This window comes from Peromyscus eremicus, chromosome 8a (assembly GCF_949786415.1).
Source record: "Peromyscus eremicus chromosome 8a, PerEre_H2_v1, whole genome shotgun sequence".
Taxonomy (NCBI): Eukaryota; Metazoa; Chordata; class Mammalia; order Rodentia; family Cricetidae; genus Peromyscus; species Peromyscus eremicus.
The window spans coordinates 29,452,035-29,595,504 of NC_081423.1; the positions used below are offsets into that span (position 1 = coordinate 29,452,035).

A 143,470-nucleotide genomic window follows, 5' to 3' on the forward strand; every position below is an offset into this window, starting at 1 on the left:
AAGTATGTTTTGTTTTTAAATATTGCATTAGTTGACTTTGGTCCACAGATCATGTAACGCTAACATATAAAATTCCACTTGCAATATGGAGAATAACCTTGATCTATAACTTTGTTATAGACATGAACAATTTATGGCTTCAGAGGTTCCCTTAGATGTGGCCATAGGTGTAAAAGTTTTTGTCTCTGAGACCTGAATCTCTACCTCAGCCTGTGCAGGGAACCCACTGAGAGTTCTGCCTATTACCTCCTTGGGATTGTATCATGGCCATGTGACTTTAGGGAAGTTATTACTCTCTTGGAATGCCAGGTCCCTCTTCACTGAAATGGGATCCTAATATCCACCTCAGCATGGCTTTTCAGAAGGATCAAATAAAATACCACAAGGAAATGTCTATGTAAAAGGTTGAGGTCATCTGAAGACTTTCAGCAGGACGGGGGTGGGGTGGGGTGGGGTGGGGGTGGGGGAAATGCCTGAGGGAGGGCAACTGTTAGCTGCAGAAGGGAAACAGCTGCCGGAAGCCGGCTCCCCTCGTCCGTTTTACATCCCTACCTGCTAACAATATTTGACTTCCTGCTTCCAGGCTGGCATGTAAGAGTTTAAGAGTGGCCACCCCAACTTAGTAAGTGGCCAGCTTACTCAGTAATTCTTCTTCTGTCCTGGAGAGCAGTGACCTCACGTGACAAACCATGGCTCCACAGAGAGGCAGCTCTGATACACAGAGTCCCAACGTACTGGAACAGAAACCTCCTAGAGCTAGTGCTGGGGTTAGAGAATGTGGACTCCAACTGATGAGTTCTGAGGTTCTGTGGGATACCTCTGAGAGCTGAAAAGTGGCTGAGGGCCCAGGTCATAGGAAGTCCCATTCCACCTGTGACCCTTCCCTCCTAGATCTCCACAGTGAATGTCAGAGAAAATCCTCTTGTTCCGTGGGAGGAGGAGAGAAAAAGAACTATTTTGCAACAGACCCAAATATTTTGTAATGAGGGCTGTCTCGAGGAGAAATTACTTTACCAGGGACTAACCTGGCAAGGTGTTAGCAAAGCCTAGCCGACCTGAAAAAGGGAGACACCAACTCCTGTTCCCTCTAGCCTTCCACACAGGGGACAGGAAATACACAGCCCCGGTCCCCTGCAGCCATCCTGTCCTACCTACAGGTGGACCATGCAGGAGAGCACTAACAAGGGTCAGAGCCCAAGGGCACAGGCATCCATGAGCCGGAGACCGGGAACAACAGAGGGCATCTTAGCCCTGATATGACTTCGTGTGGCATCCTTTGCCTGGCATCTTAGTGTGATATGACTAAGTATGACTAAGAGCCTAGTCACTGCAGTTCCCTCTACTTAACACACCATGTCCCCCTTTCAATAAGCTACAAGATAAGGGCAGATGTGTTGTTGCACATATATGATGCTTAGATAGCTGGGATGAAGATCAGGAGTTCAAGATCATCCTTGACTATACATCAGGTTTGAGGCCAGCACGGGCTACATGAGATCCACCTCAAATAAATAAATAGATAGATAGATAGATAGATAGATAAACTAAGACAGAAAACAGTCTGAAGAGACTAAAAATCAAATAGGATAGGGACTTGAGTTTTTCATATCAGAATTACAAAAATCTATTACCATGTTAATGAGTTTAAAGGGGAAAGTACATAACATACAAAAACAGATAGATGATGTAAATGTAAAGATAGAAATCCAAAGAATCAAGAAGAAATGCTAGAGATAAGAAAACATCCATGGGGAAGAGCTTGTTAGCAGACTAGATGCAGTTGTGGAAAGATTCTCTGAGCCTCACGATGTTAACAACAGAAAGTTCCAGATTGAGCAAGGGTCGTGGCCCAGTTGATGTGATTGCCTAGTAAGCACCACGGAAACTGGGTGTGGTGCCTCACACCTGTAACCCTAGCACTCAGGAAACAGAGGCAAGAGGATAAGATCAAAGTCATCCTCAAATGGCTGAGATCAGTGGCAGGTGGTGATGGACAGAACCGTGGGACAGAGATGAAAGGGATAAGTAAATGACTGAGGAGAAGCTGGAAGAAAGGTGTGGGGGGGACTAAGGAAATATTTAAAGCCACAATGATGGAGAATGTCCCCAAATAACATCAGACACTAAACTACAGATCCAGGAAGTTCAGCAAATACCCAGAATGATGCATGCAGAAACGAAAGTCCAAACCACAGGGACTCAGGGCTCTGTGGTAGAGCTCCTGCCTAGCATGCCCAAGGCCCTGGGTCTGATCCACCACATGGAATGAAGGCCCGCAAGTCGCTTTCAGGTTACAGAATATTTCAATTCAAACTAAAAACTATACCTATGTTTAATGACATTCGAGTTCTGTTAAATCGGGCAAAGAAAACTAAATTTGTTGTTGTTGCTTTTAGTTTTCCAGGGTTTCTCTGTGTAGTCCTGACTGTCCTGTAGACCAGGCTGGCTTTGAATTCAGAAATTCATCTGTTGGGATTAAAAGCATGTGCTACCACATGCAGCAAGAAAAAAGTTCTTTAAAAAAGCCATATTTTTGGGGGAGGTGGGGGAGTGGGGGAGGTAGGGAGCAGGGTGGAAAAACGACATCACTTTATCTAGAGAAATGCAAACAACAGCAGGTGACTCCTCTTCAGAAACCAGCCAAGTTACAGAACAGTCGAGTGTACTATTTAAAGCGTTGAGAGAAAACTCTCAAGTTCTAAAATTATTCTTCAGACGTGAAGAGCAAATGGGCCGAGGGCTGGTGTGGTGGCCCAGTGGTTACACACCTGTAATCCCAGCAGTCGGCACCAGAACTTCCTCAAAGAAAGTTGAAGCGAATTTGTTGCCTGTAGACAAAGTTTTTGGGGGGGTTTTAGGGTACTAAGATGGGCCCTGACAGCTCTAAAAAGCTAGGCCCTGCCACCTGTCAACAACAAACCGTTTAAAGAGACAAGTAACGGGGAGAAGTGGAGAGAGGAAATTTTTAAAAAACGTTTTCACGTTGGGAAAAGGAACAAGTAAAGAGGCCCAGGGACCCACAAGTCCGTGCTGATGAGAGGTTTAGGTTGAAACAGAGGGCGAGAGGTGTGCATAGCTAAGCAGCCCTTGTCAAGGGGCAGCAAGCCCCACTGCCGACCCATCGATGTCTAAAATTCAGTCTTTCCTGTTTGTCTGACAAGTAGTCAAAACCGTGTGAAATCTCTTCCTGGGGGCCAAGTTCCTCCTCTGGCTGGATTGGAGCTTTAGTCCTTCCCTGCTCCCAGCATGGGATTCCTGGGGAAATTCCAGTTTCTTGGGGCTCATTGTCTCAGTAGTTAACAGCCGACAGGAGAGGCATACGTGTGGTGTGTGTCTCTCTTTGGAATATCTTCTCCCTTGACAGAAAATTTACGGACCAGCCTTCTAAGAAACGCTTGGAAGTCTTTTCTCCTCCTCCTTCTCCTCCTCCTCCTCATCCTTCCTCTTCCCTTTCTTCCCCTTCTCTTTCTCCTTCTTCTTCTTACTACGACTACTACCGCTATGACTACTACTATTATTATTATTGCTACTGCTACTGAAGGGTCTCTAGCCAGCTTGAGCACCTGCAAACATGGCTCTGGCAGGCCTTGCCCTTCTACCTAGTTCCCTCTGCCTTGCTGAAAACCGTTAGATTACATCCCTAAAGCTAGCCCCCAAGGTTTACTTCCTTATTTGGCCACTTCTTCCTCCTGAGGATGACTACCAGGGTCCAGACATCAAAGTATTGAAGTCCAGCAATCAAAAGCCCCCTTTGGCTCACCTAATTAACATGGCCAATTAAAATTAAACACCTCACACTAACACAGGGTTTCCCCTTGTACCTTTATAAGCTGCCATTTTCCTATGGGTCACATCTGTCTTCTCCTATGTCCTTTGTTTCTACCCCTCCAGGACAAATACTCTTCCTCCCCTCTCCCTTGTTTCCTTCCCCTTTTCCCTCATCCTCTGTCTCCTATCTATGTCCTCATATTTCCTGCCCTTTGTCCCCCTGAGGCAAATAAATCTCCTTTGTGCTGAGAACTTGGTCTTGGGGGTCCTGAGCTGATACCATTCCCTTTCTATTATTATTATTATTACTATTACTATTGTGGGAGGGGTCCTGTACACCGCAGCACTTGTGTGGCAGTCAGGACAGCTTTGCGGAGTTAGTTCTCTCCTTCTGCCTTTATTTAGGTTCCAGGGGTTGAAGTTAGGTTGCTTGCTTGCATGACAAACACCTTATCTAAGAAATGCTAAGAGCAATCTCACCAGACCGAATCCATGTTTTAAAAAAGTTTTTCAGAGAAAATAAAAATTATACAGGTAGGAAATTCATATCTGTATAAAAATAGAGTAGTATCAGAGAGTAAGTGAATAAAATAAAAACTTTAAATGCTCTTATTCTTACTTTATGTGTATGAGTGTTTGCCTGTATGCATGTATGTTCACTATTTGTATGCAATACTTGCAGAGGCCAGAAAAGGGAACCATAATCCTATGCAATTTGAGTTACAGACAGTTGTGAGCTGCCATATGAGTGCTGGGAGCTGGACTCTGCGAGAACCAGCACTTAACCACTGAGTCATCTCTCCTGCCTACCATAATTATTAATTGATCTAAATGGTTTGTTCAAAATAATAATAACATCAATGTATTCAATTATATTTGCATATATTCATACACAAGTATATATGTGTGTCTGTCTGTATATATATATATAATACTTATTATTATAAGATATGGATGACTTTGTTGTATAATTTTTTATTTATTTGCAAATTTTTAAAAATAAACAAATGGCCGGGCGGTGGTGGTGGTGATGGTGGTGGTGGTGGTGGCGGCGGCGGCGGCGGCGCGGTGGCGGCGCACACCTTTAATCCCAGCACTTGGGAGGCAGAGGCAGGCGGATCTCTGTGAGTTCAAGGCCAGCCTGGGCTACCAAGTGAGTTCCAGGAAAGGTGCAAAGCTACACAGAGAAACTCTGTCTCAGAAAACCAAAAATAAATAAATAAATAAATAAATAAATAAATAAATAAATAAATAAATAAACAAATGAATAAATAAATAAACAAATGAATTGAATGACAAGAAAATTCATGGATGGGAAGAATTGTGAATATTTTATTTTTGAAGTTTATTACTTATTTTTATTTTTATATATTGTTTGCCTGCATGTATGTGTTTCATCTATGTGCCTGGTACCAAAAGAGGCCAGAAGAGGGCACTGGACCCATTAGAACTGGATTTACAGATGCATGTTAGCTGCTACATGGGTGCTGGGAACCAAACTCGGGTCCCCTGCAAGAGCAGTCATTGCTCTTAAGCATCTTTCCAGCCCAGATATTTTATTACTAGAAGGCCCTCAAAGTACTTTGAGGGTGAAATGGTGTAGTGCTATTTGAAAATGGACTTACATTAAATATAACTGTATTTTCCAAAGCTTAAGATAACTATTAAAAAGTAACTTAGTTAATACACTAATAAAAGAAACAAAGTAGGATTAGATAGTAATAAAATGAACAAAAATGCAAAATACAAAGAAAGTGGGAAAGACGAAAATTAAACAAGGACAATAGAAAAAGATAAACTTGGATTAATCAGATCAGTAATTTCTATAACTATTGTGAGGAAATAAGTCAAAGGAGGAAAATAAAAGGATAAAAATTCAGTTTGATCTCAGATGGTAAGATCAGACTTATATTGGTCTGAGAGGTTGGCACTCAAATATTAAGGAGATGGCATGGAACAGAGCTGAGAACAGTGTTTGTAGTTGAGAGAAAGCAGAGGGAAGGGTGTGGCTTCGCAGACCCAGCAACTGTTTCTCTGGATAAACTACTTTTCAGAACTGCTGGGTGAGAGCTAAGTGTGATGGCCTGGTTTTGGAACCTCTAGGCTCCTGGGTGTGTGGTGGGTGTTAGTCGCTTCCCCCAATTCCATGGATGGCAGATTTCCTGAAGCCTTGGGCCTGCTTTGCGGGGTGTGTGTGTGTGTGTGTGTGTGTGTGTGTGTGTGTGTGTGTTCCTTTATTCCAGACCCTTTATTAGAGACATCATTTTTCATCTGGCTACTTTCTGCTTGAAGAAAAGGTGTTGTTTGGGGTTTTGGGGTTTGGATTAGTAAGACTGGATTTTTTTTGTCACTGTTGACTATTACAAGATGTAAAGCCATTGATTTGGCACAAGAGCTCAAGGCACTTTTCATTGGCCAGCAGAAATTCAGAAGTTGGCCATCAGTTGTCTATTACAACCTTTTGGGGAACCTTAGGACAAAGTAAATGAAAACATTATTTATTTACTTTATCTATCTATCTATCTATATCTATCTATCTACATCATCTACCTATCATCTATCATCTATCTATCTATGTATTTTTTGTTTCACTGTGTAACTTTGGCTTTCCCAGAACTCTCTCTGTTGACCAGGCTGGCCTTGAACTCAAAGATTTGCCTCCCAAGTGCTGGGATTAAAGGCGTGCACCACCACCCAGCTAAATGAAAACATTTCAGTACAAGTTTTGTTTAGTAAAGTGAAACGTGATTATACACCTGGTCTATGATAACCCTGAATAAAAAGAAAGCTGAATCCAAACTACACACATAGAATAATGTATTAAGTTAACATTACCTGTGTATATGCTATCGAACTATGAGGCTTTATCAATTTCCAAGTAAATCTAATAGAAAACAGAAGACAGTATTTCTATAGTATATCAAGTCATCTATTGAAAATATCCTTAGTGGCTGGAGAGCTGGCTTGGCAAGTAAGATCACTGGCTGCTCTTCCAGAGGACCCAGGTTCAATTCCCAGCACCCACATGGCAGCTCACAACTGTCTGTAACTCCAGTTCCAGAGGATCTGGCACCCTCACACAGATATACACACAAGCAAAACAGCAACGCACATAAAATAAAAATAAATAAATTTTAAAAAAGAAAAAGAAGGCCGGGCGGTGGTGGCGCACGCCTTTAATCCCAGCACTCGGGAGGCAGAGCCAGGCGGATCTCTGTGAGTTCGAGGCCAGCCTGGGCTACCAAGTGAGTCCCAGGAAAGGCGCAAAACTACACAAAGAAACCCTGTCTCGAAAAACCAAAAAAAAAAAAAAAATTTGTCAAAGTTTCACAAGGTTGTAGGTTCCAACTTGCCAAATTTAGATCAACAGTTAAGGACATATCAGGACCTAACTTGAAGACCAATTGTTTAATTTTTTTTTAGGAGACAGGTCAAAAGGCTCTCTTTGGGGATATAGGGTTATTACTCATGTTGTAGGTTTTAGATGGATTGAGGCTAGTTTCTTACCTTGAAATGTCCCCTGAAAAGTTCTGGAGAGGTACTCAAGGGAACTGTCAGGAAGAATGACAGACCCCTGGGGTCTGAAATGAAGCCTAAGTCCCAGAGCAGCACTGAGACTCAAGAGAGCTTTCTCTACTCTGTGTCAGCAGGGAGAATGGCCCGTGTGATGCATCTTTTTTAAAAAATGTCTTTCTTTTGCACAGCTGAGGTTCTGCTTAGGTGTAATTTGCATCTTGCACTTTCTCTCCCTGAACATCAGAGCCCAAACCCTCGACATTTTAAGCAGCTGTGTAATAATCCATCATATGGAAATTATGTAATTTATGACATATTCCTCCACAGTTGGATCTTTAGGTTGTTTCCAATATTTTTACTATTATAAATAACCCACCATGAGCATTTTAGCCCATAAATCTGTAGGTGAACTGCAGAGTTGGTTGTTTTTAGGATCATTTCCCAGCAATACAATTACTAAGTTAAGTGTTACACGGGGAAGTGGTATTCCCAATAAATAGCACACACATTCTTTTTTAAGATGGGGATATCCAATCTTTAAATTTTATTTTTTGTATGCACATATATATGTATATGCATCATTTGCAGAAGCCTAGTGTTCCTGCAGGCCAGACGAGAGTATAGCATTTCCTAGAACTGGACTTACAGATAATTGTGAGCCATCACGTGGGTACTGGTAACCGAACCCAGGTCCTCTGCAAGAATAGTCAGTGCTTTTTTTTTTTGTTGTTTGTTTTGTTTTTTTGTTTTTTTCGAGACAGGGTTTCTCTGTGTAGCTTTGCGCCTTTCCTGGAGCTCACTTGGTAGTCCAGGCTGGCCTCGAACTCACAGAGATCCACCTGGCTCTGCCTCCCGAGTGCTGGGATCAAAGGCGTGCGCCACCACCGCCCGGCTTAGTCAGCGCTCTTAACCTCCTGATCATCTCTCCAGCCCCAGCACACACATTCTTCATAAATAAATGGCAAGCCTTCCGGGCGCAGACGTTGCAAGTCGGCTTGTTCCTGTGTCAGTGTGGCACAGGGTGGCTCTAAACGACCCCACTTCTGGCTCCGAGCTTGTACATTAACAATTGCACCTTCTTTTAAGAGCTACTTCTTGATTTAGTTTTTCTTTTGGAACTATTATGGCTCAAACATTTTTTTTAAATGAACAATTGATGTATGTGCATGGTGGATGCAGTGGTGTTTATGGTACTATTATTTTTTTTTTTTAAATTTAGTTTGTGGTGTCTGTGTGTTTCTGTGTGTGCACATGCCCCATGTGTAGACCGGAGGAGGGGGTCAACTTCCTCTCTTCCTTTAAGTCAGGACTTCTCACTGAACTGCGACTGTGCTGGCTGGCCAGTGAGCTTCAGTGACCTATGTCTCCACACTCCTCCCAACCCCAGCGCTAGGGTTACAGACATGTGCAGCTATGTTTTTTTTTTTTTTAAGATTTATTTTTATTTATGTAATTTGTGTTTGTGTGAGAAAATGGCAAGAATGTACAGGTGCCTGTGGAGGCCAGAAGGGGGCGTCAGATCCCCTGAAACTGGAGCTACAGACAGTGACAAGCCTATAGAACTCAGAAATTGAACTCTGTGGAGCAGCAAGAGTTCTTAACCACCAAGAAGTCTTTCCAGTTCTCATGCCCAGGGATTTGAACTCAGGGCTTCATGCACACAGAGCAAGGGCTTTTTCCCACTGAGCCACTTCCCTAGTCCCTTATTACACTCTTTTTTCTTCCGTTTTTTTCCTGTCTGTTGAAAAAGTTTTCCTAATAAAGAGTTAAGGGGAAAACTAGGGGTGGAGTTTAGCTGGTAGAGTGCTTGCCTACCATACACGAAGTCCTAGGTTCAATCCTCAACACTGAATGAAATCAGTAGCGGTGGTGCACACCTGTAATTACAGAACTTTTGAAGTAGGAGGTTGAGGATCAGAAGTTTAAGGCCATCCTCAGCAAGTTTGAAGCCAGCCTGGGCTAACGAGACCCTGTTTCAGGAAAATAAAAAAGTTTTCCTTTCTAGAAACACTACGTATTTCTCTACATTTCTCGTCTACTCTTTTGTATTTCTCAATACATTGAGTTTTATTTTTCTAAACAATGACCATTGCGTTCACAAGCCTGACGGTAACAGTAAATAAAAGTATCCTATTTTGCAAATGCAGGCTGTGTTTTTTGCTTAATCACTTATAACAGGACCTTAGAAACCACAGGGAACGTTCTCCAGGGAAACTCTGAGGTCTGTCTTGTGACTCAAATTCTTCAATTTATGCTGGATCCAACGCATTGCAGGGGGGAGCTGCCTTAGATGTTGCAAAGGGAGAGAAAAAGTGATCTCACACTGCACTAGACGTCCGTCTTCCTAGCACATATGATCTTGGTTGACTTGGTATCAGGTTACTGTAAGAATCTGCCTGCTTGGCCAGTTCCTCCTGGCCTCCTACTCTCAATTTTTTTAATTCTTTTTTTTAAAAGATTTATTTATTTAATATATATAGTGTTCTGCCTACATGCATGCCTATAGGCCAGAAGAGGGCACCAGATCTCATTACAGATGGTTGTGAACCACCATGTGGTTGCTGAGAATTGAACTTAAGACCTCTGGAAGAGCTGAGCCATCTCCCCAGCTAAATTTTTAATTCTTAGGTAATTACATTTTTAAAATGTATTTGTGTGTGTGTGTGTGTGTGTGTGTGTGTGTGTGTGTGTGTGTGTGTGTGCCACCATGGGTGTGTAGAGGACAACTTGATAGAGTTAGTTTTCTCCTTTTACCATGTGGGTCCTGGGTATCAAACTCAGGTCATCAGGCTTGGAGGTCAGTCCCTTAAGCACCATGCCAGCCCCTTCTGCTCTGAGTACCTAAGGATACATGCACATTAAATAATGCAGCAAATCAGTGTCAGCAAATGAAATTTTCTCAGTCTGTGACAAGACTACTTATTTTCTTGTAAGAAGAGAGACCTCAGAGTATGCTAATGCCCCCCTCCCCAGTGAATGTGGGGAGATGAGGACATAATACAGGACATTGAAAGAAGGTGGCCATCTTCTTTATTTATTTAATCCATTATTTTGGGATAGCACTCTTACCAAAGTAATGCAGATTTTAGCGCTGGTAAACTGAGCCTCCTGTAACAGTATGGAAGTGACTCTGGGGCTGAGACATGGATAGAGGCTGCAGAGTTCTGAGGAACATGTTTATGAAGAGCCAAGAACACATTGAAGAATGCAGAAATGCAGACGTTAGGTGATCCACCAAGGGCTCAGTCAGAAAAGAGTGAGGTAAAAGTGTCTCAGTCTTAGAGACTGCTTATATCAGTGGCTCTCAACTTGGGGATCGAACGGCCCTTTCACAGGGGTCATGTATCAGCTATCCTGCATATCAGATATTTACATTACAATTCATAACAGTAGCAAAATTACAGCTATGAAGTAGCAATGAAATAATTTTATGGTTGGGACCACAATGACATGAAAAACTGTATTAAAGAGTCACAGCATTAGGAAGGTTGAGGACCACTCACTGCCTTATATTGTAACGAACATAAGCTGATAGAAATACATATAAACATTAGCAGTGACTCAAGATGAGTGTGATGGATCCTTCCTGTAATCCTAGGTCTCAGAAGCCTAAGGCAGAAGGATAGCCACAAGTTTAAAGCCAGCTTTCACTGTTTCCATCCATCCATGAATCAAATAAAAACCAAGGTAGTCCTGGTGAGGTCTTAGGAACCAGGGTTGGCAATCAGAAACACGTTACAAACTGTGCTCTAGTGTTCTGTGCAAAGTAGAAACTGCAAACAACAAACTTGGATATTGTGCTAGCCTTTTTTTACTATAACAGAATACCTGCAATAACAGCTAAAAGGAGGAAAACATTATTTGGGGCTCATGGTTATTTTGCATGGTCACTTGGTTGCATTGCACCGAGGTCTATAGCAAGACAGAGTTATGGTGGGAGTGTGGGGGTTATCACCTCCTCATAGCTAGCAAGCAGAGAAAGGTTGGGGTGAAGATAGCCTGCAAAGGCAGGCCCCCAGTGCTTTACTTCCTCTAAGCAGGACAGACCTCCCAATAGCCCATTCAGAAAGATGAGCCGATGATGTTAGCATCCCTATGATGTAAACACCTCTGGATGGTGCCAGACCTTCCCCACACATACATGGAGCTTTGGTGAGGACACTTCCTGTACTCAACCCATAGCAGGTATGCACTTAGCTGTGGGGATTCCTAGGTGAAGCACCCTGATTTCTCCACGGTGCTTAGTTAAATGCAAGAAAAAGACACGTGAATTGTAAACGGAACCTGAACTTGCCGGTCTGGCCCATTCTCAGCCTATTCATTGTAAATAATGAGGAGCATGGTGGAGGGAATTTGCAAGACTGTGTAGCTGGCCAATCCCTCCATCTCTCTTGATTCCACATGTAACTAATGAGACAGTATAGTAGAAGTTGGGAATATGGAAGAGATCATAGGCGTATAGCCAGGAAATGAAGGAAGGCTCTCATTTACCTGCTTCTCCTTGAAGAAATGGGAAGAATGACCCTAAAGACATTTCAGAGTTGATGAGGACTTCCACTCCCACCACACTCCCAGGGCAAGGGTGTTTTAGGAGGCAGCAGTCCTCTTCATCTCCTGTACCCATATTCTGGCTCTGCCAGAGAGCCTTGTGGTTGAAGGATGACCCTGCTGTGCCGGGTGACCTAGAGGGCAGATAATAAATTTGGCCTGGCTAAAGTGTTGGACTCCTTGGTACCTGCCATCTCCCATTCTTTTTTTTTTTTTTTTTTTATTACCCCCTTTGAAATACTACCATTTGGAAGCTCATACCTTGTGAGCTTTCGCAGGCTCACAGCTGGAATTTTGCCTGAGGATGAGCCACACCCATCTCAGACATCCCTAAGTGAGATGCTGCGGAGAGGAGATTTTGGACTGTCAATCCACTTCAGTGTGAACTGACTTTGAGGGCTGCCGTGAGAGGGTGAATGGTTTTGTTGTTGTTGTTGTTGTTGTTTTGCTGTGTGTGTGTGTGTGTGTGTGTGTGTGTGTGTGTGAAAGCGTGATTTGGGGGAATGAGAGGACAGTACGTGATTAAATTGCCCCCACCCCCATATCTCGGAACCCTAGCCCTGGTGAGACTGTATATGGAGATGGTGCACACAAGGAGATAACAAGGTTAAATGAATCCATGAGGATGGCTCACACAGCAGTGGCATCCTGAGGAGAGGAAGGCGCCAGAGCTTGATCTCTGTACATACAGAGAAGGGGCCAGGCCAGAGCTTGCTCTCTGTACATACAGAGAAGGGGCCAGGTGAAGACACAGTTGTTTACAAACAAGGAGAAGTTATCAGAATCTGACCCCGTGACACGTGAGGCTTGAAATTCCAGCTTCCAGGACTGTCGAACGATTCTTTTCTGCCTTAAATCAGTGGGGCAGCACCTGTTGCCTGGGTGAACACAAGAGCGACTCCCTAAGCCGCTATCTACGATTCCATCGGAGCAGACTGGGAGAACACGTGCAGTTCCTGTCCACAGCAACGGTTAAGAACTGCAGTTTTTATCCCCCCTCACAGTGAGCTACCCTTGCAGATATCCCACCCACCATCTTCAGGAGTTCCCAGCCTGACATCTCTAGTTATGCTACCTGGCTGAGGCCAGAGGTTTGGGGGAAGGAACAGACAAGTGTGAACACCAGACTCCGTGTCCAGAGCCTCCCCTTGAAATTGTGCTAAGCCATCTTAGACCACTTCCTGGTTATCGCTGCTTCTGTTCATCGTTCATCAAATAAGCCTGTGGGATCAGGCTTTATAACAGTGCAGATGTGGACCTGGGTGGAAAGCCTGATATTAGCCGTGTGACCTTGGGCAAGGGACTTAGCTTTTGCAGGTCCCTCCCTCCACACACCTTTAATAACAGAGATAATGCTAATACCCTCCCATGATGGGGCTAATTATCAGTGTTATTCTAGATAGTATCTCAAGTAGTCCAGGTTGGCCTCAAACTCACCAGGAAGCAAAGGGTAAGCTTGAACTTTTGATCCTCAGGCCTCCACCCGCTAAGTGCTAGGATTACAGTGGTGCACCACACCATTGGAATTATGAGGTGCTGGGGATGGAACCCAGGGCTTCGTGAGTGCTAGACAAACACTCTACCGGCTGAGATACATTCCTAGCGCACAGCGGACTCATTAAAAGATCATTTATCAGAGGCCCTACCACCTAGAGAATGTCAATAAAAGGATGTCCCAAGGGTTTGCTACTGTAATTTTCTTAGTGACAGTCATTATTCACAGGTTCCGTCTTCCATTCCATCCCAAACCCTAAACCCTCACCATCCCAAATTCTGCTCCCTCCCGCTCCCCACCGAACAGCCCCTGGCTTCCCTCCATGGTAGTGTCTAAGCTGTTTCTTCGGCCTGGTGTTCAGTTTCTGCTCTTCAGGGGCACAGACATCCTGTCCTCTGGGATGCAGGATCCACAACCACTCCTCCTCTCCACCCCTCCCCCCCAATCAGAAGGAATGGACTAAAGGCCCAGATTGGAGCACTGATAAGAAAACCACCCCTTTTAGCACTTATTTCTTTGCCTTGGAATTAACTCTTTCAGAGCCTGTCTCCCAGAGTGGCCAACCCTGGGTAGCAGGGTTGGAAAGAGTACCTTCAGTCACCCAAAGCACTTAGCACAAAGCAGGTCAGAGTAACTAGCCTCAGTGCAGCAAAAGGGTCTGGGTTAACCCTTTCAACCCCAGCCCTGGATTCTCCCCAGGCCTCAAGCATGGTGGAGTACTCTAGGGATTCGGACCATCCCTTCCCCTGGGTGCCCTTCACCTGAGTCAGCGGGGCTCCCAGGGGGCTTCTCTCGCTCCTCCCACTTCAGTCCCTCCAGCTACCCCACCCCACCCCCGCGTGGCCCCTCCCCTCCTCCATCTCCAAGAGCCCTGAGGGGCCGGGGCGGAGCGTCTGGGCAGCGAACTAGGAGGCTTTTAGGCCAGCGATTGCTTGAAAAGCGCCGCCACCGCTTAGGCCCGGGGCAGGCAATGGCAGGGGACGTGTGATCTCGGACAGTGAGAGGGCCACTGCTATCATGCCCGGGCGCGCGGGCGCCGCCCGGTTCTGCTTGCTGGCTCTCGCTCTGCAGCTACACTGGCCGCTGGCGGCGTGCGAGCCGGGACAGACCACAAGTAAGTGGCAGCGCACAGCAGGGTCGTGGGGTGGCTGGGGTGGGTGGCCTGGGGGTCTGGGAGTCGCTCTTGCAGGCCTGGAGCTCCGTGACCGCTATCCCTGCTAGCTCTGCTACTCCCCGGGGCGTGAGTGCCGCTACTAGGAGCCCAGGCTTTGTTCTCATGCGGTGAGCCAAGGGAGGTAGTGGATCGGCTGCGCGCACTGAGCAATCAGAAAGCAGTGGGTCCTCTCGCTGCTTGCCTTCTTCTCTCCATCTCCCTTCCCTGTTTTCCTACTTTGGGCTTCTCTTTCCGCTGCTCTCCCCGTTTTTGCTGTTTTCTCACGGTTGATCATCTCCGCTCCGCCTCTCTCTCATCGCTGTTTTGCGCCTGCTGCTCTCGCAACCCCGGAGCATCCCCAGAGGAGCACCCCAAGCATCCTATGCACAATGGGTGGGGGAGCCACTCCCTGGGATCTTGCTGGGAGTCAAATGCATGGCAGTGGGGTAGAAAATCAAAGGCTTTCAAGAGATCAGGGTAAGGTAGTTTACTGGGTATCTCTGGTTGTACACTTCGCATCCTTGCATTGGCAGCGGCGACCCTAATCTTAGACCATCAAAGGGCCATGCACACCCATTACACTGATCGTAAGCTGAAGTTCACTACCGAGAAAGCAGACATGTATAGGTACAGCCCATATTGAAGACCTCCTGACACTGGAAACAAGGACTCTCATTCCACCTCACCCAACGGCCACCTCCCCTTGGCCTCAGTTTCCCCATCTGTGCAGAAAGGGGGATGGGCCCCGCGCTTCCAGTTTGGAAGCTGGAAAAATGTCTGTTTCTCACAACTGTTTTCCCAGTCACCACTCCCTCCCGGGCCCCATCCCTCAGAGGCTCTCCTAGGATTTCGCGGAAGAGAGGGTCCCGGAGGGGCAATGCCTGGCTTCTGTCATTCTGACCCGGGAGAGCTTAGCTTTAGCTCTGCAGCAGCTGGAGAGCTGGGCTGACTCCAGAGGGGGTGCTTGCTGTATCAACCGTCAGCGTTTTCAAATCAGGCTAGTGACGCCCTGTACCGGCTGGGCAGGCTGCATTCCCCCCCTCAAACCCCCCCCCCCCAGCCTGACGCAAGGGTCCGCCTCACCCCCATCCCGTACTCCAGTCGACAGAGGAAGCCTTTTTTCAAAGCTCTTATACCAAGAGGGAAACTGAGGCACAAGGGGCTTCACAGAGGAAGGAGGAGGGTCTTCCTTTTGTTGGAGTTTGGGGTTCCTTGAGAAAGAGGGAGCCAGGTACCGTTCGTTAGTCTGATTTTCCAGTCTAACACATAAGCAGAAGGGCAAGGAAATCAAGCTTCACTGGATCCCGAGTCACAGAGACCACTCAGGCAGAGTCGCTGTAGATCTGGGAAGAAATAAAAATCTACAGAGTAGTAAAATGACTTATGATCCCCAAATGAGCAGTTGCTATTAATATTTTGCTTTCCCTCTTTCCTGGTTTCCTGTGACTATATACAGATGAATTTAGACACATCACACACACACACACACACACACACACACACACACACACACACACTTTAAAGGTACTTCCCAAATCATGACGTTTTCCAAAACTATGGTTATAATGACTGCAAGGTCTACCAAGGGACCACAGACATATAATTTCCCCAAAGTTAAACTCCTGGCTCTCGGACAAACGCAACAAAGATTTTCCTCCCACTTAAGACTTTCTCTATGAGGTGGCAGAAGCAGCTGCTAAAGCTGGTTAAGAATCATTAGCAGAACCCTAGAGATAAGGGAGTTGATGTGGTGGAGTCCTGCGGATGAGACAGAGTCACGTAATTGTTGCTTATCTCTTCCCTATCCTGAAGGCGCTGGCATCTTTGCCCAACACAGGCCCACAGTTAGTGTTAGCGTTCACCGAGTGCAGGCCTTCCATCACAAGCAAACAGAGCTAGAGATAACCTTCCCTTAGCCAAGTCGCCCATCCTTTTGTTAGACGGTGCTCCAGAGCTGATGCTGGCAAGACATCCCACGTGGGGCTTGCCTTATTTTCAAGTTATGAGCCACTCTTTGTACACTGCATTGTGTTCTTAAACTGTACTGTGTTTAGACTTGAGACTGCTTTCAGTCCTTTTCATGATCCTGGGACCTTTAGACATTCTCTTAGACACCGCACAGCTCCTTTTGTCTAAGAGTCTAGATTTATATAGGGTTAATAACTCAGAGGTACTGAATATATATGTGAATGTATCTATCCCTTCTGATTTGTACCAGCGTAAACGAAACCAGGGAGTTTTTTTTTTTTAAGATGTATTTTGATTGCAAATATATCACATCAGTCTTTTGAAAAGGAATTTAATCAATGGTCATCCCACCACTACTCCAGCCATCTTTAAACTTTCTTCCCTGAGACAGGATGCTGTGTAGCCCGAGGTGGTCTTAGAGCTCACTATAGCCAAGGATGGCCTCTTGCTGGGATTACACGTGTCACAATATCCAGCGCAGCTATCTTTTATATCAGTCATGTGATGGATGTGGTTGGATTAGAAGGAACAGAACATGGGAGGGCTCAACTACATCCCTGGGAGTCTTTGGATTTACCCCGTTTCAGAGACTTAATTTGCTCAGGAACCGGGAAATTCTCGATCAGTGTTGCGGTCTCCCGTTCTTGGACTTGGCTCTCCTGTGGGTTCTGCCTCTTTTCTTGGGAGCTCACTGGCGGCCTCCAAGGGTGCCGAGAAGGGAGAACTAGGTGTGGGAAGGTCTGGAGACTAGGGAGTGAACCACAGCTGCAAACTTGCCAGTAAGCCGGTCCAGTCAAGGTTAATGGTTTGCAAGTGAATGCTCATGGTTTGCAGGTTGGGACCCACGTCACCTTTACTCTTACGTGTGTCCCTGTAAGACCTCCCAGGGAGGTGACTGTCGTCTCCAAAGAGAAAATTAAATCTCAGTGGTAACCAATGTGAGCGCAAACCTCTGATTATACCCAGAATTCCACCCCTTCATCACTCCCCGCGACGCTACCCCAGTCGGAGCCCTCCACATCTCTCACCGGGGCTCCTGTGTGCCTCCATCCATCCTGCCTTCCAGCTTCTACTCGGTCCCTATTCCCCTCCCCCACTCTCCACTCAGCAGGGAGAGTCATCTTTGAAAACAAAACTACTACAGATCATATTGCTCTTGTGTTTTGAGGCATCCAGAACCTTCTAAGTCTATTTATGATAAAATCCAGCCCCTCTTCACGCCTTTGTGTTATTACAACCGCAGCTGTCTGGCTTAGCACGATTTACGAGACCATCTCCCCTTCCTTGCTTGCCATATTTACCAATGTCCTCTGACTTACTGGACTATTTCCCCTTCCTGCTAGTTCCTTTTCGAGGTCCAGCCCATTTCGGCACTTGTCACTCTTTGCTCTTTCCCTAGTTTTTTGCACCACGGTCTTTCCTTTGGTTCCTGGGGTCTCAATTAAACACCACCAGTACTGACCATCCTGTTTCAAACAGGCCCCCTGCTAGGTGTCGTGATCTGATTTTTCTCCAAGGCAGTTACCATCACCTCAGAATATCTGTTCATTTCCTGTCTCCTGGCAAGGACACAGACCTTGTTTGCCTATCTTTATCACTTTGTCACCCAGACACAGTAGATCCCAGCAGGTCTTCTGATACCCCTGGGCGGAGCACTTTCCAGGCAGCAGTGATTGCCTCAGAAGTGGTATGGAGCTGTACTTGGGCTCTGGAGCAATATGCCTGCTCCTGAGTGCCTGGGGTGTGGAGGTCTGGGATTCTTATGGTTGTGCTATCTTGTGTTGGCAGGAGGAAGTCAAGAAGGCCCTCAGCTACAACATGAACTTGTAATACCTCAGTGGCAGACTTCAGAAAGCCCGGGGAGAGGAAAGGTAAGACTCCCAAACACTTCTGTTGAAGAAGCATGACAATTCTCTTACTGAGATGTGGGGCCACCCAGGTATCACCATGGCTTCCGCTTCTGGCCCTAACCTTTCACTGTGCCAGTTTGGGATATCTTAGCAGCGACTTTCCTTCACTTTATGGCAAACTTGTAGACCATTCCCAAGCCCTTTTCATTGAGAAAATGAAAACTCACAGTAACACCGACACAGACTGGGGCTGGAGAGATGGCTCAGCAGTTGAGATCACTTTCTGTTCTTGTAGGGGACTGGGGTTCAGTTTCCACCACCCACATGGTGGGTCACAACCATTTGTAAGTCCAGTTCCAGGGGATCCAAAGGCTTCTGGCCCCTGAGAGGGTACCCGGCAGGCACATGGTGTTCATACACACACACACACACACACACACACACACACACACACACACATACACACACACATATATATGCAGGCAAAACACTCATGTACACACGCAAAAAATAAATCTTTAAAACTACTGATACAGATTAAGTGCAACTTTGTCACAGATCTTGATTGGAATTTCTGTTTTGTTTATTTTTGTCTGTTTGTTTTCTGAGGCAGGCTCTCCTGCAGCCCAGGTTACCATCTAACGCACTATGTAGCCGAGAATGACTTCGAACTCCTGCCTCCATCTCCTGGTTCTAGGATCACAGGCATACACTAGTTCTCTTCTGAGACCAACTTGGTTGTAGTTTACAACCTGTAGTCCCCTACTTCCCGCTTCCATTTCTTGAATGCTGAGATTACAGGTGTGTGACACTCAGCTAATTTAGTAAGAGGCAAGATAGGGAGCTCAGATTAGGTCATGTATCTTAAAAAAATCCTACAGGTTCCTTGAGCCAGAACACGACTAGCAAAATGCACAGGTGTTATCAAGGGGATTGGAACATGGCCAAGAACGGTAGGCGTTCTTGGTTCTAGTTCTAAATGACTAGAAAGGGAAATCCAATTGTTGCGTGACAGTTACCTGTTCTGGGATCTTCTACTTTACAAATGACTTGCACTTCCTCATTCATAAAATCAGTTTTAGTGGGAATAAAGAGGAACAGAGTTGTGGAAAAGGGCCGACTTTTTCATTTTTTGCAGAGTCTTGCTACATACCCTATTCTGGCCTCTGATTTGAGACCGTCCTGCGTCACCTTCCCAGTACAAGGATTACAGGAATACACTACCATGCCCAGTTTGAAGGACTGGTTTCTGTGGTCTCTGAGGGGGCCAAATGGCCTGTAATTTATTGGGCAACAGATAGGAACAAGATTAAAGCTGGGGAAAGACTTCAGACAATTGTGGCCCTGGAATCTGGAAAGATAAACAGATGCGAAATGCCTAGAATTCGTTGAGTTACTGCAGAGTCATACAGACGTGTCCCCAGTTCACCAGCTTGGGCACAGTGAGGCAACTTACAGAGAAATTTCAGGAGAATAAAAGTAGGGAACGTTTTACCCTCAAAGCAAAGAAAAAAAAGTGCATGAGCTCATTCCATCCTAAGTAAGAAAGGCTCAAAATAGCCTCAGGAAAAGTTAGACAAATTAATAGATGGCCATCCTCAGGCAGATTGTTCTTTCTAAATGTAAGGTTTTAGGTATTTCATTCACCACCATTATTGCTGAAGAATGGATATGATACTTTTTATAGAGGCTCCTTTGTTCTCTCCAGATGTTGGATGCTGGGCATCCTCAGGAAGGGCCCGAGAAACAAAGTGGAGGACCAGATCCTGTCTTTGTTCCCAGCCATTGTCTGCCCAGAGCTTGGCTCATTGTATTCTGCAAGGATAGTCAGCCCAGTGCCTGGCACCATAAATATTTGTTGAATGAGAGAGAAGAGGAGGAAGAGAAGAGGAAAGAGAGAGTGTGTGTTAGTTCACTATGAGTCTAACTTGCATCTAAGTAATTCATGGATTTATTAGGCAGTACTTAAACACTGACTGTATATGGACTCTGCTACAGATGTTTTAGGATGATGCATGTACAAGTGATAGGCATCTCAGATGGTGTGGAGCTGCAGGGCTGTTTAATTTCACCCTAAACAGAAAGGACCTTTGGTCCTTCTTTCAGGGAAATACAAGCAGTGGGCACCTTCCAAAGCTTCCCAGAAGGTGTGCTGGTGTCCTTCTTCAGGCAGTAAAGGAGTTCCAGGAGGAACGCCGCCGTCTATAGTAGAGCTGGACAGAGAAGTGTCACAGAGCTGTGAAGTGCCGTTTCATTGTTTGGCTTGAGCTGTTCCCTGGAAACAGGGAACATCTGATCTTAAGCCTCCTGTCCGAGCACCCTCCAGAAGCTCAAGTATTTTTGGATTACCTACATAAAAATAAATATTAGTTCTCACATGGCAGATTGTGTCTCTGTGTGAGGCACATGGTATCACTTGCCCTGTGCCAGCATTCTGTTTTTGGTGTGGGCTGTCACATGGGTGCCTGCCCCTTGGGTAACGGCTTGCTAGAGTTCTGTTGTCATGTACTCAATGCCCGCTGGGGCTGTGTGTCCTTGATTCTCAGTGTGACTGGGTAGGGCTCTTACTCCAGAAGTCCCCAGGGCAATATCACAAATGGGCGGCAACCACAGTGGGCACTGGCTATGTGCTGAATCAGCACCGCAGAATCTGGAAAGTGAGTCTTTAGTGAAAGTGTCTGGGCACCCATCTGTCTCCCTGCTTCCTGGCTTTCAACCCCCCCCCCCCTTTTTTAAACATTTTTTTTAATGTATGAGTGCTCTGTCTGCAGCTATGCCTACATGCCAGAAGAGGGCATCAGATCCCATTATAGGAGGTTGTGAGCCTCTATGTGGTTGCTGGGAATTGAACTCAGGACCTCTGGAAGAGCAGCCCGTGCTCTTAACTGCTGAACCATCTCTCCAGCCCCTCAAACCCTTCTTAAGATGAGGCAACAGGGTTAATTAGGCATTGCACAAGGTACTTGATCATCAGAGGCCTTCGTGGTTTTAAAGTCCTGAGCCCAGATCACAATTGGGAAGGAGAGGATCAGGAATTAAGAAAGGGAATGTGACTGGGCTGTGGGTGTGGCTCAGTCTGTATCGTGTTTGCTTAAAGTCCTGGGTTTCCTCTCCAATACACACACACACACACACACACACACACACACACACACACAGCAAAAATTTTTAAAAAATGCAAGTAGTGTCGTTAGTTCCTTTCAGACAATCATATACTGCTGAGTTACTTTAAACATTTAAAAACTTTTTTTTTTTTAAAATTTTTCAAGACAGGGTTTCTCTGTATAGCTTTGCACCTGTCCTGGAACTCACTCTGTAGCCCAGGCTGGCCTTGAACTCACAGAGATCCGCCTGCCTCTGCCTCCCAAGTGCTGGGATTAAAGGCGCGCGCGTGCGGCACCACCGCCTGGCCATTTAAAAACTTTTGGTCCATATTGTCAAATTACTTTTCAGATGGTTGGTTTCAGTTCAAATTCTCAGTCATAGGGTCTGAGGGTGTCCATTATGATTTACAGTTTTAAATGGCCTTTGTCCCTTTTGATTTTGCTGAGGATATCCTATTTTTTTTTAATGTTGTTGTTTTTCTTCCTTTCTTTCTTTTTTTTGGGAGGGGGGGCGTGGGGAGAGGAGGGAGTTTACCCATGATGTTCAGCCTGCTCTTCATGCTTGTCTTAGGTGATCTGTGCTGGGTGTATAGTGTGTTTGGCCATTGGCAAATTGCTTATGTATGTTTAAAAAACATTTACTTCTGGACTTATAAAACCCTAATTTATGGTGCTTTTTGTTGCCACCCCTGAGGTGATTGGAGTTTCCAAATTGAGGGCTCACATAAAATAAAAAAAAAATATGAAAGAACTCACTCTGTAGAATATCCTTTGGTATATTTTGAGATGATAGCTAATGTGATGATATTGAGGGCTTCCTTTGAACTAGGCACTGTGATACATTATTTACAATTGTTTTCTCATCTAGTCCTTAAGGATCCTTGTAAGGTTGGTTATTAGTACCCCACGTGAGGAAAGAGGAAGCAGAGGTGTCGGGAGGCTTGGTAACATGTCCAGGTACACACAACCACAGATGTCATCCTGCACAGCAACCATGGGTCTGACTCTCCAGGTACTGAGGGTCAGGTCTCCCTGTGTGGACCTTCACAGGACCGCATGTACCTGCTCAGCTTTGAACCTCAGCTTGATTTTCTCTCCTTTGCTTTTTGGCTGAAAGCAGATGGGGAAGATTTGGGTTGTTTGGGGACTGAGGTCACTTCAAGCTGAGGCTGGAAAGGCTAATGAACTTCCCTCGCCGGCTTCCGGAGGATCCCTGTGCTGGTACTGTCAGATCCGGTGCTGGGCCCTGGGAGCCTCGGTCCCTGCTTCCAGGAACTGACATCCTTTTATTGTTGTTTTTAGCATCCACTCACAGCGGAGCTCAGGGTCATGGCTGAAGGGCGAGAGCTGATCCTGGACCTGGAGAAAAATGAGTAAGTGGATTTCTCCCTTCTCCTGTCTGACACCAAACAGTCAACTCGCCTGTAGTGCCAGTCTGAGGCAGGTGTCACAGTATGAAAGGAAGAAGCTGAGTGGCATGGTCCCCAAGCTCGCCATCCTTGGTCTCTGTGGGGCATCCTGCCAAGAGAGAGCTCTTCCTTGGTCTCTTGACCGCTGGGAGATGGCTGGGCTGCTTCACATCCTGCTTGGATTTCCTTGGGCTGTATTTCCGGTGTTTCTTGGAGTTCACTCTGTGTGTGTGTGTGTGTGTGTGTGTGTGTGTGTAAGGGCGGGAAGGGACTGGAAGCAGCTGCCGACCCAGCTCCAGCCCAGTGTATGGCAGGAAGTGGAGGCGAGTAGAGGAAGACAGGGAGAAGCAGGAGCAGGCTGGGCAGGGATTTGGCACCTCTGACCCTGATTCTTTCATCTACCCAAGAATCTGCTGAGAAGGGCTTTGCCCGAAGCCTCCTGGCTTCCACGGGCCCAGCTTCTCCCCAACCTCATTCATGCTGGGCGGTGGCCCAGTTCAGAAATATCCCCGTATTGATTTCCGGCCTAACTGTCTCGATTCATGGAGGAAGGGGATGAATAGATGACACCGCCTGGCTGTGGCCATCCATTGATGGCCCATTCTTCCTTCAGCCCCAGTCTACCTGGCCCCCTAGAGCTCTTCGTACTTGGCCAGGGACTCTGACGGCCTTTATGATTTCCCCACGGATGGTCTGACTTGCAGCGTCCACATACACGCTGGAGATAAGGATGCTTGGTTTGGATGGCTGCCCGTCTGCTCTTGGCAGCCCCTGAAACACCCTGGAAGCTGATGAGTAATGAAAGTCTCACTGCCAAGAAAGGGTTAGAGCAAGGCCTTCCCCATCCAAAAGGGTGGGAATGGCTGCTTGTCTTGGGTGGAAAGGGAGAAGAAGGATTTATTCCAAATTTGGGCTCTTTGGACACTTGCAGAAAAGGATCACTGGAGTCCGCAGTGTGGTGAAAGGGTAACACACCCACCGGTACAGGGACAGGGTGTTTTGTGACACTACTCTCGGGGAATTGTGAACAAAGATCTGCTTACCAGTAATAGAGCAAAGTAAGGATGCCACCAAAGTTCAACTTTGTGACCCAGTAATTTTTATAGCAACAGGACGAGGGGTTACAGATACAGACGTGACTCCAAGGATAGCAGTCTCACCAAGGCCTGCCCGGCATGGGTAGCAGCAGCTCACGAAAGCTGGAAGCCCAGGGCTCACTGCATGGCTTGCAGGCAGCTCAGGTGGTCTGAGCCTCCTCCAGGGAGCTGGGCTGGGCCGAGCCTAGGGGAGGGAGGTAGTCCTTACTGCCTTATACAGTTGAGGAGGAGGGATCTAGTGATTCTGGTCATTTCCAGGGACTTCCTTGAAGCCTTGAGTGGTTTACTTCCTGAGTTTCATGAGCTTCCCAACAGAATGAGATGTTTTCACTCCCTCTAGAGTAAGTGGTTCTCAACCTTCCTGATGCTAGCACCCTTTAATACAGTTCTTCATGTTGTGGTGACCCCCACCCCCGCCAATCGTAAGATTATTTTGTTGCTACTTCATAACTGTAATTTTGCTGCTGTTATGAGTCATAATATAAATATCTGGTGTGTGACCTCAAAGGGGGTCAGGACCCACAGGTTGAGAACCACCGCTTTACAGCAAGCGCCCTATGACTTACAGAGCTGGGGTTTACCATGGAAGAAATTGCTACATAACACAGGGCTCTCACTCTGCCCCCTTCTTCTCTCTGCCTCCGGGGCACTGGCTTTCCGCACACCAGAAAGATGAGCATCACTGCCATGTTGACTCTTTTCCTCCTGAGCCAAACGCGCGTTTCACTGGTTTGCCGGAATGTTTCCTTCCTTCCACTCCCTGGGACAGGCCTGGCTGGCTGGGTACCTGGCGTGGGAAGCGCCTCCTTGCTCAGGGCTTCTCTTTGATTCTGATGCTGTGATCCTACAAGAAAAGGCCCAGGGAGGGCTAGCTTGTGCTTGGCCTCTCTCGGGGATCTGCTTTGGTGCCTCACTGGCTCTGCCGAGTGGCTAACACTTCTTACGTCACCTGTGTCTGTCCTGTTTACCCCACGTGGGACTTGTTACCCTTAACCTTCCTCCGGCCAGCTGAATTGATGATCCGGTCAGGGGCAGATCCTTGGCTGGAGCAGCCAAGCAAGGGCCCTCCGTCCTTGTCTTTTCCTTCTATGTTGGGTCTTCTGCAGAAGATCTGGGGAAGTTAGAACAGGAAGATGTCTTAGAGACTACGTACGGAACACTGCAGTCTCACGCACAGGTACACAGCGCTGGCCTGAAGTCACTCAGCAAGTGTATGAGGAGGGTGAGTGGAAATCAGTTGTGTCCCTGGCTTCGATCTGGAGTTGTGATGTGTGGTCTAGGTCGGGCTGCTGAAATCTGGGAGGAGGGTAGTAATGGCCTCCTCATGCGGTTGGTTGTGAGGAATGGATGGCGTGGTCAAAGCATATAATGTGAGCACATGGAATTGTTAGGTATGGTGATTTTTTTTTTTTAAATTACTTTTTAATTTCATTGTGTGTGTGCCCAAGTGAGTGCGTGTGTGCTCAGAGGTCAGGGCTTTACCTCAGGTGTCGCTCCTCAGGAATGCTGCCTACCTTATTTTGAAACAAGATCTCTCATTGGCCTGGAGTTCACTCCAGTCAAGAGCCGCAGGGATCTGCCTGTCTCCCTTTATCTCCAGGATTACAAGTACCTGTTACCATGCCTGGCTATTTTTACATGGGTTCTAGGCTTGAACTGGGGAAGGCAAGGTTTCACTGAGCAGGCCCTGTTGTGGTTTTTCATGCCCCTACTGAAGTGCTAGGGATTCCTCACAGCTGCACCCTGTTGTGTGTGCCTGGCCAGCAACTCCCAGCGAGGCCCGTGGGTCTAGATATGGTGCCTGGCCTCCTTGAGCTCTGGAGGCTACAGACTGACCAGAATGGAAGCAGCCGAGCTGACCTCACCAGGTGTCCCTGGGGAAGGACTTCCTGCTATTTTCATCCAAATCGGACTTGTTGTTTTTGCACACATGTTACCAAGCTGAATTGACTCCAACTGCACACAACTTCCTGGTGTGTTTACTTCCCCAAGCTCTCTCATTCACAGTGCCGGCAAGCCCAGATTCAAAACAGCTCTGGGCTGAGGAGATTTTTTTTTTTTTCTTTCTGAGTTTTCTAGTTACTGTGTTAACATTTCTTTCTTGCAGTGGTATCTAGGGAATCTAGGCCCTGTGCTCAGACACTTCCCAAGCTCTCTATTCCGTTACCCTCCTGGTAGATTCCTTTGCTCTTCCTATCTGCTGTCGCCTGCCATGTTCCATGCACTGGTGTGTAGGTCCCCAGGCAGGTTGAGCTGTGGGGAAAAGAGTTCTGTCATCGTGGAGCTCTTGGTATAGTGGGAGGGAAAACAGTAAGTGAACAGTTACTGTACAGTGTGCCAGATGATAAGAACTGTATACAGGAAGCCAAACACTGCGGGCTCCGGAAGAGCCGGGGGTGGGAGGGAGCAGATGTTGATGAATGGTATTCAGGAATGACCTTGGGGAATTGGAGTGGAGACCTGAAGGGGTGAGATGGTATCAGGGAGAGAATAGTCAAATTCAGAGGTCCTGTAGATGGTGAGGATTTCAGCATCCCTGTCCCACTTCCTTATGTCTGCTCATATGTTGGATTCTCTGGCCTCCCAGGAGCCATGGGCAAGGGCTTCTGGGACAATGGCTAGAGGAAGGATATTGAAATTTGTTTTTCATCACTCAGAGGTGTCTGGTTTTTTCCCATCAAATCAAAGTCCTCGTGCTAATGCACAGCCCAAAATAGCAGTGAGCAGGCCTTTAATGGAATTCACACATGGAGAGAGCCTTGCCTAGAATGGTGAGGACGGTGGAGCCGGGGGAGGGGCCAGGAGATAGGATGTGGCAGGCAGCCCTTTAGCAGAGTCAGCAGCCTGGGCATCATCTTCTCCACTTTAGGCAGCTCAGGATAAGTTGGTGCCATCCCTGTGACTGGTCCCAGCTCCTTTTCTCTGGAGCACCGGCCAAAAAAAAAAAAAAAAAAGAAGTGACCCCTGTAAGAAAATGGGTACATGGCTTCAGGCTGGGTCTTGCATTCGGATGCTGTCTCTACCACTTAACAGCCTCCCGGTGGGTGTCTTGAAGCCTCAGTCCCTTCTTCACCCAGCACTATAATCACAGTCCTGCGTCCCAGAGCCACGAGGAGGCTGAGATGCTGAGGTGGGCATAGAGGACCTAACCCAGTGTCTGCCTTGTGTTGCACACTCAGTAAAGGACAACTGTTATCTTTGCTCCACTGTTGGCCAATTGCGCAGCCGGAGCATGCTCATTGTAAAGCACATAGCCGTGCCAAGGCAATAAAGCGGTAGAGGTTTGCTGCTCGCAAGGAGAGCTCAGGGCTGCCTGGTGGGGATTTTCTAGACCTTCCCTGTGCCTGTGAGAACATGGATCCTGTCACGTGCAGTCACAGGGAAGCTGATACAGAGACTCCTAGTATAGCTGGGAAGAAAATATAAGGAGATTAAAAAAATGTTTTTATTTATTTTTATTGTGTGTGCATGGGTGTTTTGCCTGCTTGTGTGCGCGAGCACCATGTGTATGTCTGGTACTCTCGGTGGTGTCAGATCTCCTGGAACTGAGTTACAGTTGTGAGCTGCCATGTGGGTGCTGAGATTTGAACCTCGGGTCCTCTGGAAGAGCAGCCGGTGCTTTTAAGCTCTGAGCCATGTTTCCAGTTCCAAGAAAGGAGATTTTACCATATTAACTGTTCTGTACCGTTACATGCCTGACTGTCATGAAAATTATACCACCCTGTCTCGGGAAAGCATTATGGTGTTATTTATGATAATATCTAATATTTGCACTTTGTATAATTTGGGAACATTGCATAGTTGTTAGGGGGTGGTCACGTGAGGCAGGCATCCATTCTGGTGGACATAGCCCTAAGTTCAGTGAGATGATGTGGAGTTGACAGACACACCCGCCCGCCCTCCTGAGCCTCAGCTTTCTCTTGTGTAAAATGGGATTTTTGTTTTGATTTGGACTTCAAGGGTCTTCTTGTATTACCTGTTTAAAGGACACTATGTATGTGGAAATAGGAAGTTCCTGCTTCAGGAGACTCCCCCTCCCCCTCCCCCGGAGAGGGCAGCAGGATGATGAAAAACCATGTCACAAACCATGTCCTTGAAGTTGGGGTGAACTGTTAGCTTAGGACTCACCAGTTCAGGCAGCAGAAAGAGCAGGAGGGAATTACAGGCTGGAAATTACAGACTGCTGTTCACAGCCTGTAATTTGGTGGCATGCGTCCATAGTATTTTTTCTCTGTGACTTACCCCTGTTTGAAGACTGCCATTTACCCAGGGGCTGTGTTTGACAAGTCTTATGTGCTGCACAAAACTTCTCTGGGGAGCTGTGGGCCCTAAGTCTCTGCCCTCTTGGTTACTGTTTCTGAGAGAGGGTCCACTGACCTGTTCAACCCAAGATGGAGTGAGCCGGTGGGCCAAATCACTGTAGGACAAGGTCACCTTCAAGAGCAAATGAGGACTGGGGATGTAGCTCAGTTCACTGAGTGCTGGCCTAGCGTGCACGAGACGCTGGATTCCATTTCTAGAAGGATATAAATTGGCCATGGTGGTACATGTCTGTAATCCCAACATCCCAGAGGAGGAGGAGGGAGGGCGGGCAGTTCAAGGCCATCTTGGCCTATGCTCTTGAGTTTGAGGACATCTGAGCTGTAGGAGACCCTGTTTCAAAAACAACCGAAACAAGCAAATGAGAAACCTTGTGCCAGCACAGGAGGACCTGTGGCCATGTCGTTTTCTCCGCTTGTCCCCTGAGCACATCTTGGGACTCTCCTCTCTTGAGTATACCCTCCTACCTTGAGTCCAAACCACAGTGACATTTAGATTTGGTCTCAAGAAGAGAGTGACAGTTGGGCAGTGGTAGTGCAGGCCTTTAATCCCAGCACTCCAGAGGCATGGATCTCTGTGAGTTCGAGGCCAGTCTGGTCTACAGAGCTAGTGCCAGGACAGCCAGCGCTGCATAGTGAAATCAATCAATCAATCAATCAATGTGACATCTTTTGATTTCAAGGGTACAAGGCTCATCAAAAACAGTTGATATTTGTGTTATTTTATGCTGTTATTATTAATGCATGTTGGGCATTTAGAGCTTTGGGAGTTGAAATACCCATTATAGCTTTTGGCGGGTTAGAGTTTTAGGGGTCTTAATATCCACCCTGACTGTTGACAATAAGCTCTCTTCACAGTTCAGTTATTATAGAAAAGGAGATTGATTTTATTGTCCTGAAACTTTAGAGTCACTCTAGAAAATGAAGTCATTTGGCATTGTTTTGTTTTCCTGCTTCTTTTCTTCCTTCCTTCCTTCCTTCCTTTCTTTTTCTCTCTTTCTTTCTTTCTTTCTTTCTTTCTTTCTTTCTTTCTTTCTTTCTTTCTTTCTTTCTTTCTTTCTTTTTCAAAAAGACTGGGTCTTACTCACTAGTCAGGATGTCACCAAACTCATGGCAATCCTCTGGCCTACTTCCTAAGTAATGATATTACAAGTGTGAGCCACCCGCCTCCCCAGCTTTCTCATTTTCTTCCTCCCCTCTTAGCCCCAGTTGGGTTGTTTAATGACAGAGGAACAGAGGAGTGGGCCAATCATCCGGCAGGCAGAGGGCTTCCTTCAACAGACGACTTGAATTACTTACTCCCTCTCATCCCCACAGTTTTCTTCCATGGAGTTCTTGTAGAATTAGTTATTCAGCTAATTCAGACAAAAGCGAGCCAAGCATAGTGCTCCTGCTACCATGCTCCATCCCAGCATCTTCTCACACCGCGGCAGACTTCAACATCTTACCTAGAGGAGAGGACACCTCCCTTTGCCCCCCTCTGCTCAGAAATTTCATTGGTTGTTGGCAAGATTCAGTTTCCTGGGTCAAAGAGATGCTGGGAAAGGCTTAGCTGGTGTCCCAGTGCCTTTAGCAGACCGTGCTTTGCCGAGTTGCATTTAAATGAATCACAGACATATGGATTACATTTCACTTAAAATACACATGGCCCAAGAAATTAAAGGATATCATACTTTAACCAAGTATTTGGCAGATCTCAAGTATTCAAAATGTTTTTGCAAAGCCTGCGTGCAGCTGGGCTCCCGGTTCCCTGCAGTTAATCCTGTGAGACTTGGTGCCAAGGAAGCAGCTGGATGGATGGGTGGGGAGGACAGAATTTGATGAGAGCTGCCTGTGGGTATCTAAACATTTTCACAGACATTTTTTTAGGTGGGAAATATGAAGAAAAGACCCAGTCCTACTCCATCGAAGGCAATGAATGAACGCATGCGTGCATATGAATTCTGAGTGCTGTGTTGGGTGCCTTGCCCTGGAATGACCTGGAAGTTCTGTTTGAGATGCAGTTTCCCTCTGCAGCTGGCAGACAGATTTGTTTCACTTTACAGTTGCCATGTTGTGCAGAAGCCCTGGCATTGTAGAACAAGTAGAATAGCGGAGTGTCTGATACGATGTCTGTGCAAGTTGGATTCTCAACCACACTTGTGCATAAGCAGACTGTCTAGTTACCATGGACTGGAGGTTTATGTCTCTTTCATGTCCATGAATTGAAGTCCTAGCCCCTTAAGGTGATGTGTTAGGTATGGCTTGGTGAGGTGATTGGGTCAGGCAGTCTCTACATTTATAACATGAGTTAGGTGGCCTTCTGAGAGTCTCCAGAATGCTCTTGCTACATGAAGATGCAGCTAGAATGAGTATCTAGGAAGCAAAGAGGCTCTTGGCCAAAACCAACTATTCTAGAATCATGAGACATTGGTTTCTGTTGTTTATAAGCTGCTCCGCTTGTGGTATTTTGTTACAGCACCCTGAGAGGACTAAGGCAGCATCATTTCCAGTTACTGGAAACAATACCTTTTCAGGGTCCCTTGTTCAAAGTTGATCTCAAAGTATTAATAATAATTAGGAGTGGTCTTCTGAAAGCATGCAGCTACACAGTTACCCAGAGTGTCAGGCAGCCTCCAAAATGGAAATGAACAAGGTGTGTGGAGGCTGAACCTCAGAGGCTCCGCCTTTAAGAAAGAGGCAGGGGGAGATTTGATCCCAGGCGGGAGATGATGATGTGACCATGTAGGCAGAGAATGGAGTGATGTATGCGTAAGCCAAGGATCAGTGGCAACCACCTGTGCTGGAAGAGGCACTTTTTCCTGGTGAAGCCTTGATTTTGGCACAGTAAAACTGATTTTAATCTTTTAGCTTCTAGAGCTTTGAAAAAGCAAGCTTCTGCAGTCTTAACCCACCAAACCCAGGAAACAAACATGACAGCATTTGCTTGTGGCTTAGAGATGACATATTGTAATATATCTACTTAGTCCAGTGTCTGATACATGTCAAGTAGGTTTTCAGTATGTGTTAACTTTATTTTTAAATTATTTTGTGACTGTGTTTTAGTTGTATGAGTGTTTTCCCTGCATGTATGTCTGTGTACCGGTGTATACCTGGTGCACATGGAGGTGGAAGAGGGGGTCAGATCCTCTGGAACGGGAGTTATAGACAGCTGTGTCCCGCCATGTGGGTTTGGGAATTGAACATGGATCCCCAGGAAGAGCAGCCAGTGCTCTTAACTGCTGTCGCATCTCTCCAGTCTCCTGGGTTAATTAAAAAATTTAAAAAAAAATTTCCTCTCTCTCTCTCTCTCTCTCTCTCTCTCTCTCTCTCTCTCTCTCTCTCTCTCTCTCGTGTGTGTGTGTGTGTGTGTGTGTGTGTGTGTGTGTGTGTTACTGGGAATTGAACTCTGTGTGTGTGTGTGTGCACACGTGCGTGCGTGCGTGTGTGTGTGTGTGTGTGTGTGTGTGTGTGTGTTACTGGGAATTGAACTTAGAGCTTCACATGCCAGGCTAGTGTTCTGCCACTTAGCTGTACCTTCAGCCTTCTTTTTTACTTTTTATTTTGAGACCGGGTTTGGTACTAAGTTGTCCAGAATGTCCTTGATCAACTGATGCTCCTACATCAGCCTCTAGCAGGGCTTCCAGGCCTGTGTCTACAGATTACTTCTAGAACAGACTTTCTGAGACTCTTGGATGATGCAAGGCATTATCAGCGAGAAAGTGACAGGAAGAAAACATGTTGAGAAACCTGTGCGGTAGTTGCTTACCTAAGTTCCGTGACAACCTCTCTGCCGGTCACTCTGCTAGAGAACTTAGGGATGAAGATAACTAGGGATAATCACTACAATGTGGCAGATGCCCACATAACAGGCCCATACTGCAGCCCTGACATGGCTGGTTAATGTCATCGCCACAGTCACTGTATGAGATATAGGGACCTGCGTTAGTCTGCTTGCAAAATGGGTCCCTGAAACATTTATAATTTTTCAGGGTCACCTTGGTGGGGTGAGAGACAAAGAGATTGATGTGAGCCAAAGTCCAAGTTGGTCTAAATCAGTCAGTCAGTCTGTCTGCCTGCCCGTCTGCCTGTCTGTCTCTCTTTCATTCTCTCTGTGTGTACAGATAACATGTTTGTGCACATTCATGGGGTGCATGTAGAAGCCACAGGTCAGCCATGGGTGTTGTTCTTCTGGAGCTGTCCATCTTGTTTTTTTGAGGCAGCGCCTGTGTTCGAGAGCTCACCACGTAGGCCAGGCTGGCCAGAGAGCTCCAGGGATCCACCTGTCTCCACTTCCCAGTACAGGATTGCAAACTTGTGCTCCCTGCCCCTGTGAGTCTGTAAAAAGCATGGTTTCTGGGGACTGAACTCAGGTCTTCACGCTTGTCCAGCAAGCCCTTTACTGACTACACTATCACCTCCACCCCATAATCCAAGCCTCTTAACGAAGGGATGATTTTGCCTTCCCTGCCTCGGTATGCTTTGAACTCTTCTTGGTTAATATGAGCACAGCACTTTTCCCATGTCTTTCCCTTGTCCTTCTTAGTTACTATTCCTCTGCTGTGATGTAACACCATGACTGAGGCAACTTACAAAAGGAGGCATTTAATTGGAAGCTTGCTTACAGCTTCAGAGGGAGGGTTAGTCCATAGTCACCATGGCGGGGGGTTTGAGTAGGCAGGTGGGCAGGCAATGACATTGGAGCAGTAGCTGGGAGTTCTCACCTGATCCCCAGACAGCAGGCAGAAAGAGGGAGCCAGAGCAACACAGGGCCTGGTGTGGGCTTTGGAAACCTCAACGCTCACCCCAGTGACACACTTCCTCCACAAGGCCACATCTCCTAATCCTTCCCCGATAGTTCAGCTAACTGGAGACCAAACATTCAAATACATGAGCCTGTGGTGAGCATTCCCATTCAAAACACCATGCCTTCTGGCTTCTCAAACCCTGATTAGAATTAGAATGCCGGTGTAATGTAATGGGGGTAATCCAGGCTGCCATGGACCAGAGCCTGGCTCCTTCTATTCTCTGAAGATGTGTGCTGGTTAGCGTTGTCAGCTTGACTGAGTCTAGAGTCACCTAAGAGACAGGGCTCTGAGCACATGGGGAATTATATTGATTGTATTGAGGTGGAAAGGCCCACCCACCATGGGTGGCACCATTCCCTGGGAACTGTGTTAGTAGAGGAAGAGCTGAGTGGTGACATGCATTCATTGCTCTTGGTTTTCTTGTGATGGGGACAATTTATTTTTTTTTGTCTCCAGTTTATTTTCTTGAATGTGATGTGACTAGTGGCCTCAAGCTCCCCATGCCTTGATTTCCCTACTACGATGGGTGTACCCTTGCACTGTGAGCTGGAATAAAATCTTTTCTCCCTTCAGTTGCTTTTCCAAGGGTATTTTTTTTTTATCAGAGAAACAGGAAGAGACGTTAAGACACGGTGTAAGCTTTGCCAAGTCCCCTAACCTTTGTGAGTCTCATGTTCCTTATCCATAGTGTAGAGCTAACAGCGGTGATCATGCATAGAATTCAGTAACATGATGGACCTTAAGGAGCTTTTAGTGGCTGGCGCACTGTGGGAGAGCAATAAATAGCCGCTATTGTTTGTATTTTGCAGGGTCAGAAAAACAGTGAAGAATGATGTAAGAGGGAATTCCCCAGAGTTGATTCCCAAATGTAACAAGAAGAGTTGACCTTAAAACCCACTGCCCCAGGGAGGAAACTCATTTCTGCTCTCCAGCCATGCCCAGTTTGACCTAACTGTATCTCAAACATGCAGTGTAACAGCCATGTCCTGTGTGGGCCCAACTGTACCTTTTTCTGGGCCTGTAGAGTCAGTTTGGGCAGGACCTCATGGTGAGGCCTGAACCTGCCTGATAAGGCAGTTGGGATCGGCTTTCCAGTTCCGGCTCTGTCTCTTCCCTGGGCCTGCAGCCAGGGCTGCCTGCATAGCCAGGAAGGATGTGCACCTCGTCTTTTGTCTCCAGCTTATTTCTTCTGGCTGCCCTTCATTGGGAACCAGGGAAAAATCAATGGGAGGAAGCTGTCCACTGCCCGGTGGTGGCCTCACAAGGACCCTTGCAGAGTTAGGGAAACTGGGCATTTGGAAGACGTTGGAGACGTTATAGACTGTGAGGATCCCTTTATCGCCAGGCTGTCGGCCGTAAGAGAACAACAGCCCCGGGAGTGATCTCTTACCATGAACTTCATGTATCTCATAGATTTGTTAACTCTGTTTATTTACCCAAATGGAGTCCTACCGGGCCCTTGATTTTATGACCTATTTTATTTCACTTGGAAATACAACATGGGCATTATTAATGTTATTTTCAGGCCAAAACTATATAAGTATTAAAGTTATAGGGTTTTTTAAAAAATGAGATCATATTTAATATATGATTTTGTACTTTAAATTATCTGTTGTGCTGGCTAGTTTTTTGTTAACTTAGTAAAAACTAGAGTTACTCAGGAAGGGGGAAACCTTACTTGAGGAATTACCTCCATCAGATTGGCCTGTGGAGCATTTTATTGATTAATAATTGATGTGAGAGGACCCAGCCCACCATGGGCGGTGCCACCTCTGGTAGGTGGTCCTGGGTTGTATCAGAAAGCAAACTGAGCAAGCCGTGAAGAGCAGGTCAGTGAGCAACTTTCCCCGGTGGTCTATGCTTCAGTTCTTGCCTCTACATTTCTGTTCATTCCTTGACTTCCCTTCACAGTGGACTATCAGTGTAAGCTGAAATAAACCCTTTCCTCCCCAGGTTGCTTTTCTTTATGGTCTTTATCACAGCAATAGGTATCAAACTAAGACATTTGTCATCAGGACAAATTTTTCCACATTAACCCTTTGTAGTGCTGTGTGTGTGTGTGTGTGTGTGTGTGTGTGTGTGTGTGTGTGTGTATGCGTATGCAAGAGCATGTGTGTATTATGATTGGTATGTGTTGTGTGTGTAGTATGTGCAGGTAAATGTGTGGGTGCATGAACCCGTGTATACAAATGAGAAAGCCCAAACATGATGTTGAGTGCTATCTTTTAGCTTACACTTTATAGGATGTGTTAGTTAGGGTTTTTATTGCTATGAAGAGACACCATGACCATGGCAATGGCAACTCTTATAAAGGAAAGCATTTAATTGGGGCTGGCTTACATTTTCAGAGGTTTAGTCCGTTATCATCATGATGGGGCATGGCAGTGTATAGGCAGACATGGTGCTGGAGAAGGATCTGAGAGTTCTGTATCTTGGGAGTTGAGAGTTCTATAACTTGATCCACAGGCAACAGGAAGTGAACTGTGACTCTGGGCATAGCTTGAGCATAGGAGATCTCAAAGCCTGCTCCTGCCCCACCAACTTCCTCCAACAAGGTCACACCTACTCCAACAAAGTCATACCTTTTAATAGTGCCACTACTTTGGGGGCCATTTTCTTTCAAACATAGGATCTTTCTTTCACTGACTGAACTGGAAGGATGTTGGGTGAAATCTTCTACTATCTTACACTTTGTAGGATCCCTTGCTGAACTGGAAGGATGTTGGGTGATATCTTCTATTATCTTACACTTTGTAAAGTCCCCTACTGAACTGGAAGAACGTTGGGTGGTATCTTCTATTATCTTACACTTTGTAGGGTCCCCTACTGAATTGGAAGGATGTTGGTGATATCTTCTATTGTGTTACACTTTGTAGGGTCCCTTACTGTACTGGAAGGATGTTGGGTGATATCTTCTATTATCTTACACTTTGTAGGGTCCCCTACTAAACTGGAAGGATGTTGGGTGATTATTTTCTATTATCTTACACTTTGTAGGGTCCCTTACTGAACTGAAAGCTTGCTGTTCAGTCTAGGCTGGCTGGCCAGGAAGCTCTTAGGATCCTTCTGTCTCCTGCCCACAATGTTGGGTTTGTAGGCATGCATATCTCTGTCAGGATTTTTACATGGGTGCTGGGGATTTGAACTCAGATCCTCATGCTTGCAGATAGCTAGTGCTGTAACCCACTAGCTATCTTCCCAGCCCATTTTATTCTTTTTAATGGAGACATAGGATTCCATAGTGGTTATTGTGGATCAAAAATTACTGTTTTTCTATTAAGGAAGAATGAAATTTCTGATTTCTTGTTACCACAAATAACGCTACAGTGGGTATGTGCAAGTCTTTAAGTGCTTGGTAGATATTTCTATAGGATTGATATCTATCAACAGAATTAAGATCATGTGGTGGTTATGTTTAAAATTTCTTAAAATTTTGATAAATCATACTTTTCATTCCATAGGTGTCTGCCCAAAGAGTGTACCATTTCACTTGTGTATGGTTGAGTGTAAGAATATATTATGGATATGTTTTCATATGTACTTATGATCATTTAAAATGTCTTTATGATATATTGACTAAATATATCACAGTTGTCTTTTAAGTTTTAATATTAGTTTTTTGAGAGTTTACTTATTTATTTTTATTTTATTCATATGAGTGTTTATCTGAATGCATGTCTGTATACCATGTGTGTGCAGTGCCCATAGAGTCCAGAAGAAGGTCATTAGGTTCCCTGGGACTGGAGTTATGAATAGTTGTAAGCTGCTGTGTGGGTGCTGGGAATTGAATCTGGGACCTCCGGAAGAGCAAGCAGTCAGTACTATTAACCACTGAGCCCTCTCTCCAGCCCCTTACAATGAACTCTTAACAGTTCTTAAACTGAGAAATGATCAAGTTCACAAAAATAATTCAATAAATCCTCAAAGGCTTGCTGTTTTTAATTGCTTTTCTCATAGCTATGATGAACTACCTGGTAAGAAGCAAGTTGTGGGAGAAAGGGTTTGTTTTGGCTCTCAGTCTAAGGGGATACAGTTTACTATGGTAGGGCGTTGATGTCATAAGATGAGCATGAGGTGATCACATTTGGGTCTGTAGTCAGGAAGCAGAGAGAAATGAATGCTGACTGGTGCTCAGCTTTGTTTCTCTTCCTCCTGCTCCTCTTCTTCCTCCTCCTCCTTCTTCTCTTTCTCCTCCTCCTCCTCCTCACTCTCCTCTTTCTCCTCCTTATCCTTCTTCTCTTCTTCTTTCCTTTTTATTCAGTTTAGGATCCTAGCCTATCTTCTTTCTATTTTTTTCTTCTTTTTTATTCAGCATGGGACCTGAGCCCATGGGTGGGTCTTCCTTCCTTAGTTAAACATTCCTGGAAACGTCTAGATATGCCCAGAGGGTTATCTCCTCAATGATTCCAAGTCATGTCAAGTTGACAATGAAGAATAACCACCGTGATCCAGATTCAGCAATACCCAAGATGCCTGGGTTAATTTCATCTCCTCTTATCAGTGGGCATTCAGGTTGCACTTGCCTTTTCTTTTTAAGGTTTTATAAGCAGTGCTGGGCTGGGTAGTGTACTTGTAGTCTTTGGAAGGTGCTTTCCTGACTGGTAAGAACCAAGTCAAGGGAACTTACAAGTAACACATGTATACAAGAAGGCAAATTGCCTTTGGCCTCTTTACACATTTACATCCTTTTTACATACATCCTCACCCATGGTTTTGAAACCCAGGCTCACCTACCTTTATTTTTCAAATAGCTTCACATAAAACCTACTGTGTGTCCCCATTTAAAGCAACTAGTTTGCTGTTTTTCAGTTGGGCAGCTTCCACCGTAATCTAACCTTGGAGACGTTTCCGTCATCCCGGGAAGAACGTATTAGCAGTGTCACAGATTGAATTGAGTTGTTATCTGCCCACATCCTTACACTGGAGCCTGGGTTCCCAGTTACTCAGAGTAATCTTATTTGGAAGTTGAGTCACAGATGTATTTTGTTAAGATGAATAAGGTGGACTCCTAATGCAGTGTGACCGGATTCCTTGTTGAAAGGGGAGTCAGGACATAGGCATGACCATGGGAAAACGTCATGCAAAGAATTGAGTTCCAGTGCCATAAGGCAAGAACCAGGCTGGGGATGCCCCTCCCATAGTGCCTCCAGCCATCAGAGGGAACGCGGGCCTTCTAACACCAGACTATGGTAATACCCTTCTGGTTTTGAGTCACTTCATTTGTAGTGCTTTGCCGAGGCTGTCCTTCCTCCTTTCTCTCCCTCATCAGTCTGTAAGTCATAGACCTCAAGCTGCTGATTCTAGATTTGCCTAATCTGGGTGATTCCTGGAAGACTATGAGGCAGTCTGTCCTTCTCTTCCTCTCTCCTCCCCCTCTCCTCTTGTCTGCTCTCCCTCTTTCCTTTTGTCTTTTCCCCTTTCCTCCCTCCATCTATTCCCATCCACCTCTCTGACACAGTTTCTTATGCAGCCCAGGTGGGACTCACTATGTAGCCAAAGCTAGCCATGAGCTCTGGATCCTCCTTGCAGCCCCCTCCTAAGGGCTAGAACAACAAGGATGTACCATCCCATCTGGCCTCTGTGCTCTTTTCTAATTTTCTAATTCACTTAGGTTAATGTTTCTGAGGTTTATACTTGGTGCAGTATGTTTTAGTATTTTATTTATTTGTTTATTTTTTGGTTTTTTGAGACAAGGTTTCTTTGTGTAGCTCTGGCTGTCCTGGAACTCGCTTTGTAGACCAGGCTGGCCTTGAACTCACAGAGATACATCTGCCTCTGCCCACTGAGTGCTGGGATTAAAGTTGTGTGCCGCCGCCGCCGCCACCACCACCACCACCACCTGGTTCACGTTTTAGTATTTTTAAAATTGCTATATATACAGTATTCCATCCTTCATATATACCACCTTATAATGACCCATTCAGCTACCAGTTGATGAAATGTCCCCTTTGAGCCTCAGCTAACTTTCTGCTCTTTGAGGACCTTGATTTCAGGGGCTATTGATTGAGTACCTCTGTGTATAGTCCTGTGCTAGGTGCTGTTCTCGGGGGACAATAACAAAGCAGAGTTGAATAAAGTGCTAAAGAGGCAAAAGGAGAGAGGGCATCTCTGTCTGTGATGGGGTCCTGGGAACCTTCCCTGAGAGGGTCCTTAGAGCTCAGTCTGTGAGGATGAGGGACAGCTTTGGATGACATAGGGAGAAGGGATGAATGGGAGAATGAGAGAAGAATCCGGACTGAGAAGATACTCTATAAATATTTGGTCTCGATCAAGGAGAACTCAAGTCCTAGTCATCTGTTTGGAATCCAGCATCCCTAAGTAGCCTCATTGTTGGAGATAGCTTACTAGTGATGTGTTAAGGTTGGGGAAGGGAAGGTTGGTTTCTCCTTCCATGTCTGGGCTTCCAGAAGATTCCAGTGAATCAATTTTAATTGTTTTTGAGACAGGGCATCTTATTGTCCTGGATTTTCCAATTGTTTTGAGACAGCACATTTTATTGTGCTAGATCTTCCCAGGTATCTGGCCAGTGAGCTCCAAGCATCTGCCAGTCTTTGCCTCTGTGTAGCTTTGGCGCCTGTCCTGGAACTCACTCTGTAGCCCAGGCTGGCCTCAAACTCACAGAGATCCGCCTGCCTCTTTCTTCTGAGTGCTAGGATTAAAGGCATGTGCCACCACCGCCGGGCCACACTCAGGTTTTTTAAAATGTGTCTTCTGGGGATTGAACTCAGGTCTTTGTGCTTGCCTTGCAAGCGCTTCATCTACAGAGCCATCTCCTCAGCCTTCATTAAGAGTTCTGCATTTCATTTTTCTCTCCTTCTCTCCTGTCATTCAACAGATACCATGAGTGCCAACTATGTGGCTGGGTGTCCTTGGGATAAGTAGTGACAAGAACAGTAGTCCCTGCCATCGAGGGCCTTGGGGTCTAGTGGAGAACAAGCTGGGCTTCGAGCATGGAGAAAGCAGAAGGTGCTGTTAGGAGAACTGTCCTAGGTCAAGGTCTTGGAGGCTTCTAGGAACAGTAAATAAAGAAGAAGGATGGTGTGGTATAGTCTGCTCAGTGATGGTTAAATGTGTGCAGCTCGTCCTTGTAAGAGAAACAAGGGCCCAAAGACTAAGTGGGAGATGCAGAGATACTCTCTGTGGTTAGGACAGAGCAAGGGGGAAGGAAATGAAGACAGGCCCAGGGCTGGGGGTGGGGGAGACAGATGATGAGTCGTCCCTGAAGGGACTTGCGGGCTTTTATCTTGTGAGCAGTGGGAAGTGATAGACGAGGCAGTTAGGATAACTCCAAGTAGTTTTAGGTCTGATATGAGGACAAGGTGGCCCATATGGAGGGAGGAGGATGAGTGGCTGAGAGATTTGTAAGATGGAGTCATAGAGATTGGGAGATAGGGCAAATATGGTCTGAAAGAGAGGGTGGACGGATGCAGGGACCATCTCGTGATTTTCAGCTTGAGTGATGAGCAGGACAATAGTGTCACGTCCCTGCGTTTGTCCTTAGCTTGTGGTGGGACCTTGAATAGGCCATGTCCTTATTCAGATCTTGGTTTTCTCATTAGATGAAGATAATGATCGCTAGTCATCACCACGTGTCCCTGCACATGTAGAGGCCAGAGATAGATAAGAGTTCTCCTTCTCTATTGCTCATTGCTACCTTGCTTCTAAAGATGGGTCTCAGCAAGTTGGGAGCTCACCAGTGGTCTAGACTGTCCGGCCAGCAAGCCCCCAGACACCCTTCTGTGTCCCTGACTCGATCTGAACTCAGGCTCTCGGGCTTGCACAGCTAGCCCATTGGCTACTGTGCCATCTCCTCAACCCTTCCTCTTATAAAATTCTAAGTTCTTTATTTCTCAGGAGCAGGGGATTCTCTGCCTCTGCCTATCCAGCAGTACACGTTTCACTTGGGGGCCTCTCTGGGGGTCTCAGATTGGCTTTAGTTGCAAACAGTTATACCATTGAGTGGGTGGAGCTTGGACAGGCACTCAGCTTCTTGACCAAACTGGGTCTTTTCAGGTCTTTATGACTCAAGGGCATAAGGCTCTTTTCTAGTCTCTTCCATGGCTTCCATGTGCCCCCATGATCCCCTCCCCTCCCCCCAGGGGACGTGTTCGTGGAAAACTGGCAGGGGCCTCATATTCTCTTGCATCAGCCTCCCTTGAGAGAGGTCCAGATGGGCCAAGTGGCTATAATGGCTGCATTATATCAAGCATGGTTTCTTTTTTTCAAAACCTTCTTTCTGGAGAAGGGAATTCTGGGAAAAAGGATTCCTTTGGAGGGATGAAGGAAAGGGTGATCTAAGCTTGGGAGGACTAACAGGGGCCCTGTTTCTGAAGCTCTTTATTGCTTGACTTAACCAAATCCTAGGGCTTACACATGAATGCAAAGGTCAGACTAGATCCTTAGGTATGTGGTGTAGAAATGTGACTGGGAAGAGTGGAGCGAGGGACACGCTCTTGGTGTCTAGACCAGCCTCACCCTCAGCACCCACACAATCACACACGCATACACTCACACACAGGAATACGTGTGCACATATTTTGTAAACAACTGGTTAGAGGAAACTGGAAATTGGTTATCTTACCAGTTCTAAGAAGGAAGGAAGGTGGGTTGTGAAATGGAGACTGACTTGAGGACTTGCTGGTAAGACCTACCTTCACGTGGCCCAGCAGCTCTTCATGAGTTGCTAAGGGTCCTAACTCAACTCTTTTCTGGTACTTTCATGACTCACCTCCTCTGATCTTCATCCTGGGAGAGGCAGGTCTCCACAGGGTTGGAAATGCTACCTACCTCTGAGGGCTGATTCTCAATCCCCTAGCACAGTGCCTGGCACATGACTGGCCTTGGTCAATATTTGTGGGGTGAGTGGGGTTGCGGTTATAGGATCCGGGACCCAGAAGAGGTCCTGGAGTACAGCCAAGCACTTAAAAGTGTGTGATGAAATCAGGACATGAGGAACACAGGCTTTCTACACCCTCTTACACTGCCTCCGATACTCAGTAGGAATGAGGTTGAGTGAACATCCTTCTGCCCAACGCCTGACTTAGCCACCCCTAGTATTTCACATACCCTTGGGTATCAAGACTGCTGGGTTTGGAAACAAATTAGAACCACCATGTTGATATGTTGCTTTTACTCTTTTCAGATCCTTTATCTGTAAATGAGGAAGACTTGAACAGAGAGGGTAGGGTATGAAGATTGTTTTGTTGTGGTAGATTCCCTGGCTTGCATGCTAATTCTATCCCATGAAAAAGTTTGTGGAAGGGATATGGGTGGCACTCACTTGGTTTGGGCAGGATCAGGGATGATAGATTCTTTGAGAGCATCTGCTGGGTGGGGCCTCTGGTATGGATGGATGCAGGTGTCATTTTCCAGGACATTTAGATGCCAGTCCTGACTTGTGACCCAGTTATTTGGCTGAGTAAGAGCAAGCGCCTTGACTGATTCCCAGGAACCCAGTCAGTAGTGTAGTGAGAGAGGAGCATTTCGCTAAAGCAAATTAGGCCACTCTCATCCCTAGAACTTGGCCCAGATGCCAGGCAGGTTGGGACAATGATCTCCTGTGGTCCAGGAGGGCCCTTCAAGTTTTGATGCTATTCACTCTTGTTCCGAGATGCTAAGAATCGTGGGGCAGGTTTAGAATAGTTCCTGCGTATTTAACCAGAAGCACACAACTTTGAGGCAGGTAAGTTTGTGGTCTTCAGGTATCCACTTTGTTTTTTTTTTTCAGGGTCAGATACACCTGGTCCCCTCTTCCACAGGTCTTCAAAGGTCTGATGATCTCATGGAGACTGCTTTCCTCCATTTCCCTGGGGCTCATTCTTAAAGCCTGTCTTCATAGTATGGCCATCTACTTCCCTCTCCCCCATTTGCAAACACCCTCCCCCCGTCCACCTCCCTCACACCCTGGTACTCCCCTCCAGGCCTCTGTGGTTTCAGCTAATCTAATGAACAACTACTGTGATTATTTACCAAATACTGGTTACCATACAGGTTGCTATCAGGGAATAGTTCTCGCTCTTAAAAAATTTTGTATTTCTGAGGACATTTAATTTCTCCGAACCGTTCTTAACCAATCATTTCCAATAAACGTCCAGGATGGGCTATGTAGGGTGTCTTATCAGTGAGCTATTTCCTGGGCCCCTCAGGTCTGCTGTCAGCTAAGCTTGCCTGATCCTGAGATAGCAGCAGCCCTGTTCAAACAATGGATAGTCATCCTCCTAGCCACAGCCAAGAGAGAGACACGGAGAGGATTAAAAAAAGATCCCGCTGGCCGAAGGATAAATAGTGCTCACCCAGACATCAGTTGAGCACAACATAAAAAACAACACACAGGACCAGGAGCTATTCAGGGGGGTGTGACGTCTTCAGTGACCAAAAGGTACAATGGGAAGCTGCTGGTGAAGGGGAGTGTTGCTTTAGTGCCTTGTTTAGAGATGTCCTTAATAGGAAGCTAAAGACAACATACCCACAATTTGGGGCTTTTGAGAGCTGGGCTGGTGAGTGGCACCATCTTGCTTCCAGGGTTGCTTTGGAAGCTGGTGCCCTAGCCAACAGGGATGCTCACCCAAAGGAGTCCTTGGGTGGGAGGAGGGCTCAGCTCTTCACTGTGGGAGCAGCCTTCCAGGGCCCTTCTGCTCCCTCACAAAGGAATGCCTGTGCTTGTGAGCCCCTGGACTTATCAGTGCCTTATTTGGCAGTGGGGCTGAGCCCTTTACAAATCTGTTTCCATTCCTTAAGAGTCAGAGGAAGACCAAGCAGAGTGCTGGTTTGGAAAACTTGCTTCTGAAAGCGCTCTAGCTGTCTTTTCCTCCTTAGTTTTACCCTTCTGGAGAACCAAAATAAAACAAACAACAACAACAACAACAATAACTAACAAATTTTTTATTTTGTCCATCCAAAATGTGAACTAGGAGAGGCTATTTCATTAGAACGGCACTTCCTGCTTTTCAGGAATATGTCCAGTGCCAGGGAGTCCTGGGTATCACCATTTCCATTTAATGGAAATCCGGGAAGCTGTGGCTATAGCTTGATGGTAGAGTGCTTGCCCAACATCTGTGAAGCCCGGGCTTTCACCCCAGATTTGTGATCAATATACCTGCTCCCTGGAACACTTCAGTCCCAAACAGTGTGGATTAGAGATACTGAATGTGCAGCACAAAAGGATTGCTGAGTTGCAGTTGTTAAATTAGACACAAAACTGGTTAAACCCTAGGGGCCACGAAACAATGGCCTTTAGGGTTATCTTTTCTATTGAGTGGAAATATTTGCAATTCTCTAGTCCCTTACTAAGCCTTTACATGTGAATATCTAAGTCTACAGGGTTGTGTGAGAGCTACATAATTCACTGTGAGGAGTGGCTGAGGCCAGGGCCTTTGATGGGGCTAGAGAAACTTAGCTGGACCTCCTAGAGTCTGAGTCTTGACAGTTTGTCCCCTCCCTCAGAGTCCTTGTGTGAGGTTAAAAGGAACCAGAATCATCCTTGCCTTGTTTCATGTCTTGGAAAGACAGTCCAATGCAGTTGGCACTCAAGCCAAAGCATTCTGGGTGTGGCTGAGGTGGGTGCCATCAGCAGCCTTCAGGCCTCACCCAGGAATACAGTTGGACACATTTGTAGACAATGTCCCACTGTAGTGTCAGAAGCAGGGACACCCCTGGTTCCCTCTCTGGTGGGTTGGGATCATTGTTAGATTTTCTTTTTTATTTATTTATTTTTTTGGTTTTTCGAGACAGGGTTTCTCTGTGTAGCTTTGCGCCTTTCCTGGAACTCACTTGGTAGCCCAGGCTGGCCTCGAACTCACAGAGATCCGCCTGGCTCTGCCTCCCGAGTGCTGGGATTAAAGGCGTGCGCCACCACCGCCCGGCTAGATTTTCTTTTTTTAAACCCACACATAAAACAGTACCTATTTCTAGGTCGTTTTTTTAGGGTTTCTCTGTGTAGCCCTGACAGTCCTGGAACTCTCTCTCAGATATTCACCTGCTTCTGCCTCCCGAGTACTGGGATTAGAGGTGTGTACCACCACTGCCAGCTTGTTTTTAGATTTTGTGGGGAGATGAATAGAAGACTAGGAAGGGAACATAAAAAAGTTAAAACGAACCTAACAGAGCAAGATAGTTCCCAGAGCATAAAAATCCATCACCTGGAAAAACCATTAAAGACGCAGATTTCTTACTAGTCCCTTAGAGAATAGAATTCTCAATGGAGCCGGATGGGTTCTGGGGCTTCACATTGTCTTTTTCACAGCCTTTCCAGGTGTTGTAGAGTGATTGGACCAGAGTCTGTGACCTTAATAGTGTGAGGGGAAAAACCCAAAAGGCAGCCATGTGACTAACTTGGACAGGGTGAGGACCACCCCCTACCCCAGGTCACGTAATAGGGGGAAACAAATCTGCGACTCCATGTGTCCAGACACTTGGATCCCCTCAGAAGGACTAGATAGACCAAGGGGAAGGGCAGCAGTAAAAATAGCCTGGGAAGGAGCAGGGAAACATTTGTTCATGCTAAGCATATGGGAAGAGGTTGTTTTTCAAGGTGGCACGGAAATCGTTCTCACTTTGTACCAGTTTGCTTATCTGATGCTGGAGGAGGGTGGGTTGGGCACCAGGAAGAGGCTGTGTAGATTCATCTCAGCCTGTGTGCTCTTTGCTCCTGAGAGGAGGTTTTAGCTGGGAGAACCACCTGAAACTTCTGTCGCTAAAAAGTTCTGCAAGAGTGCTGGTGGGCCTTTGAAGGCTGCAAGCCTTAGGAATGTTCATCAGAGCTGTTTCAGGCTGCATGCATTGGGACTTGGCTGCCCTAGCCATTTCAGGTTGCCATGGTGGATTCTGTTCTTCCCAGGAGAGTGCCTGGGGGTGGTGAGGAGGGTGCAGCATAATTTCTTAGGTTGGCTTAAGGAGACTCAGGGTGTTTTTAACGTTTTTTTATGGATTCTCTGTGGACCTCACATTTTTAAAAAAGCTTTATTATTTTTCTTTATGTGAATGAGTATTTGCCTGCATGTATTATATGTTCACAATCAGCATGCCTGGTACCTGCAGAAGCCAGAACAGGGTGTCTGATCCCCTGGAACTGGAGTAATGGTTGTGAGCCACCATGTGGGGGCTAAGAGCCTAACGTGGGTTTTCTGAAGAGCAGCAAGTGATTTGAAGCATGGAGCCATCTCTCCAGCCCCAAGATGGAGGTTTTGTTTGGGGACTTTGGGGTTGAGTGACTAGGGTTTGGCCTCCCTATTTAGGGCTTGCGTGTCGTCTGCTGTCACCACCATGATGACTGAGACACGGCAGAGACCCTTCTGCTACTCTCTGCTGGCCCATGGGCTCCTTAGTGCAGAATGGACCAGACTTGGAGGCAAGAGAAGACAGCAGAAATGGTTTTTCTCTCAAAGCCAGTGGTGGAGGGTGGAGGGTGGAGGATGGGAAACTTGGACAGTCTCCCCCTCATCCTGGCTCTCCATAACCCACAAGTCGTTTCCTGAAAACCCTACCACATGCCAGCGCTAAGAGACAGTTTCCTGCCACCATGTTGAGCCAGCCCCCTATCAGAGAGATGAGAGAAAGATGTAGTTGGAGAAGGGACAGCTGGCCACTCAGCCTCCATGTATGCGGTCTCCTCTCTGGGAAGATGACAGCACCTTTTGTCCTGAGCACAGTGCCAGGGTCCCCCTGCCTGGGCACATGGGCATATTCAGCCTTTGCTTGGGGCCAGCAGAGAGTCTTTGGAAACAATGCTTTGCCCCCAGTGGTAAAATTGTACAGCTGATGATGAAACATGACCCCTTTGCTTCTAGAAGGAGGGACCTTCCTGGCCCGCACCCGTAGCCCATGTAGGGAAAGGGGCATTTGGATAGAACTAGCTCAGACGTTCTTGCTCATCTGCCATCTTGCTCCTGCCCTGTGCTTAGCTTATCCCATGGCTCTTCTCTGCAGACACTCATATCCAAGCGGGCATAGTTGCCTTGATCATGACACGCTATATTACCAACCTCAGGGCCACTACCATCATCACTTTTGGTATACAAGTTCTAGGCAATGGGTTTGTTTTTATGTTTTCATCTCAGAGACTCAGAGCAACAAACCGCTTAAAGAGTCTGCCTCACAGATGTGGGGTTGAAATCTAGCTCCAACCATGTGGTGGTCACTTACAGTTTCCTGACCCCATGTCTACACAGTGGGAGCGGTAGGAATTCCTACCTCTCAGGTGTGCTATGAAGGTGCAGAAACAGCCCAACTTAGCAGTTAACTGGGGAGGGGTAGTAAACTCATGGGTTTGCATCGATCCAGGATGTGGTGGAGGCAGGAAGGAGAGGGGACTCGGACAGGCAGACATGTATACACATTTCTGAAGTTTGCTCAGAAACTTGCGGTTTAGAGTGTTGGTTCTAGGCTCGTTTTTGTATCGGGATTACCTGGAGGGAGTGTTTGTTGAGACAGAAGGCTGAACTCCAGCCTCAGTTTCTTTTTGATTTGGTAGGTCTGGGGTGTGGCCCCATACTTTGCATTTTGCATGTGGTGTATGCTTGGGTACCTGTTCATGTGGTGGCCAGAGGTCAGGGGTTTTTCTCTATTGCTTTCCACCTTATATTTTGAGACAGGACCTCTCACTGTCCTGATTTCTGTAAGACTGGCTGGGCTGCAAGTTCTGGGAATCCTCCTGTCTCTGCCTTCTCAGCACTGGGTTTAATGGACATGTGCTACTATGCTGGGTTGTTTTTCCTTCATTGATGGGAATCAGGTCCTCGCCTGATTATGCAGGGAGCCTGTTATCTCCTGAGCCCTCTCCCCAGCTCCTAACTTGTATTTTTTAAGTAGACCTTGTTTAGAAATGGTGGTTAGGTGGCCAAGGGAGCAGGCTGTATCCTACAGATCTGGATTCTATGGACAGGATGAAGCCAGTGGGTGCTGGAGACAGAGAAGTGATTTTAAATTCAGGGTGAGAATCTTACGGGAGGACATGAGGTCAGAACTGGAACGGGTAGTGGCAGGAGCTCCCAATCTCTGGAAGCTTCTCTTGTTGAATGGCTATCTGGTAGGTTCTTATACTAAGTAGGAGGGTCATTCATTCATCAATTCATTAATTCACTCATCCACTTATCCAGGATAAATGTGTATTGCCTGCTTTTGGAGCTAGTCGGAGCTTTTAAAGATAACATTTTTGTTTTGTTTTGTTTTGTTTTTTTTGTTTTTTTGAGATAGAGTTTCTCAGCTCTGTCTGTCCTAAAACTCACTTTGTAGACCAGGCTGGCCTCGAACTCACAGAGATCCACCTGCCTCTGCCTCCCAAGTGCTGAGATTAAAGGTGTGTGCCACCAACCACCCGGCCTACTTGATTTTCTAACAAACTTTAAATGCTGAGGGTCTGAGAGTCCCATGCTGATGAAGACAAACCCCCAGTAAGCTGCAGAAAAGCCATCTCCTGAACGAGTGTGGCTGTGAGCCTGTGAGTGTGCATACCACAAAGGCTCACTTTGGATCACTCTCTTTGGCTCATCCCCACCCTCACCCCTTTTGGCTCATTAATGTCACCAGATAAGTGATCCCTCCCCCCACGCCCCGTTAAGACATGGAATAAGCTTAGAGCATATTTACCTTAAGTGCATTTCCTGTGGGAAAATTTACATCTCTTCCCTGGCACCCAGGATGCGCCATTAAACTCTGAACTCCTGACCAGCCATCCATTATGCAGTCTGTGAAAACAACCCAGGAAATGGACCATAGGAATGAGCTAATTGCTTTTCATCTTCTCTCTTCAGTGATGTATGGAGTGGATTAATAGCTGAGGAGAGACACAGGAGAATCCATTCATTTTTTTTGGGTTCTTCCACGATAACCCTCATTAAAAGCAATAGTGAGGAACTAGGGAATGTGGCTCAATGGCTGAGAATACTTGCCTGGCACTCATGAAGCCCTGGGCTCAATCCTTAGCACCTAGAAAACGGGGCATATTGTCACTCATTTGTACCTGTAATCCCAGCATTGGGGAGGTGGTGACAGGAGGATCATGAGTTCAGGGCTCATCTTAGGCTACATAATGACTTCATGGCCAGCTTGGGCCACATGAGACTCTGTTTCCAAAAGTTAGAATAAAATAAATGTCATGATGGTAATCATTCATTTCTACCCAGTTCCACTCTACTGTGCTTGGTGTTCAGCTTGCTATCTGTATCATCATGTGGTTTGATGTGGTGGGTGTATTGCCCTTGTTCATGGGAAGAGGAAACCGAAGAGAGGGGAGGTGACCAGTGAGTGGCTGTAGAGACAGCCATGGCCAGAGCTGGAATCAAGGCCTGTCTTTCAGATCCCAGGCCATGCCCCAAGCCGTTGGTGTGCTGAACTACCCAGTAACTTAGACCAGTTAGCTGTATCTTCCGTGTAGTTAACTTGTAAGTACTGGAAGACACAAGCAGGCTTAAGTGTGGAGCCTCTGTCCTTGTGAGACTTACTGTTGAATTCCTTCTGACCCACGAATGACTCCTCTCTGACTGTCTGGATGCTACACGGAACATGGGCTTGAGATTCCTCGGGGCCAGCTGGAGTCCGTGTTTTTCTGGTTTTACACATCCCTCTTGGGTTCCTCTGCTTCTCCTCAAGACTGAATGCTAATTCTTGACTCATCTGCCTTCTGACTGCATCCTGGGGTGGGAAGAGCCCAGCCTCGACTTTGGAGCCATATCCTTTCCTCTGGGGAGTGTCACCTCGTCCAAAACCTAGTGTCCCTTTGGAGTCCATTGGCTGTTCTTTCTGGCCTCAGCCTGTGTTTTCTTCTGAACGGACTTTTGAATTAGGTTTCCTGTTTTCAAAATATTTGATAAGTATTTTTTTTAATTGCAGCAATATGTAACTTGCCTTGTGAACATCTGCTTTCTCCCGAGATAATCACCATTGACAAAGGACTCTGGGTCCTGCCAGCTGTTTTCAGTACATGCATTTGGGGTACATTTAGTTTTTTACTCAAATGGACTTGAGAATACATATGTTTCTGAAATGCCTTGTGACTTTTTAGATTTTCCACATTTATATATAAATATGCATTTCTTTTTACCACACTTGAATTTCTGATATCTTGTCCCATTAGAAATCAGAAATCACTCTCCTCCCTGTCCTTGAATTTCTGGGTATCAGTTCTGTTGTTAGTTGAAACATCTGTTTGGTTCTCTTATTTTTCTTTCTTTTTTTTTTTTTTTGGTTTTTCAACAAGGATTTCTCTGTGTAGCTTTGTGCCTTTTCCTGGAATTCACTTGGTAGCCCAGGCTGGCCTCGAACTCACAGAGATCCACCTGGCTCTGCCTCCTGAGTGCTGGGATTAAAGGTGTGTGCCACCACCACCTGGCCGGTTCTCTTATTTTTCATATGACTTTGAGAGAAATTCTAGGAACCCTGTTCTGTATCTTCTTTGGTGATAGGTCCTTAACTTCAGCTTCAAAGGGTCTGTGGCAAGAGAGAAAACAGTATCTCATAAAGAAAAAGTGAGACACCCATGCTAAAAGTTAGCATATACAATATTGGAAGGATCAGTTGACACTCACAGTAGGGTCCCCTGACCCTGGGATATTGTGGATGTGTTTGCATGTACATCTTCTCAGGACCCAGAAAAACAAATCAAGAGAGTACAGGCTTAGTACTGTCTACTCCATCTGACTGGAGTGATGATCTCTGAATGTAAAATCAATGACACATTTCCTTCTGGTTTTCTTTTCGTTCCTTGGTTCCTTAGCGGCCACCCAGTTTCTTCTAGCTGGAGCAGCCTTTCCTGGTTCAGTTAAAGTCACTGGCCCCATCCCCAGGAAGACAGAATCTAGCTATAAAGATGCAAATGTCTACTCTTATTTCTTTCAGGCACCTTTTTGCTCCAGCCTACACAGAAACCTGCTACACGGCAAGTGGCAACCCTCAAACCACCCCGCTGAAGTCTGAGGTGAGCCAGGCAGACACATGTCCGTCATCAGCTCTGGACTGGGTGCTGCTCTTCAGGGTGGGGGAAATGAGTGATGGAGGTGACCTATTTTCTGAAGGGCTTGTTTCCTCTGACTGAAGACCTAGGGCACAAACAGAAGCTAAGTCTATTGTCTCCTAGCTGTTCCCTGTCCTTGGTTGGCAAAAAAATGATGACGCAAACAGATGGAATGTTTGAGGGTAATTGCCTTGATTAAAATCCATGTAAATCATTACGAAGTACGCATATCATTAGTCCTATGTTAACTAACCATATATTAAGGGTCTTTAAAAGGAATAATTTACTCATTGTCCTGTCATCTCTCCCAATTAGATTCTGATTAATCTTTAAAAAAAAAAGTTTGAAGTCTGTGGAGTTTTCATCACCGTGCACACAAATTTATATTAACATCATACCATTTTAATGCAGTCGTAAACCATCAAGTTTTTTTTTTGAGATGGGGTCTATTTAGACCAGTCTGTCTTCAAACTCATAGATCTCCTCTTCCCTCTGCCTCCTTAGTGCTAGGATTAAAGGCATGCACCACCATACCCTGCTCTACTGAGCCTTTTAAAATTTTGCTGTTGTTTTAATACTGCACATTTGCCCTTCAGAGTTGTTTTTAGTAGGAAAGTTTTGCACATCATCAAAGAGTCATCATTTTGAAAATGGTTTTACATCTTTATTTATTTCACTGTACCCTACTGGTAGGTATTTAAGATAGTAAATTCTACCTGATGTATGATTTGTTGGCTCTCCGTGGTGATTTCTGTTAGAATTCATAGGCCCAGAGCAGTGGATCTCAAGGAGGAGTGATTCTTTTTCCCCTGGCATTGTACACTTACAAATGCTTGCTGATTGCTGGATGTTGTTAGCATCTCATGGACAGAGGACTGAGAATCTGGAAGCACCCCATTGGACATAGAGCAGAGCCTCATAATAGATTTATCCAGCCATAGTCCAACCAGTAGTGCCTCAGTGGGGAAGCCCTGGACCAGACGAGGCTTCTGAACCTGGGCTCATGAGATGTGATGGTAAGGGGAAGAGCATGAACTACATGGACCTTTTGTGTTTGAGGCTTCTGAGGCAAGAGATCTGATGTCTGACATGGAGGAGAACAGGAGAGGTTCCTCTGCTCAGGATTCCTCTAACAGTATCTATGGAAATAGATTCCCATGTAACATGTTCCTCAAATATCTCTGCTGCTGTGCAGATGTCCGACAAGATAGTTACTGTCAGTTACTAGCAGGTTAGCTTAGTTTATCAGACTCCCTGGAATGGAGAAAGGACTTTTCCTTGAGTTTGGACTCCTCTAAGAGGCCTACGGTAGAGTAGCTGGATAGCTGGAGGGGGATGCTCTGTTGGGTTGCTGGATGTGCAGGTCAGTGGGACTTCTTCCCAAGGGTTTCTCAGGTGGGAAAGAAGTTGGAAGTGTAGCCAATGACAGCAGTGGGCAGACTGGGCTGTATCAGGGAAACTGTCCCGTTGTGACCCACAGCTCCTCAAAGCCCCTTGGTCCAAACGTTTCCCTTCTTCAGACTTCTGTTCTCTGCTTCCAGGAATAGGGACAGGCAAAGGGTTGGGTAAGTGCCATGTGGAGAAAGCCCATAGCCACGACCATTTCGCAAAAACACCCTTGTCTGAGTTCAGCCCCTCCCATTTCCATACCCACAACTCAAGAATGGGTCTCAGTGCACAAGTTTACTATGAGCTCATGCTTCCTGCTGTGAAAGCCCCCTGGGGTGGCCCCTCAGCCCCAGATGCTGCGGAATGCAATGACTTCATGGCTGATCTGACTTGCTCTTTGTGCTCTCTAGGCTGTGCACCAAGCAGAGATGTGTTAAGGGTCTTTCAGAGAAGAGCAGTAGGAGAGGATGTCCCCTGGTCCCCTGAATCCCCCTCCTTCCTGAAGGCCTTGCTGGCTAAAGCACATCCTTGCAGAACCATGGGCCAAGATCATTGTTTTCTTCCATCCACTACTCTTAGATTCTTGCAAAGTCCCCACCCAGGCCCAGGGGGCTCCCAGTCAACCTCATTCGGAAACTAAGAAATCAAGGAGAAAGCGGAGTGGAATAAACCATAGCTGCTCTTGGCCTAAATGCTGAGGACTGTACTCTGCCTTCAAACTTAACAGGCATTCTGGGAATCTTATCAAGATTCATTAGCCAGCCCTGTAGGTTATAGCCCTAATCTAGGTCAGGTTACTGGGGAACAGGTCTGGGGATGTGTTCCAACAGCAAGACTTACAGGGTTTGGGATCTGAATCCAGAGCTGCGGTCTTGGCTTTCACTAGCTCTATGGCCTTAATCAACCCTTTGGACTGTATTGAGTTATTTTTTGTTTTGTTTTGTTTTGTTTTGTTTTTTTTCAATCTCAAAAATTGGTTGTGCTGGTAACTGACTCAGTGCTGTGGAAGGGTAAGACGAGTCACTGATTTTTATGGGACTTTATAAATATCATTTCTAACCCTGTATTTTACAGCTGAGGGGACTGAGAAGTGGAAATTGTAAGTTGGCTATGCTTAAAAGTGTCGAGACCCGGACGAGAGCTTGTCCACTTGGTTGCTAGAGGGTAGAAGAACTTTGGAAAGAGAACCCAGCCGGGTGCCGAGTCTGCCTTGGTTGGCAATGGTAGAAGATTGGGTGCAAGGCCAAGTTGCTGGGGCCCAGGGTTCCACTTCACTGTGTCACCAAAGCTCTTTACATCTATCTGCTCTTAGCCTAAAAGCTGAGGTCCCTTAAACCGATCTGCAGTTTTCCCCTTTAAACTCGTGGGAATAATATCTGTTTCATAAAGCTACACTCAGAATTAAAATACAAATTTAGCCCATGTTGTCAAGTGGTAGGAGCCTACTGGCTGCTAGTAAGAGTAAGGGACAGGTACCTGGTCACATGTGCTCATGCCCTCTGTAAATTATAGAGCACGTGACAGTTGTAGAACATGCCATTGAAGAGCGCACAGGGGATATCCACACTGCAGCCGTCGGCCAGAGAGTGGAAGAGGTCTAATTCTTCATTAGCTACTTCTGGATTAAAGTTCATGATACTTGTGAAGGAACCGGCATTTTGAAACAGGGTTCCACCTTCATTTCTGAATGCTTGACACTCACTCACTCCACTGTCTATGAGCCCTGCTTTTCTCCTGAAGGCCTGGCCCCCTCTCCCAGGGAGACCTGGCCATTTTTTCTCATTGTCAGTGCGCTACACCTCGGGTTTGTGACCTCCCTATCTCCCTATTGAGTTCCAAGGACCAGGTCCAGAGCTTGATTGCTGACCATCTGCCTCCAGTTCCCTTGGCCCAGGGACAGATACAACATGACAGGCTGGCCTTTGAAAGCAGTGGGACCCTTGGCTGGAAGTCGGACTGTGCATACATCACCTACCTTCCTAGGTGCTGGGGGATGACAAACGGAAACCTATCACAGTGGTTCTCCTTTGTGCTCACATAGAGGTCAGAATCTGACTTGGTTAAGGTTCAGCACACTTGGATGCCAAGGTGGGGGGGCTGCTGCGGCCTCTCCTCCTGCCTGTGTGTCAGTGTGAATGGGTAGATGACCGGTGCTGCTGGCCAGTGGATGAAAGGGTACCTGTAATCCAGACAGGGAGCCCAAGGTGAGTGTGGCTTGGCTTGTGCCTCCTGACACAGCTGTATGGCTCAGACGAACAGGATGTAGAATAGGAACGGTAAAGGTTGTGGGTTTGGGTCAGCCCTTTGCGTGGCCTTTTGAGTCCCCTGAGGCCATGTTTTATCTTTCGTGAAAGAACTGAATGAAAATATGTCTATTAATGTTTTCTGTCTACCTCTGGGCTAGGGCGTAGCTCAGCTAGTCCGTTTGTATAGAGGACTCTCATGACCACTCTGAGGTTGGAGGCTAAAGGTGTGGAAGGCCAGAGAAGTCATTTATACTGCTGGCACATGTGGGAGTCTGGATTTAAGGCTGGCTTGGCTGGGCCAAAATGCTTCAGTTTAATTATGGGGCTCTATTCAGGACTAGAGGTGGAAGGGAAGTGAACCCAGACACAGGGGTTTGCCTTCTGGATCCCCCTCCTAAGGAAACAGCTGCAAACAGTATTCTGAAGATGAGGTCCTTGGGTCGTCTGTCATGCAGAGATAGCCTGGGAATTTGTGATTGCTGCTTAGTGTCAGAGTGCTGGGGAGGCCCTTTTAAGAAACTGACTGGGGGCTGGAGAGATAGCTCAGCGGATGAGAACATTGGCAGCCTTTCCAGAGGTCCTGAGTTCAATTCCCAGCAACCACATGGTGGCTCACAGCCATCTATAATGGGATCTGATATGCTCTTCTGGCATGTAGCTCTATATGTGGATATAGCACCATATATATAAAATAAATAAATCTTAAAAAAAAAAAAGAAAGAAAGAAAGAAAGAAGCTGACTTTACCAGTTTTACCTCTTTCTGTTCTGGCCTCTTTGGGAAGAGTGTTTTTGTCCCTGGTGTTTTTTATACCATCTGTTTTGGGGAGCAGGACAGTTTGGCTAGCACATAGGCACATGGACACTCTCAGAAGGACTCTTTCCTGGTTGCTATGGTTAGCCTAGTGGGCAAACACTCCTCTGGTACCACAAGCTCTTATCTGTAGCTGTGTGTCTTTGGCCTCTGCATCAACTGCTTTTTGTCACTGGGATAAAACACCACGACTCGAAGCAACTTACAGAAGGAAGAGTTTATTTAGGTTTAAGGTCCCAGAGGGTTAGTCCATAATGGGGGGAGGGGCATGGCAGCAGGCCGCCAGAGCAGGAGGCTGAGAGATCACACCTTCAGCTGCAGACACAAAGCAGAGAGAAGTGTGTGGGGCTATGAAATCTCAGATCTTGTCCTCCAGTGACGTACTTCCTCCATCAAGGCTGTACTACCTACCCAAGTAGCATTACCACGTGTTCAAATACTTGAGCTGGGGTGGGGGTGGGGGCGCATTTCTCATTCAAACCATCGAAGCTTCCTAATTATTAATGACTAGCTTTCACAAGACTATAAACCCCAGGGACTGGAATTTATGCTCATTTTCTTCCTATATCACTGAAGCCTTGCCTAGGGCCTGCATATGGTAGTTCTTGGTGTTTATAAAGGTGGAGAGCTCTAGCTGGGTTTGGGGACCCGATGCCCGTGAGGCATCATGACCAGAGAACAGCATCAGGCTTCATGGAGCTAGGTACTGAGGAAGGAGGGTCCAGGCGTGGAGGGGTTCAGAGAAACATCTTGAGCTGTGTTTGTATCTTGAGGCTGCCCTAACAAAGTACTGTGAACCTGGAGGTTAAAATAAGAGAAATGGATTCTCTCTCCATTTTGGAGGCTAATGGTCCAAAACCAAGTTGTTGAAAGGGCTGTGCTCTTTGTCAGGCTTCCAGGGAAGAGTCCTCCTGCTGGAGAATTTCTCTCCAGCTCCCACCATCAAGTCCCGCCAGTCTCAGAGCCCACTTATAAAATAAACACACAGACTCTTACATTATTTAAACTGCTTGGTCATTAGCTCAGGCCTGTTATTGTCTAGCTCTTACTCTTATATTTAGCCCATTTCTATTAATCTTTACTTTGCCACATGGCTCATGGCTTACTGGTACCTTACATCTTCCTTGTCCTGATGGCGGCTCGCAATGTCCCTCTCTCCGCCTTCCATTTCCCAGAATTCTTTTCCTTGTCCCGCCTATACTTCCTGCCTAGCCAATGGCCAATCAGTGATTTATTTACTGACCAATCAGCAACACACTTGACATACAGACCATCCCACAGCACTTCCCCTTTTCTTTTCTTAAAAAGGAAGGTTTTAACTTTAACATAGTAAAATTACATATAACAAAACAATTATCAAGCAAGAATTACAGTTACAATATTAAAGAAGAGATCCTATCTATCTTATATTTGTAAGTTTAAGGTTTTATATCTAACTTATCTTTTATTATAACTAAGGAAAATTGTAAGTATCTAGTCTTTAACCACATCAAAGACCTCAGAAGGATATACTACTACCTGAGAAATGGAGAAGGATATAAGCAACTTTTAGGAGTCTTGTAGGGTAGACAGAGACAGCTGGCAGTCTGGACAGTCATTCAAAGTTCTCTTGTAAAGTTGGGGCATCTGTCTTCAGCCCACAGGCCTAGAGTCTCTTATTCACTTTTCTCTGTGTCCTGTAGAATGTCTGGCAGTTTTCTCTGCAAAGCAGGAACCTGAAGGACCATTTTGTCAAGCAAAGTTCAGTGGTCACCTTTCTATGGGTCCTGCATGTCCAGTTGATCAAGCAGTCCAGGCAAGAACAGTTTCTTGCCCAAATGGCTATTTTTGTCAAGGTGAAGATAAACTCCATATGGAGTGTCTTCGATGCCCATCCTCCTCTCTGAAGTAAATCGGTGCTGTCAGGAGCAGACATGTCTCATTGTCCAAAAAGTCTAAACTTTTAAAACATTTTAAATGCCATATTCTGTAGATCTTTGAAGTGTTTGAAGACTACCTATCTATCTGAAATATAACTATGTATACCTAGAAGACTTAACTAACATGGCTACAAATATAATTATCATAGATGACTAATTATTAATCTATTTTTTAATTATCCATTATAATTTTAAATGAGTTACATAAACATAATACCTCAAACAAGAATAGAAATATATATACAGTATAACAAAATTAAGTTTAAACTTGTATCAATAAACTAAAATCTATAGCGATGTAAAACATTTTAAACAAGTTGTTACTCTTTACAAGTAGGTTCATTAATCTACCCTTTCATCCTATCATATCTAAACTATCCCCTTTTTTTCTTTAGAAAGAGATTGTATTTATAATCAACCTGCTTTAAATAAAAATATTGGTTTTTGTCTGTCCCACACCAGAGGGCTCTTCTGATTTGGGACATAAGAATCTCTTAACCATTTTTTTTTTTTTTTTTTGAGCAATATGTCTGGGTTTAGAGGGGGAGTGAGCCAATTCCATCTCTAAAGCCAGCTTGGTATATTTGGGAATTTGGGCGTAGCTTCTCTTACTACTTCCTGCTGGAGGGGGGCGCTGTATCTTATGAGGACACGAAGAAAATTTTAGGATCATGGAGTAGTCCATGAGGCTGTATCGTCTGAGCCAGTTGCCTTGGAACCATTCTGGATGTTGAGTCATCTGGGCCATGGTGTCATTGGAGACCTTTCAGGGGGTCTTGGCTGGTCAAACCTGATGTATCTTAATCTGGAACAAATCCATAGTCTCTGGCTTTCTGTGGAAACAAGAGTAGAGACTCTTTTCCAAAGCAACATATCCTTATATCCAAATTTTGAAGTCAAGGTACCTTTAAAATATACATTTTGGCATAACTCAACAGCTTTTACAATCAAATGTTTTTCTGCAGTTACGAATATCAAAGAGAACATAATCCAGATTCTCTGTGTGGTAGCCATCTTTATGTGGCTTATTTTTTTTTATATTAGCTTGAGCCTATTGCTTTAAACTGCAGCCTTCTAAGCCTGAAACGGCACTGGCGCTGTGGCTGCTGGTTCCGCCCACTTCAGCTTCCCAACATGGCGGCGGTCCGCTTTCCGCCAGCTCTGGGAGCCATAACTCTCAGAAATAGTGGGTCTACACTTTTACCAAAGTAGCGTGTAGCCCAGAAACCTCTTTTTTTTTGTTTTGTACTAGCAAAGGCTAAATTCACCACACAGTTTAATGTGCTACTTGCAGAGGCCTCATTCCCACCATACTGCAGGTCGAGAGCGCACGCTAGGAACCCGCCAGTAGCTCAAACCGGCAGCTGCCGCTCATTTGAGAGAGACAATTAGGAAGCTGTTTTTAGGTCCGTTTTAGAATCTTTTTTCTAAGTTTTTAGGTGGAAACTCTTGCCACCACGTTGGACGCCATTTGTTGCTGGAGAATTTCTCTCCAGCTCCCACCATCAAGTCCCGCCAGTCTCAGAGCCCACTTATAAAATAAACACACAGACTCTTACATTATTTAAACTGCTTGGTCATTAGCTCAGGCCTGTTATTGTCTAGCTCTTACTCTTATATTTAGCCCATTTCTATTAATCTTTACTTTGCCACATGGCTCATGGCTTACTGGTACCTTACATCTTCCTTGTCCTGATGGCGGCTCGCAATGTCCCTCTCTCCGCCTTCCATTTCCCAGAATTCTTTTCCTTGTCCCGCCTATACTTCCTGCCTAGCCAATGGCCAATCAGTGATTTATTTACTGACCAATCAGCAACACACTTGACATACAGACCATCCCACAGCATCCTCCCTTCGTTTTTCTGATTCCTTAGTGCTCCTTGGCTTCTGTTCCATCACTCAGTCCTTGCCTCTGTCTTCAGGTGGCTCCTCCCCTTCTATCTCTTGTGTCCTTTTATCCAGTAAGTAGATGAGGCATTAGGTTCATGACCCACTCCAGTCCATTCTGATCGTATCTTAATTTAATGACATGATCCAAACCCTATTTACAAATGAAGTCATATTCCGAGCTTCTGGGTGGCCATAAGCATCTTAGGAGGACACTATTCAACTCCTGACAGCGAGTGACAGAGGCAACATCAATGAGAAACTGACTCTTCTGGAAGACCGTTTCCTGAGGCTGACATGTCAGATCTGACACTGGGTTCTCCAACCTGGCAGGAGTATCTTTGGCAAATCTTTTTTGCTCCTGTGATCCTTGACATCTTTGTCTCTTCAGTAGGACTGGTGACATCTGCTCTGAGCTATCTCTTGCATTACTATAAGAACCAAGTAGATAGGTAGCTTGGAAGCTTTTTGCAGGTTATAAGATGCTGCAAGGTTGGGCTTGGTAAGGCACTAACTAACCCATCACCTGTCATTCATGAGATGTTAACATGGTCATGTTTCTTGGTGCCATTTGACACGAGTGCTTTCTGTTTACCAGGATCATTGCTTTTACCACGGGACTGTGAGGGGAGCCGAAGAGTCCAGCGTCACGCTCAGCACCTGCCGGGGAATTAGGTAAGAGACCTGAAGCTGCTGGGGATGACTGGTCCGATCCTCAGGAAGATGTGCAGGGCCAACCCAAAGCAAGGGCCTTGGACAGGAGGCCACTGGACATGTGTCTATACTCTGACAGGGGCCAAGCTTGTGAGATGCCAGGGAAGTCCCAGATAATCCACACAGACACTGGGTTTGGGTTTACCTTTCATGATTAATTTGATATGCTAAGATCTGAGTTCTGTTATTTAGGAATGGTAAGGCTAACAAATCCAGAGATAACCATGACTGGAAGTTTAGCATCAATGAAGAGCTGTCTGCCAGATGTAAGTGGCAGGCAGTAAGTCACAGTAAAAAGAGGGTGCTGATCTATGAGGGGCAGTGTGGGAAAGCACAGGGAGGTGAAGAGACAGGAAGCTGTGGCATGTAGATTAGTTCAGGGAAGGAGTGGATGAGCTTGATGAATGTTGTACCTGTTTCTTGAGACCCCCAGAGACCACCAAGGAGCCAGTTTCCAATGCGAACACATAAGGGTCCTTTTATTGTCAGGTTCGAACCTGGGCCACCACATGGCAGATGGAGGGAAATGCGGCAGTGGCAGAGGGCCCAGGGGTAGAGAGTTTTTATAGGGAAAAAAACGCAAGTGGGAATTACATGCTTTGGCAATTTGGGATTGGGTAGAAGGGATGTGGGGCAAGGTGATTTTTTGAAACTATTGGTCTAGACTTTTGGCATGAAACCATATTTGAATCTATTGGGTTGTACTTCTTGGCAGTGGACCACAACTTGCTGAGCAGGATTATCTGGGCTGCTCAGCAGGATTATCTAGATATCTTCAAGGGCCATAAACCACAGACAGAATGTCTGCAGGAGCATACTGCCCCGTATCTGTTCGAGTTGTCATGACACATTCCTGAGGTCCTTCCTGGAACTGAGTACAGCAGGTGGTCTAAGATGGTGGCCCTTCCCTAAGATGGAATCTGTATTGCCTTCACATGCGCAGGGTGAGGAGTGGAAAGTATGAGTAAGTTCAGTAAGCTCTGAGACATGGGGTCCATGAAGTTGTGTGGTACCCATCCCCTTGGGTAGGTGGGTACCAGAGGGTGAGAAACCAAGACAGTTGGTAGCTGGACCCTGGCCTATACTGAAAGGCACTGTAGCCAGCAAAATGTCTCTCTAGGAGTTGGGTAACCATGAGGGGGTGGTCCCTTCAGGGTCAGTGAGATCCCAGAAATGAAAGCAAAGAGAGATAGAAAACAAGCGACATGTTAGAAGGACTTTCAGGTTGTGTAGCAGGAAGTGGGAAGTTAGGGGAGAGAGATGTGGTGAGAAAGGAGAGGATAACTTCTGAGACAGAAAATAAACCGGAGAGTTCCAACCAGATGATGCTTGGAAAAAGGGTGGGTGACCTTTCTGTCCCTAAACCAAACTACCCGGGTTTGAGCCAGGAGCAGCACATGTCTGGAGGGAGGAAACATCAGGTTCCATAGCAGCAGAGCTACAGATGGTTGTGAGCCACCATGTGGATGCTGGGAACCAAACCTGGGTCTTCGGCCAGTGCAACAAGCGCACCTAACTGCTGAGCCATCTCTATAGCCCCCTGCTGTATCTTACGTATTTGAAAACTCTGGGCTCTTATCTCCACAAACTGTCTGGGTTTTGAACACTGTGTGGTGCTTGAACTCAGGGTGTTGACTGACTGACTCTAGGAATAACAGCAAAAGTCTTGGTTGGCGGTCGCCAACTATATGCTAGGGACAAGACTGCTAATGTTAAGGTACCTACTCAGTGTTATCAACGGCAGAATACAGCTCCACTGTTGGCTCTGGTGAGCTCGTAGGAGGTGGTTTCTTTCCCTTTTTGGATTCAGTGTCTGCTTCTGTCATTTATTAATGTATGCCCATGTCCCACACTGGTGGATAGCAAGCTTTCTAATTTCTGTATTCTCATCTTAACCGAGGCACTGATGATAGGTATGTATGGTAGAGACTGTTTCCATTAGCTCTGCAGCACTTTACCAGCATATAAGATTTGCTCCAAGACTTAGCTAGCTTATCCCTGCCCCCAAATATAACCAAGGCCCCTTCTGACTGCAGGTATCATGTCTGTTTATGAGTTGGTTCACATCCCTGAAAGGTTTGTGTGGCGAGGTGCCTGAGGGAATTAGGCAGGAAATCGGTTTTGGCTGGGAGGTGATTAACAGTGGTCTCATATCCTCCACTCAAGTGGCCTCCTCCAGCCAAGCCAACTGGCTTCTCGGTGGTGTTTATAGGCTCAGCCACCACCACCTGCAGCCAGCAGCAAGTAAACAATGGCAGTCCCAGGATGAGGAAAGGGAAAAAGCAGGTGTGACCTGCTTCTCTCTGCCTCTTTTTTTTTTTTTTTTTTTTTTTGTCTGTTCTGGGTCTGGAGCAGTGGGAACACTCTTGGCTTGGCCTCTTGTGAATCATTCCTGTAGTCAGGCTGATGGGGACGCTCACCAAGCTGCCCATGTGTTTCTGTTTTGCGTGCTTCCATCTGGTGGGGTCCCACATGCCTTTCTTTCCCAGCCCTTTCCTCCCGCCACATGCTAAGAAAAACGAGGTCATGGCCAGGCTGAATTAAGAGCTGGAGACTTGCAAGACGGCCACACTGGGTCCCCGGAGCAGAGACTGGATTGGCAGCAGTGTTCAAACCCAAATAGCTTCCCAGGGCCCCAGAAGCCTGATATTTCCATAGAAAGTCTCCATAGCAACCATTCATCTCTCCCGGTAATGTAGTCCTGTGCTTGGAGAAGATGGATAGGATATATGCAAGGCAGGCTCTTCAGGCTGAAAATGAAAGGAGGCAGTAGAGCCTCTAGCCCAGCGGTTCTCAACCTTCCTCATGCTGCGACCCTTTAACACAGTTCCTCCTGTGGTGATGACCCCCAACCACAAAATTATTTTCATTGTTACTACTTCATAACTGTAATTTTGTTACTGTTAGGAATCATAATGTAAATATCTGATGCGCAGGATATCTATAGGGGACCCCTGGGGAAGGCTCGAGCACTCAACACCTCCGAAGGGTTTGCGACCCACAGGTTGAGAACCACTGCTCTAGATGGTTACTAGGGCCTTGTCTCTCCAGAGTACTCTGTAGGTCAGTTTATCATTAAAGAAACAATACCCAACCACAGTGAAATAAATCCAAATGTTAAAAAACATGTAGGGGTACAATGAGACACAGTGCTCTTTCTCACCCCATTTTCCCAGATTTTACCTCATTTCCAGAGGCAGCCATAATTTACCAGTTTCTTATGAACTCTTGGAAATACTCCTGATAAAAGGAACCCTGCTATATAATATAATGTTTTATAACTTTGTTTGGGCCCCAATTGCCTTGGGAATTGGGATCATCAGTGGCTGTGGGTCTCATCAAAGACACAGCAAACCATTTGTGTTAGTCAGTCAACTCATGGCTAAATGCTTCAAGTAAACAACTTAAACAGGAGAGATTTACTTGGAAGATTTGCTTGGCTCAAGGTTGCCGAGGGCTCAGCCCTTCGCTGCTGGCTCTGTTGATCTGGAGTCCACAGTAAGGCAGAACATTCTTAGTCAAGGAGACGGTAGTCCAAAGAACTTGTTCCCAGAGATCTTCTTCCTCCCGCCAGGCCTCCTCCAAATACCATCCCCAACTGGGATCACTATTTCACTGAGGATGTCAGGTGTCCATACACGCTAGTCTGCCTTACACTAAGAACCTGTCTTGTAAATGTTACCACAATGTCCTTCATGCACAGATACATCTTCACATCTAACCAACAGACTAAATGTAAGGTCTGATGATCATTTGTGGAACACTTTAGCCAGTACTGGGCTGTGATGTCCTTGACTAAACCTGTATGTGTGTCCCATCCATTGCTGGTGAGATGTTTTTGTTTGGTTGTTTTTAATTTTTAAGACAATTACTGAAAACTGTCATTATGTAGTCAATACAGTTTTAGAGTTAAACATCCAAACCATATTAGGAGTGAAAGCTAAAAACTACGGAAAGTTCTGTCTTTCTCTATCCTTCCACCCAAATCCATTGTTCATTTGGGTCACTGTTGGGGTACACATTGAGAGATATATTGTTTATTATATACAAGTGAGATCATCCCATGCATACCATTCAGTTTTGTGATGTGTTTCCAACTTAGTACTAAGTCATAGGTGCACACTGATCTGTCAAATTACTTTAATGGGTCTTTAAACTCTTATGTACCAAAGTTGGGAGAATTGAATTATAGAGACAGTCTCTCAACAATAAGCAATAAATAATCCTCACAGATCCGCTTGATGGATGAGCATTCTGTCACAGCGGTTCTCTCATCCAAAATCTGGGGCTCTCACAGCAATTCTACTTTGACAGGTTGGCTGGCTCCTGGACTCCCATCCTGTCCTCCAGGGAGACAGTCTGAGATCGGGGACTGGAGAATGTGTCCAAATGTGTACACCATGGACTGGAATGAGTTTAGATCTGCCGTTCTAGGGCCCTGAGTTCGTGCTGTGACTCTACACTTCCTGGTGGTGTGATCCTACACTTCCTGGTGGTGTGATCCCCGTACCTTGTACCTCTGTTCTCCACAGTTACTTTTGCCCTTGTCTTCTCCTTGGCCAGACTGGCCCTTCCCCTGGGCCTCACTCTGTCCTATAGATAGCTAAGTGCTTGGGAAGGGTGTGGATAGTAGGGTTGGTAAGGTGCTCATTCTAGAACTATGACTCTGCAAAGTGAGCAGCTTAGAATCGGCCTCAGGCTTTACATCAAGTCACTCAGTGACTCTGGAGCAAGTTCCCCACCTACCCTTGGATTTTTTCTCATCTAAAACCGGAATAGACTAGATCATAAAAGTACCCTTTAGCTGGGGAAGCCCTTGGCTCCAGGAAGAAGGAGCAGAGTCTTGGGAGGGGGGGACAGGAGGAGGTCCTCCTCTGAGAGCTACGCCTTTCCGCTGCAGGCTTGATAATAAATTCCACCTGTCAGGTCCTGTGTGGAATAAGCCCTCTGATGGATGGCAGGACCCTTACACTGTGACAAGTTTAGATTCTAAAGTCAGCCCATTCCTGGTCTAGAAGCTGGAGACTAGGGCGGGGGAGATAGCTCGATTGGTAAAGTACTTGTCATGTAAGCCTGAAGATCTGAGTTCGGGTCCCAGGATCCACTTTATATGAAAGCTGAGCATGATGATGCACACCTGTAATCCCAGAGTTGGAGGGGCAGAGAGACAAGAGGGTCTTTGGGGCTTGCTGGCCAGCCAGCCTAGCTTAATGGGTAAGCACCAGCCCATTGAGAGACTTTGTCTTAAAAAACCAAGATGGACATCAACAGAGGAACAATACCCAAGGTTGTCCTCTGGGACATATGCTCCCCACATGCACACACACCTGCCAACTAGTGCAGTCCTTTATAAATGACTTCATTATTGTTGCATATGTATAAGGATGTGTGTGTGTGTGTGTGTGTGTGTGTGTGTGTGTGTATATGTGTATGTGTGTGTGTGCATGATTGTGGGGGAAGTGCTTATGTTGAGGTCAGAGGATAACTTTATGAAGTCTATTCTCTCCTTTGAGCTTAACATGGGTTCCAAGGAGGATCGAACCCAGGTTTGTGTAGCTAGAGCCTTTACCTGTCTTGTCATTTTACTGGCCCCAGCTGGTGCAGATACGCTCCTGAAGTCTCAGTTTTCTGCCCTGTAGGATGGGAGCGGTGATATTGATGTCATTGGTGGGTTCACATTGGGTGATTAGCCCCATCTCCTTGACAGCAAGATCTTTGGTTGGCTCATGCTGTATCCCCAGGGGCTAGAACAGTGCTGCCCCAGGGCAGGTGCTCCGTGCAGACATGCTGACTGGCTCCCCAACAAAACGCTTTGTATCTCGTTTGTACAGCATGCTTCCGTGACTGCTGACTTTCTGGAGCATGTTCCCTGGTTGTCAGTGAGCACCGTCTGGTTACTTTTGACTACTAACACAGCTGCTCTGGGAGAAGGCTGTGTCAGGAGACAGCAGAGTCAGGATTCTCACCCGGGATGTCCCTTTCCTGAACCTGTCTTCTCTGTTTGTGCTCTGCCTCGGTCCCAGCAGGAACTCAGGACCATGCGCCCTTCTTTTCTCTGTGCTGCCTTGGAAGTTCCTTGTGACCCATTAGTGTGGGTGCAGGTTGGGAGAGTGGTGGGGAGAAGGAGCATGGGGCTGCTACCTCTTAGGATCTCTCCCTGTGTAGGGATGGTGGATGGGCAGCTGTGTGTCTAATGGACAGCTTCCCCTGGAATGACTCTTCGCTCACGTCTTGAAGGATGTATTTGAGTGAGGCCTTCAGTCACTTGTGGGTTAAGCATGAACTTTGTGTTTCCTGACTGACTGGCCTGCCTGGGTTCCTCTATATGATCTTATTTTATGATTTATTTTTCTCATTCTCTTAATGATGAGGAATAGCATCCTGGCCCTCTGCCTCCTGGGTTCCTTGTCTCCACTTCTGATCTCTGCCTCTGCCAGAGCTAACATTTAGCAAATTGAATCAGCCGAGGCTCTCACGTTAAATGATGGGTGAGTGTAGGGGGAGGCATGTAGGTGACACTGTAAAGTGCTAGGCTTGTGCTACCTCTTTTCCATCTCTAAGTAATCCTACAGGGGGGTCGCTGGTCCGTGGGACTGGGGTGAGTCTCCAAGGGCTATAGTGGGTGGAGGGGACAGGAAGGGGCCACTGAATCCTGTTGCTGGAAGGGATAAGCTCAGTGGTTGTCCCAAGCTCAAGATTTTCAGACTGACTGCCCACTTCTTGAGACAATTGCTCAAGCACCATGGAAACACAGGCAAGAGCATGAGCTCCTGACTGAAGCTCCTGAGTGTCGCCGAACATTGCCTGGGGGACTAAATGCAGACACTTGGGCCTGGTGATCCTGAGTCTCTTGGGATAGCCTGGGTACCTTCTGTAGATTAGTGGATAGGTGGGAAGCTCTGGTCCTGGGTTCTCTGAGCACAGGCGGAGAGCTTACCAGTGGAGGCAGATGTACAGAGCCCAAGGGGACAGAGACTGTGTCCGTGAAATCCTTGGCCCCAGGTGAAAGCTTCCTTTCTAATTTCCCCGAGTCTCGGTTTCCTCGTTGATAAAGTGTTGCCAGCCTTATAATGTGACATGGAATGAACAGAAAGTGACATCCGCATTCGGTGTGGCACGTGGCTAGTTAGCTCACAGCAAACAGTGTCTGAGGGTGAGGAAGGACAGAGGCCTCTGGTCATCTCTCCCAGAGAACTGATGGGCTAGTTTCATTCTGCCTGGCCTCACACTTCAGCGGGGAGTCGCTGGCACCATTACCTGTAGCCACATGCATACGGGGCATGTCTTTCTGAACCATTCTCCAGGGCTCTTCTGAATGGCAGTAAAAGGTCAGTGTGAAGGTTGTAGGATGTAGAGCCAGAACGCTGAAGTTCACCCCTGTTTTAATTCTTTACTACTTGTATGAATTTGGGTGGGTCAGTTAATCTTCAACGTAAGTTTTTCCATTTGTATCATGGGAAAAATAGTTGTAAGGGTCAGAGAAGTTGGTATGAGAAATAAAATGCTTATCAGCTTGGTGCCTGGTCCATAGAAAAGCTCAGTTATAGCCACTATGATGGTTATTATCTACCCTGCTGCCAAGTTCCTGTTGACCTCTGACCTGTTTGGCCAAGGGCTTGTTCATATCACAGCAAGTCAACTGTACACCTGGTGGCTCTGTGTTGAGGCTTTCACAGATTCCTGTGGGCAACTTTCCACTCACGGGGTGTAATATTGGTGCACACAGGCTCATGAGTTGGTTTGTGGTCTGCCTCATTCATTGTGTGGCCAACATTGTAGCCATTTAGAGGAAGCTGAGATGATGGGAGAGGCCCTGGTCAGCTGGGATGAGAAGATAGCTTGGGAACAGGATGCCCACATTGCCCTGGTCTCTGCCCTTTCCTGTGCAGAGTTAGGGAAGTGGATGTGAGCCTTGCTCGTTGCCCTCCACCCTAGCTGTTAAGGGAACGCCTTAGGTGTCTCACCATAGGCCAGGTGGCCACTGCTGTGTCAGCCAGAAGGCAGCCAGGAAGTTGATAGGCTTCCTGGTACTGGAATGAGGTCAGCAAGGGATGGGGTCAGGGAAGGTCTACTACCCACCGCAGTCTGTGATATCTTTCGTGAGTGTCATGGGCCCTTACTAAAGGACAAAACCTGGATAGTCATCCATGCATCCTAAGAGGACAGTCGTGGGTGGATGTTGAGAAGCTCTGCCACTCATGTGCCAGAGGCTGAGCTGAAATGGGTGCAGTTCGGCTGGCATTCGGCATTCAGCCGTGGCGAATGACTCGCTGTCTCTTGTCTCTATTTTTTAATCCGCAGCCCCTTGCTCGGACATGGTAAACGGGTATCGGTAACGCGGGCATTGCCCTTACACTGAGCTGAGGATGCCTTTGGTTTGGAGTGCTCAAAGGGATGAGAGCCTAGGTGACATGCTGCCCTTGTCCTGTGGATTCGGTCCTGGGCTCACCCTTCCAGAGTCAGGAACCCACGTCCTGCCTGGCTGTCTTGCTTATCTCTCTATTTGGAGAGTGGGTCCAAAGGACATAGCACATTTACCCTTGACCACGGTTGATGATGCCAGCAACCCTCTTCAGAAGTGGGACTAGTCATGACTCAATTGGCCTGACTGTAGCAGAATACTCGTTCCCTAGGAGATAAGATGACAGGAGGCATATGGGCCCCTTCCATCTCTAGAGAGTTTCCTGAGAGATAACTAACCACGTGACACACAGTTCCATCTCTAGACAGTTTCCTGAGAGATAACTAACCATGTGACACACAGTTCCATCCTTAGACGTAGTTTACTGAGAGGTAACTAACCATGTGATACACAGTTTGCAGACCATTCATTGCCCTTTTTTCATTCCCACATCACAGTGGAAGATTGGCACATCATAGATCTCAATAGAAGAGATAATGGAGCTGCCCTATGGGCATCTTCCTACCTCCATTGATCGTTGTGAAGCCCAGGGCAGGAAGTGCTCACTGAATGTAGACATCCCCGAGGCTTTGTTAGTAGAGCACCATAAGCAGCTGCATCTAATCCATGGGTGTCTGCCAGAGCCATGATAGGTCATGAGTCACAGTGACTACTCCCTGGTCACTCTGTTCTTTAGCAGGGCAGGCATCTTGACTTGTTCATGTCTCCATCCTCAACAACAACCATGGTGCCAGATGCTAGAATGGCTGTCTTTCTACCAACCGTGAATACTGTTTCTCCGGGCTCGTGCATTCCACTTCTGTAGATTCAACCAACTGTTGAATCAATCAAACAATTTTGAAAAAAAAAAGTTCTCTTGAACACATGTATTTTTCTTGTCATTATTCTCTGGACAATATGATGGATGTAACAAACTTCTACATTTTAAAAAATTTATTTATTCAATGTATGTGTGTGTGTGTGCGCCTAAGTATATGTATTGCACCATGTGTGTGTAGGGCCTTTAGAAGCCAAGAGAGAGCATCAGATTCCTTGGAGCTGGAGTAATAGGCGATTTGTGAGCTGTCTGACATGGGTGCTGGGATCAAACCCAGATTTTTCTAAAAGACACACAAGTGCTCTTAACTGCGGAACCATCTTTCCAGCCTCAGCATTTATGTTTTATTTGGTATTATAAATAATCTAGAGGTGATACAAAATATAAAATATACAGGAAGACACTAATAGCTTATATACTAATAGCACATCATTTTATATACAGTCTGGAATGTCTGTGATTTTTGTTTCCTTGAGAGTTTGGACTCAATTCCCTGTGGATATCAACAGCAAGAATTAGTGTGTTTAGATGCTATCTAGAACATGGTGAAATCTCAGTGAGTGAAGAAATTAAATAACCCAGCGCATATCTTTGAGTTCAGTACTGGGTGAAAGATTGTCACATAAGCCTAGTTATGGATATCACTGCAACAGATAGCTGCCTCATTAGCATGGGACAGTTGGGATGGGTAGGAATGCCGTTAAGTACCACTCGGCTTCCAGGCACAAGGAGACTTGTCTTCATTTAATCACTCAAGAGCCCTGATGAGTTAGTACATTATCATTAGTACATATACTAATTTAGGAATGAGGAAATGGAGACTCAGAATGACACGATGTTTCTTGGGGAGTATGTGACCGTTGAATGTTAACACTAACTCTCGAGCCTGGATTACCTCAACTGCAGGCCAGTATGCTTTCTCTGATCACTGTGCTACGTTTTCTGGGTCTGTAAAGTTTTGACCTATGGTTGTCATATATCATGCTTGATTTGGAGGCCTTTAGGAGTCCCAGTCTAAGGCCCCATAGTGGGTTCAGGGAGGTGCAAGTGTTCTGAGATTCCGTGTCCCATTTCACACGTGGTGTATTTCTCTTTAGAGATTCTGAGCTTGCATCAGGCCTTCACAGAGGGGCTCATGGCCCACTTTAAAGTGAAGAACCATCGAGCGTATGAACCTATGTAATGTAAGCACTGACCAGAGAGTCCATTTCTCTTATCCACAGAGGACTGATTATCGTGAGAAGTAACCTCAGCTACATCATCGAGCCCGTCCCCAACAGCGACAGCCAGCACCGTATTTACAGATCTGAACATCTCAAGCTGCCCCCGGGGAACTGTGGGTTCGAGCACTCCAAGCCCACCGCTAAGGACTGGGCCCTTCAGTTTACACAGCAAACCAAAAAGCAACCTCGCAGAGTGAGTTTTTAGGTTCCCAGTGGAGCTGGCAGACTAATGTGAGTTTGTCCCCACCCAGACACCCTTACTTTGATTCCAGAAGTACTTCTAAATTGAGGGAGAATTGGGAAGAAAGAGGAAACCCCCCCCCCCCCACTTCTTTCTTTCTTGGAATTGTTGAGTGAGACACCATCATAAGAGAACCACTGTATTTGGAATGCTCTGAGACGCTGATTTCTGAAACTGCATGAGGTTAAAAAAATGTCCACTTCCCCTCTTGGAATACCTCGTCCAATGTACAAAATGTTTTTTGTTCACACTGAAAACAGAGGTCTGTGGTCTCAAGGTTATTTGGGAACTAAACTGTCGACGTGTTCCCTCATGGGTTGTTGGCCTCAATTCTGCCTATATTAGCCAGTTGGGCTTCTTGGTTTTTGAGAAAAAAAGAGATTGGATCCCATGGCTCAGAAAGGCCTCCAGCAATAACCAGTTGCAGATGGAGGTGGTGGGCTGCAGCCAGCGCTGTCCCTAACACCTAAATTTAAGAAGTAGGGTCACAGCTTGTTAACCAGCACGGTCGCTCAGCAGTTTTCTAGAGTAAGCTGGAGCCAACTGTTTCTACTGCACTGATCCGCTTCTCTCTCTTCCCTAGATGAAACGGGAAGATTTACAGTCTATGAAGTACGTGGAGCTTTACCTGGTGGCTGATTACTCAGAGGTAAGGGGTCAGCGACAGATTTCAGGAGAAAAACTTCTCTCTTGAGAGCGTCCATTCAGCCTCTGGCTACTTTGGGGAGATGTGGACACATTCATCTTTTAGTTTATCGTGTAAATTTGACCTTAAATCCAGCCCAGGGCTCTTTTAGCCATTTTAAACAGGAAAAAAGAAAACAACAACAATAATCAAAAGCCAAGGAAAGCTTAGTGTGGACACATAAGCACCGGCGTTACTTAGATGGGGTCTCACAGTCCTGTGGTTCTGATATTTGTTCTTAGACCGTCTGTAGTCCTTTCGAGAATCTTTTAGACTTCTGTCTTACAAAGGTAGCGAGTGTTTTCAGCGTCTGATCAGATGGCATTTTCTCATATGTATCTATTTTTATATCCATGTTGGTGTTCCCCAAATGTCCCCAGAGCAGCAGCATATGTGGCATCTGGGAACTGTGAAAAATGTAGATCTCTGAACCTCACTCCAGATCTCTTAAACCCCAAATTGTCAGGGTGGGGTCCCACAATCCATGTCTTACTAAGACATCGGGGTAGTTTTAATGCATCGCAGGTGATCTTGGGAACCACTAGCCTAATGGGCAGGGTAGCCCCTTAATTCATATTCCTGAAATTGGACAGGCCCTATGATTTCACAAACACCCACCCACTTGGCTCCATCATTTGTTTCACTTTCATGGGTGACGTCCTGATTTTTCCAGGTTGTGCCAGCACAGTGCTTGGCATCAGGCTACAGCCCTGAGCCAGAGCTGCTCCTTATTCTGGAGTTCACAGCAGACGCCCCACACCGTTGTCATTCTGGAGCATGACAGCTGCTGAAACGGTCCCTTGGCGATGCTTAGAATGCACACAGAGGATCTGATGTGGCTGGGGGACTTGGGAAAGCCTCTCTGAGGTGGTGATGTTGAAGGTGGCAGCAGGCATATAAAGCTTCAACGGAGAATTATCCCGGAGTCACAGGGGTCCGGCCTTCCTTCTTCCACAGCTGACCTGATGCACTCCCCACACACGGTTCCATTAACCAGGTGTTTCCTTCAAGTCCCACATCGAGCAGCGACACACAACCACAGCCAAGCACACATCTGTGCCCTGGCTGAACACTGAACCCAAACTTTCTGTCCTCCGTGAAGGCGGCGCTCCTCACTCCGTCTCACACCCCCTCCACTTGGGCCTACAGCTTCCCCAGAGGCCTCGTTCTAGGTAGAGTTGCCCTTTCCACAGCCCCACAGTGTGGATGGGGGAGGAGGTGCCAGGGAGTGGGAGTGTTCAAGCCCAGGTTTGAGAGCCGCCTTCGAGTGCTGAAGGCAGGAAGAGATGGCCCTTGAGCTCCTTAAAGAAACGGGGTGTGTGGGGGTGGGGAGGTTAGGGTACTCACTGGGCAGAAGAGTGAGTGAAGGGCTTTCTAGGGAGGGAACATTGTGTTCATTTCAGAAGAGTTTAGGTTTTTAACTGATGTCGGCATTGTTTGTTTTTTTCCTCAGCAGCTGGGGTTGGGTGGGTTCTAGGGTTTGTATTTTTCTCTCTGTAGACTGGTGTGCAGATGGGGGAGCAGTAACAAAGGTTGGTTTTAAAGCCATCCAGGCTCCCCACTCAGCCCTGTCCCACAGCATCACCTTTACCATCCTGTACTGTGAAGGTTGCTGGGAGAAAGTGAAGCCCCTTCCTCCAGGATAGTTCTCCATTTAAGCCTTGCATCTAGTGTCCTCTGATACAAAGGTCTTTGACCGTTTTTCCTAAGCCACAAGATCCTTTGGTCAGATACAAGGTCCGGTGACCCCAATAGTCAGGCACCTAGCACCCCCACTGCTCTAGTTAAAAGGAAGCGGATTACTCCTTGTGCCCAGTGGGTCCTCGGTGCAGGGTTTTAAAGGCCACTGTGTGTGAGTCTCCGGCAGGCACAGAAGAGGGGGTAGGTGAAGATGGAGAGCCTTCAGTCTCCTGCCGTCTAGACTCACAGCAAACCAGGGAGGAAGAGTGTCTGCTGAAGGCACCGTCAGGACTGTGGGGCCACCCAGAGAATCTTACTGTGGCCGAGGGGCGCACCCTAATCACCAGTAGCATAGGCATCTGCACCCCCTTTGCTACAGTGCTGTGACTCTTACTTCCTGGTAGGTGAAGGGATCTCTTGGTTCTCAGGGTCATGAACAACCCTCAGCTATAGGCTTTGAATGATTCCACGTGGGGTGGAATAGACCAGGCAAGATTTGTAAGCCCCAGAATCTGCAGGCAGAAATGTATTACTGGAAGTTAATCTGAGACTGTGGGAAGGGAAGGATGCGGGATTTGTGATTTAAACACAGCAGCCTTCTCCTCTGGGCTCTGAACTCAGAGCAGTTGAGGGGGTGTGGTGGTGGGGGGAGGGTTCAGGGACCATGGGAGAGTAGGTACTGGGAAGCGAGGCTGTGGTATTGCTGTCTAGAGAGCTGTCTGCAGTAAAAGTGAGCAAGCAGTGTCTCCCTGCCTTATTCTAGGTGGGAACTCCTGAGCATGCCCATTCCATAGGTGATGTGGAATATAAGAGAGCTTTGGGGTGGTTCTGGGCATACTTATTCATTCATTAAGTGAGATAGGATGTAAGAGAGTAAAGAGTAAGATTCATACTGGAGAAGGGTAAGAACGGCTATCGATGGATGCCTGCAAAGGACTTGGATGGCACCAGTAGGATGTGAGGTATCAGGAAAGGCTGGCACACTGTGTTATACTTCCAGGGTCACCCTAGAAAGTAGAACATTGAGACACAGTTTTCTTATGACCAGGAGTTGTAAACTACAGCCCATGGCCATGTGAACCTACTACATATTTCTATGAGCAGTGTCCTGGAGCAGAGCCACACCCTTTGATTTATGGTCTCCTGGAAGCTTCTCAGCCACCAAGGCAGAACTGGGTAGTTGTGATCCACTAAGCGGAACTGAGTAGTTGCGGTTCACAACCATGTGGTCCACCAAGCCTAAAAATGTTTACTTTGTGGTGCTTTGCAGAGTAAGCTTGCCAACCACGGCTCCAGAATCTTCTGGAAAACATGATACACTACTTCAACTATGGTGGCCTTTTTGGGCCTTACTGTTTGAGGATAGGATTAATATATTTGGAAGCCTGAAATCTCATGCTGATGCTCTAATAAATATTTACTAAATGAATGGAAATAATCTGCCACAGGGCTAGTTTAGAAGCCAAGAAGCCTTCCTAACGAAAACTTCTAGATTAAACACTCTGCAAAGGTCTATGCAACAAGGTCCTAGAATTGTACTCTGTATGAGGTAAGGATAGCAATGGGGTTCTCTTCTGGTGAGTGACAGTCCCAAGGAAGTCATGGAATGTTCTAGAATCAACAAGAGAAAGGAAAACGGTGCACTTCTCTGTATCAGAGCTTGGACACAGCCCTTGCCAATCAAGTATTTTGGAGTATTTTATTTGGCTGTTTATTCTTTTTCTTTGGGTATTCTGGTGGAGGGGTTGGAAGGAAACATGTGACAGCTTGAAACTGAGCGGACATAGTACCTACAGTTATAACAGTAAATTCACTAGTATCCAAAGTCGGTGTAAAAATGGCAGCAGACAGGGCATTTCTGTCATTTGGGGATGATGGGGAGGTTACAATTCTAAATTTTTTATCTTTACATCCTGACGATTTCCTTACTTCATTATTGAAGGTAAAAGAAAGAGGTCTGTCCTTTTCAGACAGAAGTGACAAATATGAGGCTTCCTCTTGGAACTCTGGGCAGACATTCTAATTGAGTACAGCACAATCTTCTCTTCTATGCTTGATTAGCAATGTCTGGCTTCACAATGATGAAGTTTCAGAATCTTTTTCACTACAGAAGGCACTGTCAATTGGAATGGAGTGCAAGGCAAAACCTGTTTGCTGATGCCACATGGTCCTGTCACCTCTAGGGGACATTTGCATGGCTTTCCTCCACAGTTATTCTGTGCAAGTTCTTAGTGGGTTTCCTAGCTCTTTTAAATCGTGTACCTCATTAGTAGAGGATCCATCATTGTAGTTATTTCTGGCTCTCTTGCCATTGTAGTTGAAGCTCCTGTAGTCTGGGGTCAACATGTAACATTCATATCCCCCCTTTGTGCTTTGCACAGCAGCTTGTCCATAGAGTAATTCAGCAACCATCAGATCAGGTTTAACTGGCCACATGCAGGAAAGCTCTGTAATATATGTGACAGTGGCTTCCTATTGGGGTGATAAACAGAGCAAAGAGACCAGTCCCTCTTCTGACTAGCCAATGAGTTAGCCAAAGGCATTGTAATTTAAAGCATGGGAAATAAAACTTACTTGAAGGGCTAGAAGAAGAAACCGTCTGCTCCATGTGCTGCCTTGAGCTGGGAGATGGAGATGCCAAGCGGGATCTCCATCAGGTCCTACCCTCGGTAAGCTGTGGGAAGGACCATTGCCTAAAAATGACTGCATATCCAAGACAGGAGAGTAAGAGCGCATTCAGTGACAAGAAACCGGGCCCCAGAAAGGCCCTCAGATGAGAGCTGTGGGAAGGTCTCACTTGGTTCTGTTTGTCCCATCTAGTTTCAGAAGAATCGGCATGACCAGGATGCCACCAAACACAAGCTCATGGAGATCGCCAACTATGTTGATAAGGTGAGACCAGGTGTGCTTTCTGGGGGAGGTAGTGGCACCTCAGATGATCTGCGGGACAGGTGGTCACATGTATCTGAGCTCTTGTTGCTGAAGTCGGCACCCCCAGCAGGACCTTGAAGGAATGTTCTGTGCCATCGATGCTGGGGAGGGAAGCATGACAACATGACTGTAAACTAGAGGCAAGTCACTCTGCTTCTTGGGGTTGAGTTTTGTTGTTGTTGTTGGTGGTTTGTACGGGTGTTTGGGGGCTTTGTTTTAATTTATAAAGCACAAATATTGTCTTCAATCAGTGGCTTCCAGTTATTTGTATAGTTTTCTAATGGAATCCGTAAAAATGAGTTCTTATGTCCCCGCTCATGTAGAAGTCAGATGGGAGCAGACAGCAGCAGCCCCCATAGCTCTGTCCCTCCGACCTTTCTCACATCTGAAGTGGCTCTTGAGGTACTTTGGGCAAGGAAGAGCCTAATTTAAGAAAGCTTCGAGGATGTGTGTTTAAGAGTTCCTTCCATTTGAAAGCCTTTGACATAGGAAGGTTTGAAGTGGGTCAGGACCAGAAAGTGCATAGAACCTTTAAAACTCAGGATGCCATCTGTCTGGAGCTGCTGTGTGAAACTAAGGATCCCCTCTTCTAGGAAGACTACAAATGGCTGTGTTCATGGTCAGGGTCATTGACAGCATGCACTTTGGAAATTAGCAGAGGTTTGAGCTGTACTAAACAGGGCGTTCTCAGACACGGAAGTATTCTATGTAAAAGCAAGTTCCAGCACAAAATGCAGAGAAGGTAACGAGGCAATGACAGCTCCTCTCCACAGGCTAATGGTGTGGACTTTAAAAAGTAAGCCTTGGCCTTGGCCCGCCTTGGTCACATGCCTCCTTTCGGGTTGGAGAAGGGGCCATATTGGTGACTGAACCTAAGGCTTCATGCATGCAAGGCGAATGCTCTCGGCTCCTGACCTACAGACTCAGCCCCTGGGTCACAGGGCTCTTTGAGGCTCTGATAACCATTTCAGGACACTGTAGAACTTGGAAGGCTTGCCTCTTGGCCTGCTAGAGGTTACTGGGTCCCAGTTCTCGAGCTGGAGAGAGGCTCAGCGGTTGACACACACAAAAAAAAATTTGAACTTTCAGGGCTTACAATGCAAATTTGCTTGCTGTGAAGTCATTAGATGGGAAGTTCTCAGCCTTGTATCTCCCCTCCCACCCCCAACCCCCACCCCCCACCCCCGGCCTCAACAGCTGTGGAAACAGTCCACTGGCATGTAACAGGTGAAAGTCAAACACTAGCCTTTCCTGGAGGGAAGGATTCTAGGGACACAGGAGAGTCCTTTCTCTAGCTCCTACTTCAGCAGCAATAGTGTCTCCATGATCATATAACCAAACACTCAACATCTGGGAAAATGTGTTTTCCCTGGGGGCGGGGGTGGGATACAGGAAGCTGATGCAACTGTTACCTGTGTATCAACCATTGTCCTGGAGGCCAGGGAGATGGAGGGCTTGGCTGGCTGGCTTGCTTTAGGAATTTTCCTCCTGCACCGGGTGATAAGAACCTACCTCTAGGCACTGATTAAAAAAATGGAAGTGGTATGTCAGTAAACACATCAAACAAGCCAAAAACAACAACAAAGAGGCAAGACGTGCAAAAGAAGGTAACTCTAGACGCCAGGTGTTGGAGGAAGCCCTGGCCTTGCCGGATGGTCCATTCTTCAAAACCTCCACTTCCTCCCAGCACAGGAGGTTAATTACTCCCAGGGGGGTGGGGCACGTCAGCGCCTCTGAAACTTGCTGAGCCAGCTACTCGGATTGAACATTTTGGCACTAAAACTGGAAGAAGTACACGCATGTGCTGAATCAGGAGCCCAATCCACAGTAGTTTCCCTTAACTGTAAGAAAAGCCAAGCTCACGTCCTTAAAATGCTCCTTAGTGAAGCAAATTCAGACACTTTGGGCTCCCTGTAATGATTGATGTGGTACAAGATGCAATCCGGAGCCCATCTCGACTGCGGTGTCCCAGGAGCAAGTGAAGGATCTGACTGTGTGTGTATGTATAGTATGGTATATATAGTGTATAGATCATATACTGTATGATCCAGCTCTTCAGCAGCACATGGTCACAAGGGCCCTGAGGGTATGATCTGAGTTCATCACGGTTCCAGAGTCTTCTTGCTGAGACGTTGGACAAATTTCTTAACCTCTTTGAGCCTCAGTACTTGCCTTGTTCATCAAAAATGCTTGACAAACAGCGGTGACCCAGTTATTATTTTTAGCTGGTCATCTATCCTTTTGTGGCTTCTGTGTACATGAGAGGTTTTTCTTGTTGTTTTGGCCTGGTGTGTAAAGTATCTGCTGGGCAAGCATAAGGAGCTGATTTCCTAGCCCCATGTAAAAGCCAGGGATGATGGCATGTGCCTGTAACCATGTGGCTGGTGGGGGAGTTAGGGAACAGAGACAGGTCCATCCCTGGACCTCATAAGCCAGCCAGCCAGCCAGCCAGACTGAATCAATGAGCTCTTGCTTTAGTGAGAAATGTGGAGAGTAATGGGGGCCCAGCACTAACCTTTGTGCTCCACGTGTACATGTGTACACATAGGACACATGCACATATAACATACACGGTCACTGACTCAGTAGCATTAAGGTCAGATCATTAAAGAACCCCTTGATGGGCCAGGCAGCAGTGGTGCACGCCTTTAATCTCAGCACTGGGGAGACAGAGCCAGGCAGATCTCTGTGAGTTCGAGGCCAGCCTGATCTACGGAATGGAGCAAGATCCAGGAATGGCACCAAAACTACACAGAGAAACCCTGTTTCGAAAAACCAAAAAATAAAACAAAAAACCCTTGATGGTTGGGATGCTTCTCGATCCTTTTTCTTCTTGCCTCAGTGTTTTCTAAAGCAAGACACTCCAGTTTGACCACCAGAATACATCTCTCTGAAGATCTCATTTCCCTCTTCCTGGAGCCAGTGGCAAGAGAGCAATCCCAGCAGGCGTGCTCTGAGCTCAAAGGCTGGGTGGTAAGAAGAGCTGGCCTTTCTGTGTCTTTTCAGTTTTACCGATCCCTGAACATCCGGATTGCTCTTGTGGGCTTGGAGGTGTGGACACATGGAGATAAGTGTGAAGTTTCAGAAAATCCCTACTCTACCCTTTGGTCCTTTCTTAGCTGGAGGCGCAAGCTGCTTGCCCAGAAGAGCCACGACAATGCGCAGCTAATCACGTAAGTCGTCCTTTCTGGTTGTGTTGCATCAGCTTTGGCTGTAGAACCTCTGCCTGCCACAGGGACACTAAGTTCACCCATTCATTCCCACGGGTGAATATTGGTTGTGCAAGAGATCCCTTGCTCCCTGGCTAGATAACCAAGCATTTTTCAAACCCAGTACACCTTGAAAAAAATGTTAAAAAGTCTAAGAATGGTAATAGTCCTCTGACGTGTTTCCATCCATGTGAGAAAATGAGCCTCACCCGTAGTCAGCTGAGCAGCTGAGGCACTTGAGCGTCTATTAGGGGAGTGGATGACTCTTGGTCACAGCTGACAGCCTGAAACAGATGTTTTTAGCACCACAGGGCGCAGGTCCTCAGGTCCTTCACATGGGTCTCCAAGCATCTCAGGGCCAAGTGCCTGGGGGTGGTCAAAGTGGCAAACTGTAGGACCTTTGTGAGAAGGCTTGGTGCGAGGAAGTGCTGGCCAAGGACGGTGTTGAGTTTTCAACTGCCTTAGAGAGAAAAGAATACTACTAGAGTTGGGGTGGTAGGTGACAGCCCCACCAAAGGTTATTGGCCTTCCAGGGTAAACTGCGCTGGTTACAACAAAAGGCACATAGATCATACACTTTTACTTCTTGTCCTTGAACACAGCCGAGTCAACAGTCATTTCAACCTTGATACCTTAATTTACCCTTTCATAGCAACTGGGATTTCCAGTATTTACTTGTCTCTAAAACCTGAGTGGTCACATGAGGACCGTCCACTCACTGAGCACGTCTTTGTTGACTGAAACATTTGGCCTGAACTTTAGGATGGAACACCTTGAATCTGTTTACAGTAGGGCTTCTCCAGAGCCAAGTGCAAGTCTGTGAAATAACAAGTACGGCTTCGTACAGTTTGGTAGCTATTGAAATGATTAATCAAACATTTATTAGACATCCATTTAGTCCTCCTTGCCTCCTCTGTTTGGGTGCAACCGAGCGAGGGATATGTTAAACTGGGAGGAACCGAAGCTGGCTGTTGACATGTTAGGGTCAGCATTTCAGGGCAGAGGCGAAAACAGCTCATCCCTACACCCAGCTGTGGTTTGTGAGGCTCCCAAAGAGACGCAGCTGTTTCCTCGCCCTGTGTGATTTGAGGATGAGCCATCAACCCCACAGCTGCTACCCAGCATCCCCATTTTTTGCCCCTCGGACACATGCCACTGGTGGAAGTGGACATGATTCACTTGGACAGCACAGTCTGTGCCGCACCCTCTCCCCCTCCCTACTCCTGCCTCTGGCCACTTTTTGTGAATCAGGAATGGGCCACAGCTTTTCAAGCCCTGCCTTCTTCCTTTCAGAGTCTTTGGGCACATTGTGAGGGGGAAGCAACCTTTCTTCTGTGCTACTGAGGAGGGAGTAAGTGAGAGGAAATCAGAGGTGTGGTATCCTGAAAGTTGTCCAGTTGGCTGGGTTACCAGGCTCGTGCCCTTAGGAGGAGCAATCTGGGAATGTCAGTGGGGTCAGTGGCCAGCATGGTAGTATTCACTCCTGTCCCAGGGGAACAGCTCTCTCAGCTCCCACCTGAACTACATGTCTTTTTCCTTCCTGCAGGGGCAGGTCCTTTCAAGGGACCACCATTGGCCTGGCCCCTCTCATGGCTATGTGCTCTGTGTACCAGTCTGGAGGTGTCAGCATGGTGAGTCTCTGACAACACAGTGATACTGCATAAGGGGACTGTGACTCCCGGGATAGGAGGCCAGCCTTAAAAAACCAATTTGATCTTTATAGTTGCAGAAGAAAAACACATTAAAGAGAGCAAATGTTTCAAATGAAGTTATTAGGTCCTAAGGATGCTAAATTTTCATTCATCCTAGTTTATATTGGGTTTTAAGCAATTATATAAACAGACCTCTAGATCTCTCATGTACTTTTCCACACCATGGACTGGAGGAGTAAGAGCAGGGACTCAGGGAAGAGAACAGAGGTCAAAGTATTTTTAGTGTGGGTCTTGAGTCCTTAGGTATCGCGTTGTGAAATAAGAACCTCAAGAGTCGCAATTAGGACATTTATGTCTTTTGAAATTCTGACTTGGCGAGAGTAGGTTTTTCTGTTTCCTTGGCTATGTAGCTGTAGCTGGCCTGGAACTCATTGTGTAGACCAGGCTGGCCTCAGACTTGCTATCTAGTTGAAGATGACCTTGAAGTTCTGTTCTTCCCGATTCCATCTCTTGTGTGCTGGGACTAAAGGTGTGCACCACCATTCCTGGTATAAATATCCTATTTGCTGCTTTTGTTCTCCTTTCTGGGTTTTTGAGATGGGTCTCACTCCATTTCCCAGGCTGGTTTCAAGCATCTGGGCTCAAATGACCTTCCCGCCACTTCAGCCTCTCAGTTAGCAGGGACCATAGGTTTTGGTGAAATTATTAAGGCCACTCCACGTAGTTAAAAGGAGATTTATTTAATGGCATAACTTACAAATTAAGGGATAGGTAGGTCGCGGGGTCTGGGGAAGGTGTATCAGAGTCCAGTGGTGTTCTCTGGAGCTCTGCTTGGCCCACCTCCACCATCTAGGGTCCCAGACCAGCGAGAGCACTGGCCCATCCAGATCTCGGGTCTCCAGGCGCCTCCCTTGGCCCCGCCTTGTAGGCGTGACAGTTGCCGAAGTCCCAATGGGGGTTGGAACTTCCAGATCAAAGCTGGAATGGCTACCAGATACATCAACAGGTCATTCACAGTCTGCGACTTTTAAGAACACCGGGAACACAGTCTTTTGAGCATGTGATTTCCTGATGAGGACAGTGGCTTTAGACTCGTTAATAGCAGGTTATAGAGAAAGAAACAATACGCTCAGCAATAGGGGAACCGGTGAGAACTATCAGGCTCAGGTAGCGAAAAGGCATGCAAGCCAGGTGGTGTTGACGCTCGCCTTTAATGCCAGCACTTGGGAGGCAGAGGCAGGAGGATCTCTGAGTTTGAGGCCAGCCTGGTCTACAGAGTGAGTTCCAGGACAGCCAGAGCTACTCAGAGAAACCCCATCTCAAAACAAACAAACAAAATAAAAACAAACAAACAAACAAACAACCTAAAGGGAGGTGGGGCATGAAAAGCAGAAATGAAACCCTGACCTTGAATTGAACTCTTCTCTGAACAGGACCACTCTGAGAATGCCATTGGCGTGGCTTCCACTGTGGCCCATGAGATTGGCCACAACTTTGGCATGAGCCATGATTCTGCCCACTGCTGTTCTGCCAGCGCAGCCGATGGCGGGTGCATCATGGCAGCAGCCACTGGGTGAGTCAGCCGGAAGGGTGAAGGTGGGGAGAAGAGGGAGGGGAGAGATACGGGGTCAGTGTGACCCAAGCAGTCCTCCTAGATGGCCCCAGTGAAAATTTTAAACTGTTGAGGAAGACAGTGATGTGCTGTGGGACACTAAGTTCCTTGAAGCAGGTTGGTGTTGGTAGAGCACTAGATTGAGTTATATTTTGTTGTGGTTTTCAGAAATAAAATTGGCATCAACACATCTTTTTTTTTTCTTTCTTTCTTGAGAGTGCACATGAGAGAGTGTCTTACCTAGTCTAATCCTGAATTTGTGAATTTGTCCACCTCAGTCATCCAAGTATCTGGGGCTTTAAGTATGCGCTACCACACCCACGTGCCCAGTTCTTCAGGAAGTGTCTTAGTCAGGGTTTTCATTGCTGTGAAGAGACACCATGACCATGGCAACTCTAATAAAGAAGACATTTCACTGGGGTGGCTCACTGACCGTTTCAGAGGTTCGGTCCATTATTATGATGATGGGAAGCATGGCGGTGTGCAGGCAGATGGTGGAGCTGGGAGTCCAACATCTTTGTAGGCAACCGGAAGTGGACTGACAGTCACACCGAGGGAAGCTTGAGCAAAAGAGACATGAAAGCCCACCACCACAATGACACACTTCCTCCAACAAGGCCACACCTCCTAATAGTGCTGCTCCCTTGGGGACCATTTTCTTTCAAACCACCACAGGAAGCTTTATGAGGCCCTGTTTTGATCCACAGAACCACAACCCTTGTCTTTTCATGCCAACGCGGTCAGTACTGCTCTATTCCAGGCCTCTTTGGGAGCTTTATAGTTTATAGAACAAGAAGAGAAGGGGGCCATCTACCCACTCCTGAGGGAATCCATGAAGAATATGAGCAAGACTGCTGAGTCTCTGGTGGATTTTCTAAACCAGAGCTTTTGAAAGCGGAGAGCTTGTCTTCTTGTGTCTGTACTTGGCATACATGATGGCATTCTTCAGGACTCTAGCCCCTCCCCAGAAGGCACTGGAGTAGAATTTGTATTACAAACCATTGGGGTCGGTCCGCTTATGCTTTCTAGAGAACGGCGGTTCCACGCAGCTTTCCTGTGTGTGGCACTAGTGTTTGCTCACCACATCTCGACTACTGTGACACCAAAAGGATGATGGTGACATGTGCGACACAGACCCATGGGCATATTCAAATCCCTCTGCGTTTAAGTCCACGCCTTTCTTTGTCAATCTCAATAGAGCAGGGGTTCTCAACCTTCCTAATGCTGCGACCCTGACCCTTCAATACAGTTCCTCATGTTGTGGTGACCCCCAGCCATAAAATTATTTTGTTGCTATGTCATAACTGTAATTTTGCTATTGTTATGAATCGTAATGTAAATATCTGATATGTGACCCCGAAGAGGTCACGACCCACAGGTTGTGAACAGCTGCAGTAGAGTATCTGTAGACAAATGGTTGACAGTTACAGTCATTACTACTCTAATCTGTTTTCAAGTTATTCACACACTGTAGTAGGTGAGTCATTAGTAACGTATGTCTTGGGGCATACTGTAGTACTGGAGGACAGCTTTGGTGTTTAACCTTTAATTGGTGGGAATTAAGGGCAGGGCCTTACTGGGGTCTCTCTACAGATCCATGTTGTCATACAGCAGTTTCCCCATATTTATAGTTTGTGCTATGCAGCTGTGTGACTTTCTTACACAGGCCTATGTTGAATTTAATTTATGAAGTAGGCCCAGTATGAGGTTAAAAACACTAACTCAAACTAGAACATTTAAAACAGTGATGATAATAAAAGTCATTTCACACTTAGGACTTGTCCATTTCTAGAAGTTTCTATTTAATATTTTCAGGTCACCATTGACTGTGGGTAACCAAAACCATGGGCACCAAAGCTGCAGATAAGGGAACTGCTACACTTTTGGTTCATTTTCATAGTAGCAGGTGACTTGGGAGCTTTCGTACATACTCTTGTGGCAGAGACCACACATTTGTGTATTGGCTGATGGAGTTTGCTTATCTGGAGAACAGAGATCAGCCCTTTAGCCATGAGTAAATTAAACCTGTGATCTCGGGCTTTCTGGTTCTGGTTTTTGTCATGAGAAAATAGATCCCCATCTGGCATTGAGTTGGCTGGTGTTCTGTTCAGCTCTCAGTGTGGAAACCTGTCTTAATGTACTTCTTGCCCTTTACCTGCTCTAGTTCCCCCATGGAAAGGACAGAAATTGCTATTCTGCTTCTCAACTGCCTTTTTTTTAAAAAAATAAGAAAAAAGTACCCATATGGCATGATTATCATTTCATGATTCAGGATAAAAAACAATTCTAAGTTCATGTATTGATGAATGTCCTGGTGGGGCAGAGGGCATGCGTGGGGTAAAGTCAGTCTCATGGGTGGCCGGGCAGCAAGCTGTTTGGTGTGTTTAAACTCTCTGCTAATGGCCCCTTGTTCTCTGCCAGGCACCCTTTCCCCAGAGTGTTCAGTTGGTGCAACAGGAGGGAACTGGACAGGTATCTGCAGTCTGGAGGTGGGATGTGCCTCTCTAACATGCCAGACACAAGGACGCTGTATGGAGGCCGGAGGTGTGGCAATGGGTACCTGGAAGATGGGGAAGAATGTGACTGTGGGGAGGAAGAGGTAAGTGTCAGGGCCATGCTAGAGAGACATTGTTTTCAGAGCTTAAGGACATCGAAAGGACAATATGATGGATCATTTCCTAGTGGCCAGCATCTTACACATGACTATCACAGACCTTTTGCGTGTAAGATGTAGACAGTGAGTCTGCCCAAGTGAATCATTTCTATGTCCTCTGCAGCTGTGGTCAGCATAGTCATATCCAAGATCAGGGTGGAGTCCTTGTGAGCAACTGCTCTAGCCATAAACCATGATTCCAGGGCACATGGGTTCCCTCCTCCCCAGAGGCGACCCAGATGGTGTCTTTGGCCTTCCAGCTGCACCGAATTTACTCTGGAGGCCACACAGCCGGATAAGCTCATGAACGTGAGCCTTAAGATAACAAGCCCTCGCTGTTAGGCCTGGAGAGGAGAAGATTCAAAGGGAGTGTTGGAAGTGTGGGAAGGGTGGCTGAGGAAGGAGAAGCAGAAGTCTTTGTGGATAGACTTTTCCTCCTACAGAGCTTCAGAATGAGTGTGGAGAGCATGCACTCTAGTTCTGTCATTTTTATCAGAAACACGCAAAACAACAAAAAAAGCAGAACTAGATTGTTTCGTCTCTATTTTTGAAGGATGAGAAAGTGTATGTTAACCCGTGCTTGATGGGTTGGTGAACAGTAAGTGATGTTTGGGCTGTGAGACTTGAGGTGTCAACATCTCTATGTTGAGATGTTCTTTTGGTGTTTTACATTCATTTATTTAGTGCACATGTGTGCACGTGTGCATGCATGTGTAGGTCAAAGAATAATGTCAGAGAGGTTGTTGTTTTTTTTTTTTTTCCTTTCCCTTTCACCATGTGGAACACAAGGATCAAACTCAGCTTGTCAGGCTTGGCCGCAAGTGTCTTTACCCACTGAGCCGTCTTCTGGGCTTGTTTTTTTAAATACAATCCTGTATCTTTCATAATAAAAGAACTAGTAAAAGACTGAGAACCATGAACTAAAAGCAAGCATCAGCCCTGGCCCTTCAGCAAAGAGGGAGCTCTGTAAGGAACAGTGTGGATGTTAGGATTTTGCAAGCTCGGTATGACCTCATAATTTGGGGATAATACCTACTCAGAGTCACCACGTGGTCCCATCTAAGTTGTGGTTTCTCCAAGGATGGTGCACCTGTGTCTTTTCTGTGGCAAATACTCATTACCTTAATGAAGAGCTGCCAAGTGATGTTCTAGTGAGGAGTTCTAGGGAGCAGAAGGCAGGGCCATGTGAGGAAGGCTGGGGATGGAGGGGGCAAGGGCGCCCCCTGCTGGGCTGAGTCCAAAAGCTGTCTGTTGCCTTCCAGGAATGTAATAACCCTTGCTGCAATGCCTCTAACTGCACTCTGAAGGAAGGGGCCGAGTGTGCCCATGGTTCCTGCTGTCACCAGTGTAAGGTAAGTGCCCCTTCCCCTGCCTCAGGCTTTCAGATGACAGGCTAGTGGGTGATGACTGTGTTTCAGCCTACATCAAAAGTTCTAGACACAGGGCTTGGGAGGGTGGCCTATGGTAGAACCTGTGCTTTTGTTGGTATTTTTTTTACTCTTTTGGCTCTTTGGGGGGCCCACCACTCAGCTCCCAAATAAATATACACGGAGACTTATTATTACTTATAAATGCCTGGCCTTAAGCTTGGCTTGTTTCTTGCCAGCTTTCTTAAATTATCCCATCTACCCTTTGCCTCTGGGCTTTTACTTTCCTCTATTTCTGTATATCTTTTCTTCCAAACACCTGGTACCCAGGCCCATGGCCCAATCATCCTCTTAAGCAGTCCTGCTGACTAAAGCCACTAGGAAACCTTGGTGGGCTTCAACAGTGGGTAGCATGGTCTTCTGAGATCAAGGGAGGGCTTTATTCTGAGCCATAGGTGTCCTTGCCTGGCTCGGGGGAACTTGGACACCATTTGTTTTGACCTGGAAGCCCCAGAGAGACTGTGCTGGGTTGAGTCCTTCAAATCTCTGATGAAGGCTAAGGAGTAATCATAGAGTGACCATTCACTCAGCTCCTGGATTTCAGATTGAGCCTCGCAAAGGATTCTTTGACTTCAAGCCCTGCCTGTGTGCATTTGGGGAATTTATCAACCATCCGAGTTTCATCTGTCTGTCTGTCTGTAGACTGGCTCATGCTAGACACACTGTTGGGGGAAGCTCAAGTCAAAGGTTTTTAATTGGTTTTTACAGTTTTCCCAAATGTGCTGTTGATTGGTTCTTTAATGTGCAAAATGGGATAATCAGCTGTATCTGTTTCGTGGTTATTGTGAGGTTGGATGAGATAAGTATTTGGATAACACGCAACCTCACATTTGGCCTAACAGTGGGGATGTATTGTTGATGAAGAGTTTGGAGACCCAAGCTTAGTGTGGTGAGACATGTTTATAATTCTGTCACTCCAGAGGCTACGGCAGGAGAATTGCCATGAGTTCAAGACTAGTCTGCACTAAATAATGAGTTCGAGGCTAGTTTCAAGAACAAACCAAGAATGTTGTAAATGAAAACTTACATGAATGCCAACTTCCTGTGTGTGGGTATGTGTGTGTGTGTGTGTGTGCATGCATGTATGTGCACATATCAGGGCACTGATCTGCTACATACCATGAGACGTTGACTAGATTGTGTTTCAGTTCTTGAATTATATAGGACTGTCATGCAAACTAAATGAAGTCCTAATGACACTTAAGTGAAGCTGCATGAAGGTAGCTGTAATTGCCAAGGCACAGAGTAAACTATAAATTGTTATATAAGTATTATTTCTCGCCTGCTTCCCAAGACTGCTGTGAAAAGGAAGTGAGTTGTGCTTGTCTTTCTTGGACACAACTCTGAAGGTGCTCAGTCACTGTCCATATCAAAAGGTCAATGATGGCTTGAGCTAATGAAGCCACGTGATCAGTGCTGTGCTATCAAGGTCATGGGAAATTGTGTTCCACGGAGGAGATGCTGATGAGCTCTTGGCTGAAAGGGTTGAGGGGCAGGGAAGAAGTGACTGCTTTTCTCTCCTGGTTCTTCACCTCAGCTGGTGGCTCCTGGAACCCCGTGTCGTGAGCAGGTGCGACAGTGTGACCTTCCCGAGTTTTGTACCGGCAAGTCGCCCCACTGCCCCACCAACTTTTACCAGATGGATGGCACCCCCTGCGAGGGTGGCCAGGCCTACTGCTATAACGGCATGTGCCTCACTTACCAGGAACAGTGCCAGCAGCTGTGGGGACCTGGTAAGGACCCTCCTGGAGAGCATGTTCTCTTCCACCCACCCCTTCTGAGCCAATCTCCCCACTGGCCACTTAGCATGGCCGAGCATCTCGGCTTCAGAACATCTTCAATACCGCCTCTTCTCTCAGCTTAAGAGAGACATCCAGGGGCGGCCAGGTGACAGCATTCTTCCTGGTCCCTTGAGGTTTTTAGTTCTAACAGGGTATTGTATACCAATACCCCCCCCCACACACACCAATGAAACAGAAATGGAGAATAAAAGAACATGCAAAAGACTGTTAAGCCACAAAAGATGTTTAACCTCAGACATATTGAAGGAAAGCAAATTGTAACTACCATGAAGCATGAAGTGGAGTTTTTTCATGTATCAGATCACAAAGACAGCAAGTGATATAATAAATAAGAACAACTGTCATAACATGGTATTGTGGAGGGTATGAGGAACCAGATACCCCTGTAGAAAGCAGTTTAGAGATAGCAAAAATTTTAATGCACTTTCTGGACCCATAATTAAATTAGGCTTAAATTTTTTCCACTTACCCTTCTTTTTCTAAGAAGTTTTTATATGACATGAAATATAAAAATAGTATATACAGTGAACATTTGATAATAAATCATAAGGACATTTATTTTAAAATAATCTTTTATGTAGTTTTGTCAGAGCAAATTTACACTTGAATAAATGCATGTACTTGTTTATTTTACATAAAGAATTAAATCTTGGCTAAATAGTTGATGGTACAGGACATAGAGCATCTTCAGCTGTTTGTAGAGTTGATTAGTATTGTGATTTTTTAGTTGTCAATGATGGGAACACCAACTCACATCGATATGTGGTACCAAAATTACAGAAGTATGTTTAGATCCTTACCAGAAATTGTTGGAAATTCTGTTTTAATTCCAAATCATGATTCATTTAGTGATTTTTATTTTTTATTTTTTGAGATAGCGTCTCACTGGTTTTGTTTTTTGTTTTTTTTTGTCTGTCGGCATAAAATGTACTATGTAGTCCAGGCTGGCCTCCAACTCCAAGAGATCCACCTGCCTCTGCCTCTGCCTCTCAAGTGCTGGGATTAAAAAGCAGGCACCATACTCAGCTAGTGTTTTTGTTTCTTTTGTTTACTTGTTTGTTTTTTAAAAAGAAACTCAAGTCTTCAATTCCAACAGTAATTTTATAAACCAAACCTTCTAACAAAGTATTAACATTAATCTGATGTTTAACGGCTGAGGTATAACAATAGGGAAAACATTAAGTGTTGGTTTTCCTTAATTAACCCCACTGCATGAGTCAGTATATGAACAGTGAAAACATGGCCATTCATAACATAAAATAGCCTCAAGTCTGAGCTGAGGGGTTTCAGTGGCATTCATTGGTTGTGTGCAAAGTGTGCAAGTGTCTTGAGAACCATAGACACAGCGAAGTCACATGATGCAGTGTGGGTGAGCTCTGCCAGAAGCACCTTGGATTCAGTACACATTCTGTTTTTAACTAATTTTTGGTCATTGCACATTCAGAAACTCGTTACTATTTTGCATTTTTGATCTCCTCTGCCCCCCCACATTCAGGTATGGGATTCCATATACCACCATTTTCAGAAGCTGGGAATTAGCACTACTCAGAAACAGCCTCCAACCGTACTTGCTTATGGATGTGAAGATATTTTCAAATATGTTTATTACATTGTTGCTAATTGTAGCAACAGCATCCTCGGTGCCCTGGAGTATGTTTTTCTATGATACAAGAGAGAGAAAACGGGGTGGATATGAAGAAAAAATTCCAAAGATAATGTTCTAGCTCTTTAATGTTTGAGGCATGGATTACTAACTAATCTTTTGCAGGCCAGAAATAGGATAGCCCTTTTTCATTAGCAAGCAGGGTTAGCATGCAACTGCCATAGGTACCCGTCTTCACTGAAATGTTAAAACCAATCTAAAATATTTTCTCTGAATTAGTCTTGATGAATATGGAAGTGTCATATTGCCCGAGGCTAGCCCTGCCCTTGGGAGCCTCTGGCAGGCTTGCGCACTGACGGGCGTTTCTTTTACACCTAGGAGCCCGGCCTGCCCTCGATCTCTGCTTTGAGCGGGTGAATGCAGCTGGAGATACCTACGGGAACTGTGGCAAGGGCCTGAATGGCAAATACAGGAAGTGCAGCCCCAGGTGAGGACCGCGGCACAGACCCCGGGGGAAGAAGAGTGAACACGTGATCCCAGCTCTGCTCTCTTCACTCCCACCTGGCTGTGGCTGGCCCCCGGCTGACTTTTAAAGCAGCCAGTTAAAGTCTGCGTCTGTTCTCCATCTGTCCATCTGTGTTGGATACTGCACGGTTCAGTTGGCTCGAAGGAAGTGAAAAAGAGGTGTGGGGAGCGTGGCTTCCCAGGAAGCTGATCGAGGTTGCTTTGGGGACTCGCTTAGAGCAGGGCCGGATAGCTGGACATGGTGGCACAGGCCTTTAAATACCAGTATTCAGAGGCAGGCACAGGCAAATCTATGAGTTTGAGGCCAGCTTGATCTACAAAGCAAGTTCCAGGATAGCAAGAGCTGTTACACAGAGAAACCCTGTGTCAGAAACAGAAAAGGAAAGGAAAGAAAGAAAGAAGAAAAAGATCAGGGCAGGAGATAGCCCTTTTGGACCATTTTTTTGTGAAGTACTAACATTATGCCCTGTTGTAAGACCCATCTCGGATTCGCTGATTCCAGCCATCCACTGACTCATCTATTCATCTATTCACGACCACTGTTGCCGATTTACTACATACAAGATGCTATATTGAGTGTCTAGAGCAGTGGTTCTCCACCTTCCTAATGCCGCAGCCTTCTAATATAGTTCCTTAGGCTGTGGTGACCCCCCAAACATAAAATTATTTATGTTGCTACTTCATAACTGTAGTTTTGCTACTGTTATGAGTTACTACAGTTGCTACTATTATGAGTTGTACTGTAAATATCTGTGTTTTTGATAGTCTAAGGTGACCCCTGTGAAAGGGTCATTCGATTCCCCAAAGGGGTCATGACCCACAGGTTAGAAACACTGGTCTAGAGCAATGTGATAATCAATGTTGTAGTTAACGGCTTGGGGCGTTTCCCCCAAGAAGTTCTTTGGTTGAGTTCTGTAGCAGTCATCTAAAGGAACAGGGTGAGGAGTCACACTGGTGTGTAAAAAAGAGTGTTTAAGGCGAGGTTAGAGAAAACCTGGCACTTGACAAGCTGATAGCTACAGTACGCTACAGTTTGTGGGGAATAGAGGAGAGGGGCCATGAGAAATGAGCATGAGCGGAGGAAAGTGGGGTAGATCTTGAGAGGTCTAAAGGCATTGCTGGAAGAGCCTGGTCCTCCTCCCGTGGGCGATGCAGTCAGGGGACTTGGTGTCTGGCAGGTCAGGATAGGAAGGAGGTAGTTACATGAGTCAGGAAAGCTGTGTAGGAGGAAAGATTGACAGGGATGGAAATGCTCAATCCCGGGAGCAATGAAGAATGGGGAGTCAGAGTGAGACCCAGCTCCTAGTTGGAGCATCTGGGTGAATGGTTGTGTGATGAGCATAAGGTGACAGACAGGACTCAGGTCATGCAGTTATCCTTGAAGTTACAGCATCTTAAGTTCAGCTCTTGGCCTAGGTCTGAGAGACAAGGAACCTGCTCCCTTTCTGGGTCTACCTCAGGTCTCTATGCTGGGGTCTAGCCCAATCTCTGGTCCTTTGCCCTAGTCCACCTAAGCCTGCCGACTTGGCTGACACTGAAACTTTGCAGCCCCAGCTCTCCCCCAACCTTTGATACTGTCTTCTCTCCCGGTCCAGGGATGCCAAGTGTGGGAAGATCCAGTGTCAGAGCACCCAGGCCCGGCCCCTGGAATCCAACGCGGTCTCCATTGACACCACCATCACCTTGAATGGGAGGCGCATCCACTGTCGGGGCACCCATGTCTACCGGGGTCCTGAGGAGGAGGAAGGGGAAGGTGACATGTTGGACCCAGGCCTGGTGATGACTGGGACCAAGTGTGGTCACAACCATGTGAGTCCCTCCCCAACTTCCCCCAGGAACCGAGATAGAGACAGAAATGGAGAAGTGTGGGCTCTGGAGGAAGGTGCTCGGCTCCCAGAGTAACAGCATCCCACTCACAGGTGCCCACTCATAGGCGTCCACACATAGACTATGGATTAGACATGTAAATGGAGTCACCACTATCATCTGTACTCTTAATTATCACATGAAACAGAAGTAGGCTTAGAGTCAGGGAAACTCAAGGAAAATAATGCCACTCATCTTGTATATTTGTGTTAGTAAAGTTATAAAAACATAGGAACCCTTGGTATGATACCCAGAACAGAGGAAGCTCCTGCCACAATCATTATTTCAGGCATAATACTGAAATTAGTACATATTCATTCTTGGATAGCATACAATCAAGATAATACTAGACTATAAACATGTCCTAATTGTTGGATATAACATTTTAGCAGTGTTTCCTGTGTCTTCTCTAATCACAAAGGTGATAGCAGAATTTCGTTACTCACTGTCTTGCCTTTTGAGGCTCTTTGTGTTTCTCACTATAATATATAAGAGGAATAGCTACCTCTTGGGGTTCCCATTTATCCTAAGTATGAAACTCCCCTGTCCTAAGCCTCCCCATGTCCCTGCCGCTCTACTGATGGCTGCTGTCCCTTTCTGCAGATTTGCTTCGAGGGACAGTGCAGGAACACCTCCTTCTTCGAGACTGAGGGCTGTGGGAAAAAGTGCAATGGTCATGGGGTACGTGTGCAGAGGTCTGGGTTCTGGGTGTCTGTGTCACGGGGTGCACCCTGTGGGAAGTCACAGCTCTCCTGGGTGCTGATCCATCTGCGGCCCCCTCACTCTAGGTCTGCAACAACAACCAGAACTGTCATTGCTTCCATGGCTGGGCTCCACCTTTCTGTAACACCCCAGGAGATGGCGGCAGCATTGACAGTGGTCCTTTGCCCCCCAAGAGTAAGTGTTCTGCCTTTGTGAGAGCCATGGAGACCATGGGGATGGGTGGTTGGTTGGCAGGAGCCTCCAACCTGTGGACATTGCAATATGCCACTGCTGTCTACAAATGTGGTGGGCTGTAGTCATAGGAATACTGGAATATATGGGGCCTGCGGGCCATAGGTTGGAGTTGCCCGTTGCTGAGGTCCAAGTTAAGTTGACTTTACTCTCCTGATTCTACAGGGAGGGAGCCAAGAAGAAGAGGCTGAGTGGGAGGAAGCCAGTTGCTCCTACGTGGCTTGGCCTTAGTTGCCTTTCCATCCTTTTACTGGGAGAGAAAGAGAGATCAAGGGAGATTCTAGGTCATTGGATAGTCACATTTATTTGTGGGAGTAACTAGTAACTAGTCCTTTTAGGGACACTTAAAATAATCACAGTCCTGGGTGCATTGTATTGGGTTATTTTGCCTTTTGCTAAATAAAGGCTAAGAAATGGGACACGTTTTATAGTTGTTAGGGCAAGTCTGAGGGCCTCTACTCCTGTGGTTTCCAAACTCTGTCTTTGAATAATTGCAAAAGTAGTTAAAAAAAAATACAAGGCTAAAAACTGGATTGGTAGTTCCTGCCTGTAATCCCAGCACTTAGGAGGTTGAGGCAGGAGAATTGCTGCAATTTTGAGACCAATCTGTGCTGCACAGTTGGGTTCTAGGCCAATCTGGGCTACACTGTCTTAAAAGACAAACAAAATAACAGACAAGCAGGAAGAACGCAAATAGGTAAAATAGAGCAGAGTGGAGCCTCATTGACGCAAGTGAACTGTTGTATGTTTAAATTTACAATTCATGGAACTCTTGAGGTGGCTTTGGAACCAACTGTGAGGTTGAGGGTCAAGGGTGAGAGTTCCAGTCCTGAGGTGTCTGAGCCACTATCTTCTGGTCACTGGTCTGTGTCCAGGAAAATCACCATGCAGGCTGGTTTTATGAAAATCCATTAGCTGGAAGCTAATGACACAGTCTGAACTGCTTTGGAGAGAATCTCTGCAGTTGAAAGAAAATGACTGGGGGGGTTTTCTAGAAAAGCCAGTGGGCCTGGCTCTTGAAGCTAGTGTTGATGCCCCAATAAATGTGTGTGTATAGTGTGTGTGTGTGTGTGTGTGTGTGTGTGTGTGTGTGTTTAAAATAAATTGTGCAAATACAATGAGAATCAACTATCTGAAGACGTATCAAGGCTGCATCATTTTACCGTCGCCAGAATAGCCTCTGATCCCCTCTCGTGTGCTGTCGTCTGGCAGGTGTGGGTCCCGTGATAGCTGGGGTGTTTTCGGCCCTCTTCCTGCTGGCTGTCCTCGTGCTGTTATTCCACTGCTACAGACAGAGCCACAAGCTGGGCAAGCCCTCGACCCTCCCCTTCAAGCTGCGGCAGCAGTTCAGGTGGGACAGGGCGCTGTGCCCTGAAGGGCTTGGGGGCCCCCTCTAGATCGGAGAACCCTTGTGGAAAAGTTGGTGGTGATGGGTCTAACTCTGGGAAGATGAGTACAGGGGACACGCCACCTTCATCCCTTCTGTCCTGCTCTGTCGCCATGGCAGACGTTTTTAGATAATGACTATAAGTGTTTTCTACTGAGCATGCTCATCGCTTGTGAATTCTTCTCAATAGGAAGTGCTCAGACAATTCAATTTGGGTTATGACGTAAAATCTATTTCCCTTCCTCCACCTGGTTAAAGAGTCGCAAACTGAGGGAACAGGAAAGGGGTGGCAAGCTAAAGTCAGTCACAGGGATAGCTAGACATTAGCCCAGGAAGACAAATGATTGATTCATTTAGATGTTGACGGAGCATAGTCTCAAGAGTTCTGTTATAAATGTCCTTGTGCTGGAAGGGATGTTTTTTTCTGCCCTGAATCCTTCTGGATCCTTCTGCATCTGGAGACTTTCTGTCTCCTTTCTGGGGACAGAGGCAGGCTGATCCCTTCCTTGGGCTTCTCCCCGGGTCATGGGTGTACTTGTTTACTATTTAGGAAGTGGGTTTGAGAGGGTCATCCTACTCTGCAGAGAAGGGTTAGATTTGTCAGTTGGCCTGGGCCAGAGGAGCTCAGTCCACACACAGCCCTGAACATCTCCTTCCTCCATGTCCCCTATTCCTTGTTTCCAGCTGTCCCTTCAGGGTGTCTCAGAGTGGTGGAACTGGCCATGCCAACCCAACTTTCAAGTTGCAGACGCCCCAGGGCAAGCGAAAGGTAAGGGCTTTGCACCGTTGAACTTGATTGATTTCCTTTGATCTGTGTTAGTCTTCCTAAGAGCTTACGGTGCCCACAGGCTTGGCAATGAAAGCCATTTTATTGGCCTGGGAGACATGTCAGTCGGTTCTGAAGCCTGGGATCTGAAGGGCTGAATAGGTCAGCGTTTCTGTCCTGCCTTCAAATGAGGCTCTGGTCACCCCATTGAGACACACACATCGAGAGGATTCCTCATCTCAGTTGTCCCTTGTCTCCTCCATACAGGTGACCAACACCCCTGAAACTCTCCGGAAACCCTCCCATCCTCCTCCCCGGCCCCCTCCAGACTACTTGCACGTTGAATCCCCACCTGCTCCGTTGCCAGCACATCTGAACAGGGCTGCCAGGAGCTCCCCAGAGACCAGGGCTCAGGTAGAAAGGAAGGAGTCAGCCAGGAGGCCTCCCCCAAGCCGGCCCATGCCCCCTGCACCGAACTGCCTACTGTCCCAGGTGAGTGGGTTCTCGGCAACCCTGGGCTGGGGACATTGCCCGTAACAGGACACTGGAGGCCGGGGTGGTGTACTGGTTGCATTTAACCATCTTTTCTTGGTTCTGGTGAATCCAATGGGCTTCCAGGAGTTTAGCAGTAAGAGGAAGAAGCATCTTCCCTGGACAGTCCCTAAGCCACATGGTGCTTTTTTCCTATTTGGTTTCCACCCACTTTGTACCCCGAATTAACTTCTTTCAGTTCCCTGAGCTCTTGTCCCCTCCAGGTCATTGGAGATGATGCTTTGCCTCATACGCGCCCACGTCTCTTTGCTTGGCCAGCTCCTATTCGCCCTCAGTTGGGATCTTAGATAATACTCCTCCCGCTCTTACCTTGTAACGCTGAGCTGTGTGCCCTGTGTCTCTCACTGTACCCATCCCTACAAAGTGTACCTACCAGTGAGCTCCCATGCATCCAAGAGTATTACTGAAGGGTGCACCCTGATGTCTTGCTTATCTGAGGGGTCTCCGGGAAGGTGACAGGTCTAGACTGGCCCCCTCCTCTGTAGCTGGTACTCACAACTTGGAGCCATCAACCTGTGGCTTCTTTGCTTAGCATGTCTACTCTGGTAGAAGTTTACCAGTGAAGACAAGAGTATTTCTTGGGTAGTGGCCCAGCTTGGTGGCTTCTAGAAGTGATGGTGTGTTTGGTCTTATGGGGACTCCTTTCTTTTGGCATGGTCCAAAGGAGTCCCCAGGGCCTGGGATCTGATCACAACAACCTCAGGGGGAGTGAAGGTTTGGTATGGTCCCTAGGGTATGATGTGGTGAGGGTTTGATAGAGCTGAGGGTGTGAGGTCGGGTTCTGTGCTGTGAAACTGCTGCTCCTAAAGTCCTGTGTGTGGGGTAGAGTGTGGTGGGCAAATCTATGCAGGGGAGAGGCTGACTTGATGTATCCCAAAGTTATCCCAAACTGAACATACCCAGACTCATTCCTACCTAATTATTTTACACACTACTACTCCATGACATGGAGTGATGCATGCCCCTAAATGTACCTGCTCTCCTTATTTTTGTAAATCACGACCTTAAACTGAGCATGCTCAGGGATGTACACCTTGTGAATGTGGATGGACGCTCTGGGTAAAGTTGCCTTGCTGCCTTGGGAAGGGGTGCAGTTCAGCAGGTCCGCGTTCTCCTGGCTCACAGCAGGTTATTCTCTTCTGCTCTGTTAAGTCTTGGCTTTGCTTAGTCATTCACCAAGAATCAGGTTGTGGTATCCAACTGGCTGCTTTTGGAGGCTGGGAGTCTCAGGGCAGACATTCTGATAAGGCTCCTATGCAGATAACAACCACCAAGGGCTCACTGTGCAGTTTCCCAACTGTGACCCGATGCCCACACCCCACTGTCTTTCCCTGGTGAGTTCTCTGGTGCAGTCTAGGTTCCATCCTGCACCATCCACCCCCAAGGTCAGCATCCCTCTGGAAAGGGTAGAGCTGAAGTATGTGGCTTTTTGGTCTCAGAGATTTTTGACTTCTCTTTTCTGAGCTTCAGTTTTTGCTCTGAGGAGTCATTCGTGTGGAAAACCAACTCTGCAATGTTCTGCCTCCTACATGCTTGCCCCATGCCTAGCTTGGAGTTCATTAGCGCCCCTCTCAGGCAGGCTAAGGAACTGGCTTTCCTCAAATCTCATCAGCTTGGGGGCAGGCTGTGATAGACCCTGAAAATTTTGTTTTTCCAATCACAAAAGAAGCACAAATTTGCTTAAAGAAATTGAGTAGCAAGGTTAGAGATTGCTCAGTGATTAAGAGCACTTACTGTAGAGGACCTGGGTTCTGTTCCCAGCACCCACATCAGTGAGTTCCAAGGACACCTGAACACACAGGCATAAACTCACATACACACATAATCAAAAATAATACATATATCCAGGTATGGTGGTGCAAGCCTTTAATTGCAGCCCGTTGGAGACCAGGATAGGTGGATTGCTGTGAGTTCAAGGCCAGCCTGATCAACACAGTGAGTTACAGGGCAGCCAAGGCTATGTAGAAAAGACCCCGACTCAAAAACAACAGCAATAATAATTCTTTACAGTTAAAAATCCGAGAAGCACAGAAATACGTATCTATTTTAAGAGATTTGAATAGCTCATTTATTTATGTGCTTGTTGAATTGACTGCTTCCTGAGTACTAGCTGCCCCAAAAGCCTGCAATGGTTTCATGAACTAGCCAGAAAAAGCACCCTGCTCCTGCCTGCATGCTAGTTCTAGTCAGAGATGGCTAGAGAGAGAAAATAAAAGCCTGATCAGTTATTTAGGTTGGTAGAGTAAAGGATATGAAAAGAAAGAAACAGATGAAAATAAAATGGCTTAGGGGTACCATGTGCTAGGGATATGGTTAAGTAATAATAAGGGAAATTTTGCCTTATCGAGAAAAAAAAATCCAAACAAAGTAGCAACAACAAAAAAAAAGTGATTTCTTTTTTTTGTTTGTTTGTTTTTGAGACACGGTTTCTCTGTGTAGCTTTAGAGCCTGTCCTGGAACTCGCTCTGTAGCCCAGGCTGGCCTCGAACTCACAGAGATCCAGCTGCCTCTGCCTCCCAAGTGCTGGGATTAAAGGTGTGCGCCACTACCACCTGGCAGGTTCCTTAAAGTTTAATTTGTCCAGGTACACACACACACACACACACACTCACACTACTCTTTCTGTTTTTCTGGACCATACCCACCCACTTAGACCCCATCTCTGGATAGCCCTCTGTTGTCAGCTTGCTCTGGCCCCTTCTGGTCTGTCTGCCGTTCACCCCTGTTGACCTTAGTCAGGGACGTGGTGGTTTGTTTTGTCCTCTGTCGGCTCCATTTCAGCTTCTCCTGCCGCTCACTGTCCTCATTGGCTCATACCCCCCTGCTTTGCTCTTTGTCCCTGCTGTAGCCCAGGTCACTGTGTAATTGTACATTGTTTTTCTCTCACTGTGGAAATTTTGGAAGTTTCTAGGTTCTCTGGTGTTATGAACAGTGGATTAGCCTTGTGCACCTATGCAAACAGTCTCTAACATGGCCAACAGGAAGTGGGGCTTTCACATCGGGAAATGACCATTTTTATTTATTTTAGTTTTGAGACAGGGCCTCACTCTATCACCCTGGCAGGCCTGGAACTTACTATCGAGAGTAGGCTGGCCTTGAATTCACAGAAATCCACCTGCTCCTACCTCCTGAGATTAAAAGTGTGCAAACATGCCATGTCCCTATGTCTAATTTGAATAGATACAGCCAACTTGTTTTTCAAAAAGGTCTTATTTTTTTCTTAGCATGTAAATATGTCATACCCTCCCCCACATGTGAGTTCTTTAAAAATGGGACCATCCAGTATGTAAGTTATTTGGTTTTGATCCGTGAGATAGTAGGGATATTCTCCTTGGAAAGGAGCCCCTCAAGTGAGACTTCTTGCCTCCTCCAGGATTTCTCTAGGCCTCGGCCACCCCAGAAGGCACTCCCAGCGAACCCTGTGCCAGGCCACAGGACCGTTCCCAGGCCAGGAGGCACCTCCCTGCTGCAGCCACCTGCTGCTGGTCCTCAGCCTCCCCGGCCTCCCACAGTATCTCTTCCAAAGGTGAGTCCACAGAAGGACCCCGAAATACCAGCGGGGGAAGTGTGTGACTGGGGAAGCCGTTTGTTCTCCCGTGATCCTAGCTGAACTCGTAGAACGGAAGCAGGAACAAGTCCTCCCTCGGAGGACTGTTGGACTGCACCTTACATGAGCAAACTGTGATTTGGCTTCATTTGAGAATGAAGGCGTCGCTCAGAAGCCTGAGTTCTGGTGGCTTCCAGCTACCTTGGCACCTGAACAGCTAGGCCACCTTGAGTGAGACCTTGTCTTGAGAAGAAGGCTTAAGATGGGCCAGCACGGTGGCTCAGTGGGAAAGGTAATTTTTACAAAGGCATGAGAAGCAGCAGGAACCATAGTTGCTATGAAGGTCAAAGCCATTAGTTTATATAAGCCTGTCAGCTTATGTACCTTTCCTTAAAGCTTCTCTCTGGCTGCCTTGCTCTTAGCTTAGTCTGGGGGGTTGGGTCTGAAGGAGTGAGGCAGGGAGGCTGGTTGTCACCCCTATATTCCCGTGAATCACTGGGAACTATTGTACTGAAGCTTGACAAGAGAGAAGAGGGCTGACTTTCCAGCTTCTGATGGTGGGCACACAGCTTGCTCCCACTGCGAGGGCTGATGGCAAGCAGCCGCAGGGACAGGCTTCTGAAGATCACGCTTCTGTTCCTGACTGTCAAGAGCAAGGGGACAGGTGCCCCCAGTCCCTGAAGACACATCTTTCCCTTCCTTTTCCTTTCCAGCTTCCTGAGTACAGATCGCAGAGGGCCAGAGGGATAACTAGCTCCAAGATCTAGAACTGTCTAGAAGTTTCTTGTTTCCCTTGAAGACTCTGGATGCCATAGAAGGTCCAGAAGAAAGAAGCCTGCTCGGCGGCCCTGAAGCCTCTCCAGCCTTCTGGAACCCCCTCATCTCCAGAATCTCCTTTCTTGCCCCAGTGCCTCCTGTTTCCTCTGAGGCCCAGAGGGACTTCTATCTGATGGCTTCTAAGTGTTGTCCTGTGCAATATACAGCCCTAGCAGGAAAGGGGAGCAGATGGAGGAAGATGGGGAAGATTGTCCCTCAGCCCCCTAGCCAAGAGCTACCAATGATGGTCAGGGAAGTCTTGAGCTGGTGGTTGGCGGGCGGAGTGGGGGGGGGTCCTCTTTCTGTGCCGAGCTTGGAGAAGGCATCCACCCAGGTCCCACGCTTCTGTTGACTGGCCTGCCTCTGGGAACCCCGGCTACACAGAGGAAGGGCCTTACCTGTCCCTTGGCTTTTAGGGACCATGGAAGCCACTGTTGCATCCCCTACCCCAGGGCTTGGTCAAGGTGCCTCTTTCTGGTTATATGGCTGCATGTGACAAGCCATGCTCCCCTCCCCTGCCACCCCTCACATTCTCATCCCCATATTTACACGAGTCAATCTCTGACTCAGACAGGTACTATTTGTAGGCAGTGTAGACAGCAGTGGGGAGTGGTCAGCCTATGTCCCCTCTGAGCCGTGATGCCAAAGGTTGCTAGAATCTCCAGTTGTACATCCCCATTGGTCCATGTGTCCCCTTCTCCTCCCTCTAACAACCTCCCTATCCTATGGTGCTTTGGTGGTGAACCACAGCAATCCTGACTTGCTGGTGACCATATGCTTGTGACCGACAAATCAGGATCCTGCTTCACAGGGTAGGCACTGGACTTCCTGCACTGGATCTCGAGAGCATTGAGCAGAGTGGGCTTGGGGGAGAGAGAGAGAGAGAGAGAGAGGGGGGGGGGGAGGAGAGTGTGAAGAGAGTGTGTGAACCAGCTCTGCATGTAATTGTGATTTTGGGCCTCAAGCAGGATAAGGGGCCCCCTCCTTATTTCTGACCTATATATATATATCCTAGGTGAAGTTCTCCAGGGCAGACACAGGTATACTAAGGGGACAGATATGATTGGAACCCCAGTTATTAGGAAAGTACACACAGGGGCACCAGCTCCTCCCTAGTGGTTAGCTCTGAGGTGGGACTGTTGACTCTGAACAGGTAGTTGACCTCTTTGGAAGCTATCAACAGCCATGGCGAACCCGATCTGGGCAGGGGGTCCCAGATTCTCTTTAACCAGGGTTTTATCACACATGTCCATTGGTTCTCTTCTGGTTACTGCCTATATGTGATCCTCATGGAAAGAGCTCTGGGAAGGTGGGGATGGGACTTGGGCGGACCCCATCTTGCCTGGAGCTCAGAAGGACGTCTTGGTGCTCTGCTAGTAAGGGCAGTTCCTACACATTTGCTGGCCTTGGCCTCTGAGAGGCCATCTTCCATCCCCCAAAAGGTGCTGGATAGCACTCCTAAAGGTCCACTAGGGGCCTTCCCACCACCACATTAAGCAGTTGTTAGCTCTTGGAAACCACCCTGAGGAGGAGGCAAGATGTTGACTCCCCTTTACCACCTCAGAGCCTCCTTATAGCATTCACAGAGTAAGCTCTGACTCGTGCTCTTGGAATTGTGGGAAATGTGGGGTACATGGCTAGGGGTAGAAAGAGCTCAGGAAAACACCTTTCTCCTCAGGGTGACCGTGCTGCTCACACCCTGACTCCCTGAACCGTGATGCAGAAGGCCACTGGGCCTAGGTGTCCATTTTCCGCCATCTGACAGCCTTCCATTAAGTGCCACACCAAATGACCAGTGACTGCAGGTGGGGTCCTCAAAACACCCCGACTCCCGCCCCAAAGTTAGAAACACCGTTTCCTTTAATCCCAACCCTGTACCTTCTAGATACTCTCCCTCAGCTCAGGAGGCGGGAGGCTCTGAGTGACATTACCACAGCAACAGTCAACATGAGCCTTCTCAACCTCAAGCCTTCTGTCCCTTGAGCCATACCAGAACAAAGACCCATTTCCTTGCTCTTTGGTAACCATTTCCTGTTTTTCTTTTTCTTATTTCATTGCTTTGATACCACCTCCATCCCATAAAACTATACTGTGAACAGGAAGATGGCAGAATTTTTTAATTTGGTAGGGAGGTTGGCAGCTACTCTTAATTTACAACTTCATTCCTGCCTCTGTTATCCGAAGGCCGGGGAGGCTGCCCCCGGTGGGAACCCCTTCCCTTCTGCACTGTGAAGTGTTGCATACAGACAGAGCTAGACCTCAAGGACAGAGTTTGTCCCTAAAGATTGTTTGCCACTTAGGATGGGAAAAATATTACTACAGGGCGAGGAGGGAGTGGTTGCCATGGAACACTTTGATCAAGCTACCCCAAGTGTGTGGGCATCCAAGGCTGAAAAGGCCTTTTCTTGTGCATAGAAAGTGAACAGGACTAGAAATAGCTGTTCTGTCCCCAGCCACTGTAGAGATGTTAGCAAACACTGGGGTAGGTCAAAGCCAAGGCTCTGGTGGACTGAGGGAAGTTCAGAGTTCGGTTTGTAGCTGGGTATGGTGGTACACACCTTTAGTCCCAACAGAGGCAGGGGGATCTCTGAATTTGAGGCCAGCCTGTTCTACAAAGTGAGTTCCAGGACAGCCAGGGCCACACAGAGAAACCCTGTCTCCAAAAACAAAATGATCTGAGACGGGATCTCATGTATCCCAGGTTAGCCTTCAACTCACTAAAAAGCCAAGATGGCCTTTGAATTCCTGAGTGCTTTCTAGGACTGCAGGAGTGTACTATCACAGTTGGTTTATGTGGTCCTGGGTTCAGACCTGGACCTTCATGAGCATCTAGGCAAATACTCTGCCAACTGAGATACATCCCCAGCCCAGGCTGTAAAATGTTCTTAGAAGCTAAATTAGCTGTTTGCCAACTTTAGAACCCTAAAGCCATTTCTGACCTGTAAACCTCAGGTCTCTAATCCCTTCCAAGTTGCAACTTCCTGCTTGCTGCTTTCTGTTCCATTTAGCCTTGGTGACTTCCACCTGTAAGAGAAAAAGCTCTTTTTCTACCCCTGCTCTGAGACATTGTCGATTTTAAGGTCTGATATTCCCTGCCATGCAGCAGTCCCTGTCACTCTTTAGAAAACCGTTTCCACAGCATTCAGTTAATTTCCTTATTTGACAAAGCGGGTGTGAGATTTGTATTCTTAAAATCGGAGGCACATTCTAAAGCTGGTCACTTTGTCAAATGCGTGTAATGACAGCCCCAGAGGACTCCACACACAAGCCAGGGAACACCAACTGGAAAGGTGCCCCTTCCCTAGGGACACCTACTAGAGGTCTATAGACTCCAAGCCCAATACCCCAAAGTCATGTTCCCAGGGTCCTCTTGTATGACTGTATGTACGCCTGTGTCTGGGATCCAGGGCAAATGTGAATTTTCTTTTTATTTGGGAGATTGTTCACAGGAAATAGTCCTCTCCCCTCTTGTCCTCCTATTGATTGTTTACAATATTTGTACATCTATGCAAAATACTTGAATGGGCCGTGGTGCCTTGTTTTGTTATTTTTTGTTTTTGTTTTCTCCTTGTTTGTATTTAATTAAAACAAATTGTCATTAGGAAATGCTATCTGTTTGGACAGCTCTTTTGTGTATGTGCCAATTCTTTATCCCACTGCTTGGACCACTTAAGACATGTGACATGTACTTCTCAGAAAGAGGTCTCCTAGAGACCGCAGGTCTTCGAATGAGGACATGACCTGAGCCGTAGTGAAGCCATGCCCTAGGTTTCCCCATGACCAGTAGAGAGGATTGCTTGCTGTTGCTGTGCAGAAGATGGTCTGGCTTCATTAGATTGTGGATCATCAAAGGCTTTAATGACCTTGAGATTCTAGTATGTTCTTCTTACACTATCGCCTCTAGAAGGCATCTGGGACACTCTGTTACCCTCTCTCCTTACTAGGGGGTGTGTTTTAAGGAAGGGGAGACTTAGTGAGGGTCTCCTGGGCTGGGTGGGCAGGTGGAGGAGGGCCAGGCTGTGTGCCCTGCAGATTTCCCCGGCCTGTGTGAAAAGAACACATACTGCTGGTGTCCCCACCCCCCACCATCGTACTCATTTATGCCCAACCTCGGTCCTCGGGTTTTCTAAGACTAATAATATCCACAGAAGGAAGGACTACTCACTGAGGGATTAGCCCACGCAAGGTACTCTTTACTGCTTTTCTTTATGTGGGTTACTGTGGTGGTCTGGACTCAAGGAGTAGTAGTATTGGAGGTGTGGCCTTATTAGAGTAGGTGTGGTCTCCTTGGAAGAAGTGTGTCATTGAGGGCAGGCTTTGAAGTTTCAGGCCCAGTGGCTCACTCTCTCATCCTGCTGCCTGTGGATCCAGATGCAGAACTCTTGGCTCCTTCTCCAGCACCATGTCTGCCTGCATGCCAACATGCTTCCCACCCTGACGAGAATGGACTAAACCTCTGAACCTGTAAGCCAGCCCCCAGTTAAATGTTTTCCTTTATAAGAGTAGCTGTGGTCATGGTATCTCTTCACAGCAATAGAAACCTTAACTAAGACAGTTACCTCATCGAACCCTCACGTGAATGCTGGGAAAGCATCCTATATATAACATAAACTTTTTCCTATGCCTGGTGCCTAGTAAGGGCTCAGGCATTAACTAAGGTGTGGTCTTCAGTGCAGCCATTCCAACATCAACCTGCCCCACTTGAGTGAGGGCAGATGTGTGAAAGACCTGGGAGGGCTTCACTTGGCATTTCGGACATCAGGGACTGGCCTCCCAGCATGTTAGAGGGACCAGTGGTGTGAATTTGCTCCTTGTTCAAGGAAGATCAAGACATTTATCAAGTAAACACACTCTGAAGTCTTTACTCTTGAGCCCAGAGTCCAGGCTCTCAGAACCCTCAGTCCACTGCCATACCCAAGATCCAATGTGTTGCATTGATTTCAGTTACAGTCAGAAATCCACATTCATTCAAATACTGGGGATTGGACATGGAAGGTACAGGGGCCCAAAGCGTTGATCTGCCCTAAGGACTTGCCCAAGGCTAGAAAGGGTGTGACATGGGTGTGGTTGTATTTAGGGGACCAGATGTGAATAGCAATAGGCAGGGAGCTTGACAGGACTCTACCTGCACTGAAGATCAAGTCTCCCCTCTTCCCACACAGTAGCTCCTAACTGCACTCTCTTGTGGTCCTTCCTTTCACAGTTGGAAGAAGCTGGGAAGAAAAGGATCCCAATTCTCTCCTTAGCTGCTGTGCTGTGCATGCCTCTGGCCAAATGTGAGGTCACCAAAGATGGCCCCCGGGGCAAGTGATAGAGGCGGAGTCGTGGCATGCTGCTTCCAGTGTGGACAGCTAGTTTGTCAGTGGAGATAGACTCAGTTCCAGTTGGGCCAACAAGGCTGTGCCAATCCTGCACTCCTGCTTGGTTACTGAGATTCAAAGCCAATTCCACTAGCTACGGCTCAGAAATTTCCCCATACATGTTTTGGCCTGGGTTCTTGTTTGGGTCTTCGAGTCAGTCTAAAAATTATTTCCAGGTTTCCAGACAGCCCATGACTCCATCCTGCCAACATGGACATTATTCCTCATACTCTCTCCCACCTCCCCAAGTCATATTATGGTCAACTTGTTGATGCAAAGGAAGTCACATTCTGCTAAATTCCAGAGTGACAGCACAGTGCTGTTCTCTTCCCAGAGAAGGCTGGGTGAACACAGGTTTGGCCAGCGGAGGGAGCTGGGCTAGGAGGCGTCCCCTGCTGTTGCTGAGTTCTAAGGCACCAGTGTCGTAGACTGGTGCCTTGGGATGGACGGAGAGAGGGAAGGGTGGTGGTGTCACTTGGGGCATGGACAGCAAGATATGACTTCCAAGCTGGAGTGCTTGGAGAATGGACTAGTTGAAACTTCCCTGAGACATCAGGTGGCTTTCACAGTAAGGAGGTCAGCTGGGGTCTTGCTTCGTTCTTCAGGAAACACCAGGCCACCTGGCACCTACTGTGCACCTTGGGATGGTGAGGCACACAGATTGCTCTGCAGTCCTTCACAAGCTCTATTCTTGCACTAAAGGCTGAGAAGTCCAGCTTGACAGGCCAATTGGTGTGAAGGATTTCCTGATGACCAAGACCTGAGGGCAGTTCTCGAACTGGGCTACATTCAGCAGGTCAAATTCTGTCTTCTTCCCCAAAAACATAGAGATAGATGGTGCTGAGGGAACCAGAGGGAAGAGACTCTGGGCACTTGCTGGCTCCAACAGGAACTGGTGCATTTAGTCACCAAGGCTGTATCTCTAGGAAGTCCTGCCACCTACTCAATGGGTAGGGAGTTTTTCTTCTTCTAGGAACAGCAGTGAGGTATAAATGAATCTCTCAAGGAAAGATAGCCCTTGGCAACAGATGTGCTGAAAGTAACCTGGTAGTTTTGAACTTGAGAGGTCAGGCTGGACCATTGGGTGCCTCCTCTTACCCATGTATTCCAGGCTTTAAGAATGGATCATAAATACTTTGGGTTTCTGCTGGGGTGATGGTGTGCTGGCAAGTTCTATGTTGTCCACAAGGACGTTCTTGTCTTCTAGTTTAATGACCGTGGGCTCTGGGGCGGGAGCTGGAGTTGTGTTTTTATGCGTGTGTGGCATGCTGATTTGGTTGATGTCCAGATCTTTGAAAGCATGAAGCATGAAAACACCCAAGATGATGGTGACGAAGCCAGACAGGGTGCCCACAATGTCCACAGCAGACATGGTATACCACTCCTTGAAGAGGACGATGGAAGTGGCCACTACCACCGTGGTGAAGAAAACGTAGTAGATAGGGAAGACCAGTGAGGTGTTAAAGATATCCAGTGCCCTGTTGAGGAAGTTGACCTGAATAATGATGGAAAGTCCCAGGATGAGGGACAGGATGTAGGGCAGGGGGTGCCGCACAACTGGTAAGCCCTGGAAGAAGTTCCTAATGGTGACACCCAGACCCTTGACGGCCGTCACGGAGAAGGATCCAATCACAGAGCAGATGATGATGTAAATGAGGATATTCCTTTGCCCATACCGTGGGGCAACGATGAAGATAAGGATGAGGCAGGACACCACCAGCAGGACAGCAAACACGACGAACCCTTCAGGAAGAGGGACATCCATCATTCAGTGAAGGACGCAGACAGTATCTAGGGCCCCAGACCTATAGTCTGACACATGTGGGTTCTAGTCTCAGCTTCAGATCTTTTAATAACTCATGCAATTTACTAAACTCTAAGACTTTAGTTTAGCCACTTGTAAAAAAAAAGGGGGGGGTCAAAAGTGGTTTTTTTCCCTTGCAGAGCTGTTTAATGAAATAACGCATATTCTTACATAAAATGTTGTAATAATAAAAATGTGTGTATTTAGGGAAGTGCTCCACACAATGAACAATAAATGGTATATGTTTACATTGAGCCAGGAAGCTCAAGGGTAACACCCAACTTCCTGTCTGTTGTTCACCTTTTCCTCAAGAGGGCAGCATGGAAATGGACAGAGCCCAATTAGATGGTCTACACATGATTCACCCCCTAGGGTTTTCTGCAAGCCCCATTCTTGACACCTACCTGTGTCTTTCATCTTGGACGCCATCTCTGCAACAGTAGTGACCTTCTCCTCCTTGGGGGCGTGTATGACCATCACTGTGCTGCCAGCCATACAGATCACACAGCCCAGCTTCCCCAGCAGATTCAGGCTCTCTCTCAGGCAATAGGAGGAGAAGATGGCACTGTACAGGACCATGGGAGAAAGGAATTGAGTGGAAGGGCCTATTCCAGGTCCCCAAAAGACACCTGGGGGCTGAGTAAACACTTATGGGGAACAACGTCTAAAATCCACTCCTCTCTGTAGAAGCCTTCCCAGATTCCTTCCCTCCAACCCCAAACTTAGTAGAAACAAATTTCTAAGAGGGGTTGGAATGTGTGATGGAGGAGCCAAAATACACATGGATCTCTTTTATTTTTGAAATGGGAACCATCCACAAACCAAAGGGTTGTGTCCTGGCTGGTTTATTGTCAACTTGACATAATCTAGAGTCATCTGAGAAGAGGTGGCCTCAGCTGAGCAAATGCCCCCATCAGATTGACCTGTTGAAAAGCCTGTGGGGGCATTTTCTTGATTGATGGTGGATGTGGGTAAGCATAGACCACTGGAGGCGGTACCATTCTTGGGCAGGTGGTCTTGGGGTGTATCAGAAAGCAAACCAAGCAAGCCAGGAGGAGCAAGCACCAATGTGGCTTCTGCTTCAGTTTCTGCCTCTGAGTTCCTGGCTTAAGTTCCTGCCTTGACTTCTCCCGTGATGGACTGTAATTTGTAAGCCCCAAAAATCCTTTCCTCCCCAAGTTGCTTTTGGTCATAGTGTCTCATCGCAGCAATGGAAAGTAACCAAAGACAGGTTAAAAGAGCCTTGCAAACTACTCTGACTCCCTACCAACTGAATGTATTGTCCCATAGTACCGCTAGGAGATGTTTTTCAGCCATGGGGTGTATGGTGTGCATCTGGCAGCAGGGAACGAGCCAAATGAATGCATTGCAGGTTCACACTACTTATTCACTCCAAATGCATTTTCTGGTCATTTCTGTTCCTTGCCCCATGTCTGTTCCTTGGGTCATAGAGAATCTATTTCTCTTTCACTTGCACGTGCCAATATCAACCACCACAATGATAATCATAGACACTATGTCTTGGGGCATGCATTTCCTAATAGGTGCTGTGTCAGAGTTGGCCTGACAACTCTGTGAGTTAACATATACTGCTCCCAATTTACAGACGAGAAAACAGAGCTTGTAGAAGTTAAAATGACTCAGCAAAGTCCTTTAACTGGTTAGTGGCAAAAGCAAGTTTGGAACGATACTTTGATCTCATTGCAAAGCTGGTGGGCTTTCTTCTGCATTAAAGAGAACTTTTACGCTTTCCAGGGTCTTCACTGAGCAAGATCCTTCTAGCTCCTTGGTGACATAATTTTTGTTCCCTTTTGATCCTCCAGATGAGGGAAGAAAAGGGGGAACTGGGCAGGCTGGGAATGAACCATGAGCTCACTTGCTTTATGAAGGTGACATTAGTTCACACTAAAAATGTATTGACTGCCCTGAGACCTAAGAATCATCCAAAAGTCTTGGCCTATAGGCAAGCTTGTGGGCCATTTTCTTGATTGATGATTGATGAAGACTGGCTCAGCTCCTGGTGGGCAGTGCTATACCTGGGCAGGTCATCCTGGGGCATATAAGGAAGCAAACTGAGCAAGCCCAGAGATGCAAGCCCCAACTCTTTACCTACAGTGTTCTATTGAGAGACTCTGATGGCATTTACAGAGGCAGGACCAAACACATCAGATTTGGGAAGCACTTCTTTCTACTCAGCAGTAACAGTGGCCAGGCCAGTTGTGTACTGAGAGTGAGGAATATACTTGTCTCACAACTGTGAATGTTGCAAAATTGTCTTCAAGTGGAAAAACAACACAGAAGAGATTATAGGTGCTAGCTGTGGTTGGCTGGGATTTACCAGAGCTCCAGAGGTAACCCCTAAATGACAGCACCCCTCAAATGGGCTTAAGGACCCATGCAGAAGTACCTATACAAGTACAAGTTCATAGCTTGTGAGGAATCGGAAGGGGTATGATAAGAGGCACAAATGCTTAGTATCAATGACTTCATTGTATTATTGGTTTTGGTTGTTCGGGGATGTTAGGAGTCAAACCCAGGCATACCAGGTAAGTGCTCGCCTCCCAGCTACATCCCCAGCTCTAAGATTCCCTAATTTGTAAAACCATTGTTTGCAAAGTCTTTACTGAGAGGCAACATAGTACGGCATGGCTGTTAACTCCTAGGTCCTGGAATTACACTGCATAAGGTAGATCCTGGCCCGACAACAGGGTCTTCGTGCTGACATATACAAGTGGAAGAAGGGGTTTGTCTATTTGTCTGTCTACCCAAGGAACAGAAATAGGTCCAGAAGTAGAGATTGCTGGAAAGTTACCTTGGCCAAAGTGCTTAACCTCTCTGAGTCTTGGGCACAAATGCAAGGATGAAGTGAGTTAATACATAGATTACATCCAGATGACTTCATGCATAGTTTTCCTCTGTATATTGTGGCCATGGTTGCTTGGAGCTGGTTTGTTCTACATCCATTCTGTGTGTTATCTCATTTGGCTCTCTGGGTGTGTATCAGTAGTATTCTATTTTACATATGGATGAGTTGAGACTTGGCTAAGAGACTTGCCTATGAATCCATCACTACTAAGGTTTGAGTATGGATTAGTACTCGGGTAATGTTGTGGCTCACTTGGTAACATGCTCACCCTGCAAGCATGAGGGGACTGAGTTCAAATCCTCTGCACCCACCTAAAAGTCAGGTGTGGCAATGTGTGCCTATAGTCCTAGTCCTGGGGAGTCGAGAGACTGGAGGCTTTCTGAGCTTATTGGGCAGCCAGCCTAATCAATTGGTGAACTCCGAGCAGTGAGAGACATTGTCTAAAAAAAAATAAGGTAGAGACTAATTAAGATAGACAATGAACTCTAATCTCTGTCCTCAACAGACAGCTCACACACAGGTGTATACATATGCACGTGTATCAGTGTACACAACTGCACACACTCACATGTGTATAAACAACATATACACTATAAACACTAAGGCTCATGTTCTTAATTCATTGAGGGAAACTGAGGCCCATGGCAGAAGCAGTCCAAGGGTCTGAAGCTCTAAATAGCATGTTCCCTTTTTGGGGGGCTTGGACTGGTTTGGGGGGTCCTTGTAGCTGCTCCCCTTTGGAAAATCCAGGTCTCAACAAAGCAAAAACAGGAAAGAGCCAGAGGTGGCAGAAGAGGGGACAGTGACCTTATGAGGACGCTCAGTGCTCCCAGCGGCGTGACAACCGTAGCAGGTGCAAACGCATAGGCCCCGAAGTTGGCGACTTCTCCAGCCGACACTAGGGAATTAGAGGAGAAAAGAGGCCAGTGTGACTCCATGGTACCACGTCCATTCCAGACGAGTCTGGGCAGAGATGGTTTCTGTCAGTGTTCAACAGGACCTACAACCCAAGACCAGCATTCCTTAATATCCATCCACATGGTGTCTCTCTGGAGATAAGGTCAGACCAAGACTCTTGAGTTCTCCCCCTGTAAAGGTGGCAAGGCCTGAATCCTGAGCTCACAGTGACCTGGGAAGCTGCCGTGTTTTTTTTGTGTGTGTGCCCGTCCACTTTCAGTCCACACTCGTGAAGTGTGTCTCACAGGCTTTCATGTTTTCATCTCTCTAAGGTAAGTTCTAGAAAATTAGTTATCAAATAAAGAAACAATTACAGTCATGGATTCTTTGGGTACTGCTTGGTCCATGGACTACTCTTTCGTAAGGGAACTGTGGACAGTTGTGCGGGTTAGTTTTTCTTTCAAGCTAGAGTCATCTGAGCAGAGGAGCCTCAGTTGAGAGAATGCCCCTGTCAGATTGGCCTGTAGGCAAAGCCTGTGGGGACACGTTCTTGTTTAAGGGTTGATGTGGAAGAGCCCATGCCACTGTGGGCAGTGCCACCCCTGGGCAGGTTCCTGCCTTGAGTTCCTGCATTGGCATCCCCCTGTGGTGGACAGTCACCAAATAAACCCTTTCCTCCCTTGGGTCAGTGTTTTATCAGGGCAACAGAAACTAATCTAAGACAATCGTCTGAAGCAACAGGAGGTTTAGGAGAGGCTGAATGACCAGGGAGCCTAAAGTACTTTCCATCTGAGTTTCTAGGCTGCCCTTGCCTACAAGATCTGTTTCCATCTCTTTTCTGCAGAGAGAAGCCAGGGCCTCTTGTGTGAAGGCAGGTGGTCGGTAGGAGAGCTCTGCCCAAGGTAAGGACCGAACCTTAATTAGAAGATTATTGATAGGAAGTGTTAGTTTCCACCTAAAGGAATTAGGCTTTGGGGACTAGGGAGATGACCTGGTGGGTAAGAGCATGTGCTGTGCAAGCAAGAGGACCTGGGTTCAAGTCCTCAGAACCCATGTAAAAGCCAGTCATGGTTGAGTGTGTCTGTAGCTCCAGCATGGTGGGCTGGAGATATGTGGATCCTGCCAGCTTTTACTGGCCAGCCAGCCTAGCAGAGATGGTGAACTGAACTTCAGTTCAGAAAGAGACCCCGTTTTAAAAACTAAAGTGGAAAGCATTAGAGGAAGATGCCTAACATCCTCCACACACACACACACACACACACACACACACACACACACACACACACACACAAACACACCACACACTGATGATGATGATGATGATGATAGCAATAATAATACTAATATTTTTAAAGCTTTGATAGCCAGAAGGGTAGGTAAAAATTGGGACAATGTATGAGCGTACAAATCTAGACAAAGTAGCAGACCAGCTTTGTTCTAAGTGGGTCAAGCTCTTAATTGTCATGGTATAGTGAAGCCGCCTAAGGTTTCCAATGTCTACCAGATAGAGGCCCAAGACTGTGGCCAAGAGGCAGTGCTACCAGTGCCCTGTATTTCAGTGGCAGCTGAAACAACACACTGGTATCCATTCAAAAAAACCGAGACCGGGTTTCCTGTATCCCAGGCTGGCCTTGAACTTGCTGTGTAACTGAGGGTGACCTTGAACTTCTGCTCCTGCTGCCTCCCCCTCCAGAGTGCTGTGATTATAGGCATGTTCTACCATCCCTGTTTTATGTGGTGCTTGGGATTGAACCCAGGGCTTTGTGCATGCTAGGCAAGTGCCCTCCCAACTGAGCTGCACCCCACACCTCTGCACCTGCATCATTATCTTCATAGAAGAGGCCTTCCTTTGGGCTGAGAAAGTGACCTCTCAGCATAAGATGTCTGCAGGGACAAGGTTTTCCCAAGGAAGTTGGCCTTGGGCTCTCGGTGTCTGTAATAGAGACAGAACTATTCCCTCTGCTCTCCCTTCATCGCCATCCCAGCCATCAGTAGATCACTGTTCTTAATGGTAAAAGATGTCACTTACTGGTAGCAAATCCAGCCCACCACATGGGGTCCTTCAGGTAGCCATAGCCTCCATTCACTACAGAAGGAAATAGACACAAAGTTAGAAGTCAGTGATACTTTGTGGGATTCTGCCTTTGCCCCCAGGACTTGCTTCTTAGCATCTGTATACAGTTGTCCTGTTTTGCACTAGTGACTTGGACTTGTCTTCTGAATCCAGCTGTGCATCTGAACTACTCACTTGACATCTCTGGCAACTTTCACAAGTACCCTAATGACTCTTGACACTCATTGTACCCCTGCAACTTGTTCAATGAAACTCAGGAAATGACACATCCAGAGGTCAGAGGCCCTTCTCTCCTCTCCTTCTGCATCTAGTCTGTATGACTGATTCTGTCACCAAAAAGTACCCGGGTGTGAATCCACACCACTGTCAACCTCCTGGTCCATCACGTCTGGCCAGGAGTCTGGCTTTGTTCCGGAGTTACTGTGACGCTACACTTAACCCCACAGCAAGTCGCTCCTTTCATGGCAGCCAGTGGTTTTGAAATATGCAAATTAGATTTTACCGCTTTTCTGTGCATAGCTGCTCAGTGTCTTCCATTTACTCTTGAGATAAAGTCCCAATCCTTATGGAGACAGGCTTGGTCCTGCCCGCCTCCGCACACACCCCTGCTGCACTCTTCATACTCTTCAAGAACGATTAACTCTTTCCTGCCCCAAGTTTCTCCCTGAGTGCAGAATGCTCTGCTCTAGTGTTTGCCTGAATTCACACCCACTCTCTAGGTTTCTACTGCTTCCCCTGGATGCCCAGTCTGGCCTCTCATTTCTAATATTTCCGTTTGAGATGGCCATTCTCCTTCCTGGTTTCTATCACTTGTAATTTCAGATGACCTGCTTCTCTTCTGCATTTCCCCTACCTCAATAGACACATTCTACCCTGGACTGTTGAACCCCTCTCCCCGACTCCATTTTGTATGAGGGATCTCACTATGTAGGTTAGAGAGATCCGATCTGGAGTTGACTATGTAACCTCAGCTGGCTTTGACCTCATGGTCCTTCTGTCTCCATCTCTGCTGGGATGGTGTGCTGGTTAGTGTTTTGTCAACTCGACAGATTACAGTAATGTGGGAAGAGGGGCCTTCAGGAGTGGAATCGCCTCCACCAGACTGGCCTGTAGGTAAGTCTATAGAGTATTTTCTGACAGGTGTTTGATGTGGGGGCCCAGCCCACTGTAGCTGATACCATCCCTGGGAAAGTAGTCCTGGGTTGTATAGAAAAGCAGACTGAGCCAGCCTGGTCTACAAATTGAGTTCCAGGACAGCCAGTGCTGTTACACAGAGAAATCTTGTCTTGAGAAACCAAACCAAACCAAAACACAACAAACCAAACCAAAACAAACCAAACCCAAACAAAAAAAGCAAGCAGGCTGATGTTGCTAGCCAGGAGGAACAAGCCAGTAGGCAGCCTGTCTCCATAGCCTCTGCTTCTGTTCCTGCCCCAACTTCCCTTCATGATGGGCTCTTTCCTCCCAAAGTTGCTTTGTTCATAGTGTTTTATCACAGAAATAAATAAAAACTAGGACGGATGGCATGCACCACCACCACACATGCCAAATTGGTATTATTCTTTGTCTATTTTATAGATGAGGGAATTGGGGTATATAAAAATACATGTCTTGCCCAGAACCCCACTAACAACAGTTAAGAAACCAGAATTGAGCCGGGTGGTGGTGGTGCACGCCTTTAATCCCAGCACTCGGGAGGCAGAGCCAGGCGGATCTCTGTGAGTTCGAGGCCAGCCTGGGCTACCAAGTGAGTTCCAGGAAAGGCGCAAAGCTACACAGAGAAACCCTGTCTCGAAAAAACCAAAAAAAAAAAAAAAAAAAAAAAAAGAAAAAGAAAAAAGAAAAGAAAAAGAAACCAGAATTGTAATATTGTAATTGTGATGCTCTGCTTCCAAAGTGCAGTGTCTCATGGGAAAGAGTCAGGCAATGAACAGGTCCAAACTTGAACATGTCATCTTCCCGAAACCTGTTTCTCCCTCTGCATTCATTGCAGAACATGGCACCATCCACTATCTTCCCAGATGCTCGAGTCAGAAACCTGAGTCATCCTTGACTTCCCTCTGCCCCTCCCCTGGGAGCCAGGAAACATCAAAGCCGGTGAGTTCCACCTCCCCAGACTAGCTCTGGAATCTACCATGTGTCTGCACTCCCAGTATCCTATTTCCTCCTCTCACCCACTTCATTGGTTCTACTCGGGGACTCTAATGCATTCTCTACCTGGCAACAGGGACCCTTTGGAAGTCAGAAGTGGGACTGTCACTCCCCTGCCTAAAACATCAGTCAGTCACTTAATAGTCACACTCAGAACTCTGCAGCCCAGTTCCCATGACCCTTGTTGAGCTGGCCTTGCTGAGCTCACCTGCCCCTGCACTCTCTGGGCTTCCTGAATTGTCTTCAGTTCCACATCCAGCTCAGGCTCACCTCTGAGCCTTGGCCCTGGCTGCTCCTGTCACTGAGCAGTCCTCTCTCCCCTTTCCCTGTTACCTCCTTGTCACTCAGGTCTCAGTGTAAGAATCAAGTTGTACAGAAAACTTCCCTTCTGCACCCGGATCGGAGCTTCACATACTCCAAAAGACTTCCTTAGCAACCCTGTGTCTTCCCTGTGAAGGCACTCAGCACACCACAGGATGATTTTGTGTTGGCTGTCTGTTTCTCCCACGTGACCAGATGTACCACAGGAACCCTGTGTCCCCAGGTTTCACACTGCACCTGGTACATGGCAGGCGTGTAATAAATGATGGGGATTCCTTTACATGTGATATCCTTTCCTGAGGACCATTTCAGTGAGTCACATCCAGTCTTCCAAACAAGCAAGACTCAATGCCCATGTCACAGTTCAACTGCATGTGTTAAGGCATCTGTGGGTTTGATGTGCTGTGGGCTGAGGCATTTGTGATCCCATTTCACAGGAGAAGTTGTGACTTGCCAGTAACAACTGGACAGGCTGGTAAGAATCCAAGCTAAGATGAAGCCTGGAGTGTCTGATTCTCCATCCCGGGGCTTTGCTGTGTCTTTACTCTAATGCGTACATCATGGAACTCTCAGGAAATACTGGATTATAAAGGAAGGCTTCCAGCTATTGGCAGTGGGGATTCTCAGCAGGGTTGACAGTGAGTCTCCAGTGCCCACCTGAGCCCATCCTCAGATTGCAGCCTGGGTCCCTGTGGAGGGAAGTCATCACTAAGGGCTTAGCTGCCCTCACCCATCCCCTCCTGCCCAAGAAGCCTACCTGCCCTGGTGGCCCCTGTGGCCACAAGTCGTATGAGGCCTTTCTTCTTAAGGATGACGCTGCTGCCGATGAGTAGACAGGAGAGGAAGGCGAGGCCCACACCAATGTAGAAGCCATACCTCTTCCTGACCCTCTCTTGCCAGGTGATCAAGGTGGCATTGTTGGGCTCTTCAGGGCTGATGCCTCTGACAATCTGACAGAGGACCTCTTGGGAGGAGCAGTAGAGACTGACTATGGAACCTAGAGGGAAAAGCAAGCTGAGAGTCAGGCTGAGGACATGGGCATGGTTCAAATATGCTGGAATTGACGCTGACTTAGATCCCATGTTTCTGTTGCTCGAGGGACCCACCCACACACCAGACCCCAACCAAAAAAAGGCTATTTCCAATTCTCCATGCTGTTAGCTGTTTTCTCACTAAGGACTTCATTTGCATGGACTTATCAAACTGTAGGGCCTCCTGTCAAATCGGCGACTTCTTTAATTCCCATTCCACAGACAAGGAAACGGAGTCTATGAGGGTGCGGTACTTGTTCAGGGACTTGTCTTGTTTGTCTTAATTGATGTGGGAAACCCACCCCAACTGAGGGTGGCACCGTCAGGTGTAAAGAGGGTACAGCAGAAGGAAGACTACTCCCCTTTTGCTCACTCCTTCCCTCTCATCTGGAGTTAATGTACCTTTTTTCTCCTGCAGCTGATTCCTCCCCTGACCCAGCATTTCTAGGATTCTGTCATCCATTGAGAACAAGCTGCTCTCCAGGAACTTCCAGGATTTTAGCAGTAGATCGGGACTGTGTAGCCACCCAGCCTCAAGGACAGAGCAACGAGCAGGCTCTTGGGCCCTCCAGAGTGAGACAGCCAGTGTGGGACTACTCCGACTTCTGAGGCACACAGCCTCGAGGACCAAGGAACTACCCAGTTCTCAACCTCTCAGGAGTAACACGACTGTTGTCACTACAGCAACATAAGCTGATTTAACACATTCTTTTAATACATATTCACTCTGTAACAACTGTTTCTCTAGGAGACCTTGACTAAGACACGGATGGTCTTGCTTCAGAATTCTAACCTGTGGTACTACCACACTGAGTAGGGCCCCACCTAAGCTCTAAGCATTCACTGCATCCATCCCAGTGTCCTCCATAGGGATCCCCTCTCAGTCTTCGATTTTCCAATAACTTCTAAGCTCACTTGGGGCTTCTTTACTTTAATGCCAGCTCTAGGTAGAGTGGGAATGTCACCGGGCAGATAGTACACCCAGACCTCAGTCAGCCTGAAGGTAACGGAGGTGTGATCTTCCTGTGAGTAGGACCTCACCATTCCAGGACTTATTTTTGAGACGTGTGGTGTTTGGGTCAGTGGCTGTGGACTCTTGCAGAGCATACTTGGATCGGTGTTCCTGTTATTCCATACAGATCTGTCTGCAGTTTCCTCTTCCTGTCTGATTCTTTCCTCAAGTCCCAGAGCCAGCCCCCGACTTGTCTGTCTCCCTGGCACAATCACTAAGGACAGTCTTGGGAACAAAGGGCAGACTCTCAGTGAAACACAAAGCTACGCAAGTCCAGTGAAACATAAGAAAGCATAACCAAGGCCGGGCGGTGGTGGCGCACGCCTTTAATCCCAGCACTCGGGAGGCAGAGCCAGGCGGATCTCTGTGAGTTAGAGGCCAGCCTGGGCTACAGAGTGAGTTCCAGGAAAGGTGCAAAGCTACACAGAGAAACCCTGTCTCAAAAAAAAAAAAAAAAGAAAACAAAACAAAACAAACAAACAAAAAAGCATAACCAAGCCTCTACCAGTGCTACCATGTACATGGCTCCTGTTCTACAGTTTTCCTTCAGGACTCTTAACAACCATTCAGTGAAACAGTCACAATGACAATTCCCAGGTTCTCAGTAGGAGAAGTCGAGTTCAATGACCTTCCTAAAGGAATACCTGTAATAAAGATGTGTCTAGGGCCACACCACCCTGAACACACCTGATCTCATCCGACCTGTAATAAAGGTGAAGCCAGAAGTAGACCCTATACCCATCTGATGGCTGAATCTATGCTCAGAACCACCACACTCTCTCTGATAAACAGCTTGCCCCACAGGGCAGGCATGTGTGGGATCCATCTCCGGTTTGTTCTGTGTGTTAACAAATAAACTTGTTGCAAATGGTCAAAAATGAGGTGCTTTCCCAGGAACATTCAGACTTGGGGTTGCACTTGAAGCTCAGAAGGTCAGTTTGTCTATCTGGTCATGCCAGCCTTGGAGGCAGCAGCTGGATCACTCTTAGACAGACATGCCCCTGAAATTCCTCAGTTTACCCTGCTCTCACAATTCTTGTTTGCTATTGGCCTCTCTAGGTCTTTCAGCTTCTGATCTCCCTACAGTGTGTGTGGCAAGGCCTAGACCCTAGTGCCAAGGACCTACGCCCAGACCAGACCTCTCTCAGACCAAGCTGGAGTTCCTATTTTGTGTCTAGATGGGCCCCAAATCCAAGGTCAGGGAGCTAGAAATTTTGCACATCTGCATCCGAGTAGCAGCTGGGTGGAGCAGAACAAGGACAAAGTTGACCTTTTATATGTGGCCCAGAGCCTGGGAAAACAGGTAGAAGAGCCCTTTAGAAAACCCAGCTGGTCTCGGATGTAGCTCAGTAGCAGATGTGTTTCAAAGGTAGAGCACTTGCCTGGGATAAGTAAGGCCTTAGGTTCCAACCCAGGTACCGGATGGGGTAAAAGGAGGAATTCATTAAAAAATAGTAAGAGGGGAGGAAAGGCAGCAGGGAGTGGATGGGGAACAAATAGGAGCAAGGCACAATTATGTATGTATAAAATTGTCTTAGCAAAACCACTATTTTGTATGCTAAGTAAAAATAATAATAATAAAGTGAAAAACAACAACAAAAACCCCAACAGCTAGTCTAATCCTTATATTCTACTAGGGGAAACTGAGGTCCCATAAAGAGAATAGATTTGCTGGAGTTGGGACTGAAATCCATCAGGGATTATCTGTGTGTCTTTTTGCTATGAGACATCTGTCTTTCCACCATGAGACAATGAGACAAGAAGTCATCATCTCGGGCCCTAACCAGACTGGTTCTGTACTGCTCTCTCCTGTTCCACCAGCTCAGGGCATCCTTGCCCAAGAGCCTCATCTGGGGAGTTCCCTGAGCCCAGGAAATGCAGGCAGTAAGCCAGAGTTGGCTCCTCACCTTTCCCCTGCTTCAAGTCTCGTTGCTAGTGGGTGGAGCCAGAGGGCTCACTTCAGCCACCCCCTCCCCCTCAGCTCAGCACATCCATTGAAGTCAAATTCTTCCAGTACAGTGAAGAGATAGGGAGCTGATGATCAAAGGGGACCCAATTCAGAGTGGGTGCATATCTGAAAAAAGGGGTACCAAGTTGGTAATCTTTACCTTTTTCTCTAGAATGTTCTAGAACTAGGAATGCCTGCTGCCTTGGGTTAAGGGGTGAAGCTGAAAACGGCCTGCCTGGTTTCTCAGGAGACTAAGGTCAGTCAATACCTAAAGGGCTGGCTTCTCTGAAGAAGGGTAGAAGTTAGGAACCTCAGAACATCACACAGGCAAGACAAGAGGAACCTGGGGAATGTTCCAGATGGAATAGAGGACAGCAGCACTGTAGGTTCAGGAGTCTGAATCCAAGAGGTGGTTCATATTCCCCGCTGTGTTTCCTGGAGCAGGTTATCAGCCCTTCAGAGCCACTGTTTCCCTGTCTCTAGAATGGGCTCAGTGAAATTACAGCCACATGCCCTAGGGATAAAGGCCAGTGTCAGGGTGCCTTCCCAGCATGGACGAGGCCCTGGATGCAATGGCCAACATTGCAAAAAAGAAAAGAAAAAGAGAAAAGAAGCCAAAGGAAAAGAACAGAAAAAGAAAAAGGAAAAGGTTTTAAGAGCCTAGGCTTAAGGCTGGGGAGATGGTCCTTTTGGTCCTCAGTCCTGGAACTTACATAAAGGCAGGAGGAGAGAACTCACTTACAAAGTCTCCTCTGTTCTCTATATCCTCAGTACAGCACTCGGGCCCATAAATACACATCATGCATGGCACACACACACACACACACACACACACACACACACACACACACACGTGTGCACTCATGCATGCTCAGACATACACAGGCACACTAGTAATGAATACATTTCAAAATAAAATCTAGGCTGGGTAGCACACACTTGTACTCCCCAGCAGAAGTGGCCCGAGGCAGGAGGATCACACATTTGAAGCTATTCTGGACAATTTAGCAATACTTTGTCTAAATACAGCAACAACAACAACAACAACAACAAAAAGATTTTGTATCTCTAGAAAAATAAAGATAAGGCAACTGCCTGCTTCTTATTGAGTTTGCTTCCGGGATTAAACGGGAGACTTGAGGGGAGGGCCATGGTCTACACAGTAAAGAACGCTCCAGAAAAATCAAGGGTCTTTCCTGAGCATTTCTCTCCCTTTCCAAAAAGTGTCATGTGGATTTGGTCATGGGGAACCTCTCTGCCCCTCTATTCTCTGGTTTGGGTGATGGAAGGATATGTGGGCAGGTACCTGCAGCGACCCAACACGACCCCTGCGCCCTCTCCCCTGCCCCTTTCACAGGCCACCTGCTCCAGTGCTCTGTTTTCCTCCTCTCAGTCTGCCTCAGCCCCCTGCAGCTGCCCCTGGGGAGGTGACATCTCCGCCAGACCCGCCCGGACCTTCAGGACAGTTTGGGAACCGGGTGGGAATCTGATGCAGAGCACCACCCCCTTGCTCGCGGCCCCAGCAAGTGAGGAGAAGTTGGCCAGGGTGGTGGGAGGAAGGTGAGAAGCGCAGCGCCCACCCAGGTCCCCTTACAGCCGCACGCACCGTTCTCACAGCTGCCGTTGGCATTGGCGACCCGCAACTCCATGGGGACCTGGGCTGACGGCGCCCGAGGTCCGCGGCTCCTGGGCAGGTGGCCGCGACTTGTCCCAGCGTGGCTCCGGCGCGGGAAGCCGCTGGGGTCCGGACCCAGGGGTGGGGAGAGTGACGCGCCCCAGAGGGGAGGGTCCCCGGGGAGGAGTCACCCTGAGCCTTGGGCAACACCGGGCGCGGGGGAATCAACACTGAGGCAGGGGCTTGTACCCTTCGAGGGTGCGACCGCAGCTGGGTGCCAGCCACCGAGTCACCGGCCAGTGCCAGGGGCAGGAGAGAGGGGGCGGGTCCCCCGGGCCCGCCTTTCCGGACGCCAGCACCCACATCTAGCTCCCTCAGTGGCAGAGTTGATGCACTCCGGGATGGTACAGAGGAAGCCACTTTGGGAGGTGGAGATGTCAAGGAAAGGTCTGAGAACCTAGCTCCTCGCCTCTTTTCCTTTACCCTCCTCTCCTGTCTCTGTCATGGCGTAACTTACAGGTCTGATCTGTGCTGGGCCCTGCGGGTTGACGGGAGCAGAGTAGGTGTCCTTAAATATTCAATACATATTTGTGTCCCCTGAATGGATGGCCGGGGATTGGCAGGCTGGATGGAGGGAGGAAGTGAAGTGATTGGTGGTCCAAATGAATCAGGCTATTCTTTTCTTGCACAGTTCTGGGAGAAACAAATTAAGACCAATCATTAAGAAGCAGATATTTTTCAAAAATCACCATTTATAAATTTTATACGTATACAATCAAATTACATCAATATACATGTTTACATAATAAAAGTTGTGATTGAATGTATATATGTAAGAGTGATGGAGTATATGTATATATATACATAAAATTACGATGGAACGTGTATGTGTTTACTAATACATATATGTATGGGATGTATGGGTATATTAGCTCGTTTATGGTACTCATTTCATAATATAGGTACATATAGAATCATCACATTTGTATACCTTAAATACATGCAGCTTTCTTACACTTATTAATGTGCATGTGTGTGTGTGTGTGCGCATGCACTGGCATTCATGGGAAAGTCAGAGGACAGACAACTCTTGAGAGATCTTTCTCTCTTTCCACCACGTCCCTAGGGATCCAACTCACGATATCAGGCTTGTGCTTTTACCCACTGGGCCATCTCATCAGTCTTGCAGTTTCTATTTGTCAAAAATACCTCAGCTTAACTATGATGATGATGGGGGTGGTGGTGGTGGTGATGATAATTATAAAGATAAAAATCACAAAAGATATTGACTCTGTGGGTCACAGTGAAACTGAGTTAGAAAAACCTCACGTGAACCATGGAAACACTGTGAAATGCCTGCTGCAAGGCAGAGTTCTAAGTCCGGACAAAATCCAGCTTGTAATCCCTGTGACGACCACATGCCTACATACCTTTATTACCTAGAGAGAGCACACCGACGTCTACACATGATTGGGGCAATAGATCAGCTCTGGCTGTGGGGTCATCTCTGGACACACAGTGTCCGCAGGCTTTACCTCATCAAGCTTCCGATGAGGTAGGCTCCCTTTCTTGTCCATGTGAGGAGGACAGAGCCTACTGGGCTCCCAAGCCTGGTCCTTACAGGCACTCCTCCCCTATCCATCTTGCTTGTGGCTTCATCTCTGGGCACTGAAGAGGGATTTTTCCCAGCCCATGGCCTCCTCCAATTGTTTGGGTTAGTCACTTGTTTTCCATAAGGATCAGTCCCCTTATGGTCCAGTAACTCAGCTTCATGCTCGTCCTTTCTCTGTATGTGAATTGCCATGAGGAGAGGGTTGGGATGGACAGGCAGAGGTTGGAGGAGAAAGGGCAGCCCTGGGCATTGCAGAAAGAAGAGCACATGGAAGCCATGAGTCCTAGGTGCTGCCCCACACTGAATGTGTGTGAGCCCAGAGTCCAAACAGGGCCGAATATCTTTAAGACCAGTGTGAATCAGAACATTGAGCAAGAAACTGGAATGACTGGCCCCGGTGGGAAACAATCAATTGATCTGATCGTGCTACCCCAGAGGGAGGAATCTCTCTTTTCTTGTACTTCAACATTTCTGCAGTACAGTACCGGCACAGCCCCAAACCCTCCTCATGTTCGGGCTCAATTACTTGTGTTCTAAGGACAGAGGCAAGCATACACAAATGGTTTCCCTCTGTCTAGACTTCTATATTTCTTCCAGTTGTCAACACAACAGGTATTATTGACAAATAAAAACTTCATGTGTGTGTGTGTGTACATGTGTTTGAGCATGCATGTGAGTATACACTTGTGTGTGGGCGCTCTCACTTGTTTAGGAGGATGGAGGTCAATCTTGGGTGTCTTCTTCAATCAGGCCCCAACCTGACTTCTTTAGCCAGAGTCTCTCCCTGAACCCGGAGCTCGCTATTCGTGTTGAACTGACTAGAGGGTAGACTCTCAGGCGTCCTCCCATCTCTGCTCTTCCCTCCTCCCCCCAGTGCCAGGGTTACAGCAAACAATGCCACACATGGCATTTTTTATCTGGGATACAAACTCAAGTGTTCATGCTTAAAGAGCAAATACCCTCCACGACAGCTCCTCAGGCCCTGTGGGAGCCCAGCTGGGAGACCGACTCCCACATTTTATGACAGGGTACTCCTGAGGAGTGAGGAATAAGAGATATTAGACAGAAGGATAGAGGGGAGAGAACAGACAAAAACACAGAATAGCCTTGGGAGGGCCTGGATCATTATCCACCAGCCCCTTCTGTTGCTTCTAAAGGGCCTTTTATAGGAATGCCAAGGGGTGGAGCAAAAGACCTCCCCCCTAGCACAGCCAAGTGCAGACGATTCCAAACACCTGGTAACCACACATGTGGTCAAGCAATCCTCTAATGCAGCCCTGCTGGGTAAAGCAAGCTCAGCTCTCACTTGAAAATCTTTGTGGGCCTCCACAAGCCCCAAATTGCACGTATTTAAGGAATGCAGAATTGGTTTGTGCATATATTGTGAAAGATTACCACAATCAAACTAATAAATATGTCCACTCCACATTGGTGTGTGTGTGTGTGTTGGGGAAATGTTACGTTAAGAACACAAGATCTCATGTCTTTTCTTAGTAGCCTTTTAGAAGCACAACAGAGTATATTTAAATTATTCTTGCCATAGCTGTGCCCAGATGTGAAGAGAGACATACGTATTCTTTAATAGACTTATTTTTATATGAATTTGTCATCTGAGGAGCTACTATGTTTGAGGGTCCTGGCTAGATATCCTTTTGCCTGGGGTGGAGAGCAGTACTGAGTATGTCCTGTCCTGGGACAGGGATTTCCCAGTAACAGGTAAAGTTGGTGTTTTAAGCTGCACCTCAAGGGAGAGAGGTCTAAGACCTTAGCAGGGCCTTCCATACCCTCTCAGGGCCTCAGGCTCCCCATCTGCTCCAGGAGGGGGCAGGGCCTCTCAAGGCTGGCATCAGGGCATCTTATCAGGACATACATAAAGGGCCCTATTGAACTACGGGCTCCTCGGCTGCCATCCTGACAAAGCCCTTTTCTGCTCCAGCCACAATGGCTCTGTCAGGCAGGTAGCAGGGCTGCAGCATTGTCTCCGCCGTCAAGAACAACAGGGCTCACTGTTTGACCCAGGCTTGGTCTCCCTAGGGCGGGTGGGTGCTTTGAAAGGGTCTAACCAGCTAGGGACAGTCAGGCTCTGTTCTTAGGCAACCATGGTAAACCAGCCATAAATCTTTCAGCCAGCTATTTAAGGACGAGCAGGAAACTAATTTGTTAAAACTCTGTCTTCTAAAAATTTGACTTTTGAAAGCTCATGTCCAAGTGTTGGTACTAACGATCTGCACAGACAGATGTGATAGCCACTGGCCATGTGTGCCTAATGAGCCCTTGACAAGCAGCCAATCCAAACAGGGATTTGTTACGAGCATCAGACAGCTTCTGTTAAGCATTTGGAGCAGACAGTCCTTCTATGCAGGGGTCTTTCCTGTGCACTCTAAGCTGTTTAGCAAGATCTGGTCTCTGTCAGGTTATAAAGAACATCCCCATGTCTCCATCTACTGCCCCTGCTTTAGATAATCCCAAGCATCCCCAGATAAACTGCCAAAGTTACCTTGTCACTAAGAACCACCAAGATTTCAAAGAACAAGCCGGGCGGTGGTGGCGCACGCCTTTAATCCCAGCACTCGGGAGGCAGAGGCAGGTGGATCTCTGTGAGTTCGAGGCCAGCCTGGTCTACAGAGCGAGATCCGGGAAAAGCGCAAAGCTACACAGAGAAACCCTGTCTCGAAAAAAACAAAAAACAAAACAAAACAAAACAAAACAAACAAACAAAAAAAAGATTTCAAAGAACAAATAAAATGATAACGTGGGGGAGATATTGAAACGAGAGAAATAAGTATTCAATTCTTTTCCTATTTCTCTATTTCTTTTGATGTTTTTTATAAAAACTGGTTAAAGTTGCTTTGGTGGCTTACATTGTATTTCTATTGGACAGGGCTGTTATAGATGAAAAAACTCTGGGCCATAGAGTGAAAGTGACCAGTGGAAGGCCACAGAGAGGTAGAGCCAGGGATCAAGTCAGATCTCCAGACTGGCACCCCAGACCACCTCTACTACTACTCCACACATGTCACAGTGAAAGGACACTTTTAAATGTCCATCGTTGGGGTGTTTCCAGTGTCGTGTGGCCAAATAACACCCCGGGAGGAATAGAGACAATAGTCCAGTTAACGCTATTTGTGTGCTTGCTGTATGTCACATGTGTGCTCCTTTAATCTGTGCAGTGACCTTGAGAAGAGGGGTCTGTGATTAACTCCATTCTCCAAGGAAGTCCATCTTGGACACATCACCCAAATGGATTCTTCAGTCCAATGTGTGGTACCCTAAAGCTCTAGGTTCAGTAACACGCCACGAGATATGGGAAGGTCCCTTCTTCTTACATTCTATCTTGGGTAAGAAGGAGTCTTCAGTCCTTCCCAGCTCTGCGAAGCTGGTCTTCACAGCAAGGGCTGCTGTCCTCTCCTTCAGACTGTAGGAACCATGGGAATGCAGACCATTGGTATGCAGAGGCTGGCCTGCAATTTTCCAGGTGTGCCTATGGTACGGCTGCTGCTCTCATCAAGAACTTTGCTGTCATTGGAAATCCCGCCCGGAATGGACTCATGTGTGTAGTCCAGATATAAGAAGGGCTATGGCAAACAATGGGGTCTGTATGTACCGCAGCTGGCAACCAATGCTGATTAAGAAAACAATACTGTTTTTGAGCACTTTTATCTGTGGACTAAGCCCTTGACTGATACTAACTCATGCAACTATGACAAGCTGAGTACCCTTGGACGTTGCATTTAGAAGAAACTGGGGTTCAGAGAGGTGAAGTGACATTCCCAGGTTGCACCGTGGTGGATACGGCTGGGATATTTTCCTCTCTTACACTAGTTCTCTTAAGGAAGGCACTGGTTTGATGAGGCTAGGGCCTCCTTTCCCAGTCCCTCCCTGGTCTTTTTCTCTGGATGGCTGGGGAGGCAGGACCCACGCCGAAACCAAAGTTGGGGAGCCTATGCCTTCTCATCAAGTCTTATTTAGGTGCCTGGAAGGGCTCACAAATCCAACCTCCTCCTTTTGCAAATAGAGAAACTGAGGCAGAGACTAAGGCAAGGTCATGATCAACATCACATATGTAACTGGTAACATAATCTACACTTTATCTTAAGTCACTGGGAAGTCATCCCAGGCACTTTTGCCGCCCTCTATTCTTTCCTTTTGGATACAAAGGGCTGATCTGAGGGCAAATCATGAGTTAATATTTTGGGGCCATTTTCTAAGGATGAGTCAGTGTGTGCAGTTTTTACTTCCATTATCCCATGTAATTGTTACAGCTTATGCATTGGACACTGCTGTGAGTGCCAGTTTAAAAACGAGAAAACCGAGGCTCAGGAAGTTAAGTAACCTTTCTGCAGTGACACAGTGACTCTGTGATGAAACCCAGCCGACCGGTTCTAGAACACGTTTCTCGGTCACTCCTCTGAGCCTGAGCACATTACTTTTCTGGCACCATCTGCCTACAGGTAGAAAGGCTTGGCATCACTGTCGAGGGCAGGGCTCACTCCAAGGCATGCAGGTTGGAATTTTGGCATTGCTCGGCCTCGGTGTGGGTGTGCATAATCTACTGCATTTAAGATTGTAAGATTGTCGGGCCTTACGGGAAACCAGTACACTGCAGTCACTAACGTGTGTGACTGTTGCATGACTTGTATGTTACTGGCTTCTGTGTATCACTCCAAAATTTACGTAATCTCACATTAAGGTAATATCACTGCATGCAAACTTCATGGTGAGCTCATGGTATATGACTTTTAAAAAATTACATGTAGGGGTTAGGTACATATGCTAAGGATGGAGGTCAGGAGTTGAGTCTCTCCTTCCATCACATGGGCTCCAGGGATTGAACTCAGGGCGTCAGGCTTGGCACTAACTGCCTCTACCTCCTAAACCAGCGGTTCTCAACCTGTGGGTCTCAAGCCCCTTGGGGGTAGCATATCAGATATCCTGCATATGAGATTTTTACATTACAATTCATAACAGTAGCAAAATTACAGTTATGAAGTAGCAATGAAATAATTTTATGGTTGGGGGTCACCACAACATGAGGGACTGTATCAAAGGGTCACGACATTAGGAAGGTGGGGAACCGCTGTAACTAAACCATCCCCCACTGGCTGTTATACGATGTTATCTGTATTGTCACAGCTGATGGTAGTGAGACTCTATGAGGCCATGTGACTTGCTCAAGGGGACCCAGACAGTAAGCAGTTAAGTCCAGGTTTGGCAGGCTCTCAGGGTGCCTATACTCAGTCTTTTCTCTTCCCCGCCATTTGCTTCTGAGTCACAGCGGAAACTTCAGGGTAGGCAGTGGTGGGAATTGGTGAGAGCACTCCAGTCTCCTGTTTGGACCTGCAGTACTTGTTCTGTGGGACCCAAAGAGCTCTGAGCAACTCCACAGTGGGAAACCAGCTTGACAAAGAACGAGCCTAACCCAGGCTTTGCTTTTCCAGAAAAACAAAACAAAGCAATTTATTAGATAAACAGAAAGGAGGCTCAACAACTTTCTCAAACACAAAAACAAACAAACAAAAAAAACCAACCAACCAAACAAACAAACAAACAAAAAAAGAACCTGGCAGAAACGAACTTGCAACAACTGTAATTGGATTTCAGTTATTATTTCCCATCATTATTGGCTTAATTTTCCAACCATGTTCTTAAGCAGCTCACTGTGGATTCTGCAGTCTGAGAGGTGGATATTGCAGATGTCGGGAGACATGGCTTCTCCCCATTCTGCCACCAACACCTGGAACTTATGATGACTTCTTCCCACTGGGTCTTGGTTTCCCGTATATGTACATTGAAGATGAAGGAATAAAAGCTTCCCCACCTTTTTCTTTCTAGTGAAATCAGAGTAGACGGCAAATGTTTCTCCCCTTACATAGAAAGTTGCATAGACAGGCAACAAACCAACCTTCAAAATCAGCCTCTTTTGTGGCTTCAGCGAAAGACCTGGAAGCCTTTGTCTCCTTGTCTCCATGTTATCTGCCTGCCCCCTGTCCCCCCAGCAGCAACTGGACACCCTATCTGTGCTAGGACATGAAAGCTGGAAGCTCTTAGATTGACATGTCCAGGCTTGGGTGCTCTGCTGGGCATACACTGGTCTTGTGGGTGCCCTCTCAAAGCCAGATCAGGTTTTGGGAGAATGGTCAAGGACCTTCCTGCATGGAACATGGAACGTCTAATGAAAATGTGCTTCTAGGCTCTGAACCTTCTTGGTTCTCCAAGTCCAGTTGTTAGGGCCTTGTGACACCAGCACGTGTTACTAAGTGGGTCTGAATACTCCTGTATGAATGGTTGGGAGAATTCCCAAAGGAGAACTCCTACTCATTCGAGAGTGGCATGGGAGGTGAGGCCTGGCACAGGAAAAAAGTGTTTTATCTGCAAGTTCAACCAAAGGGGAGTAATCTTGTGACTGTATGTGGCTGTCACCTCAGCCACTCATAACATAACCAGGGTGAACTTGGGTTTGCATCTTACAGAACACAAAACTCAAAACAAGCCGGGCAGTGGTGGTGCACGCCTTTAATCCCAGAACTCGGGAGGCAGAGGCAGGCCGATCTTTGTGAGTTCGAGGCCAGCCTGGTCTACAGAGCAAGATCCAGGAAAGGCGCAAAGCTACACAGAGAAACCCTGTCTCGAAAAACCAAAACCAACCAACCAACCAAACAAACAAAAACCCCAAAACAACATGGGACAAGAAATAAGAGACTGGAGGATTGCCTGTAGCAGGTCAAGAGAGCATAAGAATCTTTTCCAAAGCAATACCCTCCATGAATAGAGGAAGTTTAGAGGTTTTGAGAGTATATATATACACACACACACACACACACACACACACACACACACACACACACTCACTGGGGGCATAGAGAAGATGGCCAGCAACACCTCTGAACATGCTCAGTTTTCTTCTAAGTTTTAACTGAAAAGAAAATGACTCTTTGAAGACATATATGTATAGGAGTTTCCTTCTAAAGGGGCCTGCCTCAGCTAGTGCCTACCAATAGCTATGGGACCTTAAGCAAGTCATGTGTCCTTTCTAGGCTCTACCTGTTTTATGTGAACAATGAGAATGAAGGTGATGATTTAATAATAATTTAATCGCCATAAAACTGTCTCTTATTGAGTATTAATGACATGCAGATTCTTTGTGTTTCCCCTGTACTAATAACAGCAGCCCCTCACAATAACCCTATGAGGTTGGTGTCACGTTATCAACCTAACAAAGGGGGAAACTGAGGCATGGGGCAATTAGGCAACATGCCCATGCTCCCAAAGCTATAGCTATCAAATGGCAAGCTAAAAGATGTTTATTTGGCTCCAGAGGCAACATTTTCCTCTGTAACATTACAGAGAGTTCTGACAGTAAAAACTGGCTTGAGATTCTCGAGCGATAATTAAAGACAACAAAAATCACAAGCGCATGTATCAGTAGCTGCTCAGTTCTCCTTCCTCCCCTCCACACTGAAAGCACCAGAGGGCTCTAATAGGCCTGAAGGAGTCCATGAGTGTCAACAAATTCCCCTATTCCCAGCAGGTAAAAGCAGAGAGAAGAAAACTGTCTCGTCTCCAGGGGTGGGAGATGACAGGGTCTCACGTAGCCAAGGCTAGTGTTGAACTCACCATGTAGCCAAGAATGACCCTGAACTTCTAACCCTCCAGTCTTTGCCTTCTGAGTGCTACCATGCCCAATTCGGGATTGTTTATGTGGTACAGGACTGTCTTTCCAGCCAACAATCTTCGGGAGTTTGGCTGGGCCTGCTTGCCAGGGAGCATCACAGCTGAGGTTGGTGACTGTTGATGATCCTTGTTAAAAAGAGGGGTCGGAAGGGCCAAGGGGCCCTCACCTGAGTATCCAGCCAACCCTCCCAACTAGGTGTATGCAATTCTGCCCCGCTGCAGTGGCCTCGTGGTCTCTGGGAAGGCTGGAGGATATAGGTGGGGGAAAGATGAGGTGGAGGGGACTCCATCTTCACAGCCGTGAGGACTCATCGTCTATGCCAGGTACAGACCTTCTAGTGTGGTGGCTTTAAGACCACCCACTACTCTGTGAGTAAGCCTAATACACTCATTATTGGTTCCCTAGAGTGAACTTTGGTTGAACTGTACTTGGCTTTGTTGTGGAGACCATAAGAGAGAGTAGATAGCTTTATCTCCCCAAGGGGAGGAATTTTAGCAACTGCTGCTGGGGGAAGAAGCCAGGACTTGGTGGCTGCTGGAGAGCTGAGCTATATCCCCAGCCAAGTGTCTTCAATGCACCCTTCCCGGTCGGTCTGAGTCCCGTGAACAGGAACCCAACGTCGGTCTGTGTTCAGTAAAGCTCGAATAATGTCACACCCTTCTCCCCTGTCTTAGTGTACACTGGCACATTAAAGGCACTGAACTGGCCTGTTATAAAAGCCCTGCTAATTTAGCTTAATTGTATCAAATCCAATTGGTCATCAAATTCCACCCCGTGACCACATAGTATTAACAGCCTGTTCTGTAGAACACATTTGAGAGGAAGTTGATTCCTGTCCCTTTATGGATGTAAGGTCATGCACACCCAGAAACTTCCCATGGAATGCCCTAAGCCATCTAGCCTCCTGGTTGTGCACACTCTTGTAAACAATCCCAAATTCTTCTCTGAGCTGTAGGGGAAAAGGGTTAAAAGCTGGAGCCAGCAGCTTGAGCTCATGTTCTTGTACACTTTCTCTGGCCGTGTACCACTGACCTGTTTCTAACATCCCTGCACCTCCATTGGCTCATGAGGCATATACAGATAATATGGTAAACACTTAGTAAGGCTCTGGTGGAGATTTAAGCAATTAAAGAAATGAAATATGTAAAACAGCACCAGACACCAAGTAAGAAGCTAATTGTCACCATGCCTCCAGGAGTTTTGCATAAAATGTAGTTGATCTGCATGTCCATGGCACTGGAGACCAGGGCTACTGTTTGGTTGCAAGGCCCACTGGAGCCTTGCTGGAGGGAGGCCAGAGAACGCAGGGCAGCTCAGGGAGGCCTGTTCGGAGGCCACAGCCTCTGATAGGAATTCAGCGATGCATCTTTCTAAACTGTATGTCTTCTCCCCACCCCTCTTCTGAGTTCTTAGGAATCTATGCTGAAGTTGCCAGTTTAGGAGACGAGACATATTTGGGAGGAGGAACGGGGTAGGCAAGATTGCATAATATAAGAATAGTAGCTTTTGAACCAGAAGGTCTCAGCATCAAACTCAGGCTGTGACTCTACTGGATTGCCTGATTCTGACCCAGTCACTTAATTCCTTTTAGTCTGTGTTTCTCATTTGTCACATGAAGGTAATCATAGTGCCTACTTCTGAGGCCTGCCGGGACATGCAAAGTAACATTAGCTAATTAGTAAGTCACTCAGTGCATTGTGGGTCCTGTTCTAGCAACCAGGGACAGTTTATATCACAACAGAGACAGACGGTCCTTACTCTCATGGATCTTATCTTCTAGAAGGGGTAGATATGCTGCACAAAATAACAGAAAAATTAATAGAAAACAAAGCATAGTGTAATAATGGGACATAAAGTATGATATGGCTAGGGAGAGGCTGACTCCAAGTCTCTGGGCAAGCCTTGCTTAACTTGAGATCTGATTGCCATTCCATATGTACTCTGCTCCTGGCTTCTACTTCCACCTGCCGTGTTCCAAGGACAGAGACAGCGTGGGACCACTGGGAATAACTCCAGGCTGCCTGACTGCTGGGCAACTTTCTGTTAACATCATCACACTGGAAATTCTGGTTTGCATGCCAGACCTGCATGAGAGACCCCACAGGAATCCAGAACGTGGGTTGAGGTTTCCTCAGGGCTTGTCAGGTGAGGCAGAGGAGTAGGCATTTCCTTTCAGGTCCAGAACCTGCCTCCTCCCATCAGCTTGGGGATGCCAGGGCCATAGAGTTTCCCCACAAGGGCAGAGGCACAGAGCCTCCCACCTCCAGGTTGGCTGCAGACCAAGGCTGAGGACCAATCAAAAACCACACTCCCCCCCCCCCAGGCCAGTTAAGGTCAACTAATGATAATTATCTACATTTTGTTCTTCAAAGAATGTAACTGCATTTGCTACTGTCCCCTTAAATATTACTGCTTCTGTGTCAGTTGCCCTTCCACTTCAGACAACCTGTTCTATGGAGAGGTTGACCTTTAGTCAAACCCTGGAAGAGCCGGAGACAAATAGTCTTCATTTGGGGGAAGGTCACACTCTTAATGTTTAGCATTTTGGAGCCCCCAAATCTCTGTAAGACAGACAGAAATCATCACAGCTGCCCCCAGAAGGATACACACATTACTTTGCACATAGTGGGACATGGGCTCATTCAACCTGTTTGGCTTTTGGACAAAGGGAAATAGATCTTACATTTTAAAATGTGCATTATGGAGGCAGATTTTCAGCCAGCAGAGACGGGTGCTAAGTGTAAGACTCAGTGGGTTCTGACAGGTGTGGAGACTGTAACTACTAAGCAGATAAAATTCCCTGCCAGCCCTTACATGACCTCACAAAGAACGTTTGATTTCTTTCATTTGTTGGTTTGAGACATAACACCGTTTTGCTCAGGCTGGCTTTGACCTCACTATGTAGTGGAGGATGACCTTGAATTCCTGATCCTCCTGCCTCCACCTCCTAAGGGCCAGGATTACAAGGCATGTGAATTCTCCTCTTCTTCCTTTTTTTTTTTTTTTTTCCGTTTTTCAAGACAGGGTTTCTCTGTGTAGCCCTGGCTGCCCTGGAACTTGCTCTGTAAACCAGGCTGGCCTTGAACTCACATAGATCTACCTGCCTCTGCCTCCCTAATGCTGGGATTAAAAGAGTGCACCACCACTGCCCAGCTGTGAATTCTTTTAATATCACCAACATCCCGTACATAACAAATATTTGGACTTATTTTTGTGTAGTAACTACTTTTGTGGTTTTCTCTCTCACTACTGAGAGGTTCCTGGGAAGCTCATGCCTGCGTTAACACAGGTACCAAGACAGGGGGTACCAATGCTGCTGTCATAAAGGCCAGATACTCACGAAGAGGTGTGTGTTCAAGGACTACCTCTGGATCATGTGGCTTCTCTGAATAGACACTTAATAATAACAACGGAGTCATTATGTGATAAGCATCATTCTCATACTGGTATAATTTTAACCATTACATGAATGTTATAGGCAAGTTATATTTTCATCATTTCCCACTTTTGGTTTATATATATGAAGGTAATATACTTGTCCAAGATCCCAGAGCTGGTCACTGATGGCCCTGGGGGGCAGTCATTGCAGTTATGTGTGACCACAGAGCTCTACCACTGAATACTAACTATTCTTTCATTGACAGGAAGGGGCTGGGACAGTAGAAATATATAGGACTGAATCTATAGGAAAAAACTGGTCCTCCTGGACAAGCAAGCCAGCTTGACCCAGGAATCCCTGCCCTAGCCTACAGATGGCTGCCATTAATACACACACCCATTATATAAATATACATATATATAAAAAATATGTGTATATGTAATATATACTTATATGTGTATATATGTGTATATATATATGTATATATGAACTAAGGATCTGAACCCTGGTCCTCATAGTTGCTCATCGAATATTTTATCCACTGAGCCATCTCTGCAGCCTCTAGGTAGTATATCTTTATATATGGCTACAGTTATATCTGTAGGATAAATTCTAGAAGTGGAATTGCTAGGTTGAAAGCTGACTATCTAGAAAGTGGATTCTTGTCAAAGGGCTTGTGGTTCAGCAGAATGTTAATATTCCCCTCCCCCACATCTAAATCTTAATGGCTGGAACCTGTTACTTTACACTGTGAAAAAGACTTTGTGTGATTATGTTGAGTATCTTTAAAATATGTTTTATTATTTGATATTGTCATATAATTAGATCACTTCCTCTCTCCTTTTTTCCCTCTCAACCTTTCCATGTTATCCCCCTCCCCACTCAGTTCTCTTTCAAATTCATGTGCCCCCCACCTCAGACAAGGAGCTTTGGCTGCCCTGGAACTCACTCTGTAGACCAGGCTGGCCTCCAATTCAGAGATCTGTCTCTGCCTCCTTAGTGCTGGGATTAAAGGTGTGTGTGCCACCACCACCCAGCTCTCATGGCCTCTTTCTAAAAACTTGTTAAATGTGTATGTTACATATATTTGTGTGTGTGTCTTTATACATCCCTAAATATATAAATATAACCTCAGCCTGTATAATTTTCCTTGCATGTATATGTTTTCAGGCAGGACCATGTGGTATTGGGTAACCAATTGGTGTGCTCTTCCCTTCAGAAGACTATTTCTTCCATTCTTGGCATTTTTTAGCTGCGTGCAGTTCTTTGTCTAGGGCTGATGCACTGTGAGCATTCCCTCTCTCACGTTAGCGTGTCTATTGGTGCCCTCCTTGCTCAGGTCATATTTAAGCAGCCATGTTGGTGAGACTTACACTGAATGTCTTGAGATGGGCCAACAGCCTGGGTTCTCTAGGTGGTCCCAATATAATCACAGGGGCCCTTGAAAGAAGGAGCAGAGGGTCAGGGTCAGGGAAGGCCAGGGAAGACCTGGAAGCCTACACTAAAGTGGCCACAGCCATGTAGCCTCTAGAAGCAAGAGTAGACCAGGCACAGCTTTTTGCCCTGGTATGTCTAGAGGAAAGAAGGCATCCTGACGTCCTGACGTTAGCCCCGTGGCTCCGTCAGATAATGGGGTTTATTTATTTGTTTGTTTGTTTATTTTTTTGCTCTCCATAAGATCGTAATTGTATGTTGCTTCAAGAGCCTCCATTTGAAGTAACCTGATACATCAGCTGTGGGGAATTAGTATAATGTTGCATCTTCTCTTATTTCCCTGGTGAATGCTGTTTTCTCACGTCTTCCAAGCTCTCTGGGTATTCCCTTGGAGAATCTGAGGCTGTCTATGACTGTCTAAAGAAGATGTGGGCTTACTATTTCTGAATATTCAGATCTTGGAGGCTTGCTCAGGGCCTCCTGAGGTGAGAGATCTCCTTCAGGACTTCTCACCACATCCCACAGGGCAAACACAGTCTCAGCTTGGGAAATCTTGGACTGTCTGGGAGAGATCCCTAGAGAGCATCTGGGGTACCGATCTCCTTTGGTAGATGAGGAAAATGAAGTCTGAGATAAGGAGGCTAGAGCAGAGTCTCATGTCTCCCGATGCTGTTGACCGCTTCATCTACACATCCTCCTCTGGAAGACAGGAAGTGTGGGAGAGAGCCAAGTCTGGGTTTGGTTGGGGTTTGAGAAATGCCTCGTTACAGGTGAATCCTTTTTTTTTTTTTTTTTTTTTTTTTTTTTTTTTTTTGGTTTTTCGAGACAGGGTTTCTCTGTGTAGCTTTGCGCCTTTCCTGGAACTCACTCTGTAGCCCAGGCTGGCCTCGAACTCAGAGATCCGCCTGGCTCTGCCTCCCGAGTGCTGGGATTAAAGGCGTGTGCCACCACCGCCCAGCGAGTCCATTTTTCTTAACAAATCATCACCCAGCAGTAAGGGCCTCCCTTGGGCTTTCCTTACCTGTTGGTCAGAGAATGTACACACAAGAGGTCCAACAAGGGAATAGTGGCCCTGGATCCCAAGAACAAATTGTGGGCTCTTTTTTTGAAGCCAGAGAGCATGCTAAGGAGAGGCTGGGATGAGGAAACTTCCTCCTCTAACTTCTAGGAATAGCCTTCTCTGAGATTGTCTCCTGTGGTCAGCCATTTTCCTCTCTAATTGGTTTGTTTCTTTTCTTCTTCTCTCTCTCTTTGCATGCATTTGTGTTTTTGTATGTATGTCTGTGTGAGGGCGTTAGATCTTGGAGTTACAATTATGAGCTGTCATGTGAATGCTGGGAATTGAACCCAGGTCCTCTGGAAGAGCAGTTAGTGCTCTTAACCGCTGAGCCATCGCTCCAGCCCTCCAATTGGTTTCTTTTTGATAGGTCTTTGAATCTATTGGGAAAGTTCCAGATTGATTAAGTCTAGAGTGAGAGTTTTTGTGATAAACTTTAACCTTCCCAGGGCTGTCCTGAGTAGAAACAGGCTGGAGAGAAGGAGACAGACAGACTTGGCTGCAAAGAGAAGAGGGACTTCAGGAGGCTGACTCTCTACTCTATCTGTGCCATCGAAGTCTGGTAACAACCCACAAGCAAGTGTCACCATTTTGCCATTTGTGGATAAGAAAACGGATGCTCACCAGGATTAACAAATTGCTAGCTATGTTTTCTCATGTTAGCTTGTTAAGTTTTCCATTGTGCTACAATCCAAAAGCCACAGAGGGTTAGATAGATCCTAGTAAGGGACCAGGAGGAAGGAAATGTTCTCCCATGGAAGGTAAAATAGAATGTAGTGTTACAGAGAGATGAAGGAGAAACTAAACTGGAGGAGGATTAAATGGGGAGGGGATCGGAGAGCCAGGTAAAGGAGGAGAATATGGGTAAGGACAACTAGCACTAACATATGAAACCCACTACAGTAGAAGTTCCCTGAAACACACACATCTATGAAAGAAATTTTTAAAGTGGTACTATCCAGTGGAGGAGACAATGATCCAACTAGACATCCTATGCTCCCAAGTAAAACCTCCAGGGCCAGGAAAGATCACCTCTTGTTCAGTCATTGGCCAAAGGGGCCCATGGATCCTACCAAATCATAACACACTATTGCCAAGGCTGTTGGTTGCTCTTCACAACCTGACATCACTGCCCTGTTGCTGAAGACAGTACTTACTTACGTTGTCAAACATGGAGAAGGCAAACTGGTACCCAGCTAGAAGCTTCACCCCGACTGACTAGCACTCATGATGCTGGAAGGTATCTGCATGCTACCATGAGGAGAAATATTCCCAGCTGTAAACCCTGCAACCTACAACAGTGACTTTTCTGAAAGAAACCCTGGTGTAATTGTGGCACAAATGCTGTGGGAATAACCAACCCCCCTCCCCTTTTTAATGGATTTAAGGCTCACTCCTTGAGGTGGAACCCATATCTGACACTGCTAAAGTGGCCGAGAATCTCAGACTGGATAAGTCATGGGCCTTAGGGGAAAACCTAACACTATTATTATGTTAAAGGAACATAATATGTAGCAATCAAATGACTCCTAATGATAGACTGCTGCACCCATGGATCAGTGCCTTGCTCCACCCTTATCAGAGAAGCTTCTTACTGAAGTAGGTGGAAATTAACACAGAGATCTGCAACTGGACAAGAGAGTGAGAGGTTTTGGAACACTCAGTCCTAAATGAGATGTCCTCACCAAAGCCTCAAGGCTCAGAGAGAGATGCAGCAGAGGTAGTGGCAAGCTTGTAAGAGCCAGAGGTGATGGTTGACTCCAAGGAAAAAGTGTCTTCAATCACAGTAGGACTGGTGGCATTACAAGTTCGAGTCAGGTGGGGTCCCAGCACTGAGAGGGGGAAGTGGACATGGGGTTTCACCCCTAACCAAGAAACTATTTGCAAAATATCCTTTGGCAAAGGGAAATCAGTTTTTCCTAATGGCACGTCACTGAGTATATCAACCACACTCCAGAGTTGGTCTCATGCCCCAGGAGTAGTTGGCCAACACAAAATGAATTCTTTTTTGTCTTGTTTCATTTTGATTTTTTTGTTTTATTATTTGCTTGTTTTGTTTATTGGTTTTAGTTGTAGTTGTAGAAAAAACATAAAATTGGGTGGGTAGGGAGGTGGGGAGAATCTGGGAGGAGCCAAGGGAGGAAGAAAAACATGATCAAAATATATTGTATTGTGATCAATCCATGTAAATCTATTAAATGGGTAACAGAATTTATTAAGATATAAATTGAGGCAATATACTCACAGTTACAGAACGGAGTAGACAGCAGAAGTTGTCCTCTGATCTGACCAGGAGCGAATCCATCTGGCAGGCAGGAGCAGGGAGAAGGGGCCTGTGTCCCTTTTCCAGCTCCTTATCAGAGGTCACATACAATGGCAGGAAATGGCCATATAGCCCTGAGTCATGGGTGGAGCAAATATCACTATATTTCCCCTTTTTGTTTAAATAAGAAGGTTCTAATCTTAATGTAAACTATATAAAATAAGAATAATTATAGGGGTTAGAGATTTAGCTCAGTGGTAGAGCACTTGCCTAGCAAGCGCAAGGCACTGGGTTCGGTCCTCAGCTCTGGAAAAAAAAAATAATTATCAAGTATTGTCCAGTAAAAAAAAAAAGGGCAACAACAAACAAAAATGGAACTGCAACCAACAAGAATAACATCAAACAAGAGATACATATTAAAATCCAGAGAAGTCTGGAGCATAGGTAAATGGCATGTTACAGAGATCATTCCAAAAGGTGTCCTGTCCTAAAGAAGCTGGATCTAATACTTAATATGTTCTAGCTAAGATACAAGAAGATTATAACTATAACTGTTAGTCTTCAATCCTATCAAAGACCTGAGAAGGAATATAATAATACCTGAGAAACGGGAGAAGGACGAAAGCAACTTTCGGGAGTCTTGCGAGAGTAGACAGAGACAGCTGGCAGCCTGGACAGTCACCTAAAGTTTCTAAGCATCGTTGGTGCATTCAAATTGGCTACAGGCCTAGAGTATCTGACAGACTATTTTTCAGAAGCAGGTATTTTGAAAGACTATCTTACCCTGTCTTGTCAGAGTTGAGTAGTCTCTTTTCCTTGTGTCCCACTCATTCAGAAGGGATAGTAATCATACTGTCAGCAGTTGAGGCAAAGGCAGTTCTTTGCCCAATAGGCCATTTTGTGCCAAAAGAAGACAAATTTTCAAACGGAGATGTCTCAGAAGCCCAACATTCTCTCAGGATCAGATCAGTGCTGCCAGGAGCAATCGTGTCTCACGTCAACAGAATTCTAAGTTATCAAAACATTTAAATGCCATATTCTCTAGGTCTATGAAGTGTTTGAAGATTACCTATCCATCTGACACATGTTTCTGTAAGTCTGGAGAATCTAACATAAATATAAAATTGACAAGCATGGGTGACTATAAATCTGTAAGTCTTATCTACCTAAATAACCTAAGGACTAAGGCTTCACGTAAACAAGGTAAACAGTCTGTAAACAGATGTACCATATAAGGACAATGACCTCAAAATTGTGACAATACACTAAATAGCTTAAGCAGAGGTAGGAATGTATAGTGCAATATGACAATAACCCTAAAATATATATCAATATACAAAATATCCTAAACAGAGGTAGAATATACATATGGTATGACAAATATAATTTTACATTTGTATCAATATACAAAATATTTCAAACAGGAGTAGGAATATGTGTACAATACAACAAATATAGTTTTGTATTTGTATCAATATACAAATTATCTTAAATAGGAATATAAGAATAGTTTACATTTGTATCAATATACAAGAATCCATACAGCCTGGACAGTCACCTAAAGTTTCTAAGCATCATTGGTGCATTCAAATTGGCTACAGGCCTAGAGTATCTGACAGACTATTTTTCAGAAGCAGGTATTTTGAAAGACTATCTTACCCTGTCTTGTCAGAGTTGAGTAGTCTCTTTTCCTTGTGTCCCACTCATTCAGAAGGGATAGTAATCATACTGTCAGCAGTTGAGGCAAAGGCAGTTCTTTGCCCAATAGGCCATTTTGTGCCAAAAGAAGACAAATTTTCTAAGGCTGATATTTTACTGAATTAGTTTACTAGTAAATACAATAATCTAACTTAATATCCTATATTAATATAATATAATAATGGATAATATAATATCCATTCCCCTTTTTCTTTTCTAAAGGAGAATGCTGAGTCTAAACTTTATTGTTCCACCCTCAACCCTATAACCATTTCTACATAATAACCCTGAGAAAATGAAACATCTGGGAGAGGCCCTCCTCTGGACTGTATAGCCCAGGGTCATGGGCAGAGCAAATACCGCTACAATATTGTATAAAAATGTTCTCTAATTTAAAAATCCTACTAATTTCTGACAACCTAGCTTCTCTTTGCTTGTATTCTTGACTGAGAAGTGTCCCTAAGAGAAAGAAATATGATCATTAGCAAACCTTATTTTCAGCCCTGACTGTTCCCTTCCCATCTGTCTGTCTATCTATCTATCTATCTATCTATCTATCTATCTATCTATCTATCTATCTATCTATCTATCATGAGGCAGGGTCTCACTCTATAGCCCTGGCTGGCCTATAACTCAGCTATGTAGATTACTTGCCTCTGCCTCCCAAGTGCTGGGATTAAAGGCATGTGATGGCATACTTGCATCATTTCCTTTCTTGTTTGCGTCTGTCCATCTTCCTGCCTCCATCTTCCTCCGCTCAGACTCTGCTTTCTGCATCTCCTGTTACATACCAGCTAACCCTCTCTGCTCTTCCCTTCCATGCCTACGGTCGTTCTAGGCAGGTTCCCTGTTGATGTCAAGTACAAGACAAACTTGATGAAGGGTGGGTCAGAGAGGGGGCTAAGGAAACTGATTCATCAGACACAAGAGGGACATCTATGCCATGTCACCCAGTGCCCAAGCCATGGGCATGATGGTGGTGGCGAGGACAGAGGTGAATGGTACTTTTGGGATCTGTATTTATTACATGGTTGAAAATCCACACTGCATAAGGCCAAGGAGAGAGAGCTTGGAGCAACAGAAGGAAGGGAAGTTATTAAAGGTGACAGAAGATCTCAGTCTCTCTAGAGTAGGTTGGGTGAAGTGACATTTCCGGTAGGCTGGAGTAGGTATGAGGGTCCAGGGAACAAGGAGGAATCCTGGGCCCTAGGAAGAACTGAGAAAGGCTAGTGGCGAGCTTGGGTCCTTGTGTATAAAATGGAGCCATGGTATTGGCATTGTAGGGAGGGAATAATGAGAGTATATGGCAGGGGGTGGGGTAGTGGTGGCTGCACTCTGTCCTACATTGTCAGCCCTAGCTTCAAGTTGCACACCATTGAACGGTGCGCTTTCTTGAGCTCACCCAGAGTCTTGGCTCCCTGCCAGAGAGTGTTTTAAGACCTATACAACTGGCTCTCTTTGATTTCTCCTTTTCCTGCCCTTCAGAAACCCCACAAGGCCAAAACGCCTGGGTTTTATTCACACTAATGAGGGTGGAGTTCACAGGCTGCCTGGTTTTTGCTCTGATGGCACTCTGCAGCAGTTTTCCCAGGGAAATCCTACCCCCTCCCCCTTAGTCTGCAGGAAGCCTGGGCCAGCTAGACAGCAGAGCATCTGGGACCCAGTGGGAATCCCACAGGAGGGAGCTTGGGTAGGGAAACCAGAATAAATCAAACCACATGGAAGAGTGGGGGCTGGCTGTGGGAGTGGGTGACTTGGCTCCTACACAGATCAAGTTGAATGTCTTCATCTCTTTCCCACCATAGGCTCTATTCTATTTAATGTGGCAGCGTCTGGGACAAAGGTAGCGCATACCATATGTCTCAAAGCAATTAAAAGTTCCATATGACTAATAAACTTATAAAACATTCTGTCATCCAGACTCGATACTTTATTACACTAAATAAAGTAGATGTAAATTCATGGATTTTAATGACAAAGGCAAAAAATATCCAAGCTAATTAAATACAATAGTCCTTAGATATTTCTGAGTTGCTGGATTTAAAATATGTTCTCCTATGCATGTATTCTGTTTTCTTAATTTTAGCAATTGTAATGGCTTTTAAAAACGATTATTATGTATATGTGTATGTGTACGTGCACGTGTCTCAGTGTGAGTGTGTGTATGTACATTTGTGCATGTGAAATGACTTTGGAGACCAGAAGAGGATGTCAGATCCCCTGGAGCTGGAGTTAGGAAAGGTTGTGAGTCTTTTGATGTGGGTGCTGGGAACTGAACTTGGGTCTGTTGAAGGAATAACAAGTGCTCTTAACCACTGAACCATCTCTCTAGCCCTATTATATTCTCATAATTAGTATTTTAAAATAGCCTATGGGTAACTGCTTATGGATGACTTAAAAAAATTGGTTTTAGTTTCAAGAAACTCTGCTCTGATACGGGACCATTTCCAGTAAGAATTTTAAAATGATGCTCAGCTTCACAAGTCAACCATGCATGTGACCTTTGACTTCAATGTCACAGTCACATGTAACTATTGCTACCACAGAAACACGACAAAAGTATTCTATTGCATTACATGAAAAACCCATGTAATCTTCAGCATTTCTTACCTAAATTACAGATGTTTCTTGATTTATTGTTTCAAATGGTTATTTCTGGGACAGACATTATAATGTATTCTGGAAGGCAGTATTGGGCTCAATTTTTTTTCTCAACACCTTTCAATCATGCAAGTGTTGGCTTACAAGATCCTAAGGCTAGTCTATATTGTAGCATGACATGAAGGTGAGTCTTGGCTGTGAAACATTTTTAATTCACTGTCTTATTCTATTATTCCACTTCAATATAGAATATCCCTCATACACACTTTTTCTGTAAATTTCACACTTGTTTTCACCTAGGAGAAGGTGTTTTCTAAAATGTATATATAAAAAATGTTTAAGTCCCTTCAACATAAGTTTGATACATTTAGATGCCCTTG

The 143,470-nt window shown here is 46.5% G+C and overlaps 2 protein-coding genes across 3 annotated transcripts; one reads left to right on the forward strand and one right to left on the reverse strand.

The window, feature by feature from the left end:
* Window positions 1-14,266: 14,266 nt before the first annotated feature.
* Adam19 (ADAM metallopeptidase domain 19) lies at window positions 14,267-103,431 on the forward strand. The gene is made up of 23 exons (XM_059270391.1): window positions 14,267-14,441; window positions 18,237-18,319; window positions 22,705-22,775; window positions 50,844-50,922; window positions 59,810-59,886; window positions 70,388-70,580; window positions 71,212-71,277; window positions 75,814-75,885; window positions 78,931-79,097; window positions 80,680-80,764; window positions 82,219-82,358; window positions 84,819-84,996; window positions 86,313-86,402; window positions 88,015-88,210; window positions 90,261-90,369; window positions 92,003-92,216; window positions 92,877-92,954; window positions 93,062-93,170; window positions 94,440-94,578; window positions 95,299-95,383; window positions 95,648-95,872; window positions 99,306-99,458; window positions 100,193-103,431. The coding sequence occupies exons 1-23, from the start codon at window positions 14,345-14,347 to the stop codon at window positions 100,244-100,246; spliced, it is 2,760 nt and encodes a 919-aa protein (XP_059126374.1). The 5' UTR covers window positions 14,267-14,344; the 3' UTR covers window positions 100,247-103,431.
* Window positions 103,432-106,769: 3,338 nt separating this feature from the next.
* On the reverse strand, window positions 106,770-121,408 carry Nipal4 (NIPA like domain containing 4). 2 transcript variants are annotated; one of them, XM_059269267.1, is made up of 6 exons: window positions 121,366-121,408; window positions 116,526-116,765; window positions 113,252-113,308; window positions 111,133-111,223; window positions 107,864-108,024; window positions 106,770-107,398 (listed from the first exon to the last, which is right to left on the reverse strand). In XM_059269267.1, the coding sequence occupies exons 1-6, from the start codon at window positions 121,406-121,408 to the stop codon at window positions 106,770-106,772; spliced, it is 1,221 nt and encodes a 406-aa protein (XP_059125250.1). The 2 variants fall into 2 exon arrangements, with proteins under 2 accessions (XP_059125250.1, XP_059125251.1); XM_059269268.1 differs by lacking the exon at window positions 113,252-113,308.
* Between the last annotated feature and the right edge of the window lie 22,062 nt (window positions 121,409-143,470).

Excerpts from the sequence above, each read along its gene's own strand:
- Adam19 (XM_059270391.1), top strand. The coding sequence starts at position 14,345 with ATGCCCGGGCGCGCGGGCGCCGCCCGGTTCTGCTTGCTGGCTCTCGCT. Across the intron at positions 14,442-18,236 it reads CGAGCCGGGACAGACCACAA|GAGGAAGTCAAGAAGGCCCT; the intron begins GTAAGTGGCAGC and ends TTGTGTTGGCAG. Across the intron at positions 82,359-84,818 it reads ATCATGGCAGCAGCCACTGG|GCACCCTTTCCCCAGAGTGT; the intron begins GTGAGTCAGCCG and ends GTTCTCTGCCAG.
- Nipal4 (XM_059269267.1), bottom strand. The coding sequence starts at position 121,408 with ATGGAGTTGCGGGTCGCCAATGCCAACGGCAGCTGTGAGAACG. Across the intron at positions 113,309-116,525 it reads CACAGGGGCCACCAGGGCAG|TGAATGGAGGCTATGGCTAC; the intron begins GTAGGCTTCTTG and ends TTCCTTCTGTAG. Across the intron at positions 111,224-113,251 it reads GTGGGCTGGATTTGCTACCA|TGTCGGCTGGAGAAGTCGCC; the intron begins GTAAGTGACATC and ends CTAATTCCCTAG.